Raw genomic sequence first — 109,433 nt, 5'->3', positions numbered from 1 at the left:
ATGTCTAGACTATTCATGCCAAGGTTGCAACAATTCAGATTTGTGAAAAGGCATTTAGTGCTACAGGATTGTATCCTTATAACCCAGATGTGTTTACAGAGGAGGATTTTGCACCTTCAGAGGTAACTGATCGAGCCTTACACATTGAACCAACAAACGATAGGCGACAAATTAAGATAATGTTCAAGTGTTAAACAACCACGACTTCGCCTCCGATAATTTGCCTATATCAGTTTTGATAGATAGGATACGTAAAGAGCCTGTTACTCTGACAGAAATACACGATGCTAGTCTCAAAACACCAATCAAGAATACTGATAGCAGTTGTTTAAATAACCCGATGCCAAATTCAGAATCTATTCGAGGCAGCGAAGTTATCGAAAATGTAAAGTCTAAACTGTTTTCTTCCCCTAAAAAATGTGATCTTGTCGTACCTGGGATGGCATCTGGGGTCACTCCAAAAATGATCATACCTCTACCAAAGGCAAAACACGAGCAAATTAGAAGTGTTCGCTCCAAAAGGTAATTATAACAGCAACAACAATAATAATAAAAGCTCTCTTACTTTTAGTATTTAATAAAGATATTTTCACATTTTTTAGGTTGGAAATATTATCATCTGCTTCTTATAAAGACTCACTGCAAGAATCCACCTCCCAAAATAAGACGAGGGGCATTAAAAGGAAACTTACTGACAGCACTAAGCAGAAGAAAAAAAAATGCCTTCGAAAGCTTTGAGCATCAGCATCAAAAGCAATCAAGAAGATGCTGTCTGTCCTGGATGTGAAGAGAACTACAGCAATTCCATTGCGACCTATGCAATTAAACATTTTTTAAACATTGTGATGTTGCGTACTCTTAGCCCAACCTTTGCGTACTCTTTGGCATATGTGGTGCTAAGAGTACGCATTTTTTTAAAAAAAAAAGGGTTGTGTTATTTTTAATGTAGAAATAATTTTCTTCAAACTATGTTTTTTTGTTGGCTAATAGAATATATGTTTGGTTGCTCACTTTATTTTTTTTATTTATTTTTCTTTATTGTGTTTTATGTAGAAAAGAATATTAAGTGCGTACTCTTAGGCACGCCTACCCTACTACGAGTGCAATAAGGGCTGAAAAAGAGTCATATTTAAATTTTAAATTTGCAAATTGTAATAATAAAGAACTTTGGTGTGAATTAAAAAAATTGATCTTTTTAAAAAATCGAATGCTCAGCTCCGTCTGCACTCACAAGACGTCGAAAAACTTAATTGCTTTTTTACCAGCATAAATAATGGGAATAATAAAACTGATGATGAATTTGTCAATTTTTTTTGCAACAACACAGAATTTCTCCTTATGAATTTGAATTTAATTTGATTACTCAGGACGTGGTTGCTAAAGTTCTACAAAATATTAAAAGCAAAGCATTTGATGTGAATAATTTGAATATAACTATTGTTTTGCTCTGTTGTCCCACGATAATTAACCCGCTTACCCACATTATCAATGTTTGCCTGAAAAAAAAATATTTTTCTAAATTATAGAAGCAGGCTAACGTCTTTCCTTTGCCTAAAATAAAAAACCCCACTGAATTTAATAATCTTCGTTCTGTAAGTATTTTTCCTGTTCTTTCAAAAGTTATGGAACAACATATTTTGAATTACTTAAATTTGATACCAGAATAGCAGTCTGGTTTTACTACTGCACTAACTCAAGTAATTGACGATATTTTGTACGCTCTGGATAATAACCTAGCCACCGTGTTGGTTCTTTTAGATTTTTCCAAGGCTTTTGATTTGGTAAATCACAAAATTCTTTTAGCATTACTACATTATTTAGGCTTTTGCCAGTCGGCCGTTTCTTTATTATGTTCTTATCTGTCTGACCGGAAACAAACATTAAATGGCAAAATTTTGAACGCCCTGGATATGATTATTAGCATTGGTAGTATTTTTGGTCCATTGCTCTATACACTTTATACATCACAGATTACAAAAATAATAAAATATTGTAACCGTAACTACGCTGATGACACTCAAATTTATTTTTCGTTTAAACACACTGATGTTGCTCAAGCCAATCAAAAAATTAATACTGATCTTAACAAATTACTGGAGGAAATTCAAATGCTCTATTTAAAAATTAACTCTGCTAAATCAACAGCTATTCTTTTCTGTAGCGATAGCCACAGAGCTGCCCTTTTGAGTAAGTCACAGATTAAACTGTGGGAGAAATATTTGATGCTAAATTGACATTTAATCCCATATAAAAGAAGTAGCAGATAGAGCTTTTAAGATGTATGGTTTTATTGTGCGAAATAATAGGGACTTCAAAGGCCCTTACTGTATAAGGCAACTTTATTTTTCATTTGTAAGAAGCATCTTAGAGTCCTTTGTCCTTATTATGAGTTCTATTAACATCAGTTCAAAGATTTGTTTGTTGAATTGTATTGTGTGTGTGTACTGACTGTACTGAAGTTTTTGTTCGTAAGTCAAGAAAGGACCAATATTGTTAATTTAGTTTTGTTAGATTATTTTTAGTTCTTAGTTCTCGTTTTTGTTTCTATTTTCGTAAATTTTATAAAATAATAGTTTTTGTTCGCTACCTGGGAAAATAGCATTATTGCCTAATTTAGTTTTGTCAATTATTTATTTCTATTTTTTATTTCTCATTTTCGTTCCTTTTTTCGATACGGTATTAAAGTTTTTATTCGCCACTTAGGAAAATAGCAATGTTGCCTAATTTAGTTTTGTTACATTATTTCTATTTTTTAGTTTTCATTTTTGTTTGTTTCTATTTCCATTACAGTATTAAAGTTTTCGTTCATTATATTTTATTTCTTTGTTTTTGTTTAAATATAAAATACTTAAAATAAAACAAATTTTATTTTAACCTACAAAAAAACCTATTAAATAAGGTAAGTTATTAATCCTTTTTTTCTGAGGAAGGAGTTAGGGGCCCCAAAATCTATATTGCCAGGGGGCTCACTGACTTCTAGATCCGCCACTGGAAGAAACGTAAGGTGATTTCTTTCCTGGTATGTTTATATAAAACTATTAATAGCCTCTCAAATAACTCTGCATTTTTATCTATATTACCTCTTAATCAGCCATTTACCATTCAGAGGTTGATGAGTTACCAGCATTTCAATATTGTTTGAGATCAGTGGGGGTCTTGGGGTGTCCATCTGAAACTTCTTAATCGATTTCTCAGGACCTACGTATGCTATGGACATAAAATATACTGTATTGAATAGGACAAAGTATTCTTTAATATTTATATAAATTCCCAGTATCTAAAGTTTATCCCAGGAAAGATATCCAGCTTTTGGGCTTTAGACTCTCCAGGGGATTAGTTCAGAGCTCAGTATCCAAAATTGGCCAACCTAAGATTTTTTGTCACATATATCTATTTATGTGAGATTAATTGATCTTAATGATTTTACATGTATCTTTTTTTATTCGCTAAAAAACTGTTTAAAAGTCTGAATCTCAATAGTGATCTTAAAAATCCTTTGCTAAGAACAAATTGTCTACCCTTAACTGCTTGAATGTATTAATGCATTTAACTCAATCAATAATTCCTCAGGTGTCTGTAAATAATTATAGTAAGAAAAATAGTTTTGGTTACTTATGTTTGTTACTAATCTACTAGAAAGCAAACATATCTTTAATGATAGTGATTTTCAACCTACAACAAAGTTACAACATTAAAAAAAATGTATTGTATGTTGTAACCCTATCAGCTATCTATCTTCCTCATCTTCCCTTCCCCTCATATTTTCTTTTACATCCTGATCCTCTTTCCATGCTCCCGTTAGGTATGTTCTTTCTTTTTTCAGTAGAATATTTATTATTAAATTTTTAAATTATTCTTTTTTTTTCTAATTGTTTTTTTGGCCTCAACAGAATTCAGGGAGCCTTTTGTGTAAGGGATATCTCTGTAAATCTGAATATTATGGCCTGTTGGTCACCTGGCATTATTAGCTTTTTTATTTAGTTACAAATGCTTCGATTTTTATTTTGTTATTGGTAAATGATGAAATACTCAATATATAGTGGAATTTTGTAAAAGTTAATACACCTACCTATTAGTATTCTTTATGCTTAATTGCTGTAATTTCTTGGTGACTAATACACGTCTTATTATTATTATTATTATCTGCATGAAAACAAATATTTATTAGAGCAATTATAACCGAGTTTTCCTGTAAGTCTAAACATTCATTTATATACGAGATAATTTTTATGTTAACAATATTTTTTAGCATGGAATAAGCAAGCATTTGAAAAAAATAATGCTTAATTAGGCGACATCAGCAGACCAACAAAATATTCAAAATTTCACTCTGCAGTCAATTTTGGGGGATTTATATGTCTAAAAAAGACAGTGCCCATAGATCACAGAAATTGAAAAAATAATAAATCCCAGGGTGCATCTATATCAGTACAGTAGCCCTAATGATGACATAAACCAGTTAGGTTGGGTTATACATAGTAAAACCATTAATTTTATTATCCAATGGGGCTGCCTTATTTGTCTTTTCTATTGAAATGTCATGGTTCCCACGCTTTTTAAATACATATTGGTACTGATTTATTGTATACCCATTTCTTTGAATAATTCAATTATAAGATCAATTGCTTAAGATGATAAGGATATTTATGTAGACCTAAATACATACATTAGTATATTTGCAATTTTTTTTTTGGAATTAGTGACTTTTAGCTTTAAAGTCGGTTGATCAGTGGCGGATTTAGGAATTTTTTAAGGGTTAAGAATAATGTAATAATTTACAGATTTCACCTGATAAGAGCATCAATATTTTTTGATATATAGACCTAACATGGTTGAAAAATTAAAACACCAACACATCAGTTTAAAAAACCGTTTATTACTAAAATAACATCGATTTACATCGAGGATTTAGGGTCCACTCACTATAATTTCACTAAATTTACACACATTCCGTTATACTAGCGAATATGCTAAATGAATCTCAGTCAACTAAATATAAGGAACAATAATGTAGACACTGAAGGACAACTTAAGAAATTTCTATTTCATTTGCTTAAATTGTCACACTCTGTTAGTTTTTGGTCAAACTTAAAAAGAAAAGAGTTAATTTGTTAACATAGAATTTTCAGGAATATACAGGGTGTTTCCTGCAACCTAATACATTCAAAACCACCCTGTAGGTAAGAACTTTAAAGTGAGTTTTAACCTCGTTTGTACAGTGATAATACTGGCCCATAAAATTTTTTTTGCAATACTGTCCTAGTAAGCTGCCAAATCAACTTTCTTAAACAAATCCCTTAAAAATTTAAATTTCCATTAATTTTTTTCCCGCATAAGGTCTCCGTTAAGAACGTTAATTATGACGGTTTCTATTGGAATGTTAACTGACTATCTACAGGGTCGGAATTTAAACGTTAAAAGCCAAAGTACATTATAAAGGAAAAATGCCTAGAATAAAATAAATATCTTGTATAAAGGAGCTACCTACATTCCGTGGAGATTCTTAATGCCTCCATAGGTAAACTAAAGTCACTCGTTGAGAACTATAAATAAAACAATCCTATCTATTAAATATTTTTGGCGAATAGTATGGGTTAAAGAGAGGAAAAATCTGTTCAAGGATTGATTCCCATAGAGGAAAAACTTGTTTCTGAAAAAAGACATTTTCAGTGTTACTTACCACATATGCACACTTATAAAAGATTTTTTAATAAAATAATGTGATGAAATAAGGTGCTTCCTTGGGAGCCAATCCATGGACACGCTAAGTTTTACTAACATTAAAGTATGTAATTAAAAATATGCAGGGTGATTCGAAAATGGCATAATAGCTACTGCATCCTAGGTGATAACTACATGGAATCCCTGTTCCTTTTAAGATTTATTTAAAGATGTCTTAGCCTTAATGCCATTTTCAAAAATTATATGTTATCTGGGTTAAAATTCCATTTAAAAACTTACACTACTAAAATAACTTTGATCTTATGACTATTTTGTAAAACTAAAAACAAAAATATACAAATAATGTTCGTGCGGCGCAACTAAGAACGCTAAAAAGTGCCGTAAAAACTAACAAAACAACAAAAAACAACCTGAGAGAATTAGAGAGCTGAGTATTGGATTTATAAACAGGGTGGTTAATATAATATACTAGTAGAGGGTATTTTACAAGGCAGTTTTTTCAAATAACATTTTGCCTCTGGTATAAGCTATCATCAACTTTATGTTTTTAATTACAGCCTAAGTACGAATTTTTGGTTTTATTTATTGGTCCCTTTGATTTGATTCATTTTTGATTGATTTACGATTTTAGAAGAGAAAATTCGTCTCTGTCTAACACATAAATATAAGAGTATATTTTTCTGAATGTACGCTTATTTAATTAAATTATAGGCGAAGAAAATAATATGTAACTGAAAACAATATTATTAAGTAGTTCCTTATGAAATTGCTAAAATTTGAATTTTTCCATTATTTTTAATTAATCCGTTTTTTTTAATATATTTTAAATTACAGAATATAAAATAAGATTAAGTCATAAAAACTAATTTTATGTCATTAAAACTTCACTAAGCTGGAACATTATTAATTTGAAGTTTATTAATTAAAATTTTAATATTTTATCACTGTTTTATCCTCCCTAAGTCATTTAAGTTAATTAAAAGTTATCATTAAATAGCAAACACATTAACAACAAAATAATATAATTAAAGTAAGTAAATAATAAAAACGATATTTCTTTCTGTTAAAAGAAAACAAGAAAAACATCTTCTGGAAACTCAGTCTCTGTCTTAGTTATACAGAAAAACAAAGAAAAAACCAGAGCTCTATTTGAAAAATCAAGTTGATGATGCTAATTACAATAAATATACCGATTATACTGCCACCCTTAAGAAAAATGCATAAATAAATAAAATAAATAAAACAATAAATCACTGGCAAGATTATGTCGAAACACCAAATAAATAAGAACTACTTTAACCTACTACACTATTCGCCTTTTTATATGTATATAAAAAAAAAGTATTGTTCACACCAAATAAACTTTAATGTGACGTAATTTAGTCACCAACCATCTAAGTTTTTAGTACGGTTAACAAACTTTATAAATTTAAATTTCCTGCTCCTCGATTATGTCGGTGACAAATGACATATTGCTATGAATTTGCCAAGTTTGATTTGTCTTTTGTCGTGTGACTCTTTATCCATTTTTTTGATTCAAGGAAAATATGTAAAATAATGCTGGTACATTGATTTACCTTGTACGTTGCGTAATTTGATGCATATTAAAATTATGTTTAAAAATTCTTTTAAATCCGGTAAAAAATGAAATTTTAGAAGAAAGTCCTTGGTATTTTTTTTACGATATTTATCATAATATATCAAAATAGATAATACTACATTAAAGCCATTTTTTGTCGTTTACAAGATGAACATTATACAATATTAAAATTTAAAATTGTTTATGAAATAAAATGACATAATTAAACTAAAAAAAGGTTGGTCCTGTGCTTTGCAAAAATTAATTTATTTTTGCAATATTATAATCTTGTCTAATTTTAAAAAAACGTGACAAATTAAATTGTTTAAATTAAATTAGAATGTTTGATTAAATTATTATATTTAACCCTTTCTAGCCCAGCAACTACAATTGGAATATAAGTCTAAAAACTCACAGCAGAACTCTGCAAAATATTAAAATTTGAAATCATAGGCATTATATTGCAGATTTTAGATTACAGATGTCGATATGCATGAGTTGGTGAGATATCGAGTCAGAGACAAACAACTAGACGTACAACTAAACTCAAAAATGTATGCCATATATCTCTTTCACTTTATCACAGCTATACCGACATCCTTTTTTAGCATTACAGAAGGTAAATTAAGGTGGAGCCACTGTAACTAAATTGTATCTATTCTGTATTTAACTTTATTTCAATATCGGGTATTATTTTTTACTGATTGTACTTATATGTTCATATGCACTTCGTAGACAATCGTAGCAAATTCTAGAGACTCAAACTTATTATTTTTTCAAGTCATTATATTATTAAAACGGTTGCTAAATAGAGTTTATATTTAACTATATGGCTGTGAATATACTCAAATAATAACATTCTTATAGGTAAATAAATATTAATTAATTGCAACGCTAATGTCTGAAAATAGCATCATAAAAATATAAGTTTTCCACTAATTTTGAAAGTTACTGGGTTATTATTTATATTTTTTATTTAATCTGCTATTATTTATTTATAATTCAAATGTTTGACTATTTACAAATAAAGTCTCTTATAACGGTAGAATTTAAAAACTTATAATACTACATCAGATGCAGTGATGTAGGGTAGAGTGCTCTAAGAGTGCGCGGTCAATAAGAGTACGCACTCGTCGATTTTTGGAGCACGTCGTCGACAACAACAAGGTGTTAGTTTTTTGTACTGATTAAGAGGAGTGTCTGCATGTTTCTTATGCATTTTAAGCAAATAAACAGCGATAATAACGTTATTAGATAAGTTTAAGGAATTTTATCTGTTTTGTTATTATATTTTGACATTTTGGATATTGTACACAACTGTAGTTTTCAAGAATTTTGCGGTCATATTTTGTCATGCTTACAATAAACCTTGAAGAATCGTATAAATCATACCGTTGTTTACGATTTCGAACCAAGATGGAGGCAGCACTGGCGCTTTTTAAAACGTGCTCGTTTTGTAAGAGTGCGCAATCATTAATATTGTAAGAGTACGCGCGCACTCTTACAAACCAGGTTTTTTGTTCTAACGGATTAAACGTATTTTTTCTTGTGTTTTAGCATGTCTGGCAGAAAACGAAGTTCTCAACGTGCTTTATGCTCACCGGCGGTTATGGAGGCAGCAAGACAGAGGATTGAAAATGGAGAAAGTAAAAGAAGCGTGGCAAAATCCTTAGGAATGGCGAAAAGCACGTTAAGAAAAAGGGTAAAAAGGACAACTGTAGCTACAAAACTGGGAAGATTCGACATTACCTTAACAGCAGCAATGGAAGAGTAGTTGTGTAATTATATTAAAACAATAGACAACATGTTTTACGGGTTAACTTCTAGAGCTCTAAGAAGTCTAGCATTTGAGTTCGCTGAAAAAAACAAATTAAAACATCGTTTTAATATAACTTCAAAAATGGCAGGTAAGGGCTGGCTGCGTGGATTTTTAAAACGACACAAAAATGTTACATTAAGGCAACCCACCGCTACAAGCGTCGGGCTGTTGGGTTTAATAAACCACAGTGTGAGCGGTTTTATAAAAACCTCTCGGAGTTAATGAACAAATATAAATTTCCGCCACATGCAATTTACAATATGGACGAATCGGGATTTTCAACTGTCCCAAACAAGCACCCTAATGTTTTCTCTACAAAAGGAAAAAGGTGTGTCAATAAAATATCAAGCGCAGAATGGGGAACCAATGTTACTATTGTATGTGCAATGAGTGCTAGTGGATAATTTATTCCTCCCGCATTTATATATCCACGTAAAAGAATGAAGGCAGAACTTTTGGACGGCTCCGCCATCTTCAATTGGAATGGTATCTGATAGTAGTTTCATCAATCAGGATTTGTTTGTTGATTATGCCACACATTTTCGAGATCATGCTAATCCAACAAAGGAACAACCAGTACTAATGATAATGGATAACCACACTTCCCATTGTTCTATTGCAGCAGTTGATTTTTTTCGACAATATAACATTATCGCATTAACAATTCCTCCTCATAGTAGCCACCGTATGCAGCCACTTGACCGATGTTTTTTTAGTCCGTTAAAAAAGTTTTATGCCAACGAGTGTGAAAAATGGTTGACGAACCATCGAGGGCGGGTAATTACGGTCTACCAAATTGCTTCAATATTTGCACCTGCATATTTTAAAGCTGCTGCTTTAACGAATGCGATTGAAGGTTCTAAAGTGACAGGGATATGTCCCTTTAATGATGATATATTTACTGAAGCTGACTTCATGGCCACTTTAGTCACAGAACGAGAAAATTCTGCTACAGCTACAGTAGCTACGTAAGTAGAAGCGCCAAACATTCAGTTAGAAGTCGCTGATAACTCAACATCTAAAATCAATATTCAACCTCATCAAATCTCTGAATTAGCCTTTGAAAATGCTTCCAAAGTTCTTGACAGTCCAACTGTTGTTCTTGAGAGTTCCACTACTAAGAAAAATTCACCTCAGCCTACAGAGCTGGTTTCCAACACATCTGCAATCATTTCAACTTTGGAACAAACAGTTGCTGTAGCGCCAGAAACCAAAACATTTGATTTATCGAACACTCCTGGAACATCATCAACTTATATTAAATTAACAACAATTTCTCCATTACCCAAATCAATTACGTTCAGGTCAACAAGTCGCAGAAGCAAAAAGTCGGAAATTATCACCAGCTCCCCATATAAGGACCAACTAATTAAAGAAAAAGAGAAAAAAAAACCGAAACCCATAGTCAAACTAGATATGGGCGATAACCTACCACCACCACAAGAGCTTTCGGAAGAGAGTTTAAAAATAAAATGCGCTGTGAACCTCAGACAGGCAAAGAAGACACTGAAAAATGGAAAAGCTGTTTTGAAGAAGCCAAAATCACCGCCTCATAAGAAAATGTGGAGCTGTCCAGGGTGCAACGAAACATTTAAAGAACCTGTTATAGAAGACTGGATTGAGTGCATATTGTGTGCTGAATGGTGGCATGAAAAATGCAGTGCCTACGAGGGTTCTGGATCTTATACATGTGACCTATGTTCATAAAATTGCGTGCGTACTCTTACAATACTAAATGCGTACTCTTAAAAAGCGGGTTTATAAGAGTGCGCAAAATCACTTTTTTTTTTAGTTAAATTTTTTCTGTTGAAGTACTGATGTTTAGTTTGCGAATTATACCTTATTTTGTTGCTTAAGTATCAACAGTCATAAATAAAAAAATATATATTTTCAACGCAATTCGTTTGGATTTTTTACCTGATTAAACCTTAAGTGCGCACTCTTGAAGCACTCTACCCTACCAGTTATTTGCTAATTTTTATATATTGCGACGCCATTGAAGTAAATATGATAAACGTATTTCGTTAAAAGGTGTGTACTATTATTATAAAAAAAAGCATGCAAAATGTCAAAAAAATCAGAAAAGTATTTTTCATCATATGTTAAAAAACGATTTTTTTTCTGAAATTTTGACACTGTTGTATCTAGAAATGGTCTGAACTTCATACGAATTTCTCGTCTTAAAATCAGTTTTTCTATAACATTAGAGTCCTGACTCAAAAATACGTGGACACTATACGTAAATCATTATGAATCAGCTGGTCCTAAAAAACCTTAAAATAAAATTTAAATTTCGCGGGCAGTTTCTGCCAAAATACCTTTAGCGCCATCTGCGTTCACCTTGGATGCTAAAAACGGATAGATACATGGATATTAATTTATTGTTGACTTGCGCGTCTCGTTGTTTGTCTCTGACCGAGTTACATGTGAACTTTTACGTTTAGATTTTCATGTTCACAGTGTTGAGAAAATTAAGATAAGTTTTTGTTTTATGGGTCTTTAATAAATGTAAATAACATAAAACGCCTCTATGTTTGTCAAAAGGTAACACATGTTTTATTAAATTCCATAATAAGTATTTTGAAAAATTAATTTGGCCTTGAAAGGGTTAATTTAAGTAATGAAAAATATTATATTGTTAAAAATTCACCTCAAACCCTCAAGGCTGAAGACAAGGAGGACCATTATTCAAAGTATAAGTCGCATATTGACATAAAATACTGACAATTTTTTACGAAGAAAATTTAAATACTGAAAGCTCCATCCAGATATAATAAATGAGCTTCAAGGTCGTTAAATAAGCAACGATTATGATGGCACTACCTCATAATAGAAGGGTCGCAACTCAGTTTAAAGGCCTTCCCTAGCAGTGAATTTGAAACCAGGGTATTGTGCATTGGCCTGTCAGAAGCCTTAATTTGTGCCCGTTGAATTATTTTTTGTAGGAATACTTTTCACAAGACGTTAACACTTTTCAGCAAAACTTTATTGCTGAAATAGCGACATGCGCAGACGAATTCAAAAATGCAAAAGAAAAGAAGGAGAGTTGTTTGATCATTTACTTTAGAGTTTAATTATTATCTATTTAAGCTTATTTAATGTTTAGTTTATTAGTTGTTATTTTTTTATATTATCTATGGCATTTTGCTTAAGATTTGAAAATATTATTGGATATTTGAATTAAGTATCGTAGATTATCATGGTTAATGGTTATTAAATATGAAATACCTTCATTTTGTTCCTTAAGACATTTTTAGGTGGGAAGTATTTATGCTATGACAAAACAAAGGTAAGAACACAAAGTCACGGTGTCATCAAATCCATATAATTTTTATTTCAAAGCTACACGTGTTTCGCTCCTATCGGAGCATCATCAGGCCTAGACCTACACAGATCATATATACATATTATTAGTAATGTGTTTGTTCTTACCTTTGTTCTTACCTTTGATATTAAGGTGGCTAAAAGGTATCAAAATAAAATGCGGGTCTGTATTTAAAAAAATAAAGTTGATGATGGTTTCTAAAAGATGAACGAGAAACGTCATATGTTAAATCCAAAGAAGTCATTTTGTAGACGAGAAAAATGGTCTTAATAAAGTCTTATCTATTTTGATATAGAACTATAAATCACGTAATTTGTATTTTTTTAAATTTTTAAACGGAATTTTAATAAAGCATCAATTAAGGCAACTTTAGCATAATGTCATCGACCTTGTATCCCTTACGAATTCCGAGATCCCAATAATAAGGCTCGAATTTGAGCCACCCTGTACGATCAAAGCTTATTTGGTATAAACTATAGCAAATATAACAATTTAGCAATTAAAAAATTCCCTAAAATAACTCGAGATTCCCTAAAACCCCCCCTAACCGAACGTCACATTAAGCGTCTTCAAGGACATCGGCTCTATATACAACTCACCCAAATCGCTAATATTCCTTATACTATCCAACCCGGTAAGCAACTTCACCTCCATCTGTTGCACCTTAACCGAACCGAAATAATTCACCTTCTGATCAAAAGCGACAACGTCGCAAGTATAGTTCGCGGCAACGGCGCAGTCGTAGCCTTGACGATGAAGTACCGCGAGGGCACTAGCGGAGGGAAACTGGGAGTACAAGTAATCGGATTGGGTGCGCAGGTTTAACAAGTGAACGTCGCACGGAAACGGTTTGTTGATCAGTTTTAGTTTGTCTGGAACGGTTCCGAGGAAGTCCTGGTCGACTATAAAGGTTTGGGCGGGATAGTTGAGGGCGTTCGAGAGGTGGGTGGCTTGCAGGGATGGTCTGGGGTAAGTTTCGGGTGGTTTTGATGGTTCGGCTGCTGGTGGGATCGCTCGGACATTAAATGAACGGACCACTTCGCCTAAAAATATAAAAGTTCAAATTTAATATTAAAAACTTATGACTTATGATTTTTCTAGTTCAAGGAATTGAATATTGAAAAATCAAATACACGCCTCGAGAGGAAGGTCTTTCAACTGTGGTTGAAGCTAAACTGACACGAACCAATATAACGTTATTCGAGCAAAAGATCCAGAGAAATTCCCGTCGTACAAAAAGTTCAAGCAGTCAAGAAATGTTGTTACCCAAATTATATAACTCTTACAGCAACATCTGCAAAAGTACCACTTCAAAAGCTATTAAATCATACCGTTTATTATGGAAAGAGACCTTGATACAATTTAAAACAAAACACAAAGTCTCGTTCCCAAAAACTATATAGTCCAATAAATTTTAGGTAACATATTTCACTTAAAGGATTAAGAATCTGGTTAAACCTGTAACTTCCACACCTGCTCATTACAGGCAAGTTTTATACCATTGCGCTATCGAGGCTTGTTTTATAATTTAGGAATGAAAGAAAGTAAGCATGAGACTAAGTAAGGTTATTAAAGAGTCCCGGCTCGAAGGTGCAACGTTGTACTTTCAAAACTTTTGAATCGTGGACACTTTTAGGCATGACTTAAATATTTTTTATTTATTATCATTTTGAGGGGAAAACCGTAGTTCTGGGTAAAGAATTTGAATAGCTAGGGCAGTTTTCTTTGCGTGTAAAAAAGTGGCGTATTTTCAGCCACTTTTCTTAGCAAATCTAAAATATTTGTAAGTAATAATATTAGAACCATAAATGAATTTCACCACCTATTAGAATTCCCGTTAGAGAAAGAACACCAGAAGAAAATACCCTACTTAGACCTGCTACTCGTGAGAAAATAGCAAGTCTTTTCGAAATGTACAAAAAACCTTCAGGCAGAAATAAGGGATTTTGAAGGATATTGTTAAGATTTGTATTGAGTATGTGGATGTGGCTCGCGATTTAAACCATATATTTATGATTGTTTTGACAAGTGGCCTACGCCTAATCATGGTCTTTAGATTGTACTATTATTGGGCCTTAAACAAAAGTCAAGCTGAAATTTTAGATATTTTTGTAATTAATTATACTTATTTTCTCCTTTAAAAGAATCTTTGTTTTCATTGGGCCAATTTACTGACATAAATATTCCTATAAAAAAAAGAGGCAGTAATACATTTTTTTTTTAAATCCAATACACTCATTATCTTAATTATTCATTTCACAGTTTATCTGGTAATTTTTACCTTTTTCATACGTATCGTCAGCATCGAAACCCTTCACTGGCTGCCCACCATCAGCCATTTTGGTCACTTTCGAAATATCTTCAATAAGCAGCAAATATTTACTGGTGGTTCTTCGATTATCAACCAATCCCTCGCCCATCCCCCTGGAATCATCATATAACGTTCTACGGTCCAACATCACCTCCAAAAAACCTGGATACCAAGCAGACGCACCTAAATAATATATAATTATATTAAATTGCTCTTCGAATCGAGAATTTACCTCTACCTTGGGCATGATTAGTCAAAAGACTCAGCCTAATACTCTCGTCCTGTATAAAAGCCATCGAAGTTATAGGGAAATAGTTGCCTTCAATACCGATTCGTTCGACTTTTACCCTCTTTTGCATATTAAACCCGTTTAAATCGGTATAAAACTCCGGTGGATCCCCGTTCTGCACGTCAGATATAATTCGCATGAATAATTCAGTTTCTCTATTCTTAGGAGGGTTTTCAAAATCGACGGTGTTTTCTATACTGATCGCGTCGGATAAAACCGACGTTTCGTCCAAGAAAATGGTCACTTTATGGACTAAAAATGGCCCATAGATGGTTAAAAGTTCCGTGGTGACTTGACCGGTGGTGATTATAACGGACATTTGATCCTTATATTGAGCCAATACGTCTTTTTCATAATCCCGCTCGTTCGGATCGGGCATAAATAAATACGCTCCGGAATGGAATTGGGCACTTCGGTAGGCGGCGAATTGGATTTTGCACTGCATGATTTTCGGACGGTGCTTACGGATTAGACTTTTCATAAAACCTGTAAGAAAAGTCCACAAAATAAGTTCATTTCACTCAATGGGACCAAAGTAAGGTCATAAAGACAATAAAGCACAAGTCTTAAGTCGATATTAGATCATCATCGTTTCTTTCAAAGATCTGAAGATGGCTTTTGATGGGCGAAACACGTAATATTGATTCTGTATTTTATCGTCTTTATAACTGTAGTAGATGAGAGAATGTATTTGTAAGTAGATGATAATTTTGCTTAGTAAAGAATTCGTAAGGTAAGTTATAATAAAGGGTCTCAGGAGTAAGGACCTAATGACGGAAAGTAAGTGAAGAGTTAGTGAGAATTTGTAGCTTAAAGATCACCCTATCAGAAAAATTTCCGGAAAATCATTAAACTACAGTAAAAACAGGCGTTCTGATTGAAGCAAAAAAGGATATTCAAGGGACTTTATACAAGAACTAGAAGAAAAACGACAAGTAAAAAGACGAGAAGAACAGTAGATCCCTTGCATATTAAAGTCCTTGAATATATTTTCAGAGAAAATGCATGAAGTTTTTACAAGAAGTAGAGGAAAGAGGAAGAGAAAAAAAAGAGAAGAAGATACAGGTTCAACAGAAAATATTCAAGGGTTTTTACAAAAAGAAGAGGAAAGAGAGGAGGAAGAAGCTTAGATTGATAAGGAAAAAGAAGAAGAAAGACTTAGATAGAGAACTTCAAATTGAGACAACAAAAAATATTCAGATGTTAGAAAAAGTAAAAGAAACTGAGGGGGAAGAATAAGAAAATGACGAGGGAAAAAATAAAAGCAGTTATAGACGTTCCAATTAAAAAAAAATAATTCTAAGAACTTTTCGAAAAGTAATATTATAAGAAGATGACGAGAAAAAAGAGAAGAACATAGATAAAGACGTTTAACAGAAAATACATTTTACAAGAAAAAAAGAATAAGGAGGAAGAACAGGTTAAAGGATAAGAACTACAGAAGATAGACTCATTCTGATTAAAAGAAGAAAGACAGTAGATAGAGAAGTTCCAATTGACACAACAGAAAATAAGTGCATTTTTATAAAATCTATAAATAAAAATCGAGGTAAAAATTGAATAATTTTTGTAACAAGTCATTCCTAAGGCAAACCACACTCAAAGATACTTGATTGTGATTCAAAGGCAGCACCAGTGAAAAGTTGATCTAACTGAGAGCTATAGTAAGAAGTTATTAAGGAGTTAGTGAGGGATTAATTAATTAAGTGATGACTGATTAATTGAATGCATTTATGATCTAAGGTCAATATTATTGGACATTCTTTCAGAAAGTTGGATTTTATGGAAACACGATGAGAGAAGAGAAAATAAGTTAATAAATTACTGGCAACTAAGGAGAGTGCCCATACAGAAATGACATATGACAAGGAACAAAAAAATATTACATGAAGGAGACGAAGAGGAAAGAGAAGAAAAATAAGAAAAACAAAAAAAATGGGGAAAGTTACTTAAGAAATACTCTTGCAAAAACTAAAAGAACGTAGACACAAAGAGGATAATCAAGAAATTTTAGAAGAAGAAAAAGCGGAAAGAGGAAAAAGGTAGAGCAAAAAAGCGTTTAAAACAAGTCTTAGAAGATGTGTCTTTTTGCTAATTATTACTTTTTTTATTGTCAGTGAATAAAAAACTCAAGAAGAGATAAGATATGACAAAAAGGAAATAGAAAAAATTAAGAAGAAATAATTGGATAGAAATCTTAGAAGGAAAAAATTAAGAAATCCAATTCTTTGAATAAAATATATACACTGAAGCTTCTTAAGTAATGTACAAATTATAATATGAAGTAATTGGGACAATCATTCTAAGAAAAGGACTAGCTTCAGAGTCTCCTTATATACCGCCGGCAATTCCCGCAAACGAACTAGAAAAAATTGACTGTAGCATTATAACATAAAGTCTTAATCATTAAGCATTAGGCTCAGAATCAACATTTATTGGTGACAATTACAATAATTTGGCGAAACAGCTAATCATAATTAAATAAATTCTGAGACCCAGACTTATGTATTTATTTAAAAAAAAGACTTCACAAGTACTGCAAACAAAGCAATAGTAATTATATGTAAAGTACTCGTATATAACAGACTAATCAAAGAAATTGAAACCCAAAATACACACGCCAAACCTAAAAATGGACTTTAAATAACGTAAACCATAATATAAAAAATAAACTATGTTTCTTTGCATCCTAGACCATATTCCGATATGCAAGCGATTTTTTCAAGACATTATTACAAATCCGTAATATATTATTTATTGGAGACGTAGTATTACAGTTATTAATAACGTCCGTTAACTAATATAAAATAGATTTTCATTAGTTAGTCCTAATCTAGTATTTTGCGCTTAAAAAAATGTTTTCTATAAAACCTCGGCTCTTTAGTATTATTTACGGTGAAATACATGAACATAATCGCCTGATTCTATCTTCTAGTGCAGAGCATTTGGAACTCAAATGTTTTCAACATTGGGCTTTATGACACCACATAGAGGAATTCTAATTTGTTTGATTTTATAAAAAAATGGTCAATATATGTATTACTATCAGCATCCTGTAATATAACATTATTAAATTTATCTTTTAAAACCAAGGATAGAGAAAATATTTAATAATTGCAAACATTCACTGAACCAATTTTTACCACTAACCACCAAGAGTTTTGGTTACTGCTAAAACTGTCTCGTAATTTAAGATTTAGAATGTCAATGTTGGTATCGCTACAGAAGATTTTAATATCATGTTTTATTTTTGGATTTCGATATAGTTTTTCTAAGCGAGTTATTAAATTAGTTTGATCCAAATTATGACAATGGTAGGTACCTGTTACTCCAATAATACTACAATTATTTTTGATTATGTTAATTTTCAAAAATTTACTTTGGAAAACTATTGGCCTAATAGGCATCCACTAATTTCAATAAATTACACTTAACGTAAAAAATAAATCCATCACATCTGTTTATTAAGTTTTGTTACACAATTGCCAGGTAAATTTAAATTATTTAGTTTAAACATAAAAATATTTGTTTCTGAGAGAGCAATTATGTCGAAATCCTTAAACAGAAAATCCAAATAATTGATTACATTTTAAAATTTTTTAGAAACACTGCTTACACTAATATGCATAATATTAAGGTCCCTAGTTGTATAATCGAAAATGTCTGTAGAATCTATATTATATGTTTCTAATAGGTTCATTTTAATGGGGCTTTTTGGCTGATCATCATACTAAAATTTCATTAAGGTATACAAAGTATTAAAGTACTAAAAGTCAATTAAAAAATACATGATTTTTAGGGGCTTAGCCATATGAAAAAAAGTTGGTTCTTCCTTTCTATCTTTTTGAAACTATCCAATTGCAGATTTCCTGCATATAGTAGACTAGATAGTAGAATTTTTCTATACAATGTTTTAATAATATGGTTTGCGTTGGCTTTAAATTTGTTTTGTAAATGTCCCTAGTATTTTATCACATTGAGGGTAAATAGAGACCCAACTAGATATTCACACATTAAAATTGTCACAACTTTTACAGAAAATTTCGCTTAGTATATAGAATTTATAAATAAGCTTTCAGATTTTTTTTAATAGGGGTTAGGTGGAAGAACAGATTAACTATTTATACTTAAATATATAAAACTGGACTTTGCCCAAATTGATCATGTGTTTTTTCCTTTTTTTCGTTAAGATCATGAAAGATATTTATTATTATTATATCTTTCTTTCTAGTATACTCTTAATGATTTCCAGATTTTTGACCACTACAAAATACATATCTGTCATGAAGTTTTTGTTCTTAAGTTAAGATGTAATGAATATTGCCCTCATTAAATAATATTTTCAAATGGGTAGGAAAAACTAAACACCCAGATCTCTTGTCAAAAAAGTCTCTATAAGAAGGATAATGGGTCAAGAATATAAACATTATTCTTCCAGATTAATTCTAGTTATCTGGACAGTCTGGTGAAGTGGTAAATAGACAGAATCTTTCTCTTACTTAGTTATAATCGCATTCTCTCAGTTTCGGTTTAAGCCATATTCCAGATGTAGCTTTACAAAGGCATTAATAAAGATTTTAATAAAGGTGCTAATCTTAAAATTATCCGCGTTACAAAACCCAATGAACGATATGCCTTATTAATTATTTCGTTATAATGAAAATTAAATTTTGTGTTGACCCGAAATGTTACTCGCAGATCTGTAGTAATTGTTCTTTATATCAATTCTGGCATAACTAATACAGATATAGATAAGATAGTTTGCATTAAGGGTATAAATGACCACTGCATATTTTTTAATATTAAGAGACATTTGGATTTTTAAATCAACCCATAATAGAAAATAAATCATTTTTCAATTTTACACTATCCTCCCTAAGAGATATTGTTTTAAGTAGTTTAATCTCTAACTAAAATATTACAATAAGAAAACGTGAAAGTTACTCACCAGTAGTCCCACTAAACAGCAACTTCAACTTATGATTCTCTAGCTGAATGTCACTCTGAGGAATATCCTTGATAACAAACGGAGCTTCCAACTTAGTCCCGTCCGGTAAAACCTCCACTTTTTTAGCGCAATTTTTACAAAATAGCGCTGCCAAACCGTCCGTGTTATCCGTCGAATAACTTAAGTAATAAGTGACAACGCCGAGTTCCGGTAATTTCGCAACGAAAACCAGTTCGAATTCCCGCGGTTGTATCCAGAACTTTCCCAATCCTGGCTCGAGTAGCGGATTAATTTGGTATTTGACCTGGTTGCCTTGTGCATCGGTCACGTGAACGTTCGTGGTGTTTACTATTAAGGTGATCACGTGCTCTTGCGGGTAAGTCAACGAGTTAAAAAGCACAATTTTCCGTTTTTTATTAGGGCCTATTTGTATGGTGCTTTTGTTGGGTAGTTTTTCATAAGATTCCCGCTCGATATCGCTTAAAATCAAGCTCTGGTCTTTACCCAAGTGAGTCTTGGGGAATAAAAGGGTTTGCAGTGCCATTTGCTGTATATTAGCGGTATCTCTAAGCGACTCAAACAATTTAATCCCATAGTCTTTCATGACAAAGGATTTACTCGTTCCGGTGATGGCGTCGTGATGCTGAAACAAACCCAAATGCCTTCTGGCTTTAATGAGTTTCTCGAACTTTTTTTCCAATATTTTCACGTGACTAGTCAAGTCGTTTTGTTTGGCGTAATTAAAACAAATCGTATATAAGATTTCGGCCGATCTAAGGCTGTGCTCCAGTTCTCTATCGAGGATTTTCAAGAAAGGCCTTGTTGTATAATATCCGGACCAATAGGCAGGTCTGCCTTCCGAAAAAATGTCAGAATACACGAAAAAATCCCCTTTAAGGGTGGGAAACTGTTTGTGTCTTTTAACAATTTCGTCGAAATACATGCTGGGAGTACCGAAGCTCACTTCTGCTTTATAGAGGTTTTTGTTGGCGTTTATATAGTCGATTAGTTTTTTGTAGTTGGTGTACTGTTGATCAAATTCTTCGCGGAAATTATATCTAAAAGGTATTGGAAATGGTTGAAAAAAATACTCGCTCAAATCACACTTCAAAAAAAAAACAATTTTATGATAATTCTTACCTAAAATCATCCCCGAGTGGCACCAACACCACATTATGCGGAAACAACGATCCAGTTCTCGAATACTGTTCCAAAAGCAGCTCGGCTTTCTCCTTAATATTCTTATCGGTGATACTTTGCGCTTTCAACGAGGACTCCGTGTATTCACCTTGAACTTTGCGAAAATCAAAATTCAAACAAATATAGGGATGCGGTCCGCAGCTGTGCTTAATCGAATAAATGTCGTAGGGTTGATTATGGGTTAAAATCGAGCCGTAAGGGTCGCTCGGAGACCAACCGGGCACCCAATGGAAATCTCCGTGTTGTTTTAGGGCGAGCCATTGTTTCCATGCGTAATGGATTCTTTGGATGACTGTTCCTTGCAGTCCAGAGGCTCCTAGGAGGTAGGGTACAGTGCTGCCATGCCCAAAAGGGTCCACTGACCACCCGGTTTTCGGTTTTATTCCCAAGTTGGTCCATAACCATTGATGACCTAAAATTTTCGTTGAAATATTATTGTAACTAATAAGCATATTTTACATGTACATATTAGATCACATGCTTCTTTTCAGAACGTAACTTACAACTTCACATAAGCAACTTTTACAGTTCGTATCACGAGGTCGTTGAGATCACATGTGTGCGCTCGATGCTTCGATTTTATAGTAAATTCAAAGTCAGTTATATGCAAATTGTTTGAAAAAAGTTACCATGCACAATTTGCTCAAGTAAAGGCCCAGTTTTGAAGGCAATTAAAGACTGTGCTAATTTTAGCATTGCGATATTTGTGTTAAATCGGTAAACGAGAAATTAAATATCGCTAGATCTGTGGCAAAACTTAAAATACAAACTGAAGTGTTGTCAGAAAGGATAGCTTTCCACCGTTATTGATAAAACCAAAAAATGCAAATCAGGATAGCCTAGTCACTAAACAAGCAGTTACGGAAAAAATAACCCATCTAATTTAATAATATCATTGAACAGACTTAAATCGAGACTTCGTTCGAAAATCGCTATTGTTGGGGTACGATAAACCGAAAAGTATTTGGTATGCGAACGGGATTTTTAAGACAATATTTAGCGACAAAGTAATTTGTCAGAGATCGATAAGATGGGTATAAAAATTATTAAGTATATTCCCAAGAACGAGGCAGAGTATAATGTAGTGTAAGAAGTTCCATCAGTATTTTTTAGTGAAATCATAAAAATTGGAAATGTCTTTAGTATTTTAGATATTACAAATAATATTAGTATTTTAAGATATTATAAACATTGGCGCTATGAGCAGCTATAAGGCAGTTAACTTTCGCAACCATAATACTATTTGTCCTTTATGTAATAAGCATCACAAGAGTGCTCACCTTAAATATGATATTTTAGAATTTACAAATTGCAGATTAGCCACAGATATCTTAAAATTATCAATCTTAAGCATTTCGTATTTGACAAAAGTTGTATATACTATGCAAGAATGAGAGAAAGCCAAATCTCCTGTTATCAATATTAATATTATAATAATATAGCAACTGCAATCAATATCTACTGATATACCAAATAATAGTTTTTTATTTTATGCATGTTAATGTTAACAGGGTCTGTTGAGCATTTTTAGAAACTGTAACAACTGTTTGTTGTTTACCCATTAACTATTAGCTGTGTGTGTGTGTAAGTGAAGCACATATAACAACGGATATAAATCTGTTATCTGATACTCAAATAATAGACATACGGACGGCTGTATTCGAATTTATGTTAGAAGAAAATATATGCTTTATAGTTATTGGTCAGTAAGGGTGAGTTTCAAACTAAAAATGAGAATACACGCTTATGGTGTATTTATAGATCTCCTAACGTAGTACGTCTAATTTTACGTTATGTTTAGATGAAAAGGTAACCAAAATCATTGTTCAAGGACAAAGAGTGATTATAATGGGTCATATTAATATTGATTAGTTAAAAGATGATCCAGGAACGAGAAGTTTAAAAAATAATATACCAGCTATAGGCCTTAAACAAAATATCTCTCAAGAGACTAGAATTACAAATCGCTATGCAATTGATCACATATAAATAAATGACTACAACTTAGTTGAAGCTCCTAGAATATTTTTTTAAAATCACTGAGCATGAAATCATTGGCGCTAATGTGAGTGTATCCAGCTCTCAAATTTTTGCAATGGTATTGTTTCACTTTTTTCATAATTTAAATAATGCTAAAATCGCGAAAGCATTAATTGGATATGATTGGAACTATACCTCAACCAATGTCAATGTAATTTATAGCGATTTCATCAAAAATATGCAAGTCCTAAACAGGTACAATTCAACAAAAATAAATAAATAAACACCATAAGTCATGGATAACATCTCAGGTAAAACAAGCATAACAAACAAGGGATATAACATACAAAAGGTTTAAGAACGATGACTGGAATGACTCTAAAAAGTAAAGAAATAATGCAAGTTGTTTTTTGAGGAATGAAAAAGTCAATTATTTTAATAAAAACATTGATGTATCCAAGGGTAATGAGAAAAAATGTATTCTACATTGAAAGCATTAGTGGGCAGCCAGAATAAATAAGCAGATGTGGCAGATATAAGCTTAATTATAAAAACCTAAACCATGAATCCCATATGTAAAAATGAGCAGCCTAATTTATCAAATTTGCAACCATTAACCTTATTCCGGCTTAAAAAAAATATGTGACTTAAAAACCAACAGTACTAGCGATGAGATTCTAAGCATAAAACGTCTAAAGAACCATTTTATTGTCATAGGATGTCCACTTTTAAATTTAATCAACATATCATTAACTACAGGTAAAATTCCAGATGATTTAAAAAAAGCACCCTAGTTCCTATTTCAAAAGTGTCTAAACTTAGGATGACTTTCAACCCATAAAACTTTAGTTAGGATCAAGAGGATTTATTCGATATAAATAATAAGTCAATTGTATGTACCACATATATATATCAGTATATGTTCAGGAGTAAGAGACTGTAAAGACGAATTGCTGCTTGCGATTATTAAGCATCGAGGACCTGCCAAAAGAACTATTAGGACACAAACTTATCTTGTTTGTGTCCTGTTGTCTTCAAAATATTAAAATATTATCTGAAAAATTTGAAACAAATCTTCTAGATGATATAGAAAGCTCAACTGAAGCATTTTTACAATTATTTCCAATAAGTCTTATATATTTACTAGTTTTTTAAATAAATTTATACCATCTTCAAAAGTATGCAACAGAACAGAAGTTATAGCATTTTTGAGTATAAATTTGTCAATGGGGATAAAAAAACTCCTGTTCATTTACTTATTTATATACTCCTTCGAACAAAAACATAATTGTAATTAAAAGTACGAGAATAAAATCATAAGAACAAATGATTTAAATTAAGTTATGACTAAACTATGAATAAAACAAAACAAAAAAGAACCACACAAATAAGGTACAAAACCAACAACAGTTAAAACTATAAGAACCTAATGCCTTTAAAATGAAAATCTACCTTAATTTAATAGACCTTTTCTATTAGATTGATGTTGACTCCTGCCTGTGGTTACCACACAATACACGCATCCTCAAGATGTGGTCTCACAAGTGCATTATATTGTTTAGTGATACAATTAATACTTTATAAGCTTTATTTACAATATATTCATAGTGTGTACTGAATCTCAAACCACTCTCAAACCAAACGACAAGATCCTTACATTCAGACCTGCGTAAAAGTAGTTGATTTTTGATATTATAAAGCGCATCTTAAAATAAGGCGATAATAAAATAAGGCAAGATAAATGTTTAATACAATTCTACTGCCTTATAGAACACCTGAAGTTGCATGAATCTTTTGAAATGTTGGTCCCACCCTAACCTGCTGATATATATTTGTCAGGTAAAACTTCATACACTGCAGTCCCTCCTCGGAAAACCCAAGCACTGCCAGTCTTAGTTGCGATTACCCTTATCAATCGTGAGGACCAACTCGTTATTAGACAAACATTATCAAGAGACAGTTTTATTTGGTTACAGTGAATAATAATGCCTTTCAAAGGTTCTGCATGTTGCGACTAACTTAGGTGCGTTCAGTTGTGATTCATACCCAAACTTTCCGTAACAGTTTCTGGTTCAAACACCAGACATAACTGCAGGTTTTATATTTTGGTATACCATACTGCAGTGTAGTTCGATATCAAGCCCTTACTATTAAAATTTATCGTCATATAACATATCACGATGAATTTCAATATTAACGTCAATAAATATGTTGAATTATATCTATGATAATGTGCTCTCGTTTGCAAAGAATAATCTGTTCTGGTATTAATAGAAATTTCAATACATTTGCTATTGGACCTCGATACAAACAGGAATGCATAATGACTTCCATAATTGAAAAGCTTATATGGCCAGGAAGACTCATGAAAGTGCCACGCATTATAATAAATTCCATATAAATTGGTCCAATATTAGTTTTGAGTGGACCATTTATCAGAAATATAGGTCAGATTTCAGACCAAGAAATCCTTCTTTCCAAATAAAGTATTTAATTATTAAATTTAAAATGTAAGTTTGATCAACTATTCTCGCTGTTCATAGCATTTCATATAACCTCTATAATTTTTCTTTTGAAGTCATACTTCTAAATTTTGTTAGATATATGAATAAAACAATTTGTGAGGCTTTGATTTATTAATAATTTTAAATTACCTTCAATAAGCTGATCAACCATAGCGAAAAGATGAACGTTGGCCTCGTCGGTCATCACCCAACCTCCGGTCGTAATCTCCAATCGGCCGCTTTGCACCAGATCCTTCAGCGCTTTTTGTTTGTTCGGATGCGCCTCCTCCCACCAGCTGTTCAAAAACGAAATTTCACTCCAAATGAATGTTAAATTATTGTATTCTTGCAGTTTCGCCACCATGTTACTCATTATCTGTTTCGAGGATACGTGGAAGTAACTCTCGAACGTTTTTAACCATCCCGGGTCATTATGCGAGTGCGGAACGATTATTACCTTAAAATCAAGTTAATGTTAGCAAAATTAATGTCAAATTTACTTCACTTTAGCTTACTTTTAGTGGGGGTCTTTCAGGACTCATCTTGTGAAGCTCGTAACGATCCTCGAACGATTTGTCCCAATATTCTTTGCTTCGCATCCATGACGGCTTAAATTAGGTTTTTTTGTTACTTGTGAAATCTATAATTTATATTTTTTTAATAAAATTTCAGTTTTGTTGTTAAATAAAGCGCCTTTTATACCACTGTTAAGTATTCTTTAAAATGTATGAGGTTATTATGTTTATGTAGGTTTTTGTATTACATGAAGTACAGAAGGACTATCTATGAAACAAATGTTAAATCCAATGATGCTCTTATGAGAAATTGAATATATTCGATTCAAAATCAATATAAATGAAAACAAAGAGACAGCCCACGAAAAAGAGTCTTGAAATGTGAATCACTGCAGAATATGCATGAAATAATGCTTGTTGTTTGTCAAACAGTAACTAAAAATTACACACTCTATAATTTAAGTTACTTGAAGATCTATAACCGGGAATAATGTGTAACTTTCGTTACACATTATATTTTATTGATATTTGTTTATAAATTTCAATTATGTATACCTGAAAGTCAAATTCCTTAAACACATCCAAAGTAGATATGTCAGCATCAGCATTAATCAGTTTTGGACAACGTGTAAATTCTTTTTTTTCATATACTTGTTTGGCCCATATGGACTGAATATTCGACTGTCGACTCTTGCGTTGCGCCGGTAATCCTTCCGGAGGAATTGTTAAATGATTTGTTCGGTTTACTGCAGAGGTAAAACTGTGAAGAAAAAAAATACATTCTACAAGTGAAATAAATAAAAAATAAAACCCACTTACTTGGAATAATAAATACATAATAAAATCGTAGCTATGAGTGCTGTAAGGGCAAGTCCTTTGAGGCTGGGTCTTCTAAAGAGTCTGCTACGATTTAACACTGTCATGGTAATCCCAATGGCTTATCACAGTCACATATTAGAATATATGTTTTATTTTAATAACATCCTGGTATAATGGTTATAATGATTGGACTGAGTATTAATTAGTGTCATTTATATGTTTGCATATTATGTAGCAGCAATCTGAAATAATAAATTAAATCGTTAATTAAATTTATTTTCATATTGCAAGTAAATGTCGTGTTTCTTTAAAATTAATGGCAGGTTCGTGTATCGAAAGCTTATTGATCTAACAAATACCTTATGGTTACAGACTTGTGTAGCTCCAGGGCACTAAATTATAAATAAATTTTTCCTAGTAATATCTTAAAAAGCACCAAATATCATTTCACTGTCTATAATAAAAATTGATTATAGCATGACCTTTCGTAAAATAAAACCGGATAGTACATGCAAATAAAAACCCAAACACTGCTTTATTACATGTCTTTTTAGCTACCGAAATATGTATTTTTTATGACGAACTTCATGCATGAATGTATGTAGAATTAATTATTATTTCCACCAATCTGGTATAATTACCACTGAATTATTTAAAACAACAGAAAATCCTGCTTTACAGGAAGTGTAAAGCCGATATTATGCTGAGTGAACAGTATAAGCATGTTAACTTGATATCAATATTAATTTGATTTTAGATAAGTCAGGATTATTTATAAAACTGTAAAAATTATATGATGCAACTTGTTTTTTTTTTTAGGCAGAACCACTTATGTAATTATTCTAACAGGGGGTAATTAAAATGGGATAAAGTACATGCAATGCACAGGCCATGTCATCTTGTATAATTCAATATATGTAATAAATGAGAAATTCAAGATCCCCACTATGGTAATTAAGTGCAATAAAAAATTTAATTTCAAGGGCATGCATTTAACTAGTTTCAATATTAATTAATTACTGCAGGTATAAAGCTATGACAAATCTTTTTATTGCTCATACCTAATAGAGTGGTAAATAAGTAATGATGAAAATTGAAACTCTTAATTAATGTATCAATATAATAATAAAAATTGTTCTGGTATAATCTAATTAGATTAAACTTTCTAAATAAATGAGACAGTTCAAAGGCCGGCTTTATTTACAAATTGGTTAAAGCGAGAGAGGTTTAGAACAAATTATTATTTGGAATATAAATTTATATATAACTCAATTTCGGGATTCATATCACCGCTAATTTTCACAAGACTTGTGGATCATGCTTGTAGACTAAGGTAAATTTTAGGAATATACTATTTGTTCCATTTAGGATATTGATGGGAACCAAAGATTTGCATCCATGGTACCACCAAAAATATTTAATCTGTTGCCTGATAGATTAAGGGAAATAAAAAACTATAGTCAAAATGTTTTTTAATTAGCTGGAACTATATAATATTTATAAGTATGCTTATTAGTTTTCTGTGTAAATTATAAATTTGGAAACTGATGTGAATATTTCTTTTGATCGGGATTGCCCGACTTATCTATATCATCTTACCAAGCTTAGGTCAAGGGTAAACTACGAGTAATTTCTACCGCATATTTATATAAGTGTTCTTTTTTTTTTCTCTTTCTTTATCTTCCAAATTATAATGGCTAGAAGAAAAAATGAAGATTTTTAAGCATTGCCAACATTGATGTAAGATCTCTTTTGCCAAGTTTTGTAGAATTTACTCAGCTGGTGAAAGAGAATTATGATGTTATATTGCTCTTATTTTAATATATAAACCTGCAAGATCCAAAGTATCAGAGGTAATAAACTTTCTCGAAGAAGTTATACCCCATATTTTGGCGGATTATGACTACTCTGTTATATTTGGCGATTTGAATATTGATATGCTAAAGCCAAATTTCCTATATTCTACCCTAAATTCCTATGGATACGATCAATTAATTAATGAACCTACACGGATCACCAACATATCTGCTACATGTCTGGATCCAATATTTATTAATAAAAAATCTATATGTCATAAGAGCGGTACTGTTGATTCGGATATAAGTGACCACAATAAAATGCCTTTCTGTACATTAAATATTCTCATTAAAAAAGTTAAACAAAAAGTTATTAAAATACGCGATTTTAAAAGTTTTGACTTAGATGAATTTAAAACGGATTTAACTCAAATAAATTGGGACCATATTTTTCATTTAAATGATATAGATGCAAAAGTACACTTTTTAGAACAAAATATTAATATTTTATTTAACATTCATGCACCTTATAAATATGTTAGAATCAGTAAAAAGGCTGCACCTTGGCTAACTGATAATCTCAAGTTAATTATAAAAGAAAAAAACAATGCACTAACTAAGTACAAACAACACAAAAGTCCACAAAATTGGAATCGTTATAAGGAGTGCAGAAATTTTGCACTTGCCTCTATTAGAAGAGAAAAGGCTGCATATCTAAATAGCTTACAAAGTGAAAAATCTGGTAAAAAAATTTGGCGTGGTTTGTACAACTTAAACATTAAAACTGCAACAGACAATAATGATCTACCATCTATTTTAAATAACCCCAATTTAATAAATGATTACTTTATAGGCATTTTCAATAAGTCTGATAACTGTCTTGACAGAATTAGCTTTTATACCAATCAAAAATATACAAATAACATTTTTCAGTTTTCTCTGGTAGATCAAGACACTGTTTTTAAAGCAATACAAAATATTAAATCCAATGCTGCGGGCTCAGACAATATCACTAAACAAATGCGACAGCTGTGCTTACCGAACATTTTAAGTCACATTACCAATATTATAAATAGTTGCTTGCTAACAGGCTATTTTCCAAGAGCTTGGCGGGAATCAATTGTTTTGCCCTTTCCTAAAATATTAAATCCTCAGTGCTTGCAAGACTTAGGCCCCATAAGCTTATTAAATGTTATATCCAAGGTTCTAGAATGGGTGGTTTATTTACAGCTTATTGATTACTTCATTAATAATAATATCATTCCCTCTCAACAATCCGGATTTAGAGCCAGCCATAGCACAGCAAGCGCCCTTTTAAACATCACCGACAATATAATACGAGCTCTTGACAAGAAACTTTCAGCTGTTATGGTAGGCCTTGATTACTCAAAAGCCTTCGATGTTATAGATCACGATTTAATTGTTGCTAAGCTAAAGTTTTATGGGTGTAATGACTTTGTCTTATCTTTTTTTTAAAGTTATCTCTGGAATCGAACTCAAAAGGTGCGACTGCAGGATAGCTTGGAGATAGCAGGAGTGCCGCAAGGGTCAATACTTAGTCCACTTTTATTTTTAATTTACACGTCAGACTTGCCTAATATTGTCAGTACATCTGAAATTTACCAATATGCTGACGACACGCAGCTGATTCACTACTTTGATTCCAATGAATATGAAGAGATAGGCAACAATATAAGCACTGAACTTGACCTAATATCGAAATACTCAAAGGAACATAACTTAATCATAAATCCTAATAAAATGAAGATGTTGCTATTTACTAATAAAAAGTCTCGTAGAATTATAACTTCAAGTATAAAAATTAAATTAGATAATACATTAATTACTTTTTCTGAGAGTATAAAAGTTTTAGGTCTCACGTTAGATGCCTCTCTTAGATTCAGAGAGCATGTTAGTACTATTCTTCAAAAGAGCTATTTGCGTTTGCATATGCTTTATGCTAATAAATCAATATTAAACTTCAAGACTAGGAAAAAACGTGCCGAAACTTTTGTTATGTCAATTATCCAATATTGTCTGATAGTTTTCTTTCCATGCTTGGACCAGCAGACACAATATCGGTTACAACGTGTGCAAAATACCTGCTGTAGACTTATCTTTGACCTAGGAAAGTTTGATCATGTGTCCCAAGGCATGTATGATTTGGGGTGGTTAAAAATACCTTATCTATATAAGTTTTTGTACTGCACCTAGTATATTGCCTTTATAAGTCCAAAGCTCCGATATATTTATTTGAGAAACTTATACCTAGAAATCATGTACATGCTCGAATTATTAGGCAAAACACTCTGACTATGACCCATCACTCAATGGCTCTCTTTGAAAGATCATTCACTTACAACACAGTCAAATTTGTGAACGTCTTTAGGCCTGATTTTAGCAATGGCCTGTATGTTTTTAAAAAACATTTCAAGAACCTGTTTCTACAGGAATCATTTAGGTAAATCAATAGATTTTCTTATTTCTGTTAATGAATATTGTTTTATTTTCTACTGATTTATGTTTGTTTATTTTGTTTTTTTTTTTGTGCAATTTAAGAAGGTTAAGAGTTTAAGAGTAGCTTTTAGCTAATCCTCGCCTTCGAAGGCAAAACTATGTAAAACTATGTATTTGCTAAATAAAGGTGCTTTATTATTATTATTATTATTATTTTGCCAAAGTAGATTTTGATCATTTCAATAACCTCTGCCCCTATAGGTAGCAACCCCTAGGTATAAATTATAATCTAGCTTTAAACATTTAAATAAAGTTAATAAATAAATTATTATGAAAAAGAAAAAAATCAGAACAAAGCAATAAATGAGTCAAACTTACTGAAGACCGAGCTGCCATGAAAAACAACTCACTCACATTATCGCATTTACTGAAGCTCTAACAAATATCTGTAAATAATTACTAACATTTTAACAAAAAAAAAGCAGAATGAGTGAAACCATTTATCAAATGCCTTTGTTGATACTTATATAATATACAATAGATCTAACAATAGACAATATAAGTAATAACGCAGTAGGAAAATACCGTGAAAATTGAACACAGGATATATGTAATTTTCCTAAATATAGATAAACACAGAACTGTAAATAAATAAGGTATATTTATTTAAAGCTTTCACTTTTTGCGATATATTTAAATGACTGGAACATATATGGCAAAATGTTTTTTTTGTTCAAATTGAAAGTAAAGAAGGCAAATTCACGCTAAATAAATTATGGCTTGCACTGTTGATTAAATAAAAATAAGTGTAATAGCAAAATTATTACCTGTTTTAAATAATTGATTAGTTGTTATTAAATTAAGACAGGTATATGAAATCTTCCCGAAGGTCATGTACAATACATATTTGGTAAATAATATTAACTAGACTACCAAATATCTTTTATTAAAGCAGTAAAATAACATTTCCTTTAAGAATCCAATAAAATAAAGGAAGAAATGTGATAATTTTATAAGCTTTCACCATACTTACCAGTGCTAATTTAGAAAGTGCCAATTCCAAGCTTGTTTTCTCGATTCGGAGAGTGGAATAATACTAATTTAATTTGACATGTATTTTTCGGTTAACTTAATTCAATATAATTATAATTAATTGGATAAAAAACCCGTTCCAACTAGGATTATTGAGATCATTAATTATAAATTTAATAAATAGATTATTTTTGTTTTGTTTTCATTTTAATACAAACGTCAAAAGTGACATATTTCAGTGACAATAAATTTGTACGTCACAATGTTGCCAAGAGTACAAAATTTAATTGGGGGCCATTTTTTGGTGACAGCATAAAATTAGATTTATGATAATTTTGCTTTAATCTTTCATATTTAAATTATAAATGTTCCATTAAACGTAGAATCTATATTAAAAAAGTCGTTCATATTCTCAAAGTGACCTTGATATAAGTAAATCAAAAAACAACACAGCCTTGGTGTCAAAAAATTCTTTTATTAGCCAAAGTGGTGACACAAGTTTCGCGAAGAGCATTAGACCTTAAAAAGGTTAAAAAACGACCAGCTGGGTCTATAAACATACATAAAATCTACTCATGTGAAAAAAAAGTCATTCCAGTTTAATGATAGAAAGTTCTTATTATATCTTTAGAACATATTTGCTTGTGGGTGATTTAAAATTAAAAGAACTTCTTAAAAATGTATCATATTTATTTCTTATATTTACATTCATTAACCTATAACAAAAATGCAACATTATAATTCGTCATCAGTAGCATTTCCATCAGAATCGATGGGCTGAACCCCACTTTCTCTCAAAAACTCTTCATACTGTTCCGGTATCTTCCTAAAAGTCCGTATTTTCTGTCTCAGTTGCTTCCATGTCTCTTGATAGTAGTTCTTACTGTCCCTTGCCATTGCCTTATAGTCTGTTCCATATTTTTTTATTAGGTATGTAAGCCATTCAACCTTTCAATAACAAGAATTAAATTCAGCAGCATTAAAATATGAAGACTTACTTGGCTCTTCGGTAACCTAAACTTCTTTTCTCTTGGAGCTTTGGCATCAGCTTCCAAAGCTTCGGCTATGTATTTTTTTGACTGTTTACCAGACTTATCTAATTCTACTTGGCCATCATTTTTAATAACACCTTAAAAACAAAATTTCTAATAATTGAAGCTAATAATTATTATTTAAAACTTACCTATGGCTTCTTGCAACTGCTTTTTTCTTTTCGGGATTTTAATGGTCTGATTGGGGTCATAGGAAAGTCCCATTTCAGACAGATTAGCTTGTACAGATTTCTTTTGGTCCCACGCATTTTTAATTTCTTTGCTACAAACGTAGAGTCTATGTTATTTAATTTAATTAGTTGTTTTCTAGATACAATTACCATCCAATGCTTCCCTTGCTGGTCTGTCGGTTTCTTAGACGTTTCCTGTTTACGTTGTGCTTGTAAACTTTCCTGCGGCGTTGCTTACGTAGTTTGGTCATTTCGGTTACTATATATTATAGAAATACAGTCTTATACAGCAGAAAAATTAGAAAAAACACCACTTTATAGTAATTTTGACATCAAAACAATGCAACGTGCCTGTGTTTATAAATTTGCGACATAACCTGAAAATGATTGACAAATGACATTAGTGACAGTGCGCTTTATTTTGTACAGCGTTGCCAGATTCATAGTTTAGAAAGCTTTCCATAAGTGGTTGGAAGTTTCATGACATTTTCGATCCGCTTTCATAATTCTTCACCATTTAATCAAGATTAAATTTTCACCACTGCTTGGTGAAAATTATACTGGGTTAGAGTGAAAATGACATAACGTAAAAATTAATGACAAATGACATTAGTGACAGTGCCCGTTTGCTTTCACAGCGTTGCCAGATTCATAACTTAGAAAGTTTTTAAAGATATTTTTCACCATTTAATCAAGATTAAATTTGCATTTTGGATATTAAACCACTGCTTGGTGAAAATTAACCTAAAAATTATTGACTAATGGCATTAATGACACTACTTGCTAGCTTGTACAACTTTGCCCGATTTATAATTCAGCTAAGCTTTTTATTATCGATCAAATGTTGGATGAGATCTTCGACCCGCTTCCATAATTATTCACCATTTAATCAAGATAAAATTTGCGTTTTAGGTATTAAACCACTGTTTGGTGAAAACTATCCAGGGTTAGAGTGAGAACGACATAACCTAAGAATGAATGGACAAATGACATTGATAACAATGTCTGCCAGCTTGTACAGCGTTGCCTGACTTATAATTTAGAATGCTTTTTCATAGTTGGTCGAATGTCTGATGACATCTTTCTAAAATATTTACCATTATATCAAGACTAAAATTTGTATTTTAGGTATTAAGCCAGTGGCGTATCCAGGGGGAGGCAAAGGAGGCAAACTTCAACCACTGGGCATAATTTAACAAAAACAATTATCAAAAATTTGACAAACTGGGGTTTAGGTTTAAATAATCTTAAAGGCCAGGGTTACGATGGGGCAGCGGCAATGAGTGATCAGTTTCCTGGGGTACAGGCTATTATAAGAAAGGAATATCCTACAGCTTTATATGTTCATTGCATCTCACACTCGCTTAACCTTGCTATATCCGATGCATGTTCTGTCCAGGCTGTACGAAATTGCATGGGTGTTATTGAAAATGCTTACAATTTTTTTAATACTCCCAAACGTCAAAATATTTTAACTAAAAAAGTAAATGAAATGCCGGATAATGAGAGATCAAGACGAGACAGATTAAAACAACTTTGTGCTACTAGATGGGTTCAAAGACAAGATTCAGTAAGCGTAATGAGAGAGCTTTTAAATTCTGTGGTATTGGCTTTAGAAGAAATAGCTCAGTGGCCAGACAAAGAAACGTCTTATCAAAGTTGCTGCAATCAGTTAATATTGATTTAGGCAAAGCAATATTACTGGCTGAAGATTGCTTAAAAGAGCTTAAAGATTTACGTCATAAAGCAGATAATAGTTTTGCAACTATTTTTGCAGAGGCAAAAAAAAATATAAACAATTTATTTGGTTTAGAAATAACAAAACCACGCATAACTAGCAGACAAAAAAATAGGGCAAACTTTGAAACTAACACAACTGTAGAATATTTCAGAATATCAATATTTATTCCGTTTTTAGATTGCGTCTTATTACAATTAGAAGAGAGATTTGTTAAACATAAAGATATATAACTCGAAAAACTCATCCATTATCCCAAAGATGCTGGTCATACACTTTTATAAAAGGTAAAAAACACGAATTCTACAGCATCACAAATATATAATAATATAATAATGACATATTTGTGATGCTGTAGATTTCGTGTTTTTTACCTTTTATAAATAAAGATATATTACAACCATTTAACTATCTGATTCCATCAGTAAATAAGAAACTTGATAATCAACTTCAAAGTCTTAAGTATTTGGTACATTTTTATAAAAATGATTTAGAAAATTGTTCATTTACTATGGTTTCTGCTGAACTCAAACTTTGGTATAGAAAATTTGAAGCCTGTGCACCAGAATAATATCCGAGCTCCGCTCTCGATGCCCTAGTAATGTGTGATTAGGATATATTTTCCCATATATATATATACTGTTAAAGATTTTTTGTACTTTACCTGTAAGCACAGCAACCCCTGAAAGAAAAGCTGTTTTTGTTACTTTAGAATAATTTTTTGTTTGCCTTGTGTCTGTTTTACTATCCATATATTATATTAGTATCTTTTATTTTTCTTTATTTTTGGAGGTTTTGAATTAATAAAAGCATTTTAAAAACATGGTAATTATTTCTCCCTTCTTGATGAATAATACCATATCTCCGATAATAGGCCAAAAAAATTAACTAACATACACATACATACATATGTAAGTATATTGTATATTAAATGGTGACAAACCATGTTGCCCCCCCCAGGAATGAATCCTGGATACGCCACTGTATTAAGCTACTGCTCGATGAAACTTATCCAGTGCTAGAGTAGGTAAGTGTTACAAGGTTATAGGTGGTATGCACTTCGCATGGTTATACTTGGGCGTGAATTCTCATAGAGAACCAATTAGAAAAACTATTGCCCAAAGAAGTATTCGATATGGTGTTCTTGCTTAGACTAGGATAGCGAGAAATATGGTAGGTAGGTACCAAGGAAGTAGTACTGAAGGCAATTAATATATAAGAAAAATATCTTGTTGGCTCATAATCCCAATAAATTGAAATCCTATCCTATCTATATAAGTAATAAGATTAAACCAAGAAAACGCGACTAATAAAAAGGAAAAAGACACTACTCGAAGCAATTATTTGCGCCCCAAGTGTGCCGCGGAATCCACCGCCGTGGTCGGTAGGGTTATGGTAATTGGTGCTATCTCACCCATAGAAACTTTAAATTGGAAATTAAAAGTGATTTAAACGAGCCATTGCGGTGCGTGTGTGTGTAATAAGAGGAAAAGAGTTAAGTCCGTGAACGTTGAAAATGTATGCACAATCGGTAGATATGGCGCTCGGGAACGATGTAAGCGTTAACGGGTGGTAATTACGTTATGAGTTGCGACCACTGTAAATAATATCACTATCGTTTGCTATACAAGATTTGCGGTGTTAGGTACCACCTTAAGGTCCCAGAGGCGGGGATAAGGGATTTTCCACATACAGATACCAAATATATTTACTGCCTTGGCAATGTCGCATGTAATTGATCTGTCAAAATTATTCATTAAGATGGCGCTAAACGATTGAGGTTGGATTGGGGACATCATTACATTTCATTTTAAAGCTGTTCGTTCTGATTATAGTTAGATTACAATAATGACATTACTTTAAGTTTTTGTGATTGGTAACATGATTGGTCAAGCCAGGTATACAATTATTAATAACTTATGGGATTTTTAGGATTCTAAAAGTAACCATTCAGAAGAAGAAATTGAACGATGAAGATCTGGCAACTAGGTACGATTACACCCCATTAAAACATAACCTCTTCTAATACGATCTGTCAATGTCAGACGTATCACAATATTGCCAGGTTTCAGGATTTTTACCCAAGGCTGAGGAAAACGAATACGGCTTGGAGAGTGGTAAACAACTTTGATGAAACAAGCTAATATTCTGGAGAAATTTAGAAAATTAATTTAATTCATTATTAATTTAAAGACTATATTTATATTCGGTATTATAAATAAATATAATACAATTAATACAAAATTTAATTTTTTCGTTAATTGTGTTTCTACTAGTTTGTTTATTTTCTGAAGGATATTAAAGTAAGAATCTGGTGAATTTCTGATCGCAATTTGGCATCTTCTAAAATGGATTTATGGGACAAACAAAATCGAAGCTTGGCAACCCCGACTGAAGGATGAAACAGCTACTAAGGGATTCAAGTCAGTGATGTCATTTCTGCTGAATTCTCCCTAGTTCTAGGGAGAATTTACATAACGTGATTTTTACATAACCTGTTTTTTTTATCTTTATATTAATAATTTCTGTGTGAATATCACATTTTTAATGCTGACATGTTCTTTAAACCATAATTTATGATTTATTATGAAAACCAAATTCCTTCCTTGATCTTTTAATATCATTGTCTCTTTGCCAATTTTTAAATTTATTAAACATGTTTAACCGATGAGTATCATTGGCAAAGAGAACTGCAATGGATTTTATAAGGTTAAGCCTCTATGATAGATTACTCGACAACCCTGACAGCCTCCTAAGACCACTGTTTATATTCATGTTGGTTTCCTGGATTTAGGAAACATCTAAATTAAAAATGAATTGTGCATCGTCCGCATACATGTGATTTTCATAATAATGAAGACACTTCTACACGTTAAATGTATACTTCGTATAACTTTTTCCATATTATGCTTAGATAAACACGGTAAAATAAAGTGAGTTCTCTCCGGTGGCTATATTTAGACAAATGGATCACTCTTGCTTGTTTCGAACTTTCTTCACCAAAACTTAAACAATGATTAACTAAATGTATAATATGAGATATTACAAGTTGGCAACAATATTATAATCGAATTTAAATTTAATTTGTCTGAGTCGATTGCATTCGATTTAGTATATTTTGCGTTATCTTTACAAGATCCCTATCATTTACAGTATTAAACAGCAGTAAATTTGCTAGTCATAAATAAGGCAACTTTTAAAACAGATTTTGTAGAAAAACAAATTCCAAGCCTGGCAGCACAGTTAGTAGAGAAAAATTTAACGTTTTTTTCGGTCACAATGGCAACGTCGAAACCACCATTTGATAGATGTCATTGAGTAATACACAAATTAATAAGGCTACCATAATGCGACGTTGCCAACATGCCTACAATATCTGAAAAGTGCCGATTACTTTCCTTTCAAATTTCGTTTGTGTACGTCCCTGGTTGAGAAAAATAAAAGAGAAGAAATATCACGGCGACTTGAGAGCGTCAATGCAAATTAGGTGGCAAAATATAAGTGGCATCAGTGATGCCGGGACTAAACCGGCGGTGTCATAATGACCATCCGCCGTATACACTCGGCCATAACTCCTTTATTTCCGAGACCGCTTATCTGTAATTTTTATCTCGCTGTTACGCGTATATGTGGATAAGGCTCCTGTATACTGTAATGGTCGAGTCATTATTTCTAAGATTTTAATTTCCCAGTCCAGTTGCGGAGCCCTCGCGTAATTTTCCAATTACAACTTTGGAATTTTATTAGTTTTCTCTATATGTGTGTGTCCTTTAGTGTGGGAACATCAGTATTAGACTGTAAAACACACATTACACTGGTATAACATTTTTCTATTTGGTACACGAGGCTCTGAGTAACAGCAGCGCAACATATTCAAATTCAAATAAAGACTTTCTCAATTATAATTATTTGGAAAATAAGTCATTAAACCCTAAAAACATATAAAAGCTTAAAACAAAAAAAATATAGGGTAATATTTCACTATATCAATCAATTACATTAATATAGGTACCATTTGTGCAATAGACAGGAGGAAGGGCGGCAAAAAACACGAGCCGAGGCTGGAAAACCAGGGCACCAACACGATGCAAAAATGAATAGGTATTCCAAAATGAACTAATTAAAATTTTATTTTTATGCCTGCAAGATCAACAAGACCAGTGTTGATTTAAAAAGTAAGAATTCAAAAATAATATGGTTGCAATAAAATAAAAATAATTAAATTACATTTTTAATAAAAATTTGGTGGTGTGAATTCATTAAAATGCCTATGTTAGTTGAGAATTAAGAAGAATTTCCTTAACCTATGTAATAAATTTCTATGGTGAACTATTTTTAATGTAATCCGGTAACTTGTTCCACATATGAATGCCTACATACTGGATTGATTTTTTGAAACCTGATGTTCAATGAAATGGAATTCTAAGCAAGTTTGGATTTCTTACATTCTGTATATAATTATTTTGTAAATCAAATTAAACATATGACACTTCCTTTTATTTCTCATATTTAATATAAAATGTGAATTTAGATAGGGAGTAATGTGGTCCCTATACGATATATTAAAGGAAAAACGCGAACTTACTATTTTGCAGTTTTTGCACCGTCCTTGACAGAGATACGGTTAGTGAGTCGCCTTACACAATGTTTGCATAATCCACCAAAGACAGTACGAGCGAATTGCAAAGCAAATATTTGGTGTTTGATGGTAACTGATTTTTGTATTGATATAAGTTTTTTAAACGACCGTAAGCAATTTTAATTTTGTTCTTAATGTGGGAGGCAAAGCTGAGATTTGAATCGAATATAACCCCTAGATTACGTTTTTCCACAACGGTTCGTATGACTGTTCCACTAATATTAAGTCGACGTCAATCTGATTTAAGTCAGCATTAATTTTATTCTGTGCCACCTGAACGTCTGATATTTTAAAAGAGTTATAAATTTGGGAGTCGTAACCGATCTTTAAGATAAGAGCTAAAAAAATTTATCGCATTTGCCGAAAAACCAAAATAGTGCAGTTTTGCCAAAAGCATTTGGGATCTATGGTATTAAATACTCTACTGAGATCTAAAAGAGTTAGGCAAGTTATTTCCTTTAAATCCTCTTTAACCCTGATAACAATACTAATAAGACTTGTTATAGTACTGAAAGATTTACGAAATCCTGACTGGCAATCAGGAATAATTTTTAAATTATAAACATAGTCAGCTATTTCGTTATATACGTGACCTTCTAAGATTTTTGAAATGACAGGCAGAATACTTATTATACTGGTAATACTGGTCTAATATATAATCTGTTGGACAAGGTATTTTTGGTAAGGGAAGAAGTATCGCTTTTTTCCAATCATCGGGGAATTGGTTTTCTAAGATGCAGGAATTTAAAATATTGACTAATGGCTTAAGACAAAAAGAAAGACATAGTTTAAGATCTCTAATTGAAATTCCATCACCATCTATTGCAATTGACTCTATCTTATTTATAATATCGACAGTTTTATTTTCAGTTATAAGACTTAGTACTTAATTTTTTTGCCTTGTTCCAAAATTCTTTACCCTTTTCTATAGACATTGGCTTGAAAAAAATAATTTTTTCGCGAATAATTGCGTGTTATTATTAAATAAATATACCGCAAGATAAACATTATGAGATTTTTTTGTAGTAAAAAAAAAACAGAAGAGCTATAGGAAAAAATATAGCTTTGCCAAAACGTCCCTCTTGATGCTTCAAAATTGATCGATATAATAGCATTCTTATTGTACGATTGGTAGCAAACCATTAAAGAGTTAAGTATCTCTTTAATGTAAGATATGTTGTATACCGTCACACAAACGATACATTAATAATATTCCATACATATGCATAAAATATGCCGACCCAGTAGGAAAGACCAAACGGTAGGATCGATTTATTTCTGCCACTGGAAACTGTCAATCTCGGGCACAGTGTACAGATACGCGGAGAATTGACTTATGATAATCGAAAAATTTATGTCTGTTGCCCCACGATAACGTTCCGATCATTTGTCTTGCTCGATGTTTTAATTATGTGATGCTAATGGATTTTTTTGTTTTCCGAGATTGGTTATCTACCGCGGTCGGTCTATGCCTATATATGTGTGGTATTAAGGTCTGTTTATGGATTATTACGGTATATACTAAGGAATACCTAATAAGATAAATAACAAAAAAAAACAGTACAGACATATTGTATGTTTTATGATCCTCGTTTATTTTTAAGATATATCATATAAGAGTAAAATCAGTACTCAGACAGAATTAACATGTTAATTTTAAAATAAGATAAAAGTCCTCGAATTTAAAAAAAATTGACCAATAAAATTTAACTGTTTTTGTCATTATATAGATACGATTGAAAGCTAGTAATTTTTTTCCTTATAATAAATACCGTAAATATTATCAAACGGATGAAATAAAAAAAATTAAATTTTAGCGAGAATTAAATTTTGAACAATGAATTTTATTTTTTTATTGCGAAAACGAAAAAAAACGATGTACGTTAGAGAAAACAAAGACCAGAGGCAAAATTTACTCTAAATTAAATTGGAATTTAAAAACCATTTTTTATTTGAAGAAAAACAGTGGCGTACTATTTTATTTTAAAAAGTTCACAAGGTTCTAGCCTGCATGGACGCCACTGGTAAAATAAAAAAAGTAAATTATATAATAAAAAATAGTACTAGATGCGTAGAAGCTAATAATTAATTTTCAAAAAAATATCTACAGGAATAATAAAAATAATGTTTATTTATTTAACATGTTGTACACATACAACACATACAAATACAATAATATATATTATAATTTTACATATTTACAATATTTACAATATTTAACATTTAACATATTTACAATATCTTGATAAAACTAGTAAATATAAAAAGTAAAAACAAAAGTAAGCGACTAAATAATAAAAGAGTAAAATACAACGTTAAACTACACAAATATTAAAATTAGATATACCCTTCTAACAACCGTTTAAATTCTCTTATACATTCCTTAATATTATTTGGAAACTTATTAAATTCGATTAACTATTTATAAAGAATAGAAGTCATCATTTCGCTAGAATAGCATCTATAATAATAATAATAATAATAATAATAATAATAATAATAATAATAATATGTTTCCTTAGCATAATTGCTACATACATAGTAACAAGGCAAGATTCGAAAAACTACAAACTCATAATTAACAATATAAAATTAAAAAATATATTAAAAAGTGTAAAAATAAATGACACAAAAAAAGACAATTAAAATATAATACACTGACATTATGTCTTTTCAATGTTTTTTCTAAATATAATTAAGCTTTTACAGTTCTTTATATTAATGGCAATTTTGTTTGTAAAGATAGGTTTCTGCCAATTCTCGATAAAAAATTATTTTTTTTTTGACATTTTGCGTGTTAGGCTGTCAATGTGAGAATCAAAATTCAAAAGTGCATCCGAAACAACACCCAAATATTTAATTTCTTTCTGGTAGGATATTGTTTCATTATTTATCTTTACTTTTATTACATTCAAATTTACTTGGGTTAACCTAGTTTTACTCCCAAACAGACAAAATTTTGTCTTAGCTGCATTAATACTTAAGATATTATTACACAGCCATTTGTATATATTATCCAAATCACAGTTTAGATCTTCTTGCATCTTTTCAATATCCTTTCCTACAACATACAGCATAGTGTCATCTGCAAATAATGCTGACCCAGCACAGTACCTTGGGAAACAACAATTCCTCAATGGGGATGTCAAATTTATCGTAAAAAATTAGATTTTTTCTTAAAATGTTATCACCCTGTATCTCAAAATCAAAAATCAAAAAAAAAGGTTTATTGTGCAAACTTGCCCCATTAATTATGAAACACCCTGGATATATTCCGTATATCTATACATTTCAGAAATTCAAAATAGCTAAAGCAAAGTTCTGTTCGCTTCACTGGCTCTTCACGCCAATATATTCTTTAAAAAAATCGCAAATAAATGTTACCTGCGGCCAGTGGCTCTCATAAATTATTGCCTACATAAATCATAGATAATATTAATGTCACTTTGAATATTAAGCGACTTCTCGGGCAATAATTTATGCCGCCAGCTCCCACGAGTTCGGGCTTAGCAGTTGTGATTATTTTACTGTCGATTATAAGGCTTTTAATGCCCGAAATGTACACTTCGGTGCCATATTTAGACAAACACTTAAATTCCTTTCAAAATGATGGAAATAGTTTAACCAGTAAGTAAGTACCTTAATTTGGTATGCCTCACGCACATGTTGGGCGCCAAAGTGTACTTTTGATTTCAATTTTTTTCAAGGGTATTCGGTATATTTGCAGGAAACCTTTTGGACTAGGAGTGGAATGTTTAGAAATTAATGTACACGAAATGTCTCTAAAATGTTTGGTATATACGAAACAAATTAAAATATTTAACTAAGCATGTGCCTTGGTTCAAACATCAAAATATGGTTAAAACAAACTGGTCGTCTGATTATGAATTTCAAAAATGAAAATTTGGTTTTCGTAGGTCGAAGCTATCATAGGAAGGTCATGCCTATCATATTTGCCGCAATATTGCATTTTTGGAGGCCAATTTTGGGCTTTGAAAAATCTTATGCATTTTTCATTTAATAATTTTTAAAAGCCCAACTCTACATGAGTAAAATATTTTTTTAAAAAGAAACTATGCAAGATCTTTGAATTATTGCTAATAGTATAAAGAAGATAATTAACCAATATAAAGCACAACTAATCGCTATTTTAATACCGAGAAATGTGAGCCCCTGAACCATCGAATTTTTTGTTTTTCACTCACTTTTTAATATGTTGATCGACTTAGATTAAGAATTCTCAAAAGAGGGTGAATAAAAAAATCCCTTATTATTATTCACATTAAAACTGGACAAAACCGAAGCAATTCCTTAACTTATCGCCTACAAAACTAATATCCTGCATAATCCTTCATAGATACGCCGTCTCTAGCCATGATTCATCCTGTCGCCCGCAAATGAATATTCAACATTTTCATGAATATTTGTTACGATATTATTGATTAGGACAGCTAAATCATATCGGGGCAAATATATTAACTGTCAATTTATATTTATGATAAGCACCAGTAGAATTACCATGTGGGTGCATTAGAAATAATTTCACAAATAATTTTGATTATTTATTTGAGCTTTTAAGACTTTCCTCAATATTTTACCGCTGGGGTTCCTCGGTATGGCATCTGTGAATATCACTCCGCCCCTTAATTGTTTATGGGGTGAAACCATTTCTATAAAATTCAAATACGATTTAACAACGGTTTAATAAGTAATAATTGCTAATTACCTTTAACATAATTTTTAATTTGTTCTTCAGTTATATTGCTGTCTCCTTTTTTCACAACGAAAGCCAATGGAAGCTCTCCTGCTTGCTCATCAGGCTTACCAACTACTCCAGCATCTTTGACGTCTGGATGGTTTATAATGACTGCTTCCAGTTCTGCTGGAGATACCTGGAAAAAAAAGATCTTATTAGAAATATGTTTGTTTAGTAGCATAAGTTCGTTTTACCTGATATGCGTTATATTTGATGATTTCTTTAAGCCTATCGACGATGTAGAAATAGCCATTGTTATCATAGTAACCCAGATCACCGGATCTATACCATCCGTCTGAGGTAAATGCTTCTTCGGTTGCTTTTTCGTTTTTATCATAGCCCATCGTTACTAAGGGTCCCTAGGAAATGTTTGTCTTTGTTTTTGTATAGTGTCAAAAATTTTAAAAAAATTGATGCACTCAAAAGAAATTGGAATTTTTTAAGTTAATGACTTAAATCTTAAAAAAATTGAATTTTTACATATTATTTGTGATAAAAAATGGCACAAGATAGATACAAAAACTACTTTTCTGCAAAAAAACGTTTTATTTTTATTAACTAAACCCTTACCCTCCATCCACCCCACACAACTTACCAGTAAGAAATTATTTTAAAAATCACTGTTTTCCAAAATAATAAGCACAAATACCAGCTGGTTTCATCATTATTATCTAATCTAATAACAGAGTTTGTTTATTTAAATTTGATATAATTATATATATATATATGTATATTATTAAATATTTAATACAAAAAACAGTGCTATTAGATTGGATATTATCGACAAAAACCGGTGAATTTTCAAAAGAATGTTTTACTGGGCAAATGTTTGGGGTGGGTGGGGGGGGTAATGGTTGTATGGATAAAAAACAATGTTTTTGTAGAAAATATATATTCAATATATAATTTATTAACACTTTTTATTTATGTTTGAAATAGTTTTGTATTTTTTAAACTACTTCCAGTTTCATTCTAAGTTATTAATTCTATAAATAGACAATTTTCGAATTTCAAATTTTGAAAAAATCAGGTGAAATTTTTTTTTGGGGAATTCTTATACTCAAAATTTGGGGAAATTCTTAAAAATACGTTGCGATTTTTCTCCAGGGAATTATGAAGAAAAAAACTAAATCTGTGTCTTCTTTTTTCAAAAATTTCCAGTTTTGTTTTGAGAAAAGGATTCAATGTCATAAGTTTACTAAATTACGTTAGAAATATAGAAAAATAAATATAAATTCTTTAATTCCAAAATTTTCAGAAAATTCTAAAAAAATTATTAAATTTTTATCCAAGAAATTCTGAGAAAAAAAACAATTTGTGTGTTTTGAAATTGTCCAGGTTTATTTTGAGTGAAGCGAGACGAAAGTAGGTTATAATGTACTGGGTTGATAAAAGTATTATAATTTTATTAAATTTTGTAAAATGAATTGTATTTTATATGTAGCTTTTTTATGCTAAATAAAGATTATATTATATATTTATATTATTTTTATTATTATATATTATATTATATACAGGGTGTCCCGGTTCATGTGGGAAATCTCTCGGATTCAGATAGAACAAAAAATAATACCGAACGTTCCTATAAAAAAAATTCCTACAGGCCTTCTTTACAAAGATACAGCCTCCTAAAGGACGCTGCTGGAAATTGGTTTTTCATAAATTAATTTTAAACTACCTGGTAGAATTTAATAAAAATTTTAGGTGATGAACGCTATTAGGGACCTCTTAAAATGACATCCTTAAAATACATTTACCTTGTTTACTTTACCAGGGGCGGACTAGATTTAAAAAAAATAAAAAAAAAACACTGGCTCGTTTATTTTTTTTTTCTCCAAAACGGTTCATTTTATCGATAATGAACAAGAGTACCTTTTTTTTAGCCTAGGGTTCAAGGTATCCAAATTTATTTTTTTTAGACTTTAACATACAGGGTGTTAAAAATATACGTATTAAAGTGTACAACCTAGTCCGCCCCTGGTAAAGTAAATAAGGTAAATGTATTTTAAGGATCTCATTTTAAGAGGTCCCTAATAGTGTTTATCACCTAAAATTTTTATTAGATTCTACCGGGTAGTTTAAAAGTAATTTATGAAAAACCAATTTCCAGCAGCGTCCTTTAGGAGGCTGTATCTTCGTAAAGAAGGCCTGTAGGAATTTTTTTACAGGAACGTTCGGTATTATTTTTCGATGTTCTACCTGGATCCGAGAGATTTCCCACATGAACTGGGACACCCTGCATATATATAGAAGCAGTGGACGGTCTATTTTATGCCAAATTCCGTTTTTGAAAAAATTCTGAAAAATATATCTCGGTTTTTTCCAGGCAATTCCAAAGAAAAAAACAAACATATTTTTTTTTTTAATTTTCCAGTTTTATTTTAGCTTAGTAATTCTAGAAATTTTCAAAAATGAATGTGAGATTTTTTGAAATTTCATATTCTGTTTTGAGAGGGGTAGAGGCCGCTTAATTTTAAGCCATAATTGTGTTAAAAATTAAAAAAAAATAAATAGGCAAAAACAAAAATTGTGAAAAGTTCTGGAAATTTATTTAAAATGTTTTCCGGGCAATTTCAAAGAAAAAACGATAGAAACAATACATTCGAAATTTTCTAGCTTAAGAGGTGTAGGAGGCTTTATATTTTGATAGATGCTTGTGATTTATATGTTAATCATGCGAACAATTTGTATTAAAACTCAAAGTTTCAAAATTTAAAAAAAAAACGAAATTTTTGGAACTTATTTTGTAATTTTCTGATTTTCCTGAAAAAACTTCACCCTACAAAGTATGAATGTTTCAAATGTGACGTTTCGTTTCGTGGGATCATCATCCATTTTTTTTATTAAAAAATAGGCCCTGTACATCTTTCAAAATATAGCCGGAAAAAAAAATTCAAAATTTCATTTTTTCTTCGGAAATATTCAAATCTTTTCAAAACTTTGACCGCGAAAAAATTCCCTTTTGATTTACAGGGGATGAAACGCAAGGACAATTTTTTTCTAGAAACATTCAAAATTTAAACTTTATCTTATCGCTATCTTTATAAGTATCAAACAAACAGAACCTGAAATATTTTTATGCGGTATATTTAGCATTTGACGAGGTTCTTACCTTTATTTAATTAAATTTAATTGATTTCTTTATCACCTTTATAAGCATTATTAGCCAATTTGGGTGAAACCAGTACTACTTTTTACTTTTTTTCCCGTTTAACCTTAACAAAAATGTGTTCAAAAAAATTAGGTTCATTATAGCTCATTCATCTGATTACACCTATCTACTAACCTTCCAACAAAATTCCCCAATATTCCCTGGACCTAAAAACCTTCCACTTTCAGGATCTCTTACTGCAGCCGACATAAACGACACAACTTGTCCACAAGAGTCCAATTTATCATCTCCACGGTTAATTAACGTTACTGTAGCTGTGCACTCCGTCAACCCCAAAGCCTGTCGAAATGATGAATTCTTCAACCTTAAAATCAGACAAAAAATGTGAATAAATTAACCCTAAATGGTACAAAAGCAATTTAGAACCTTTTAAGAACTTCTCTGGCGATTCCCTGATCCAGAGAGGCCGCCCCACAATAAATATCCTGGACGCTACTCATATCGTACCGAAGAACTTTCTCGGATTTCGCTAAAAATATCGCCAAAGGAGGTACCAAAGTGAGAACCGTGATTTGGAAATCCTGGATCGTTTTCAGGAATAGGTCCTCGTCGAATTTTTTAAGGTAGACAATGGTTTGGAGGTTGTAAATAGTGCCGAGAATGTAAGTGAGGCCGTAGGTATGGAAAAACGGTAATAAACCTAATATCTTATCGGTCTGCTCTTGTCGATAGTATTTCGGATCTCTAGAAAGAAAATTTTGATAAAAGTGGATGTTTGGCTCATTTTTAGATAAAGATATTAGACCCAAAAATCCCTTATCACCTTCCATGAGTTAATCTGGTCAAAATATTTAATTGAGACTGTATTACACCCTTTGGCATCCCTGTGGTCCCTGAGGAGGAGCATATGAATGCCATCAATTCCCTGCTGTTTCCCCCTATAGGCCTAAAGGCTTCCACATCTTCATCTTGGCCCTTAAGAGCCTTTTCTGTAAACTCTTTCATATGCTCTACACAAGGTTCTATTGAACCTTTGACCATTTGTTCAGTGGAGTTCTACAAATCACTATATAGTAATTTAATATGCTTATGAGAAACAACTTACTATAAGGACAATTTTCTCTATCCCAGAAGAGCCTTCTGCCTTTATTTGGGATATCTTTGGTGCGATCGTTTCTGAACAGAAAACCACTTTCGGCTTCACTAGTTCCAATGCTCTTTTTAACTCGTAGGAGGTGTACATAGAGCTTAAGGGTTGCATTACTGACGCATTGAAAAGGGATGCCAATATTGGTATGAAATATTCCAAATTATTTTCAGAGCATATTGATAGGGTGGTGTTTTGGTTGGTGTACCCATAGAATCTTAGGGCGGAGGCCAAATTTACGGATTTTTGAAGAAGGTCGGAGTAGAGTTGGTAGTGACCAGAATGACCATCGATCTAGAATTGAGTAAATATATAAATTATGTAATTTATATTAAAAAAATGTTCATACCATTGCTTTAGATCCTTTGGGCGCCTCTAGAAGAATTTTATGGATGTATTCGCCAGCAGTACCATCGGGTATGGCTACTGGAGACTCTGGACCATGTAACACAAACTCATCTTTTGTACTGAATCTTCTTCTTAATAGCAACGAACAACATATTCGATTATATTCATTTACGTGAAATAAATTTTTTGCTTTAGTGCTAAAAGCACCCTGAAATATTCGTAATGTTACCCGCATAATTCAAATAAATTAACTGATAAATGTTAATATCTATAGATGCGTATTATTTATAGAATTTTATAACCTTTTTAAGATAATTTTCGAGACTTATAATAATATTGTTATTTGCTTTAAACAAATAAAAATGTGTGGTTTATGGACTGTACGAAACAAAAAAAAATAATGCAAGGTCAGAGAATGTCAACTGTCTTCCATTTCTTTTTTGATACGAGTCACCCAATAAGTTTATCGAAGACATTTTCCTCGGTTTACTAACTATGAACGTTCTTTAGCTACAAGTCTAAAAAAGTGTCGGCAACATCAAAGGAACTAACAAAAATCAAGATATTTGTTGCAGTTGGTAGGATTTATGTCTAACAAACGTTAACTCCACTTGAAAGTGCGATGTTCAAAATTAAATCTTCTCTTTTGCCTCTAGAGTGAAGAAGAGTCCTATCTCAGTCAAAGGTATTAAAGCGCAGCTGAAGTCCTTCTAATTTATTTGTGAATTTACTGTCACTCCACATGTATTGTGTCCCAGAGATTTAAACTCCATTTTTCATTTCCAGGTATTTCAAGCTATTGAAAAACTTATTCCAGGCTTTTGAATTAGATTATTCAGTTCAGAAATCTCATTCTTTGCCCTCTGGAATCAAGGAGGTTAGTTCTGTTTCAGTCAAAAGTGTTAAATTTACTTCTGATGGTCATTAAAAAAGGTTCATTATCTCTAAAATAGTGTCGGCAACATCAAAGGAACTAACAAAAATCAAGGTATTTGTTGCAGTTATTAGGATTTATGCCTAACAAACGTTGACTCCACTTGAAAGTGCGATGTTCAAAATTAAATCTTCTCTTTGGCCTCTAGAGTGAAGCATGGTCCTGTCTCAGTCAAAGGTATCAAAAATACTGTTGAAGTCACCTTATAAATTCTTTGAAAGTTATTTTTCTTGATTTACCTATGACCAACAAAGGTTCATTAGCTCGGTAACATGTGACGGTAACATGAACGGAACATCAAAGAAATTGATAAAAATCGAGGTTTGTAGTGAACTACCCAAGTAACAATTTAGGTTCTAAAAAGGTTATAAATAACTCCTAGAACCTGTTTAAGAAAAATTATGGATTATGCCATTAAGCACAAACAACGTTATTTATTAGCCCGCATAACCTCCTGTAGTAAAAAAAGGCCCAGCCCTAAAGAGGTTGTCGTTGCCAATAGGCCCTGGCTAATTTGAAACCAGATCGCATATCACAGAACCTATATAGCTAATAGAAATAACCTTTATCAAACCCGAAGATGCCTAAGAGTAACCTGTGTAGAACCTGAAAGCTTTTACGCCTACCTGTTTAAAACCCTTTAGCAAAGTCCTTTTAGACTTTTAGGTGGTTATATAGTTTGGCCTGTTCGCCGGCTTTTGGCATTTCAAATACATATTGAAGTATTAAAATTTTGCCATTTAGTTTTAAATTTGATACAGCCAGGGTAAAAATAAGACAACGCCAAAATAAAAAGCAATGGCGACATTTCCAGTAAGTATGACTTTATTTTAGGAAAAAATATATAATACTGGAATAGATGACCGATTTTCATTGCGCACACCAGTTTCTTGAAAAAGTTGGGTGTAATTTAACTGTAAAACACGCGCGCCTTTGATATCTTACAAATTAAACATTATTCAGTGCCAATAAAAAAATAAAAAATTAATATATTTTTATTTCTGAGATGCTTTAGTGATAATATGTACTTAAATGCTCCAGTGTCTTTATATATTATCTAAATTATTTACATATTACATTATTTTTGCCTGTATTTGAATAGCTTATAAAAATGGAAGAATCACATTTTTTCTTCAAAATGGACGCCTAGCAGGGTATGCTTTTAAGCTGCTATAATAACTTAAGTAAGTATCAAAAGCTATGTCGTAGGACAAAAGGCTTAAAAAAATGCCAGTGGGTTTTAAAAAAAGCTAAAACAGGGCTAACTAGCATCTTCCAGGACTTATAGGCCACTTTTAAGAACCAATTAGCTGGCAAAGTCTGGGCGAATTTCAATAAATGGCGTTTAGGCATTTAGTAGGATCTATTGGCATTATTTATTACTACGCGGGATTTCTTGAGTCTTCTTTATTGCAATTCAGTTTGCGTTTGGTTTTGGTGGTTCCAGTTACTGTGAAAATAAAAGTCTGATTTTTTTATCGTTCAAATTGTATACAGGGCTGTATTTAGGTACATAAAAAGGTAAGTTCATTTTAGTTCATATAATAAAGATAGGCAAAGCGATTTTGATAAAGATAAATACAGATTGTTGCAAGTTTAGAGGTTATGAGTATCAAATCATTTTTCTTTTAACACACCCATGCAATATTTCAATTCAAAGTATATTAGCACCCCAAAAAAATTGAAGAAATATAATGATTGTAAGATTGTATGTATTTCCAATAATTTAATACGATGTGAATCCCCGAAAGTCAACACTGTCAGATGTTATTTGCTGCCAACAATCGACGACAACCAACCTAATGCGAGGCGATCCGGTGTTGCCATGACTTGTTGCTAAAGGACCGTTTATACTTAATATTAACGCTAACGCTATGGGATCGTTTAAATTTTTGAGTAACGTTCGGATTCATGCTTATTCGTGCTGTTGCGGATAAACGTCACGAATAAGTCGTGAACGTTCACAACACTAGTCATAACAAATTATATTTTTTATTTAATTTTACTCTTTTTTAATGGGTTTTGACTTTTTAAAGTTAAAAAAAAAGCTTCAACAATAAAGGTAATTTATGTTTAGATTTATATTCTTTATAAATTTTGGATTTTTTTTATTAGTAAATTTAATAAATACAAAAATATAATACATATAAAAAGCAGATTTTTAAATATTTAAAACTTAAAAATTGTATAGTATTGGACTTCATATTTTGGTATGTTTTTGGTTACTGTGAGCAATCATACCTACTTTAATCCTTGTATTAACACTACATTTTTGTCTTTGTAATAGTATTTTAGATTGAATTAAGTTGATTAGGTACTGGAAAACATATTGGATCAAACTTTAACCTAAGCAATATTTTTTTTTAGAAAATGCCATTTAAAGTGGTCCAAACTATAGAACGGGGAACGATATGTCAGCAGTCGATTTGTCAATATTGACCTCCCGCAATATCCCGTAAATTTTTTTACATGGAGTAGCCAGAGGTTCTAGGGTCCTTCGGAAACTTGACCTCTGTATTTTTATTTAAAATTTTTCATGGCAACGTGTCTAATGTTATATTTCAGTGCCCAATCTTTTAAATCTTGACTAAAACCAAATTTCTTAAAGTCATCAATTTTATCATCTTCATTCCAATCCATCGATGAACTTGGTTGTTCTGAAGCCAGTTTTTCTGTTAAGTCACTGGTACTGGCATCGTGAATATCTGATTCTAGAGGATCAGGTTCAATGCCAAGACCGCCATCAGTTAAATTACGAGAATTATCTTCTTCCGGTGTATCTATTGCAAACAATTTTTTTTACGTTATAATCTACCAAAATTGTCAATATTTTATTTGTCATATTTACCTGACCAGTTGTAATTCGTTGGAAATTTCGCTTCACTTTTCTTTTAAAATTACCACTTCTTATTTTGTGCCAAGACATCCCTGTATTCTAAGAATAAATGACGTAGAATTTAATAGTCGCGACCGTCCGCAAACTGTGTTTTATTGTGACTAGTTGGTTAATAAAGTTATCTTATTATCCATATGCAAGTCCTTTAGGTGTTAAAAAAATGCTATATTTTCCGGAATAGGCCGTATAAAGTGCCAAATAGTTAGGCGATTGATTCAAGGCCATATGGTTCTGAATAGGTAATTTTAATGCTAAAATCGTTTTATAATGGAATTTTGATTGCCAAATTAATGCTGAAATATAACCTCTCCAAAACCTTATTATCTCAAAACCATCAAGCCCTCGTTTATGGCCATAACAACGTTATTGTTGACACTTGACTAGAACTAATTAGATTTTTAATTTACTTAAGGTTCCTAGTTCCTATTAGCACAAAATTTAACCTAAATAGTTCCATCAAGCAAGCCAATGACTATTGCATAACCTTGGTGCGGCTAAAAGGCAACTTTAAAAACCAACTGCTTGAGAAAATGTTACTTGGGTAGTAAGTGGCATAAGGATTCAATTCAGGAAATATCATTGTTTGGCCTCTGGAATCAAGGAGGTTAGTTCTGTTTCAGTGAAAAGTATTTCATTTACTTCTAATGGTCGTTAAAGAAGGTTCGTTATCTCTAAAAAAGTGTCGGCAACATCAAAGGAACTAACAAAAATCAAGGTATTTATTGCAGTTATTAGGATTTATGGCTAACAAACGTTGACTCCACTTGAAAGTGCGATATTCAAAATTAAATATTCTCTTTGGCCTCTAGAGTGAAGCACGGTCCTGTCTCAGTCCAAGGTATCAAGAATACTGTTGAAGTCACCTTATAAATTCTTTGGAAGTTAGTTTTCTTGATTTACCCATGATTAACAAAGGTTCGTTAGCTCGAAAACATGTGACGGTAACATGAAAGGAACATTAAAGAAATTGATAAGAATCGAGGTTTGTGCTGAACTAGTAAGCGGCATTAGGATTCAATTCAGGAAATATCATTGTTTGGCCTCTGGAATCAAGGAGGTTAGTTCTGTTTCAGTCAAAAATGTTAAATTTACTTCTGATGGTCGTTAAAGATGATTTGATACCTCCAAAAAATGTCGATAACATTGAAGGAATTGGCAAGCTTCGAGGTGTTTGGTGTAGTCATAAGGATTTATAAAGAACGAACGTTGATTCCACGTAAACATGCGATGGTTAGTCCTGTTTCAGTTAAAGGTATCAAGGCTACAGCTTATTCCAGGCTTTTGGATTAGATTATTCAATTCAGAAAATCTCATTCTTTAGCCTCTGTTTCAGTCAAAAGTGTTAAATTTACTTCTGATGGTCGTTAAAGAAGGTTCGTTATCTCTAAAAAAGTGTCGGCAACATCAAAGAAATTAATAAAAAATCAATTCCTTCCAGGCTTTGTAAGTCATTTTAAGGCCCCTCGAAATGATTTAAAGTAATTTTTCCAGGATTATAGGAACACTTTAGTGTCTTTGTAAAGCAGCAGTCATATTTTATGTGGTCTAGGAATTTAAAGAAATGTTTATATATTCTATAATTATTTATATTTTTTAGATATTTAAAATTATTATAAAAATATTCCAGGAAATTGAGGTAATTTTAAACTTTTTTCCAGTCTTTTAAAGTTCCCTTTAATTGAAGAAATTGTTTGTGGATTGTTGACATTTTTTTCTCGTTAATATATTTGTCCGAAAACGCTGAAACGTGTGAATTTTCAAAATTTAATTCTGAATAATAATTGAGTTTTAGGCACTTTGTGAATTTTTTGGTAAATAATGATAAATAATAATACTTTTCTTAAAAATCAACTTTCTTTTTCTGTATTTTGTACATATTTGAAAAAATGCTATGTGATGATAAAAATGTGCTATATGTCCAGTCAAATTATTTCAGGAAAATATATACGAATTTTGACTGATTTTGGAGTTATAAGCCTTTCGTTCAAATTTTTAAGAAAAATAACTCCCTCAATAATCTTTTTTTCTGATACCTTTTATATTTGAAAAAAACATTAAAACAAGCGTCCATTTAAACCGTTTGAAGAATACATATAAAAAGTTCAATTAAACTGGTTTTTTGAGTATGCTTTTCACTTTTAAAAAAACGGTTATATATCTTCCAAACATATGTCCTTTGGATAAGCTAGAACCAATGATGCTTCGTTAACTCCTGGTCTAAAAAAAAAATTACGGTAACATCAAAGCAAATCAAAAATCGAGCAAAAAATCAAGTAGGAATTTTGTTCAGATATTCCCATTTACAGCCAAGTATTCCTTTATGAAATAATAATAAAATATTACTTTTCTGTAGATACACACATTTTTCTGTTATTTTTGCGCTAAACTATTTTAAAGAACGATTATTAAATCATGCCATTGATTCATATAATCATAATGGTTTTTTATCCCAAGTCCCTATGAAGAGTTATTTATTACTGCATTTTATGCCTTAGCGCACTCTACTAGAAGTGGTGGCAAAAGACTTAAAGGATGTTAATGGAATGATTTCTTAAGTAGGTCAAATTATTGAGTCATTATAAGATGATTCGGATAGTAATAGAACATTGAACTTCAATAAAGATGAAGAGAACTATAGTGACACTACCTACGACAAATTTTATAATTGTGAGAGATGATTCATATAATGAAACAATGGGGTCATTAGTGGGTTATAATTATCTACTACTATTTTTTGCATATAACTAGGAATGCACGATTTTCAAAATAAATTAATATTGGTTTCATTTTATGCATCAGCATAATCGCATAAAAAATTATTTGTTCCTACAAAGAATACACGCATCAGCAGAAGAGCGGAATAGTTGCAGATAAAGAAAACAAAATGCAAAGGAGCTTGGTCTATTGGCGATTCCTTGAAAGATCCCACGATTCGGAACGAAGATAGAAGACGACTTATGTTCGGCCGTGTTTTAAAAAGAAGAAGGAGTTTGATCGGATCAAAATTACGACAAGGGGGAAGCAAACCGGCGAGAGATTTCCCCGATAAGATTTCCGTACGTCGCGTTTTGTTAAAATGTTGTATATTAAACCATTAGGAGAACTCAATTTAATCTGCCATCAATAAGCAATACTGCCATATTGCGAGGACATCGTCAATATTTTTGTTGCATGTGTTTAATGATTACCGAGTACTTAGGTGGCCGCTATTTTTTTTTTTTTAATTTATAAACTATCGGTCTGAGTATTGCGGGTTTTTTTTCCGGACAATAAAAATTCCGCAGAAAAATGCTGTACATGCACGGACGACACGAAGATGGTCAGCATCACTAATGTAAATTCTATTTCAACAATATCGGAGATGAGTACTCGGAAGTCGTACTGTGTCGAGAAGTAGACTGCCTGTAATGGCGGTACCTATATATAAGAAGACGAATATGGCACTGGTGGTCAGGTGGACAATGATGGACTTTTAATCTTTTGAAGACACTGGCGTACTATGATGGATATTTATTCATTAAATTTATTTATTAATGAGTTCACTTCACATGCTTTTTTTTAAATTGAATAATGCCATTTATTAATTGCACTTATATTAAATATGATGAATAACCATAAGCCATAAGAAAACGATAAAAAAATCATATTTTACAATTCAGGGAATTGAAGGAGAAATACATGTAAATGTTTAAAATAAAATGAAGAAGTAATTTAAATAACAGGGATTCCGTCAACATTTAGTTTTAAAAGTGGGTTTATATGAATAAAGTTAAAAGAATGGGGCCTAATATATACTCTAAATGTATCCGCCAATCTTACAGCAGTATTAACTGTTATAATTAAAGCAATTTTACCATGTCAGAATGTGAATTTACTATATTTATTAAATTAACCTAAATAATACTAGATTTAGGAAAATCACAGCTTTTTTACTGTCGATATAGTCATTTTGCATAAAAATTAATCCATATGGTTAAAAAACCCGGCACTCTAACAGAACGTCACGAAAATTACAGAAGCCCGTAAAACTGATTGAAATACGGTTAAAATTCCCTGCTTACATTATTATAACATCACAGGTACCTGTAAATTCGAATGTTAGGCAGCTTGCATCTTAGTAAGCCAAATGCAAGATCGAAATTGGTATATGAATAGAGGTACCAAGAGAATAGGTTATTTTATTAGACCAAACGTCCCTGCAAAAAAAATTTACAAAAAGAAACTCGTTAATAGAAATGCTGGGTGCTCTGCATTAACGTGGAAACCACTAATAGAAAATGATGCTATAGTAATTCGAAAGTAATTATTAATAGTATTGGACCACACCAAGTTTAAAGATTTGTTAGAACAAACAAACAAAGAGATTTCCTAACAAATACTGATCCGCCTACAATTGGGAGTATTAAAAAAGAATGGCCTTTACTAAGCTCTATTTTGATATAGTATAAGAGGTTTACAATTTTTGACGAAGATCAGAACGAAATCGTTCTGCAGTCACTGAGGATACTGGCACATTACTTTAAAGAAGATTTGTCGACCTTTTGTTATCAATTTGACGTAAGTACAGTCTGTAAATATATAATTTTTTAATAGCTTACGGTTTTTTTTTTTTTTAAGAACATCAAACCTGAAAGTCAAGAAATATGGAATCGCATAAGTTTTGGAATTATATTAAAATTTGTATTTCGTTGTTTTGTTTACATTCGTTTAGTATATGTACCATTAAAAATAAACTTAGTGAAATTAAGTTTTTAAACATTAACAAACTTTAACAAAACATGTAGTTCAAAAAGCAAACACAATAAGGGGCCCATATTGTTTTTCATGCATGTAAGCATGTTAAATGTTTATAGCTTAATAAATCCTAATATTTTAAGGTTAATTCCATTAAGTTTATCTTTTATCCTTTGTTTCACTACAAAATACATTTGTTATGTTAAGATATGTTTAAATAAATGTATAAGGAAATATGTTTTTATTTCTTCATAAAAGCTTTTAGTTTGAGATAATCTCACAATTTTTAAACGAATTTTATTTAAGAAATATTACAGCAAAAATATACCAAATCTAAATATAAAATAAAAACACAGAAAACATACCAGCTTTTTTTAACCAAAAATATTATAGTAAATTTATAGGGTCTCTGAAAAATGCTTAACCTTTTTTACAGGATTTTTACTGATATAATCGTTGAATTTGCATTAAAACCATTGTAAAAGTACAAGACTACAGTAAATCATTAGTAATATTGCTTAAAAATTACTATAATTGTTGCTTACATTTTACATAAGACCGCAGTAAAATTACAAAACAAGAAATTCACATTTTTACAGATATTTTAAATTTACAGTACTAAAATAAGTTTACCACTTCTTTTTTTGGCAACATATGATCTACTAAATTTGCTGTAAAATTACCACATTTTGATTTTCAGTGTAGACCCTTAAGAGTTACCGGTTTAAACTTAGATCATTTAAAATTTTAAAGGTCAAACAGACCCAAATTTTTAGCTGCTACACCAAAATGTAATTTTAATTCAACATCGAGGTCGTAATCTTTTTTTTCGATTTGAACTTTAAAAAAAAATACGCTGTTATCCCTAAGGTAACTTTATCCTATAATCTTAAATAAAGGATCACTCAGTTATAAATTTATGATTTTATTAAGAAAAAATTCATTTAATTTTTCAATCACCCCAATTAAATACTAAATACATTAAAATCCTTAAATCCTAAAAGATTAAAACAATTTTAGTATAAAACTCTATAGGGTCTTAATCTCTCTAAAAATTTAAGCTTTTTAACTTAAAAATAAAATTGAAGAAGTAGTCCATACTTGCAGTGGAGTTAATATGTCAAAGGGTAACTAAAATAGTTTCGGTCATCCTCCACTAAATTATTGAAATTTAGTAAAAAATAAAACTGTAATTAAATTAAATAGAGACAGCTATTTCTGATTCAACCCTTTATAGAAGCCTCTAATTAAGAAACTAATGATTATGCTACCTTTGCACGGTTAAGGTACCGCGGCCATTGAAATTACTCATTGGGCAGGTTAGACTTTAAATTATCCCCAAAAAGACATGTTTTTAATAAAAAGGTAGAATTTTTTTTGCCGAATTCCTTCATTTTACGTAAAAAAGTCACTAAATATAAAAATAAATCATTGTAGGTACCCATTTTCAATATTCAGGCAAAGGTAAAATGAGACTGCAGGATTTTTATTTTAACTTAACCTATGACTCCACTGCAAGTATGGACTATTTCTGGCGAACTTATTACTTTGTTAGTTTTTGTGTGGTGTTTTCTCGATGACGGATAGATCAAGGAATAAATAAAAAGGTAAACGAAACATAGACGAGTTAAACCCTTCTTTGCCAGGTGTTAAAAGGAATTGCTTCCAAGATATTAGGACAATAATATAAATCATTCAAAATCTTATAAAATGTTAAAACATTAGAATGATGCCGCCTGATTTCAAGATTAGGGATATTGAACTGCATACCGATAGCATTATATTCGATGTAATAATTGCGAAAAATATTAACATCAGCTCTATAAGCAAGATATCTTAAGAATCCTCTCTGTATAGCTTTAATGTATTCATCAATATGACAATCATAGTACCGTAAAGTCGGGTGACTTTGATCCAGTTTTAAAGTTTGTCTAAATTTTGTCTAAATCACAAAAAATGCAAAAATTTTTATTAGTTTTATTTGAGTCTTAATGCATTTAATTGAAATATCTAAAATATCTAGCTATGTAACTAAGTCCTATTTCAAAAAAAAAAATAAATAAAAAGTAGGTGTGCAATGTCGCCCTCAAGAATCGGGTGACTTTGTTCCATACAATATTTTATGCTTATTTAGGTTAGTTTTAAAGATTGGGGCAAATACACCCATTCGGATGGATATATTTGACTCATTTAACAAATATAATTTGATTTTTTTAGATTGTCAGAGAAGGTATGTTTGGTAAAACATAATTATGGCAAAAAAAATAAAAAAAATATGAAAGCCAACAAATTTCTTTATTTAAACAAAGTTTTAAACATAAAATTATCCCTGTCTATGATAAATGGATCTCCACAGACATCAAAATATGCCACATGGTAGGAATTTCGTAAGGGCTGTTCAGGCCACTTCCAAATATTTTTTTTAACATGGACCATTTCTAAAACCCAGCCAAACCGAATGTCCTTGGCATACCCATTAAATTTGCCAGGAAAAGAATCTAGAGAATTGGATTCGGTAACAATTACGTAGTCACCGATAGAAAAAAAATCTTCATTTTCTGACGAATTATCCTTGTAAACTAAACTGGAACTAGAAATACTTGTGTCTGAATCCGATTCATATTTTGTTTTCTTCTTTTTTTCGATTTTCGATAAGCCGCTGGTTCCAGGCTCATTAGCATTTACAACTTCAATCGGTTCAGGCATATTATTTATTTCTGCAAGAAAATTATCAATTTCTTCTTCAGCAGCCTCCAAAGTCATCTCATCTATATTTTCCCTTGAATTCAGTGTCTGTATGTTATTTTTCTTATTGTTATTTGTGTTTGTTTTTTCCTTTTTTTATTTTCATTTGTTTCTGCTTTCTTGGATTGGATTGTGTGCTTTCTGCTATTTTGCGATTTTGAAGATCATCCGAGCTGATACTTTTTCCAGCAGTTACCTCCGTCTGCGTTTTTGTTTTGGTTCAGAGTTTATTTCTCTATTTTTTTCCAAAAAATTAATAACCACATCACTTACCCTTGCTGCTATTTCGACGGGATTCTGCTGATTTCTGTTGTAACTTGGAATTCTCTCTAACACTTGTTGTTTGTCGAGTGGGAAAATTCCGCATTTTCGGAAGCCGTTTTCAAGATTTTTTCCACCCTGTTTACTAACAGCCTCCACTAGCTTTTTAAGGAGTTGAGAAAAAATGCTTTTGAGCATGGAGCCAGTATTGATGTTGTGGATCTTGAAATCGAGTAGAATTTTCCGCCAAGCTACCTTCATGGGATGAAAATAGGCTACGTCTAGGGGTTGCGTTAAATGGGTGGAGTTGGCAGGAAGACACAAAAATGAAATATTTTCTCGTTCGCAATTCTGAATAACTGTGGGTGAAATATGGGAGGATAAGTTATCGCCTATAATCACTTTTTTGCCAGGAATCTTTTTTAATTTGGGTGGAACCAGAGAAATAAACCAGTCTTCAAAACACAACGAATCAAACCAACCGCTCTTGGATCTGTTATATCGCGAATTATCTGGACCATTCTCTATCCAGGTTGACCATAGCTTGTCTGATTTATATACAACGTAGGGAGGAAGCACGTCGCCAGCAGCGTTACCGCAAAACATAATGGACACCGAAGATTTGCTAGTATTTAAGACCCTCTCGATATATTTGACCCGGATCGTCACTTAGATTCGTTTGGTCATAGTTCCAAATATAATATGGAACTATGTACTAATAACATAATAAGAGAGAGTGCAAATATGTGAAGTAAATGCATCTTCTTCAATTTTCAAATCGGCTGACCACCTATTAATTTTGTGTGTCTATTTTTAATTTTTTTTTATTGTCCCAACTGGAACTTTAAATTGTAGGGCAGCCTTTCTCTGAGAGAGTTCTCTGTTTTTTACTGCTTCTGCGGCTCTATTTTTTGATGTTTTTCGATCATAAAAATAGAGCAAAGCGTACTTAGTCTATAGGCAACCCGAAAAAATAATTACTCAGCACAAATTATATGATCTTCAAAATTTAAATATTTCGCTCGTCATATAAAATATTTTTTAAATATGTGTGAAATGGAAGAAGAATGTGTATTACTTCGTCATATATGTAGGTTTATGTATAATTTAAGAATTTTTTAAATTAATTTTGTTATATTTTATTTTTACAAAAAACAAACGAACCAAAGAGCAATTAAAGTAACGTCAAACAGTGTGAAGATCTACACTATTTCTAGTGATAAATCCAAGACTACGCATACTACTGTTAATAACATCCAAAATTTGTGGTAAAAAAAAGTAGCTTGGCATCGAAAAGAACACCTAAATCTTTAACTGTACCAACTGACCTAAGCTCATTATTTTGGCTATGTATTGATAATTAATAATTTTATTAGATTCACCAGACGAAAACTTCAGTTCCAGACTATCTCTAGATTTTAGGACCTTCGCACTTAATCTTAAAAGAATTCCTGATATCTTTGAAAACTATTCCCACTGCACTGCAATGATGCCAGACCATAACTTAATATATAAACCTGTGCTTTGCTCTTCTTCTTTTAATTTACGACGACGATCGCCTCGGAATTGCCTGAAAAACCACCCGGTTTAGCTCTTAAATCCTGCTCTCCTGCTGCTTGATGGTTTCTTAATTAACCGCAAATCCGGCTCAACGAGTAAACACACACACCAACATGCTTAAGAAATTAGATATTGTAAATTATTATTAATGTTAGTAAATATTCCATAAAAAAATAATTTAAATTAAATAGTGTTATGAAATCACGATCTTGTCTTTAATATAAATTTGAAAAAATAAATAAAATAAAAAAGTAATTTTGCACTGCATCCCTGGTGGGGATCGAACCCACGACCTTTGGATTAGAAGTCCAACGCGCTATCCTCTGCGCTACAGGGACGTACGTCCGCCTTTTCCAAAATAGTGAGCATATGCTATAGAAGTCATCTCGGTGATTTTTTACTTTATCGGAATAAACGAATGTGACGTATTTTTCCTATTAAAGCCCTAAAAACAAATAAAGCAATCCCTACAAATATTCTCCCTCAAAATAGTAATGTTAAATTGTTGCTTGACCCATAACATTAATAATTATAATAAATATGATAGGAACCTGTATTATATTGACGAGAAATCTAATCGTATGGTCATATGGCTTAAGACTGTCGCGTACAGATGGTGCTAGCTATATAATTAAATAAAACAGGCCAGAGAAAATTCGTAAAAACTCAATTTATTTGTTAAATAATGTTTTCCTTTTTATAATATAAGAATATCATAGGAATTAGAGACAATTTAATAATAATTTAAAAGTGACAGCGCCTTAAGAGTTTAACTGTCAATGTCAATTGTCAAAGGGGATATCGAAATGTCACTTGGGTACTTCCAGGGCCGTACTTAAATTGGGTTATGACGTTTATAGGCCTAACCCAAAAGAAAAAGTCTTTTATATAGACACACATCTTTCGCTTTATAGTATATATAGGTACTTTTACCGTCGCTATCGGTGCAACACGTGCCCGCAATCTATTTAATTTATGTATAAACAGTAATTGGCATAATTATATTAATGATTACGCCGCTCCTAGTAATTATACGGCCGTTTGCCTAGGCAAGGCAACTGCTCTTTCATATTCGTGATGAACCGACTTTGTCGTGCTACTTTTAACAGATATATAATTTCCTTCTGGTTTTAAGTAAATAATAACAATATTATTTATTGTTAAATACAATATATAAGTACATTAGAATGATACCTATATATTTACAAAAAGAATTTTATTTTTAAATCATAAAGGACTGAGACAGGGATATGTCCAAAAAATCGGCCAAAAAAAAAAACACAATTTTAGAATGATGCCGGGAATATTTTTTCCACACAAGAGATAATGTATGAAAAAAATCTAAAATTATTCCTGTTAAAAAAAATTATAAAAATCTTATCGATAACTATCCATTCTTATATCAAATCTTTCTGACCAATTTGGGTTTTCATCTCGTTTAACTTCTCTTATCTCTTCTTATCTCACTAAACGTCCTCAATAGGTTGAATGCTTCGGACATAGCTCACCTGAAATATTCGCTCCTTCAGGCGGACCACAAGGTTGCACATTGGGACTCCTACTTTTCAAATCATTTATTAATACCATTTCTAAGGACCTAGAAGTAAACAGCTTATTATACTGTGATGATAAAAAATTATACTGTAGAATTGATACTATTGAGGACTGCATTAAACTCCAAGCAGCCATTTACTCAGTAAATGAATGGTGCAAGATTAACAACTTGCCTTTAAATGCTGTGTAGTCTCCTACTCCTTAAAAAAGAACTGTGTTACTTACCAATACAAAATTGATAATGTGATACTGCCAAGATCAACCCACTTCAAAGACTTGGGAGTCATTTTTGATAGCTCACTTTCATTTAGTTTTCATATCGAAGATATCATAAAAAGAAGTTATAAAATGCTGGGTTTTGTTATCAGGAACTATCCATTCTTTGAGAATATCTCTAGCATTAAACTCCTGTACTTTACCTATGTTCGTTCAATTTTGGAATATTCTTCCCAAGTCTGGTCGCCACATTATCAGAACCATATTGAAGAGCTTGAAAATATACAGCGAAAATTTCTGAAATTCCTTTGGTTTAAATGTGAAAGAGTGTACCCGAAAATCGGCTTCTTACATGATCGTTTTCTTGAAAGATTTCAGGTAAAATCTTTACAGTAAAGAAGGGATTCGGCAGATTTACAGTTCTTACATAAATTAATTAATGGCGTAATTGACTCGCCAGAGATCTCGCAAGTTCTAAATTTACACACTCCATCAGGTCGCAGTTCTCAAACTTTTTACCTTTTATACCTCAAACCAACATTAGAAAATTTTCGCTTATACGTAGAGCTTGCAATACATACAACTCTATACAAAATCAATGCGATATATTTAACTGTAGCCTAGCCGAAATTAAAAGAATTCGCTTAGTTTAGATAATCTTGTTTTCTTCTTTTTATATTATATTTATTAATAATTTATCATATCTGTAATATTAATTTAACTTTGATAAGATGATTTCATGTTTATATACGTCGTTTCCACTTTATTATTGGAGTTTCGCTGTTGAGTGATGTAAGTAAATAAATAAATATTAAACAACTGAGACAGGAATATGTCTTAAAGATCGGCCCAAAAGTCGAGATTTTTCCCTTCTAAGACCTATATCCTAGACGCAGTTTTAAGATGACCGAATAATTAGAATAAACTGCAATAGAAAAAGTTAATTTTAGAATGGTACCAGGAATAATAAAAGACCCGAATATGCCCGAAAAAACGGCCAAAAAGTCGAGATTTTGCCCCTTCTAAGACGTGTATCCTGGACGCAATTTAAAAGTAAGCAAAGAATTATTATAAAATGAGTGTTTTCATTTATAATTGGATAAACTGCAATAAAAATAAAAAAAAATTTAGAATGATACCGGGAATAATAAACAACTGAGAAAGAGATATGTCCGAAAGACCGGCCCAAAAGTCGAGATTTTGCCTCTCCTAAGACCTATATCCTGGACGCGTATTTACATACTATACTACAGCACAGAGCCCCATAGAACTCGGCGGCTCTGCAGTGCAGTATAATATGTAGTTAGGTAATGCGCTTATTTATCACTACATACTATAATACTACGCTACAGAGCATTAGAAAGAAAAATGTTTTTGTGATTTGTTTGGTGCTGTAAAATTGGTAGTAACACATTTAATTATTGTGTAATTATTTATGTTGTCATTATTATTGAATTTTGTTTTTTTTTGCTGGCGATTTCGATATACAGGATAAAGGATGTTTAAATATTTAATGAATATGATGCGACTGGAAAATTTGAAAACAAATACCTAATGTTGTGAAGGTGTGTTGTATTTTAAAAATTTTAATAGTGGCTTCTGGGCTTTTAAAGGTACGTTAATACAACTTTTAAATACGTACGCGTAAAACGTAATTTCTTTAGTCCATTCCTAAATTTGGTTTAATTTTAAAATATAGGTTTTACAGATTTATATTTTGTATCATTAATCTTCTTGCATGGATAATACAAGGGAATAAACTTTTCTGAAATAGCGAAAAATGCCCTTATGTTGGTAAAAATGTTCAACGTAGCCACACATTGAACCACAAAATAGTAATAGCGCAAAAGTTGATTTATATTATTCTGCAATTCATATGAATTAAGAACTAAATTAAAGACTCCTTCAGTGGTTAAGCTTGACCACGTTAAGTATTCTTCTAAAGTTTGCTTTAAATTTTTTTGCAATTTTAGAATAGTTTGCAAGCTGCTTTGAATTAGGTGTACCAAGTAAGGATACGACTGTAAGGGATTATTTTATTAGATTAATCTTAATAGAAAAATAAAAAAGATTTATAGGTATTAAACAAATATTTATTAAAAATAAACACAGGTACTTGACGTAAGATAAAAATAAAATATCTCAGTCTACCAAATTTTATCTTAACCTTATTATCTAATTAGTTGTATTAGTATCTAAATTAGTAATTTTATTATAGTTAGTTAGCCTAAAACAAACTTTTTACCGAGATTTGGTATTTTGGCGATTGCAGTCCATAGCTTGGTTAAGTGACCTTGGAACCTTGCGTCTTCGGATGATTTTTTTATTTTTTGCTGGCCTTCCTGCCTGAATTCTTTTTGATCCAGATGTCATTCCAGGTCTTTGCGATCTTCTACTTGTGGACGTAGGCTGTACTTCAATAATTTTTCCATGACGAATATTCTTCATTCTACTAAATAGATTTAGCAGCTCCGATAAGGTTTTTATTTTTTCTAATGTTTTGTTCACTTTCACATATTTGTTGCTTCAGGAGTTGAGTCTCTTTTGACCATCTGTACGAGATTTGAAAAAATTTTGACTTAATTGTTCTACCGCAACTTCTTTTCTCTTAAATAGATCATCTGGATGTGATCCAGATATGAAGGCAAATTTTGAACAATATCTTGTTGAAAAAGCGTAAGTGTGTCATCTTTTTCTTCACTGTTATTTTCATTTGTGTGTGATGGATATTTCTAACATCACTTTTATGTTAGAAATATCTATCCGTTAAGGCTCCGAGGTCACGAAATTAACTTGTGCCCTACAATCGTCAAAACGCAATATATCACTAAATATTTCAATTTTTTTTAAGATAGGTAGTATTGAATTGAATATTTTTGTTATGAATACTAGGTATCTATATTTTTTTTTATAAAATAGATCTAATAAAATATTGAATGATTTCTTACAACTTTTTCTTACTGATTAGCAGTGGTGTTTGTATAAACTCCTTAAGTTTAGTAATATTGTCTATAAATAGGTAATATGTCCAATCTATGGTAGACAACATTAGGTAGATGAGTAGTAATATTACTAGATGAGACATTAGGAAAATAAAAAGAAAATAAATAATAACCTGTATATTCCTATACATTCTGTCTCATTAACACACAAGAATATGCATCTAATTCTACCATTTCTAATCCGCAAAGTCTTCAGGTTTTGCTTTGATATTTTAAGCAAAAGTAATTCCTTTCTTTTTTTCATTAGGCTCTTTAAATTTCAAATCTATAAACTAAAGTATAGGTAGCACCTTATTAAAATCTCACAATTTATATGTACTCATTTAGATACATACTTTGTATTCATATACATAAAAATAAAAAACCTAAATTAGAAATAAAGCACTATCGAAATTCTAAAACCCAAAATACAACACACCTTCACAACATTGTTTTTAAATTTTAAAGTAGCATTAATGTATTCATTAAATATTTTAACACGCCTCATCTTCTAAATTAAAATCACCAACAAAAATGAAACAAAAACCGATAATAATAATAATAATAACGTAAATAATTACACATTTATTCACTGTTACTACCAATTTTACAGCACCAAAAAATCACATAAAAACATTTTTCTTTCTAATGCTCTGTAGCGTAGTATAGTATGTAGTGATAAATAAGCGCATTTCTCAACTACATATTATACTGCGGTGCAGAGCCGCCGAGTTCTATGGTGCTCTGTGCTGTAGTATAGTATGTAAATACGCATCCTGGACGCAGTTTAAAAATAAGCAAAGAATTATTTTAAAACGAGTGTTTTTATACGTAATTGAATAAACTGCAATAGAAAAATAGAATTTCAGAATGATACCAACAAGAATTTGGCTAGTCCCTGCATCTATACAAGAGATAATGTATTTTATGTTATGGCACCAATTTAGCATAGGAAGAGCCTATATACAGAGTATGCAACTAATAATAATGTATTTATTTAATTTGAGCTACAAAGGTAATACATAATATAGATAATATAATACACATTTCAAAAAAAAGAAAAAAATGTGTGCTTGTATAAAATGGCATACATATACAAACACACAAAAAGTCTCACATACAGAAAAGGTATAAATAAAATTTAAGCCTAAAATAAAATAAATACACATATAAACTACAACTACATAAACAAAGGTAAAACGAATGATAAAATAAAGTATGTACAAATAAAACTTAAAGAAAAAGTATAAATAAAACATGAGTCTAAAATAAATTACCAAAATAAAACAAAGTACGCGTACGAGAGTAAACTGGTTTAAATTACCACAGATTTTGATTTCAGTTGGCAACTTATTAAATTCAATAAGTCCCTCGCTGAGTACAGAATTCAACATCTGACTAGTATTGCATCTATCAAGGACAAAGTCTGTTATATTTCTGGTGCAGTAATTGTGGACGTCTCCGAATACTCTTATTTTATCACAGATATATGTGGGTAGTAGACGTTGTTTTAATTTAAAAACAAATACATACATACTAAACACAATCCTTTGCCTCACAGACATCATACCTAACATAAGAATAATATAACTGCAAATGGGGAACAGCAATGGCATTATATGAGGAGCTTTGTATGCATTGATAAGTTTTTTTCCAACTCTATTAATAAACCCAACTTTCTTGGAAAATTTTCTCATGGCGTAATCTGCATGTGCGATAAAATTCAAATTTGCATCCAAAATTGTACCCAAATTTCTTTTTCATAAAAAATATTCTCCCCACCTACACTGATTGTCAATATTTATTTGATTATTTTCCGATTTTTTGGTAAAAAGGCAAAATTTAGATTTACTTGTATTTAAACATAATTTACATGCCGGAATATATACATAAATCAAATTGTTGAATATTACTTCGCATAAAGCTTTACCATTTTATAATTAATTAAAAAAGATAATTCAGGAAAAAATCAAACGTTTGTATACATTATTCCTTGTAAGATTCCTATTTTACAGAATACGCAGTGATCTTTGGCTGCAGGACATTCTTGTAACATGCAGTTTGATCCTATTAGAAACAGGGAAATTGGGAAAGTTAAAACTTGGTCTTTATTGTAAAGAAAAATACGCATCACAGAGAAGTTATTATAGTCACTTAAATTGATTAAATATCTTATAAATAAGGCCATAATGTATACCGTGATGGTAAACGGTACACGTATTTGGAAATAATTTTATATATACTTTGCAAAGGCGGATTAGTCACACCTTACTACAGACAGAAAAGAATAATATTTAGCTTACATACAAAAAAGCCAAATAGTAACTTTCTTTGTGATTTGTTATTCTCTGATTACTTTAATAATCTCTAATATATAATTGAGATTCGAAAAATACTTTTACATTATTAGATGTTTATAGGAACTGAATTGCAAAATATGTATGGCATTGTTCCCAAACTAAACGCAGGGTCTGCCTATTATGGAGGATTTTTTAATGTGTATAAATAACATGCACAACTATAGAGCTCACAGTAAAAATTAAAACGGAATGTAAAGTAAAAAAGCTTTATATAAAGAGGAACAACCAAGCTGTGATTATTAACTTAACTAGCAAATATTTTCGATCAATTTCTGAAACAATATATATCTGGGTTTATACAGTCTATAAAGTGCATCTACAATAAATATAGTCTTATATAGAAGAATTAGTACTAACGAACTACTAGTGCATCATAATTAGGATCAGATATTAATTTTTAAAGTTGTATATTAGTGACAGAGTTAAATCGTTTCTACCTACCATTAGAAAGAAGAATTTGGCAAATTTTTGTTTTTGTATCTAATTATCGATTAATACGAGAAAATTATTTGTTTATTATTATATTGTTTCCTATTATATAAATCATTGTGTCATCTGCAAATAACACAGTCTTACATTTTTGTATAACTTTTACCATATCATTTTAATATAATAAGAACAATAATGGACCCCAAACACCAAATACAACATTAGGGACCTGAGAGAGACTATTCCCATACTTCACCCGTTGGACTCTATTACGCAAATAAGATTCAAACCAGTTCAAGACCTCACCTCTAATTCCCAATTGGTTTAATTTATATAGCAGAATTTCTCTGTCTATCGTTTCGAGTGTTCGTTTAAAATCTAAGAATACCGCTAAAACATATTTAGTATTATCAATGGCTCTTAGAAAATTATCACATATTATTATATTAACGGCAACAGACTCACATGAGTGACAGTCACGAAAACCGGACTGATTTTCAATAATTATCGAGTTTTCGTTACAGTAATTTAGGAGTTGCTTTTTTACACATACCTCAAGGACCTTTTCATAGACAGGTACCGTATTAATTGGTCGGAACTCATTACGGTTGATGGTATTTGGTACTTTGTGAACAGCAACAACACTAGACAATTTCCATGATTCCGGAAAGACTCCATTTTTTAATTCACTGGTTGAATGATATTCAGTTATGGTTCGAAGTTGATCTGCTTGGTATAGCTTTGAATAATTTCAAATCTGTTTTTTAAAATAGAATTAGAATGTTAGTTATTTAGGAATTTAATGTCCTACCTACAGTTAGCTTTATATTGTGATGTTATTATTTGTTACTTTACCTAATTTAACGTTTATCTTTCATTATTTCAATGATATTATAAGTTTCTCTCCGTCTAACTTAATATCTTATAGAGAAGCTATGAAAAGTAACAAAAAATTAAATTAATGATTTCTGGAGAACAAAATTTCGTCATAAAGTATCAATAATTTGATTTACTTGCGAAAAAAAGGGAATTGCTGAAATTTCCATTAATTTTTGCTCGAAACACTTGGCTCTGAAGATTTTTTTTAATTGTCAAACATTGACAGGTCCTCCTGTCCTTGAGACAACTTTATCGATTTAAATCCACATTCCTATATCCGGTGATGAGTCCGTGTAGGCGTGGGAAACCGAACAACTTGTCTTTCTGTCCGGATTTTAGTTTTAATCTCACCGAATTTGCATCTCCGAGAGATAAAATGTACGATAAGACCTTCGGCGGCATAAAAATCTTATGTTGTCTTTAATAGGAGTGTCAGCGGGACCATCTCTTAAATACATACTACTCCGTCGAATTTGTGTTTTAAACGTGTGTAACTGTATACGGAGCTAAAATAGCTGCTTTACGATATGACGATTCTTAATGCTTCATTAGGCGGATTTTAGTTGCTGCAAGTCGGTTTTCTTAATTAGTAATTTTCGAGTTTTTTGTTTAGTGTTATTTTCACACGTGAATTTTTCAAGCACCGGCTTATCTCTATATGTTTTGTTACATAAATGTAAATGCAAACGATTTTAAAATTCAAGATTTTCTGGTAAATGTCATTTCCTAAAAACTAAAAAGGCGGTAAGGCTAAAAATTTTTGATTTATTTTTTCAAATGGTTTCTGCAATACAACCAAGACCCTCTATAGGCACAACAATATAATATAGTCTCTCTGATATTCTAGGAATATTGAAGTCGTATAGTAATTAATTTTAAATTTTTTTCGTGAATTTTACCTAGTCACAGAAGAATCAATGATTACAGGATATTCTGGAGATCGCACATCAGGCTTTTCTTGAGATCATTTCAGAACGTTTTAGAATTTAAGAGCATTTTTCCAGGATAAGATTCTGATAATTTTTAGTATTTATCCTATAAACATATTACAGTAGAATTCCTCTTAACCGCGGTCACCTCGGGACTGCATACCTGGCCGGTTGCCGTTTTGGCCGGTTAATCCGTAGTGTACTTATATATGTGTACATAATACATATGTTCATTATCTATGTTATGTACATATGTATATGTATTGAAGAGAGTATTACACATATATATGAAAATAATAAATATAAAATAATGGAGAAATATTCTTCTTATAGTTATGTATTTCATATTTACATACATGAAGGTGCTACATCAACAAATATACATATGTATGTAAGTTTAATATGTAATTATTTTTTGAGAAAGTCTGTGATTTTCTTCTGTTTTTTAACCTTCGGTGAATTTCTGAATGCGATTTTCCTCCATTTTCTAATCACCAAAACGTCTAATGCTGTTGACTCATGTTGCTGCTCAATGTATTTTAATGCAAGTTCCATTACATTTTTGGCTTCTTCATGAGAAATGGTTTTTCAATGTCACTACTCTCATCATATTCCTCTGGTTCTTTGGTTGCTAAATCTATGATTTCTTTATTATTCAAAAATTCATTTTCAAGGTGATCGTCACAACTTATCATTCAATTTTCCACATCTTCTGGTTGCAATGCTTCGTTACCCGTTAACTTTTGAAGGTCTTGTAGAGTGGATTTGTTTTCTTCTTCTTCAGTACCTGCAATATTCGAGATCGCAACTAGATTCTCAACATCTGGCCAAAGTTTTCTCCAAAATTTAATAAACGTTGAAGAAGGCATTCCTTGAAATGCTGTAGCTAACATACAGATAACGTCCTTGATATTGATCTTTTTGATGTCTTCACTCTCCGAGTGTTGCAGAATTTCAGAAACAAGTTTACGCCTGTATCGTCTTTTTAAGCTTTCGATCACTCCTTGGTCCATTGGTTGCATTAAGCTTGTCACATTAGGAGGAAGATAAACTAATTTTATGTCATCTACATCGCAGTCATGAGGATGGGTTGGAGCATTATCTAACACAAGAACTGCTTTGATAGGCAAGTTAACACTTTTTAAAGGTTTTTTAACTCTTGAAACAAACTCTAAATTAAACCAATCTTTAAACAGGTCTGAATTCATCCACGCTGATTTTTGTGACTTATAATAGACCGGAAGGGACGATGGATTCAAGTTTTTGAATGCCCGTGGTTTAGCAGACTTGCCAATAATGAAAGAGGAATTTTATGAGTTCCCGCTGCACTCGAACAAACGGCCACTGTAATACGTTCTTTGTTCTTTTTAAAGCCAGAGGCAGACTGTTCATGACTGCCTAGAAAAGGTTTTTCTAGTAACATTTTAATGTTTAGCCCGGTCTCGTCCATTCTATAAACTTGTTCTGGAGATAATTACTCTGTTTTAACCATTTCACCAAACTTAGTCTTGAATTCTGTCGCACCTGAAGTATCAGCAGACAGTTTTTCTCCACTTACATGTGCGAAATGAATTCCGTGTCGCTTTTTCCATCGATTAAGCCAACCATCACTTGCCACAAATTCACCTCCATTGTTAATCTTCTGGTGGATAGCCAGAGATTTTTCTTTCAAAATTGGGCCGCCAATCGGTGTACCTCTTCGACGTTCCTAAAGAAACCAGATCCACAAAGCTTCATCGACGACCTCGCAAATCTCGTTTTTTTCTCGTACAACGGCTGCCCAGATTCTTATCAGATTTCATTTTCGAACAAAACTCCTCAATTGAATGCCTATCTCTTCGCCAGTCATTTACAGTGCTTTTTCCAACATTAAATTCTGCACAGATTTTCGCCACAGATTCACCATTATCAATCCGCTTTAACACTTTTAAACGTGTATCCATAAAATCCACAATTCTTTTGCGCTTTGTACTCATTGTTAAGGAAATAGTTATGTTTTGTACGTTTCCACAGCAAGAACAAACCAAACTGATCAAAACGACAAAATAATCCTATCCAACATCGTTTATAGTTCAGTTCACAGTAATAACGGGGAAATCCCTTTTTCCCCAATTTCTTTGAAAATATTGCGTTGCGTTCGGCTGTTGTAAATAGGCCGGTTAATCCGTCGACCGGTTAACGCGAAGCCGGTTAAGAGGAATTATACTGTATGGGTAACACTGAGACACTAAATATGCAAAATTACTTCCAAATTCTGGAAATAAAACATACTTAAATCATTGGAAATCATAAAAAATGCATCCAATAGGAGAAAAATACGTAAATATAGTTTGTAATTACCAATTAAGAAAAAAATACGTCGAATATCTGGAATAAAGCAAAAAATTATCCTAAAAGTCTCAAATGCATTAAAGATAAATTTAAGACACTTTAAATACACAGAAAATATAAAATTACTTTAAATTCCCGGAAATAAATAACATTTTTTAAAATTTTTCCAAAATATATGAAATATATTCAAATGGCTGGAAAACATTAAGTTCTTTTTTCAAATTTCATTTTCTTTGAAATACAATCTGTGAATAATCACACAAAGCACATATGATCACATATATGGAGTGTTCCACAATTATTCGAATATTCTAGGAATATTTATTTAGTGCTTCCTAAGGATTCACTAAATAATAGTGATTCTCATCTTTTCAATTTTTTAAAAGATGAAGATATTCTAGATGTAAAATAAAAAAAAATATTTTTTTCGGGTTGACGTTTCTAAATTTGAATATTTATTTATTTTTTAATAAAAGTGAATCTTCTTCTTCTTCTTCTCTAGCCTGTATCTATCCACTCCTGAATGTAGGCAGTGCTTTCCATGTTTGTCTATCTAGGGCAGTTTGGAGCCTGCTATTCGTTGGATGTCGTCCCGCCACCGCGTTGGTGGTCTTCCCGCATTTCTTTTTGTGGCTCTTGGGCGCCATTGCATGATTTTGTTAGTCCATCTAGATGGGTCTTGCCTTGCAACGTGACCTGCCCATCTCGGCAGGTCGGCTACTCTTCTCATAACATCCGTTACCTTTGTCCTTCTTCGAATCTCATCGTTTCTAATGTGGTCTCTTAAGCTAGTTCCCAGCATGGCGCGCCATGGTTCTCTGGGTTGTTCTGAGTCTTTCTGCGCTTCTCTTTGCCAGCGTCATCGTCTCGAGTCCATACGTTGTAACGGATAATATGCAAGCCTCGTAGACTTTCCGCTTAAGATTAATTGGGATGCTTTAGGATTTTAAAATGTATCCTAGTCTTTCGAATGCTGCCCAGCTAAGTCTTGTTCTCCGGGATATTTCGGCTGTTTGGTTTTGTTTTCCCAGTCTGACAGCGCGGCCCAGGTATTTCGAGAGCGTGGCCTTCTATAGTTATTACTGTTTGTTCGTTGGTCATTATTTTGGTTTTGTTTAGATTCATCTTTCACTCTCTCTCAGAGTCCGATTTGTTTTGATGCTTCTTGCAGTTCTTCCAACATATCTTTTAGCTCGTTGATGTCATCACTAATGACAACAATATCATCGGCAAATCGAAGGTGACTTAGTCGAGCTTTATCTACGTTGATACCTTTATCTCCTCATGGCAGCTTTTTAAACGAGCTTTCCAGTGCCATCGTGAAGAGCTTAGGGGAAATGGTATCTCCTTGGCGGACCCCCTTTTCTATCTTGATCTTATTTGTTGATGCTTCTTCGTTGATGGTCACTTGTAGTGTTGCGTTGTCGTAGATGTGTTTGGAGTATCTTGTGTCAATTCTTGCCTCGTCCATTGCGTTCAGGACAGCCCAGGTCTCGACAGAATCGAACGCCTTCTCGTAATCGACGAACGCCATGTGCAGAGTTATGTTATACTTGGAGCATTTCTCTATTGGAGTACAGACGGTTTGTAGATGGTCATTTGTACTAAATTCCTTCCTGAATCCTGCTTGCTCGACTGGTTGATAGAAGTCAAGTTTATTTGTCAGCCGGTTATCAAAACTTTTATGAGAAGCTTGTACAAGTGTGAAAGAAGACTGATCGGTCGATAGTTTGCAATATTGGTGTTGTCCCCTTTTTTGAAGATTAAAACAACCTCGGCATTTTGCCAAGATTCCGGTATTTTCTCTTTGCTAATACATTTGTTTAAAAGGAGACAAAGGGCATGCTCAAGCGCTGCTCCTCCCATAAAAGTGAATAATTATTTCAATATAACGGAAGTATGTACCAGAAACGTCTTATAAATGAATTCATAAAAATTATTCTTTTAAAAAAGTCGAATTAAAGAAAAATAAAGAAATATTTTTGAGCAATTTTACAAGAATTATTATGGGACTTACAGATAGCACGTCGTAAGAATAATACAACTAGTTTTCCGATCCACCTGGAATATTTTATATTATATATTAGGTTCTGAGTAGGTTGATATTTTAAGAATCTTTTTATTTTTTAACAGGTTTTTCTTGGAATATCCTCAAAATATCTGCAGGATGTCTAAAGTTTGGATCCCAGGAATACTTATGGACTTACAATTTAATAGAAATGATGACAAAATGAAATATTTTATAGTTTTTATCAACCTTTCTTCTGACATCATTGGAATATCTCAGAATTTAAGAGGTTATTCCTGTTTATCTTATTCTGAGTATTTTTAGTGCTTATTCCCAGAATATTTATTTTTATAAAATGAAAAATGTGAGGTCAAATGCGCCGCATAAAATGCAAAAATTAGCATGAATTATGTTTGAAAAAATTTGGAATTTAAGGAAAAAATGCGCCAAATATATGGAATAAAGCCAAAAATTACTTTATAAGTCTCAAATGCGTGAAAGTTAAATTCTAAATACTTAATAATATTATCCTGTTAATACCCAGAAAATATAAAATTACTCGAAAATCCTGGATATATGAACTTTTTTGACATTCTTCGAAAACATGAAAAATTACTCCAAAAGGCAACACATGAAATACTTATTTAAAAATTTAATTTTCTTTGGGTTCTTTAATTTGTAAATAATCTGTCCTAATACTGAGTATTGGCAAACTCTCATGAATATCTATGGAACACTTTACAATCTGTCAGAATCTTCTTATTTAAAATATTTTTAGTGTACATTCCTGGAATATTCACGGTATGACTTTGTTATAGGTGCGTGACCTTTAAATAGTTATTGGTAGATTGGTATTAGGGATATTCTGGGAATATTTAGGCAGTCCTTCCTAAGAATAACTTTTCTTGGAAATTAAAATATATACTTGTGTATATAAGCAAAGTCTCTCAAGTTGAAATATATAGACTTTAATATAAACTTCTCTCGAAAAACTCAGCCAATCAATAAGTGTTTCGTGGTTTCATTAATATGTCTGTAGCAACAGAATAAAACATATCCTTAATCGATAAATGAGATTCTTAAAAAAAATTTCAAGCTTTGAATAAAATTAAATAATTCTTTAATCAGATTGCATGTTTTTTACAATCTGGACAATTCATTAACGAAGCGATGATGCCATGACATTTTAGAAAATCAAAGAACTGATCCACACTTTGTCCACTTTACAGAGTCACCATTTACAAAAAACATTCATTGGAAATTCAAGTATATTGGTGATACTTTATTGGTGATGCGAATAGATATTGTAAACACCGAGAAAGCAGCTGATTTTTCGTCATTCCGGAATGACACAAGTGGTACACCGCACGACATCTTAAAGGTTAAGCGAAAATCTTCCGGAACAGCATTCTGCCGAGTATATAAGGAGCGGCATCACCGTTAAGAGTTAGTTCAGTGAAGTAAAGTTACGGAATACGGAATACTGGCGTGACATTTAAATAATTGTAAATAAATACGGTAAAAATCAATATCTTTAGTGGTCGCGAGTGAGTAGTGAAGTATGTAAATAAATTAATTGACTATTTTCGATTGTTTTAATTCATACCTAACGAACGGCAAAAACACTGCATGCTGCATGAAAAAGCCAAAATACAGAATGCAGCTCTTAGAGCAAGTAAATAAAGCGAAATGTCACGTTATTCTTAAAATGATCAAAACAGGGTAGATGGAACGCTTATAGCCCGATATCGTCAATTCTTAATTTAGAAGAGCTTTCAAGTTCAAATCATTCAACGAAATAAAATTTTTCATATTTTTTTGAACAAAAAAATTTGGCTTATTAATTCGCTCTTCCGCCATTGGAATATTATTCCTGGTAAAACTAAACACATTTTAAGTCTATTCCTATAATTCTAGGAGAGATTTTTATCATGGGACAGTCTGCTATTGTTAGCACGCTTATAATATCTAAAGAAATAGTTTCAGGTCTAGAACAATGCCTTGATTAAATATAATATTTATTTAAAAATTTAGATGTTATTTATTTATCTCTTTCTTATGATTATTATTGTTAAAAAATGTTGTAGTATGGTACCTGCTATATATTTATTACTAAACTAAAGGTTGAGGAATGATGCTTCAAGGAAATTTTAGACTCCTTTGGAAGATATTCTTCAGTAGCAAATGATATTGGCGAGGATATTAGAATTTACTTTATCAAATGCATGTAAGTATTGTATAGCAACAATAATCCACAAAAAAACGCGAAACGCAAATCAAGATAAAATTATATTTAATTTTACAAAAAGCCAATATAGCATGCTACCCAATATTTAAATATTGATGAATGCTCAAATGCCCCAAACAAACCTGCATCGATTAAAAACGATTATATCAATCAAAATGACAAAATAAGAATAATGGCTGCCAAAAGATTTTAAAGTACACACCGATTGCCGATTTTAGTCTGGTTGATTACGTTGGTTAAACGTATGATGACTGCATTAATAAACCGTGCATTTTTATTGGTTGTTAGACTGGTTGGAAGATCATTATCCTAATCAGTGGGTTGGAAGACCCTTTGACTTCTTTTTGTGGGGTCACCTAAATTCTATGGTTTTGAACACGCAACCTGAGTCACTAGAGCAACTCCAGCATAGAATAGTTCAGGAATTCTCCATGCTATATTGTCTTCAAAGAAACGTAAATCATTTTCAACATTTAATTAAATAATAATAAAGAACCTCAAGAATGTGGGAATATTTAGGTAGTCCTTCCTAAGCATAACTCAGATTTTTCTTGAAAATTAAACCTGATTAAATTTGATTAAAACAGATATTCCTGATATATAAGTATTAATTTTTTGCTTTGATGGAACTATTAATAATAATTTGTATAAAATATTTTAATATAAAAGGAGTATAATATGTAGTAGAATTCTGTATTCTAAAAATATGTACTTAACACCAATAAAAGATTGCGACGTGACGTATCTACAAATGGGACTAAAAACTGTAAATAACTAAAAAACTTTCGAAAAGCGAAGTTATACCTCAACATTTAACAAATAATTTTTTTTATTTTACCCAACATTAGCCAGATCTCACCTAAAAAATGCAAAAAAAAATCAAATTGCCAAGGACCTACTGGATTTAAAGGAACTATGGAAAAACCATCAAACTATGATGATGGAATCCAGCATCTAGATGCTCATGAGAAGTTCTTATCGAAATCCGATGCTAATATAAATCGACCACTGAAATTTTCTTACTTTTTCCAAGTACCACCATGAAACAAACATCAATAAATAGATCCCATGTAGCATAATTATACCCTGGACAGTATATACGGCTCGGCCGCGATTAATTTACATTGAATCAAGCGTACCAAACAAAGATGGAGAGAGTGTGTACCACCGGCCGATATACAATACCACAATGGACTAGACCAATTGGTACTTAAGTACCATCGTAAATAGTGCCCGATAGATGCGTGGTAGAGTGCTAATTCTTCTTGGTGCTATTGTTTGTCCATGCTGGTGCTGTTATATGATAAATAGCGGATATAAATAAGCAAATGGGCGAATTACTGGGTATACCAGCAGTTTAATGGTTGTTTGAATAATAGGATAAAGACATATTTATATCTAATAAACGTTAATGGCATTATGGTGATTTTAAATATGAACTGTATATAATGTAAGTAAAGGGATAGACTGATTAAACTTTGAACTTTTTGTTTTGAGTGTTTGACCCTCGCGGAACTTTGTCCAGATAGAACTTTTTTATCTTATAATGAACCTTTCGTTGCGCTCTTAATTCGGACAGATTCAGGACATTATTTAATAAATATATATATTTCTATACATACAGGATACCAACCCGTTGGACAGGGTGAGATACACCCCTAAAATCTTCACAGATACACACCTCTAAATAGAAAAGGGAGTCGAGTGAGACATTATAAGCTCTTGAAAAATGCTTTCCAATGATACCATAGAAAGCCACATTTAAAAAAATTATTCTCTGTTTACCACGGAAAACAATAAATGAACACATTCTTGAAGTTCTTTATTATTATTTCATTAAATATTGAAAATGATTTATGTTACTTTGTAGACAATCTATCTTGGATTCAGGCAAACTATAATATTGTTGGCCCTCAGGTTTCTCTCATTGACCTCAGTGAGAATAGAATCCATATTTTTATATGATCAGCACACTCAACAGGATTAGATTGTTGCACATTGACAAATTTCCAATTTTAGATCATGAAACGAACCTTGAAAGGATGTTTTCGTACTCTTTACATCCAAGCAATGCTTTTCATGAGAACAGCTACATTCTTGGTTTCAGTCTTGACCTCAACTTCGAATAACTTCTAAAGTTTAGGAGCACATCCTTTACAATTATATGAAATAGAGCGGCTTATAGCAGCAATCGCATGCACTTCACTAGAGCCAATGTTTGCACACTTCTTGCACTTTATCAATTTGCACCAATCGCACGGAAAGCTATATTACTAATTTTTTGGTGGGTCCTTAAGAGTGCAAAGAACTGAACAGTTAAAACATTGTCCAGGCATCCTCAAGATAAAATAATAACTAGGGGAAACTGGGTAACACTGAGACACGGAGAACAGTAAGACATTCGAAATTGCTCCGGTTCTTTGTCCAGTCAAAAGATGTCACTACTTGTGTATCTTAGCTACATTGACAGTTACCGATTTCCTATCCGTTTGATTTTCATTCGTGGTTGAATTAAATTCTGTCGCGTTCACGTGCCTTTCGTGTGCAAAAAGTAAATATCAACAGGTTGAGACTTTTTGTAAAATTAAGTTGAATATTTAGCAGTTTGTTAGTATTACCTTAAAGTTATGTATAGATTAGCTAACAGAATAAGGCAGTTTAATAGAGCAAAAGAAATTTGAGGTTATGATATTTTTTTTAGCGTTAGCGACAATGGGTAACAGTGAGACGGGGTACATTGAGACATGTCTCATTGTTACCCAGATAATATTAAAAAATATAGAACTCGCTTATTTTTTTTAGAATTTTATAAAAAAAGTTTTCAGAATGCCGAGGAATCCACCAAGGAAAACAAACTATGGAACATTTTCCGAGGAAACTATGAAAAGGGCAGTTAAAGCTGTGCTTAGCGGACGTAGCACTAGATCTGTTGCAAAACAAGAAAATTTAAGTTTCCAGAACTTATCTAGGTAAAAAAAGTTAGTTTAATCACACTCACCAAATACATACAATATCGATTTTTAGATATGTGCGAAAGAGAAAATCCAGTCAAGATGAATTGATTCGGTATACACCTAATTATGCAGTAAATAAAGTATTTAATACCGAGCAAGAAAAAATGCTGGCCGATTATATTATTAAATGCTCTCAGATGTTTTGTGGGCTCCCTCTTCGTGATTGCCGAAAATTGCCTTATGAGCTAGCATTCATAAACCATTTAAAGATGCCTCCGAAATGGTCCGTTAATAAAATGGCAGGAGAGGAGTGGATGAGAAATTTCATAAGAAGAAATCCAAATGTTTCTTTAGGAACTCCAGAGGGATGTAATCTGTCACGGGCCACATCCCTTAATAGGCATAACGTTACTATGTTTTTTAATAACTTATGCAAAGCAATGGAACGCAATGAAAGATTTAGCGATGGGACGCGTATTTTTAATCTTGATGAAACGGCACACAGTACAGTGACTGTTCAAAAATCGGCTAAAGTATAAGACGAAAAAGAAGCAAAACAAGTCAATAAAGTTACAACTGGTGAAAAGGGCGTTCTTGTAACAACATGTGCAATAGTAAGTGCTGCAGGAAATCATCTCCCTCCTGCTATGGTTTTTTCACGGGTTCACTTCAAAGAACACATGATTGTTGGTGTTCCGCCTGGTACTTTAGGTCTGGCGTCTCCGTCTGGTTGGATGCATGCCGACTTGTTTTTAAAAGTAATGGAGCACTTTATTAAGCACACCTCTAGTTCGAAAGGAAATCCAAGTCTTTTACTTTATGATAATCATGAGTCATCTATCCATCCAGGTTATCAATCTTGCTAAGAAAAATTGCGTCACTATTGTGACATTTCCACCACACTCGACTAATAAGATGCAACCTTTAGACGTTGGCATTTTTAAGCCTTTCAGTATTGCTTATAATGCTGCTATAGATAGCTGGCTGATGCATCATCCTGGAAAGCCAGTTACCATTTATCAAGTTGCAGGTTGTGTGGGGGAAGCATATCAAAAAGCAATGACTTTAGCAAATATTACCTCCGCTTTTAAAAAATTTGGAATATTTCCGTTTGACAGAGAAATATTTACAGATATTGACTTTTTGCCATGCTCAGTCACTGATAGACCTCAACTAGAACTGGGTAATCAAACTCCTCCTCGGGAACCAATTGATGATCAAACTAAACTAAACGCAAATAGATTTATAACCCCAGAAGAAATTCGCCAGTTTCCTAAAGCTGAGCCGAGAAAAGAGACATCCAAAGGTAGACGAAAGGGAAAAAGCATGATACCGACCGATACTGCCGGAAAACTTGAGCTGGAAGAAAGACAGGCTAAAAAAACAATACCTTCAAGCTCAGTAGATGTACAGAAAAAGAAAAGTGTAAAGCGAAAGATTCAGGACAGTAACGAAGAATGGCATTCTGATGCATCATCTGAACATTTTGAACCTAAATTGGATTTAAGAGTAGATGTGGGATCTGAAGCATTTGAAGATCTGTCAAAATTTCCAGAGGTTGAGGATTATGCTCTGGTTGAATTTAAACCAGAAAACACAAAATCAAAGCCTGTTTACTACATAGGAAAGGTGCTTTCTTGTGTTACTGAGACAAATGAGACAAATATTAGTTTTATGAGGAAAAGCCAAAAGACTGATTCAAAATTTTACTTTCCCGTTATCCTCCCAGACATTGCCACAATACCAGTTAAGGACGTTAACGTTGGTAAAACGTGATTTTACCAAGAACCCTTAATTACGGTCATACGAAGCGACAAAATTCATTTTTTTCGTTTGAATTAAACTTTAACATAATGAATATGCGTTAATCTTCTTTTAAAACATGTTTTCTTAATTTAAAAATTAAAGTAAGCTTAAAGCCACAATTTCCTTTAATGTTCTGTTTAAAATTAAATTTGAAATAAATTAAGTTGGAGTTTTTATTTTGTTTTAATCACTAATATTTGGGCAATTACATATAGTGTCTTACTGTTACCCATGCATGGGCAACACTAAGACAAATGACAACCTGAATTTTATGTGTCAAATTCAGAGCTCTTAAAACAGGTACTGCTAAATTCTATACATATTGTGTTAATAAAAAGATGTAAAAATACAGTCATTAAAACATTTTGTTTATACATTTAATAGTAATGATCCTATAGTAAAAAGTGTCTCACTGTTACCCAGTTTCCCCTACTGGTAACACATAATGTTGCTCGTTAAGTACACATGGTAGCAAAAAAATAGTTATAAAAAAGCGCTCTTTTCACTCACAGGGCAAAGAAATGGTCTCGTGTAAGCAATATGAGCAAAATAAAAGCACAGATACAAATTTTACTTAAAAAAAGCTTGATTAAATTGTCCTTGAAAAATAACAAAAACGCATGTTAGGTTCTCAAATTTGATAACCTCGGCCATGCTTCATGGCACTTTCCGCCACAGAACACAAATATATAGAGAAGTAAGTGGTGGCCGTGGATCCAAATTCTTCTGACAAATCTGCTAGCGTCCTCTCGCTTGGCAACGGAAACTATTGTAAATAACTTGACAGTTTGACCTAACGAATTAAACCAATCAAAATGTTAGAAAGGCGTGGCCAAATTAGGGCGGGAAAATTCAAAATTCATTTAATAAGAAATGTCTTGTTACTATTTAATCGCAATATTCATAGCAAAGACCTAATCATAAAGTTTACTTTCTGATTAGGTGATAGAATCAGATATTGATCAGGATAAAATAAAATTCTTAAGCTTTATTTTACATACAAATCTAAATGAGTTAATGTACTCCAATAATCAGTTAACAATAGTGTACAACATCACCAATTTTAAAATGGAAATAAATCAATATTTTTCTTTAATACATGAATTATTTAACTTGTTTGAAAAAAAAATTACTTAAAATTATATACACAATATACAACAATTCATTATAACAGATATTATATAAATTAGAATTAATCTAGAAATTTTTAAGAGTATTTTGTTAGCACTGAACTATGCCAACCCAAACAGATATTGTAAAGATTTTTGTGTTATTTTCTTATCATACATGTAAAGACATTACCATTAGGTTAATATTATCCCTATTTTACTAGCACAAACAGATTCTATAGAGGTTAAAAATATATTAATAATAAATGTTTTTTATTTGCAAAAATACAATACACAAAATATTGATAAGTGTAGTACAAAACTATACATGCAAATAAAAGGCTGACAAATTCAAATTTCTACAGTGCAAATTCTAGTCTTCAACATTGTGACCGGAAAAAAAAACGGGAAGATTTTATAAGGTATATAGTTCACCTAGCAGACAATTAAGGTAATCTTTTCGGATAATATTTAAGACTAATGACATAAGTACTAACATCCAAGTACTAAACCTACACAAGTTAAAAGAATACATAATCAAAATACAAATACATACATAAAATATAACTACACCTAAATTAAATATTCTATAACAATTTATAATAATCTTCTTTGTCAAAAAAATCTAACTTTCACTGCTAAATGAATTATCTTTGTTTAATATATATTTCTTTCAGTTTCTTAAAAAAAATTGAACATATTCTAAAAACTAATTGAAAATGAAAACAACTTATAGTATAGCATATATTACATACATAGTATATATTTGGTGGTATCCGATAATACTAACAACATAACTTGGAACTATAATAATGAAAAAAAAACCTTAATTCAAAGACAAATGCCTACACAAAAAAAAAATATAACAAAAACATTCACTCTGATCCATTCTGGGTGCTTAGCTCTATTAGTCTCTAGATACCTATGTCTCGTCTCACTTAACATAGTGGTATGATATGAGCATGAAATAAAATGAAAAAATAGACAGTGTAAACCTTATAAATAAATTCTCTGAATGATTCATGTGAAAAATTATGACAAAACAAATTTTTAAATAAATATGTATTGAAGTGTAAAGCCAGCAGTATCAACATTATTAAAATTAGTTGGAGAGAACTGATCAGAACAAATTCTGTAGCTCAAAGTAAAATTTACATTGCATATCTCTCCCCATGTTTTTCTTGTAATGAGGACTGAAGGAAATTGAAAAATCTTGTATTACTATGTTTATCAGAACCATTTAAAAATACCTACCTACTCTTACATGAAAAGTTTAGTAAATTTTTTAATTTTCAAAAGGAAATGAGAGGCCTGACATTTTGTAATATGTATTTATTTATAACAGTTAAGTTGAATTAAATATTTGAAAGGTGAAACATCTTGATTCAAACCAACTGAATTTGATTTTATTACAGACTAAAAATTGACGATACAAAAAAATAAAAGTAATAAATAAAATCACAGACATCTGGAATGGCTGCAAATCAATTAAAATATTAATTAAAAATAACTTTTTAGGAAAAAAGTTGTTGATTTAAAATAGCACCCTTATAAAAATCCCAACCCACGCTTCCAGCATACATTAAAACCAAAAACAAACTCAAATAATATGACAAATGATGACCTATCAGTCAATGTCAACGTCATTTCTGTTAGCTCCTGTCATTTTTGCCAAGCAAGATGGCCGACATACGATTTCGATTTTCACCATACAAGCTTCATACATATGAAGGCCACTTTAGTTTTAATGTTCTCCCGAAGATGTCATCGTAAACATATAGTGTCGAGAATATAATAAAGAGGTTTGGTTAGTAGTAAGACTGTCTCGTCATTTAAGTGTCACACCAAAGGTACCAACCATAGGCCGATATTTTATAAACCAAACCTATTTAAAAATGAAATACAACTTATTATTGGAGGAAAATTTTATAATTGCTTGTCATGTAAATAATTAGTTCGAAACACGCTATACAGCCTGCATTAATTCTTTTTTTTATGAGTTCGACTGATTTTTTATTCAAAATATGACGCAAAACAGCCAGAAGCATCACTAAAAAAACCTCCACATTTATATGGATCTATTCTACGGTTGGGCGAAAAGTCTAGACCGGAGCTGCGAGGCTCCAATTAAAATCGACTTAAGTGGCCCCCTTTGGATCGGTGGGGCTCCTTCCCCCCTCCAATTAAACAATAATCTGAAATTCCTATGTGGCTTTAATTTCGGGTAATTGGGGCCGATGGAGGCCCGCGTTCACTTTAATTGCAAGTGTGGGAGAAAAATGGGCCGCCTTAGGGTGAATATTTGGGTAATTTTCGGACCTCGATTATGCTAAATATAGTATACAAAAGGGTTGGTCTCTGCTTTGCGGCTTTTATGCATTCCGATGTCGCGAAGACATTTTTAAATGTAGAACTTAATTAACTGTCGAAAGTCAGCGAACCAAGAAATTCTATACCGTATGTAAAAGGGAAAAAAATCGCGGACGTGAGGGTAAATTATGTTTTTCTCTGTATATAGCTTTTACCCAGGAGCAAAGACAGATTTCGCTTTTTTTTTAAGCCGAGATAATGAGTTTCTCTCACCACACCACCCACAAAGCGGTCTCTTTGTGATGGCCGTAACTTATAAAGGAAGATGTAAAAGTCACCAAATCGTATCATTATCATGCGGCTCGATGCATTTAAATACCTTTATTATATTGTTTTTAATTGTTGTAGCCATAATCCTTAAGAAACTCATTATCTTTCGCTTTATATTATACATCTTTCGTCGGCCCGGCCGGTTTATTATCCATATAAAATCTACTTGTTATGCGGTTAATACAAATTACGAGCGGATTACGTCCGTTTTATCGTGGGTGTTCTATCTAAAATATGTATAAGTTTTTTTTAAAAGATTAATTTAGGATTTTGTTTATGTATATTACTGGGATGTTCTTCCACTCAAATAGTATAAGTATGTCCTGAGTACATCCCAGGGCAGTCATAGAACGGACATTAGCAAGACTTTTACATACGGTTTACAATCTGTGGAGCAATCTCCAAGAAATGACCAAATGGTACATCTTCAAAAAAATTATTTACTACTTAAACATTATTTCTTATATAGGCCGTTCATTTAAGCAGTCTTAGTAGATATCTTTTTTTTGTATTAAATTGTTTTTCTAATTATTAAAAGTATTTTTAAAAAAATTGTAAAAATTGCTCAAAATGTCATTTCCGTGTCTTGCCCCTGATAAAATTTAACACAAGTCAGGTTATACATAAAAGAATCTATTTAAAAAATTTTAACCTAAAACTATACTTCTGTAGTATTGGAAAGTAGTGTTGAAATAAAAATTGGAGATTGGAGGGACACAAAGTCGATGTTCTCAGTTTAAATATTTTTATATCAGATAACGGTAAAAATAACGGAGATCCCCGCAAAAGTACCCAAAATGGGACACCCTGTACACTCAATTTGGGCCACACTGTTTAATATTATTAAAACCTTTAAAGGCTAGAAGTAGCATTTGCTTGCAACAACTCTGATGTAATGATGCCAAAATTTTATGTAGAAATGGCAAGAAAAACATTTATTTTCTTATTTACAGAACAATACTACTTCCTCTTTAATAAAATATGATAAGATATCTAAAAATGTCAATATTATAAATGTTAATATTTATTTATGGGTTATAGTTTATTTCGAGATCTTTTTTGTAATGGGGTTGATCCCGTATAATTATAATAAATAAATAAATTTGGCAAGGGTTAATTCCGCTCAGGCAAAGGTGAGGAGTAATAGTGCTTTAGCCAATATTTCCATTTGCTAGCTTAGCCTAACTTATCCTACAGGAATCGATTTGTGTATTCCCAGGACCTTATAGTCTCAATGTTCTGAGTGCTTGGTGCTGTGCAGTAGTTGCTGGAATTTGGATCGTTGCAGATAGTTGCGACGATTCTTGTTCTTTAAAGGTTTCTGCAAATCTTCAGTTTCAATGGATACAGCAACCTTAAAACCGTAGAAATGGACCCAAATATACGATTTTTGTCTTACTGGAAAGACCAAAGTACCGACTGCGCTAACATGCAAACCGAAGCTACCATGCAACTGTGGTAGCTTCAGTCATTTACTGTTTAAAAGGCAAATTTATTTAACCTTACTAAGTTCTTAAAAGCGAATGAACTTGTTAAAATGCGTTGATACTAAACGAGTGAAAATTAGCAATTAATCCTAAACATAGATCCATGTACTAAACTAAATTGGGTTTGGGCAATTATTCAAATTACCGATAGCATTAGTGGGTACCACTGAACATTTAAAAAACCTGTTGTCGTCTATAACAGATTAATCATTAATCAATAGACAATGATCGGCTGGGAACTTGACCTCCCCAGAATCGTCAGGCCTTTGGGCTCGGCCTTTCACGAACGGTGATTTTTTTCGGTTCCAACAAAACAATTTCTGGCCTATGAATAATATCAAGCGAATTTCACTATCGCCCGGAATATTTTAATAAAATAATGGCCGGATCGTATCCATCAAACTTGAAATTTCACCCAAAAATTACCCATATTGCACCCAGATTTCGCCCATGGGGCCTATAGGATACGAGGCAATTACCAAAAAAGTGCATTTTTAAGTTATAAAAAATTACATAGCGAGTTACAGTTTGCCCAAGGCGTAATGAATATATTACTGAACCTGTTACTAGGAGAGTTTAATTTTTTTAAGTATAATCGAATACTTATGCGTGGTCGCTTATGGCAAGATTGAAAAACTTTAGTCTGTAACAAAAAAAAGTTGACATTTTTGCGACAAGCTGTCATAAGTGGCAACACTGTAAGGCCGTCGAATATTTGCACAGTGATTCGGTCCAAAAATTGTGAATTTTCATAAGGCACAGTTGCCAACTTGTCTTTAAATTATGAATGTAAGAAGAAATGAATTAAATAAGAATCTATTATAATGAACTTATGAGATTCTTGTGCCACTTTTCAAAATTTTGTTTTGTGCGCTGTTGTCAACTTTCATATCATTTATTTATATCAAAAAAGTCTCGTTAGTGCCAAAAAAATGCTTCAGCTCTCGCTCGTATACCTAACAGGAACCGACACAAAATAGCCGCTTAATTGACTGAATTATTTTTTTTTTGTAATTATTTGAAATTCTGTCGCAGTAAATGACGATTAATACTGGGCACCGATCGCCACTTAAACTCAAATTTTATTTAAATTTCGCTGGATGCGGTTATGCAAACTGCCCCGACCGACTGGTTTCATAATTGCGGCGGCAGTTTCGTTGTGCATTTTAAATTTTTACGCGGTTGTAATAAATTTTTATCAGGAAACCACCATCTGATTTTCACGTCATATGTTTAACCACAAAATCACAAATATACGGGGTAATGTATTCATTATTCGGTCGGTTACATTACAAGATAGAGAGGAAATTTTGGGCTACTTTTCTAATGCCTTACGAATACTTTGTTTATTTCAAATTCAAATGTAAGATATAACGATATATTCCAACCCAAACAGGTTGGTCCTGGGTACGTAATTTTTATGTCATATTTATATCCATACGTCCATTGTCATAAAAATAACGTACTTTTAGATACGTAGGTTGTACGTACATAGGTACAACATTAGATACGTCTTGCGGCCCTTTATAAAATGTTTTGGCTCCTATAGATTAAACAAGAATAAAAAAAAATAATAAGGTTTTGTTATTACACAAAACTATATGCCAGGAAAGAATTTCTTTTTAAATATACTGTCGCATTTAATTTTAAAATTTGAATTTCGCGCCTTTAGATACAACGTCATATGTGTTGACAGTTATTACATTTTGTTAGGTTGGCATGAATTCAAATTCAAATTCAAATTCAAAATTGTTTATTTTGACAAAAGTAAAAAATACATGTATCATTTAGTTACACATAATATACACAGTTGACAAAAAAGGACCAATTGACAATTACAAAACCGGTAACAGTGACCGCTGAGCGGACGCCTGCGAAAGGACCCTTAACCTAATAAATAGCTACTATAATAAATACAAAAAATAAATTAAAAAAATAGTACATATAAAGTATGCAAAGAGAAATAAATAAAAAACTACTTAATAAAATAATTCCCAAAAAAAAAACAAAAGAAAACAAAAAGACAAATTAAAAGTAAGAGTTCTGAAGAGAATGGGAGCGCACAAAAGGAAAACGAGTCTTGATGACAGTTAGATTTTAGGGATAAGTCAGGGCGTGGCAGAATATTAGAAACAATATGAAATAAAAAAAAATAAAAATCAAATAAAAAATCTCAACATCGAAGTTATTATAATATTGATCTTATTTAAGTACTTAAATTTATTTATGTGACTTTTAAAACTTATAACCTAGTCTGTTCTTCCAATAGGATCTTATTTATTGAATTTTTAAAAAACAAAAATTTTAAATTCTTAAGGACTTGTATCAAGCTATTCCACATTTTAACAGCAGTGTATGCAAAACTTTTTTCATAGCATGAAGTTCTATGGTGGGGTACAATATAGCTTTGGTCATTGTCGGTACGCTGTAGCCCTAAAGTAGTTCTTGGAAGCGATTTAAATTTTTCTAAAAGGTAGGGGGGTTTGCCAATACTTATTACTCTGTGTATGAGACAGTAAAAATGTTGTTTTCGTCTGTTGGCCATATTTAAAATTTTAAATTCATTTAGATAGGGCGTTATATGCTTTCTATAAGATATATTATATGATAACCTCATACACCAGTTTTGCATCTTTTGAATGGATCTTTTAGTTACCAATGATAGCGAGTCACCATAGACAACATCACAATAGTCAAACAGGGACAGAACCAGAGAATTACATAAAAAATATTTTTGTTTTTGAGGTAGATACTTTTTATTATAATTAATATTTTTAAGTCTTAAATATGCAGTGGAATATTTACTATTTATGTGTTGCTGAAAAGATAGGTCTGTGTCAAAAATAACCCCCAAATTTTTTGCATTTTGAACGACTGGTATAGTATTATTATTTAAAGATACCTGAAATTTTTGTTCAATTTGTTCACGAAGTTGTTTATCTTTGTTTATTATAAGAATTGTAGATTTATTTGCGTTTAATTTTAAATTATGGTTCTTTGAATATAAGAATAATTGGTCTAAGTCATTAGTAAGTTTTTCTTTAGCTGTATCACATTACTCTTCACTACAGGTATAGTAAGTTGGGTGTCGTCGGCAAATTGATTGAATTTACAAAATTTAACACTCCTGTACATATCTGCTACATAAATGGCAAATAACAGAGGAGAAAGGACGGATCCTTGAGGTACTCCCTTTTTGACAAGTTTGAGATCCGACTTTTTTATTGTAGAGTCTTTTTTTGTACTTACGTACCTATACCTAAAGGTTAAAATATTTTGTAACAAATTTAGTGCATCTGTAGAGAATCCATAATACTTTAATTTTGCTAATAACAGTTCAAGATGTACCGTATCGAAAGCTTTACTAAAATCTAGAAGTGTCATGCAAGTACTATTTGTTTGTTCTTGATTTTCTCTTATATCATTGAGGATATTAGTTAGTGCTGATGTTGTGCTAAAATTCTTTCTAAAACCAGATTGGCAGGTTGGGACTATATTTTGCTGTTCTATGAATGACTCAATTTGTGAGTAGATATGCTTTTCAAATATTTTTGACATAGCAGAAAGACATTGGTCTTATATCTTTAAGGGTTTTTGGATCGTTAGTTTTAGGTAGTGGTAAAATTTTTGCAGTTTTCCAGATTGTTGGATAAGTTGAAGTTAATATGCAAGAGTTAATAACATTTAGAATAGCATCCGCACAAAAGGGTAGACACAATTTTATATCCCTTATTGATAAAAGGTCCTCGCCAACAGTATTAGATTTTATTTTAGAAATAATTTTAAACAAATTTTCATGGGTAATTAATTTGAATTTTAAATTAATATGAGTAATTAGTTTGTTGTTTTTATAAAAGTCAATGAGATGATTTGGTACTGTAAGGCTCATTATCTGTTTCTAAAAAAAAATCATGTATATGAGTGGCTTTATTAAGAGTTTCCGGAATGTCTATTTGATTATTTTTAGATGTAAGATGAAGTTTTTTTGCTGTACTCCAAAAAGCCCTTCCATTACTTTTCGCAAAAGTATTAAAAAATGTAATTTTTTCCCTAGCAATTGCATGTTTTGTTAGGTTTCGAAGCTGTCTGTAATACTGTAAATGTTGATCTAATTTTGTTCTTAAAAATTTTCTGTGGGCATTATCTCTTAATTTTATTAACTTTTTAACATTAACTGTTATCCAGGGTAAGTAACACTTTTCAACTATTTTTTTAGTTTTTAAGGAAGCATGTTCATTTATTATTTGTATTAAAGTGGAATTTAAAATGGAAACTTTTTCATTTACATCGTTAGCCCTATACAATCGATCCCAAGATATTAACTTCCCTTGGTTTATAAATGTGTCAATGTTAATGCTATTGTAATCTCTAAAAGTAATAGTTTTAAACTTATTATGATTTTTTGATATCTTGAGAAGAGAATATATTAAATTGTGATCCGCAATACTTTGACAAATAGCCAGGGATCCAGATTTTGTACAATTAATATTTTGACCTGTGATTATAAAATCAATGAGGCTATGTGTCTGATGTGTAAAGTCAAATCTAGTAGGTTCCTGAATGTGCTGAGTATATTGAAATATTTGTAATAAAGCTTGTTGGGGTAGGTAGAGTTACTTAAGAGGTTTATATTAAAGTCGCCCACTATAATAATATTGTCATAGTTGACAGATAAGTTACCTAACATATCCTCAAATTGATCAAGAAGTAAAGAATTGCTCACTGTGGGTGCTTTATAAATATTGATAAAAATATGGTTTTTGTTTTTAATTATAAATTTTATAGCTATATATTCAAATAAATTTTGATTTAGATCAATTAGCGCAAAACTTATGTTTTTATTAATATACAGTGCTACCCCGCCTCCCCTTTGAGCCCTATCTTGCCTGACAAATCTATATCTAGGAATATTATACAAGTTATTAGGTATACCTGGATTTGACCATGTTTCAGTTAAACCCAGTATATCAAATTTATATTCTGACATATAATTTTGGAACTCGTCAAATCCTGTATTTATCGATCTCACATTAAGATGACCCACCAAAAAACCCTGCAAGTCTGTAAGATAGTTATCATTTGACACATAATTATATACATTTTCTCGATGTTGAGCAGACAAGTGATCAGCCATATTTCCAAACATACCACGATATTTTCCCTGACTCCCTATTATGCGTAGTTAGCCCCAATTTTGCGCGCTCCATACCCCTAGAGAAAAAAATAACAAAAAAACTATTTTTGAAAAAATTCCCAAAATAACAAAAAAACTCCAAAAACAAAAAAAAAACATGATTTGTAAACATTTAGAATTAATTGAAATAAGTAAAACAAAAAACTCAACATATTATGTAAGTATGTATGTGATTTTGTTGACGACCGCCCAATGTAATATATTTAAAGTTTGCATAAGTACCAACACCATAATGTACAAACATGTATAACACAGCCCAAATTAATAATTTAAAATATCTAGGGTATACATACTCTCATTAATAAAGTCTTAATCAAATTAATATATATGTATATTAAAGCAATAAGGATTTTTTCAGGAAAAATAATAAAATAAACGCATAGGTAAATAGATAAGTACCCCAGAACAAACTAAAAAATAGTAACAATGCAGATTTACCTTTATTTATTTTTGTTAAGTAAATCCAATACCTAGTATCAAGTTTGAGCCTCATTATATCTCGTTAAAGCTCACTAGCCACAGTTTTATTAATAAGAGTTGGATTATAGTGTATCCATGTGGTATGAGTGATGAAGATGGACATATTAATGAGACGTATTAATTTATGTAATATTTGAAATTATGGATTTATAAGTTATGAGTTGTAATATGTGTATTTGTTTAACCAAATAAAAGGCCATTCTACAATACGTATTTTTAAATATTTCTAAGTTTTATTATCAATATTTTTCATTTCAGTAGGATAAACAGAAAAAAAAAACCATTTGCATGTTTCTCGAATTTGATATAAATTAGACAACACTGTCAAATCGAGAATCCCTCTTTCCAAAGGATCCCTCTAAATTTAGTTAATTTACAATGACATGTTAACTTGGTCTACGTATCAGATATTTTTTAAAAAATTCCATCAATTACTTTAATTTTCACTATTGTAATTATTACTTTTTCACTATTAAAAGTCGTTTCACCAATTTTGCTCAGAATTTATTTTTCTAACAAACTCAATATTTAATATACTTTAAAATATATTAGACAAAGACCATTCCACAGATCAACATAAAAATCTACATAACAATATAAAGATCACCGAAGCATTCACAAAAAAAAAACACGAATTTACATTAAAAGTACCGAATGATGATTAATGAATGGTTAGTTGATCAGCAAATTAAAATTTTCATTAAAGTAATTAAGAATGTTAACATCCAATTATCGGGTTGCGGTTGTATTTTGTTAGTTATGCTTAAGGATCAGGCTTGAAACGTGTATTTGTGATGAGATTCTTAAATTTTTTTTCTACGTAACTGTACATCGAATTGTGCTTTGGGGCCTTAGATGATATGCACTAAAAGGTAAGGCATAAGAAAGAGGAAGAAAGTATTCTTACACAATTTCTTCCGTTTGGTTTTAGGAAATCAGATCTTCGTCAATTTAGCAAAGGGACGTACCTATATCATAAAAATAGTAATTTCAATTTTCCGACCGTAAGGATAATAACTGGAAAGACACATCGTCTTTCCATTAATTGGAAAGTGTGTTTTAAATTTCGACGTATGTTTAAAACAGGTTCACTTAACTTGCTCTAATGGGCGTATATCCTATACGTCTATTTGCTAACAATATTGCTATAGGCATAAGTGGCATATATTACCATATCTGCCCGTTATCGAGCCTTTTCGTGTGTGCTTTAACCTCAAAATGAATCAACTGATCGGCAGCTATGGATGCGGTAATTACATGGAAAAATGGGATTCAAAATGTGCTTAATTCCAAGGAGTCAGTCATTTTGGACACATCGAAAGTATGAAAAATTGGGCACGTGTTAAAATGTATATTAGAAAGTGGTATTTTGGAAAAGTGGTAGCATTGGAAAAATTTTCGAAAAATAGCGATTCAGAAGATGATTTGTTAATTAAGTATTTAAAAAATATATTAGTGCAATTAGTAACAATATACAAAAAACTCTTTAAATGCTAAAACTTTAATAACGATTATTATTAATCATCATTTAATAACGATTATTATAAATCATTAGATAAAGTACAAGATGGCAAGTTACTTTTATTTTGTTATTGACGACTGTTCTGTTTTTTAAATTTTTGCACGTTAGAATAATAAATTCTATTAAGTAATATTAAATAAACTATTTAGGATAGAAAGGAATGTAAAGGCTAATAGTAGCTAAACCTGCAACAACTTTTCAAAAAAAATATTACCCCTGTAAAATACTATTGACGGCCTCAGACCTGTTATCTGTTTACCTGTTTTGCTTGTTTATTTTTTCTTTTTTATCTGAAATGACTGCTAATACTATGATGAAACTACTGTCATCAACAATATTTAAATAAAATTTAAAATAACCTGCATGACAACCCTCGTAATTTCTAGTCATACATTAATCGTAAGAGGGTAGTGATTTTGCACAGAGGATATCTTATGCAGATCAAGCGAGTGACAGCCCAGTGAGTGTGGCAAATTTATTTGCTGAGTATTTCTCTTCCGTTTATGTACATGATATAGGGAATGAGTTTCCAAGATGAGGTAAGGTCAGTGCTGGACCGGATGGGATCCCTGCATGTTTTCTTAAGCAGTGTATTTGTGTACTAGCCCCACCTAACTCTCAGATATTCAACAAATTTCTAAACACAGGTTGTTTTCCAACTTTTTGGAAGAGAAGCTTTTTAAAACCAATATTCAAGTCTGATTCCAGGGAGGAGGCTACTAACTACCGAGCAGTTTGTAATCAATCAGAGATATTTTAATTACTCGACTTTTTAGTCAGTAAAAGACTTTCTTGGTCTTTTCGAAATCTTATTAATCCAGAGCAGTTTGGCTTTATTAAGGGTAGATTTACTGATTCGTATTCAACTTGCTTTTATTTGTTAATTTCATTTTGAACAGCTTGGAGAAGGGCTTTCAGGTTGTTTCGGTCTATGCGGATTTTGCTAAGGCGTTTGACCAAGTCAATCATGAGGTGCTGCGTGGCATACTTAAGGCTTTGGGGATTTTGGATCCTTTTCTTTCCTAAATCTATAATTATATGACAGGTAGAACCCAGGTTATGAGAATGGGAGGGTTTCTTTCTGGGGAAATAGAGGTTGCTTCTGGGGTGCCCCAAAGATTCCAGAGCGGTCCTGTACTTTTTTGCATTTAAGTCAGAGAATTAAAAACACTAGTTCTTTGTGTTTTGCTGATGATGTAAAGCTTTTCAGGAAGGTTATATTCCTCAATGATGCTATTGGCCTCTAAGAAGACCTTGAGGTATTTTTTGAGTGGTGTGTACAAAATAAAATGACTTTAAATATTGGAAAGTGTCATAAAATCACCTTTTTAAGACAAAGAAATCGATTAACTTTGTATACTCTGTGGATCATACCCCACTCAATGTTAAAATGGAGACCTCTGATCTTGGCGTCCTAATGAATTCTAAGATTTCTGTTTCTAGTCACATAAACTAAATTACTTTATAGGCAATGAAGGTATTGGGATTTATCCAAAGATTTTTCAATAATTATATTTAGAAGGTTATACTATTCTCTAGTACGTCCCATTTTGGTGTACTGTTCTGTTGTATGGTCTCCTTCATATCACTGTTATTTCCATCAAATAGAAAGAATGCAGAATACATTTTTAAGAATTGTAGCTTTCAGGTGTGGTTATCAGAGAGAGGAATATGAATATGAGTGGGTTTAGATCAAGTCTGAATTTACATTGGAAGCAAGGAGCTCCCTAATTGACATGTGTTTCTTGCATCGGGTTCTCAATGCTATTATTGACTGCCCCCCATTGTTGGCCCTGGTAAAGTTAAAGATACTCTCTGGAAATAGACGAAGCGAAAGTTTTTTTGTTCCATTCCATCGGACTAGCGTCAACGAGCCCATTTCACGTTTGTTTTTTAAGGCTAATCGGATACATTTTTTTGACTCTAAGCTTACAAGGTTTAAAAGAACATTTTGTGATACCCACCTTACAACTTGTCTAAATGATTTGTAGTGTTGCAACTTTTATAGTTTATGCAATTTTGACTTTCTATTGATTTTAATTACTTTGGATACTTGAATTGTTTTAAATTATGGATTTTTATTAGCTGCTTCGGCATTTTTTTTTCTAATAAAAATTATGCATTTATTGCTTACTGTGATTTTAAGTGATATGAGATGGAGTTTTTATATAGAGTGATATGTAGTGTGATGTTTTTCACAAGCTTAGATGTAATTTATTATATATTTTCTATGGTTACAATGTAAATAGATTCTGTTGATAACTAAATAAATAAATAAAAATTAGTGCTCTATCTCACTCTTATTGACTTATGAAAAGTAACAAAAAATTTAAAGTGCTCTCCTGAAAAGCTGTGTAAATCAATATACCTACACACTGAAAAAAATGGAGGGAAATATACCAAATAAATTTATTATTAATTACCAATTGTATTTTGTAGAAGCCCAAACTTTAGTAATTTTTTAAAGAATCTTGAACTTTACTTTGTAAAACATACAAAATACAAAATATCATTTTTAAATTTATTTTGCATGTAATTTTTATAATATATAAAATAATATTTTAGTTTACACGGTAAAAATACCTAAACAAAACGGGAAAATACATATATTTTGTAAAATTACATAATTCGCTACGTAAATTAACAGACGCCACCAAATACGCCATACCTATACTCAGCTAATTTAGGCTAATTCGGCGTTTGCCGTTTGCTTAGTCACACCTCGCACCAAAATTATTAAGGGAGCGTGAGCTCAGGCTCCTATGGGATAAACTATTGCGTATTAGTGCATTGGTTAAGTGAATTTTGTCTATCTTGTTTGAGTTTTTGTGATAATACAGGTAAGTAAATATTATAATCATGTTTTTATGTAGTATTTGCTCGATTAAAATTAAATGCATTAATATTCAAAAGTATAATAAGCATTTGTATATACACCAAAATCTTAATGGATTATTCCAAAATAAGGAAATTTCCTAATAATATTCCTACAATCAGGGAAGCTAAAGAAGAATGACCATTACTATTTTCATCACCATCTCTCTTTTGGCATTTTCAAGAATTAACAGATGCTGATATTCACCTACTCAATGGAATAAATGAGAAAGCTGACAAAATCACAAAGTGCCTTAAACTCCCCAAAGACGCTGATTTAGAAGAAAATGTATCAATAGAACAGCAACTAATTAAAAATTTAATACAGCACTTCAAGGAAGATATTGAATTTTTGATATCTCAAACAGAGGCAAGTGACAATTTTTATAAATAAAAAAAACTAAAAACTTTACGACTCTAACCTTAATTACAACTGTAATATTATTTTTTATTTTAAATATATTTTTTTTATTCCAGGTCCAAATAAATTTAAACGACAACGATGTTTATCCCGACAATTTGCTACTAACGCCTATAATTTTAAAACAAGGTAAATAATGTATGCCTTAGAAGTATCAAACAATAACATATACTTATCTTATTATTTTAGAAAACAAAAATTGCTTTTATGTTTTGGTTGAACGTCAAATAATACAGGCAGATGGCTACACCACTTTTCTGGAGGCCCTAAAAGTTCTTCTTGCGTTGTACTTTGTACTAAACTTGGTTTACCCGTAAAAACTAGAAACTACCCTGGAATTTCTCCAAAGATATTTTCTAAAACTTCACCCCGATCAGGGAAGTAAAGCCAGGCAGGTATTTAATAGCCGAAAGAAGGTATTTTCTCTAATGAATTCAATAAAAAAACATAATAAGTACCTATAATATATCTTTGTTATATTATTATGCATAATAATAATATATATGTATATTTTTTTATGTAGAAAAACATTTTTTTTGTTAACATGTTACATGCCATGTAATGTTATTTATTTTGTTTACGTATAAGTACCTACGACAATAATTTTATTGAAGAAGAAGGTACATATTTCCTATATGTTGTTTTATCATTATTAGAATAATAGGTTTTTGTTAGACAGTGTGATTTTACAGTCGATTTTTTTTGATCTTTTAACAAAAGATTAAGATCAAAAAAAGTTTATTCCATTTACCGCATTTTTCAAATATTTAACTTAATGGCGCTGGGTATTAAAATGTGCAATTAAAAAATAATCATTTTGTAAAATTATTACTCGCAATGGAAAATCACCTTACTTGCCTGTTAAAAGGAAAAAATCAACTAAAGATTGCCTTTTTGTTGGTTGTTTATACCATGTAAAATTATATATATATTTTTAAGCATAATATACCCTTATTTAACTATAAAGGGCCCATATATACATAGTTTAATAAAAGAAGTAAAGCGCGCGTTTTCTGTACGTACCCTTAGAAGTTTTAGCTGATGTCTTAAAACCTCAACACTCTGCATTTAAAATTAAATCTATAGTTAGAACGCTATTCTGGTTAAGTGTTAATGTACCTTATATGTACCAGAATATTAAATTATAATTTTTTTAATATATACTTAATAATATAAAATTTAAAGAGTTTGTTGTTTAATTTCATACGTACATATATGAAATTTATCAATTTTATTTTTTAGATCTGAATTTAAGTTTATTATATTTTTAAGTAATATTGAATTACCAAATTTAACACTCATATCCTGTTTGAGTTATATAACAGGATCTGATTGGTAAATTATGTAACTCTATATTACATAAAAGTATAATAATTTAAATTCAGTATAAATCATTCAATTATAGCTTTTAAAATTTTATTCATTTAAATATTAAATAATACAATATATATTTTGTAATTCTTACTAATAAAATTGGTAACATCGTTTTTTTCTTTAAATTATTATTCATTTTTACAGTATTTGAACGGAAAATTTACAAATTTTAATTGGTAAATTTAGATTACATATTACTAATGATTATTACTTAAAATATTCTGTATTTTCATATTCACAATTGTTTTGTAATTATATGGAATAAGGATTGGTCACAAAATTACCTAAACTAAATACTGAATTTTACGAATTCTTTTTATCAGTGCACCCTTTGTTAAATTAACGACGATATGACATCTTTTGTAATTATTTGAAAATGGCTCCAATTTAAGTATATGCATATGAAAAAGAAAACAATAAGGTACTAAATCAAAACTTAATCTAAATCTAATCTTAATATCACAGTAATAGAGTTATAGACAATATCGCAGATACGAAACGATAACGGGGCAATTCCGGAGCGATATCGTAAATCGCGGCAAAGTCATCTGTATCTGTATCTCCAGATAATAATATAATAGAGCAAAAGAGAGAGAAGGAGAAAGAAAGAGCGGCGTTACCTCTGTGCCAGCAGAAGGAGAAGAAAAAAAAACAGGAGCCGGGCGGCAGACTCAATTAAAACCACGGCAATTCTTCATACAAGGGCCACTCCTTCCTGTGTGCAAATATACACCGCTTTATTTCTGTTATTTCCATTATTATGGTGCTTCGTTATATTCGCGCTCCCGTAGCAAAATGTTTTATTGCTACGGGGACTACGGTGAGAACTCGATAAACAATACGCGACGACGCGGCGAGGAAAGGCGGAATATTCTTGGCGCTCCTGTATATTATATGAGATCTGTAGTCTTGGTTCATTCTATATTGTGGAAATTGCTTATTAAAGAGTTTCTGTCCAATAGGAGAGATCACATGTATGAAGCTTGTATGGTGAAAATCGGAATTGTATGTCGGCCATCTTGCTTGGCAAGGAGCTGACAGACAGTTGTTGACATTAACTGATAGAACATCATTTGTCATTGTTATATCATTTGAGTTTGTCTTTCATTTCAATGAATGCTGGAAGCGTGGGTTGAGTTTGCTATTTGTTTTAATATTGGGGGTAATGTTTTAATTGATTTGTAGCAAGCAATTTCAGGTTTCTGGTAGAAAATCTGATTTTATTTATTACTATTATGTCTTTATATTGTCAATCTTCAGTCTTTAATAAAATCAAATTCAGTTGCTTTCAACGAAGAAGGTTCACTTTTCAAGTATTTCATTTTTAACTTGATTATTATAAATACATATTACAAAATGTCTGGCCTCTCATTTTTTTTTCCACAATTAAAAAGTTGATTAAAATTTTTCAACTTTTACCTTCATGTCAGAGTATTTATATTTTAAGTGATTCTTAAAAATTGATTTTTTAAAATTCCTTCAGTCTCCATTACGAGAAAAACATGAAGAGAGATATGCAATGTGAATTTTATTAAGACTTTAAGCTATAGAATTTGTTCCTATCAGTTCTCTCCAACAAATTTTAATAACGCTGATACTACTGATACTGCTGGCTTTACACTACGATACATATTCATTTAAACATATATTTATTTATTTTTTCAAATGAATCATTAAGTGAATTTATTTATAAGGTTTGCACTGCCTATTTCTTTCTTTTATTTCATGCTCGTATCATACAACTTCCTGTGTTCACTTTAATTTTTCTCTCCGACATATGTTGTTAGTTCTTCCTTTACTAAAATTGCCAATATTATAGAAGAATGTAAATGAGACGACTTAACTGATTTGTCTAACAATCGACCGATTAAATTCATTTTCACTTTAAGGCGTTAGAAAGCCTGATAAATATGCACACAATATTGAATTATTTACTACAAGGGGGTAAAATACTACTTTGATTTATTACATTAAAAAAGTACTGCAGATGAAATCTTTAGGAGAGATTTGCTTAGTTCCCTGAATCATCAAAGTTTGCAGTATGCTATGTTGCATAATCTGTGAATAGCATTCGGTCACGTCAGATGTTAATTGTTAAGTACTTAAACATCTCTACGAAGATTAATTTTAATAGTTTTAATGCACATATTATTGGCTTGCTAAATATCTTTCTGGAGGCATTAGATCATTATTGCTGTAAGTATTCGAAAAATGATGACTTGGGATTAAAAGGGGCTATTGAGGATTTCATACATATTACTTTAAACATAATAAAAATTAACAGTCTTAATCTTATTTAAACGTTTGAAATAAAATCTAGTGTCAGGCTCTTATAGTATAAATTCTTCTGCCAGGAAGATTGGTACCACTCCTCTAAGAACGGTTTATTTTGCTCTGATATAAATAAATAATGCCTTAGTTTTAATATAACAATTATTCATCAAGCGGTAAAAAAATAAACCTTGGCGTAGAAAACTGGCACAGTCTAATTTAGATTTAGGTACTATTCCATTTCGGAGTTTCTTTATCAAAAATGTTCATGTTTTTTTGAAAAACAGAGTTATCAAGTCAGTGTGCCTTAATCACCTTTAAGCCAATCTTAATTAAAAATAATATATACAGTAATCTAACTTTCAATTAAGTTTTTATTAATATTATAGTTCCATGAAATGTTCCAACAAGTTAAGAAACCAACAAATATATACTATGTAAGTTATATATAAAATAAGTTGTTTTCATTTTTAGAGAGTTTATTTTGTTTTGTATAGATATATATTGTTTCTTGGGATAATGATGTTATAAAATTTTTAATTAGTTTTTAAAATCTGTTTAATTTTTCTTTAGGAAACAGAAACAAGTATCATTCATCCTCTATTGAATATATATAAAAGGTTAATAAAATAGGGATATTATTAACCTAATGGTAATGTCTTTAGATGTACGATAAGAAAATAGCACAAAAATCTTCACAACCTTTTGTAATTTATTTAAAAAGTAGGGTAGTTCTAACAGTGTTAACAAAATACTTTTAAACATTAATAATTCTAATTTATATAAAGCCTGTTATAATAAATTATAAATAAACTAATAATAAATTATTAAAGCAAAATATTGTTTTATTTCCATTTTGTAATTGGTGTTATGTAGTACACTATTGTTAATTGATTACAGTAGTAAATTAACTTATTTAGATATGTAAAATAAAGCTAAAGAATTTTATTTTTATTCTGATCAATATCTGATGCTAACACCAATCAAAAAGGGCCCTTTTCTATAAGTAACCTCTTTGATTAAAAGATTAGGCGTTTGGTTTAGATATTACTTAAATAATAAGATTATCAGATTAAATGAAATTTGATTTCCCGCCTTAATTTGGCCACGCCTTTCTACCATTTTGATTGGTCCAATTAGGCACGACAATCTGTCAAGTTAGTTACAACAGTTTCCATTGCCAAGCGAGAGAACGCTATCTGATTTGTCAGAGGAATTTCAGTTTATATGCAACCACCACTTCTCTATATATTTGTGTTCTGTGGGAGAGATCTTCTGTGAGAGAAAAGAAAAGACTAAGCTAGTTAAAAAAATGCTTTCTACCTTATCGAGTTAAATCAATGAAACAAAGCAAAACAGCTTAACTGTACCATTTAGAAATTTAAAAAATTGCATAAATAGTATGATTTTAAAGATTGAATATAAATTAACTACTTTCTGTTATACTCATTAAGAGAGACGTCAAATGATGCATATTGCTGACACCTTATTTTTGACACTTGACGATTAATAGGTCCAACGGCTAGAAAGGGCGGCTCCCGCGACACGAAGTACATTTGTACTTTTTTTTTCACAAAGGTATTAAAAGACAAATAAATTCAAATTTCGAAATTTATTTGGTAAATATTTAAATTAATTGAAAAACACCCTACATAAAATAGTATATAAGAATATTGGACTCTATCAAACCATTGAATTCTTTTAACATATTAACCTCGTTTAATTATTATATTAACGTAATTTACGGAAAGACCCAGATAAAAATGATAATTACATTTTCGTAAAAAATTTCTTATGTAATGAAAAACCTAATTACCGACCAACCCATGAGCAAAGAAAAAAAAACCAAATCCATGCCCTGATCTAAGCATAAAACGCTAATCGCCCACCGCGTACAGTTTATGACAGGACAGAAAAGCAATTTATCATTGAACTAATACGTTCGGGATTTTTTGATAGGCTTACACCTTACGCTCGTATTGTTCTGTCAAACGTAGTACGAGTCGAGTCAACAATTATATCAAGCCCGGTTGTGGCCGAGCAATTTGCTCCGATCTGATAAAGGCTCATTGTGTACAAGCCTATTAATACTATAAACAACGGGCATATGTCAAACTTTCACCGCGGTTTAGTGTGGGACGGTATGGTATTCTAGAGCAATTTATTAATATAAAATTTAAGGAAAAACGCACAGTTTCGAGTTTTTTTTTTGGTATAATTTGCATACTCACATACAATAAGTGAAACTGAGACGAGTATATATATATGAATATAGTTTTTTTCCCTTTTCTGAATATTATGATTTCATTTTCCTACCACTGCCTGGTTCATCTGAAAATTGTCTTTTCCTGGTATAGTTTCCATAAATACGTAAGGCAAGCATAATATGTTTGCTTTGAATTTAAATTTGTAAAATTGACCCCAAATTCCCTCGTGTAAAGAAAAAGGTTAACGAATGTATGAAAAATTTTAATACAACAAAAGAAGTCAGTGTATATGAAAGTTGGAAGCAAAAACCTGATTAGTAATAACACCTTAAAATGATTTTAAAAAGAACTAAGAAAGGGCCCTGGATAACATTAGAAGAAAGAACAAAAACAACAAAAATGAATACAAAACACTGTATAAAATAGTACAGAAAAGACTAAGGAAGCAAAAGAATATTATCTAAAAGTTTAATGTAAGGAAATAGAAGTACTAGAAACGAATTTGGAAAAATGCCTAAGCAATGGTTATCTACTTTTAAATACACAATTTGAATTCCGCGAAGGACTGTAACACGAGAGTACACTGTCCACTGTATCGATATAAACCAAAAGGTTTATGGCTGTTACATCGATTTTGGGACTCCAAATAATAACTAATCTATATTGAGGCCAAAAAGCTAATATAGTAGTAAAAAATTAAACAGAAAAAGTAAAGATTTCTCGTGGTGCAAGATAAGGTTGCAGCATATCACCGCTGCTATTTAACCTCTATAGCAAAGCTATTTTTAGGGAAACCCTAGTGGGTATAGGTAAAAAAGTCATTAATAATATGAGGTATGCTGATGACACTGTCTTGTTAAGGAGCAGTTGGAACGAGTATAAGAGAGTTATAGATTAACATTTGTAAAAAATAAAAAAATTATTTAGGAGTTGAGATATTGAATATAAAATAAAAAAAGCTTCAATATTTGGGCCATGTAATACGAGAATAAAAATACACACTTCTTCAACTGGTAGTCCAGAGAAAGATTATTGGAAAGCGAAGCACTGGCAGATGCTAAGTGTCCTAGCTAAGGAGAATTGTTTGATTGTAGCAATATTCAACTAGCTGATTCTCAGAGCTACAAGGTCCGAATTGCTTTGATGAGCACTTAGCAAACCTCCGATAGGATATGCAGTACAAGAAAAAGACTGAGATGAGGATATAATATAGGGGCATTGCTTTTTCTTAATTATGTTTTCTTTGATTTCTAATATGTGGATTAGAGATGGAAATCCAGATATGAAAATTTATTTTTTTATCTATTTTAAACATCATGATCTAATTTCTCTACTATTATCACTATTAATAAAATAAAACAAAATAAAATACTTAACAGCTACTTTATTACAAGATATTAAAATTACCACTGAAGAACTCCTTGAATGAATAAAATATATTTAAAAATTTTTGCCCCAAATTAAAATTTATTAAGAGCTAATGTAATGTTTCAATACCAATATACTAACCAGACAAGGTTCATTCTGACACCTTCTGAACCTACAATATCTTGTTACAAGGTTTAAATTTAAGCAAGACAGGTTGAGGCAATATGTGATTTGACATGAAATAGAGTTTCTGATATAAACATTAATGGCCGTTTAATTATTCTCTTGTTCGTAAAAGTACGGCGACGATCCGCCTTGTATTTCAGACCGCAAACCACCATTTCTCTGTAACGGAAACAGTAGAGCAGCAACACTACTCTCACCCTAAGTGGAAATGGCATAATTAATATAAGAGTGCATGGTTGTAAAAAACATATCATTTAATATATCCATGGATAGACATTGCTTATTAATTTACACAGATAACCCATTTGACCGCACCATTTACATACCCAAGAACTTCATTGGCTCACTCCTGTAAGCCCCTGAATAATTGTGATCCGTTTCTGAAAAAAATGCTTACAAAAAATGTTATCTTAGATGTCACTGACATTGTTAACAATATCAGTACTACTATGAATAGAGAATGCATAAAAGAGACCGGTTATACAACAGAGCTATCATAGAGAAAAAGATTATTTGGAATCAATATAAAACCACAAGGAATATTATTGTAAGCAAAATTAGAGTGATAAAAGAAGGATTTTATGCGCTATGTATAGACACAAATAAAAATAATCCGAAAAACTGTGAAAAAACCTCAATACCCTTTTGGCCAAAAAAATCAAGTAGTACCTAATTAAATAGTTTCTGAAACTGATACAATCATACAACGAGGTTGATATTGCACATGGATTTAATTATTATTTCGTTGAGAGCATAGACAAAATCTTAGAAAATAAACCCCATTAAACCACAATATTTTCACGAAAAATCCTTAAAACTAATGGCATAAATGAAAGAACTACTTGGAAACCTAAAAGATGTTGAGGGTGACGAGAGTGAGGTTTCGAAACAGGTGCTTTGTGATGTGAGGTGCTTGAGTAGCATCATTTAAGAAAAATACACATTTCAATTGCTCAATTCTTCATAGATGCTTATTGGACTTATATAACAATCTTCCAGATAACATCAAAACTCTTATCATTTAAATAAGGTCAAAAGGTAGGTAGTTCCTCTTAAGGAAGTTTATTTTAAGTAAAGGATAGGGAATTTGTTTTTTATATAATTTATTCTATTTACCACGAAATAATACTATTATTTTATTTTACAATTTTAACTCTACGACTTTAATTTTAAGTTTTTTTTAATTACCTTTTTAAACTAAGCTTACATTTTATCTATAAGACATTATTATTTAAACTTTAACTTGAGCCGTATTTTATTTTATTTTTATATTTTTGACCTAGATTTTATGTTTGTTAATAGTTCTTAGTACTATACCTGAGGCATTTTTTTCTTTTTTTTTGAAGATCAACGATAATTATTACTTTTAATTTTTTGTATGCGTCTTGCCTTCAAGGCTTAATTGTCATATTCTTAAATTTTTAAGTTTTTCATCCATAGGTAGGATAGAGTAATTAATATGTAAGCCCTGATATGCTCAATAAATTGAAAAATTGCTCAAAAAAACATTGTTAATGTTAGAACACCATAATTTATCTTATCTTGGTTAAAAAACAGTTTGTCAGTAACAAATCACTTTCCGCCTTTCCGACATAGATACGCTTATTGATTTTTTTACATTTTATAAGAAAAACGATTAACTTTCTCTTGTTGTTATCTGGATCACCTAGAAATTATTTTTTTCTTAAAAATATTCTTTTTATTATAATGGTCACTGCACCTGTACCATTAGATCTACCATTAGATTGTACCATATAGATCTAGAAATATTGTATTGATATTTTAAACACTGATTTTCCTTAATTCCAGAATAATACAAGTGGTACACCGCACGGCGTCTTGAAGGTTAGCGAGAATCTTCCGGAACAGTGTTCTGCCGAGTAAAGGAGCCGCATCACCTGCATTCATCAGTTGTCAACTCAGTGAAGTAAATTTCAGAAAATTAGCGCGACATTTAAATAGTTGTAAATAAATATCTTTAGTATTCGTCATGTTTTCATAACGAAGTTTATACATAATTAGTTGACTATTTTCGATTTTTTTAATTGCACCTAACGAACAGGAAAAACGCTATAATATGGTTACACCGAGAAAAAACTTCGTTAACGGTTAAAGAATGATCGATTAACCCAATCAAAAACTTAGGGTAAATAGGCGCCAATGAAATAATCTGATTGTCGCGATGAAAGTGGTCTAATTCGAGCCAACATATATTTTTTAAATCACAAAATAGGTAAATGGATTACTATAATCGAATAGATATATTGTGGGTATAAAATTGATTAATAATCATTAACAAAAACTTTGATTATGGCAATCGAAGTGCTCGTTGCCATAATCACAATAAAAAACTTAGATTATTACAACAAAACTCTTTGATTGTAATAGTCAAATCGCTTATTATTATTAAAAAAAATCGCTTTATTATTAAATTTATAACCTTCAATATCTCAGAAAAAATTTAATAAGAATTACTTGTTTCTAAATGGTATTGCAGGCTATAAATTGTCCTATAAGAATAAAGAGATAATATCACAGATATATCATCAGATATATGGGACACATTCACATAAATATAATTTTTCTGTTTTTTTTTATAAATTATTAAAGGTATGTCTTTGAATAGATTTTAATAATTTATTGATATTTAAAACTCTTTCGATATTTTTTTTCAAAATATTTCATGAAAATCAAAAAACTTTCCTTTATCACCATATATGAATATTAACATAATTTTTTTTAAAACTATGACTATTTCTTTAGGGAATGGTGATTAGATGTATAAAAAGACAATCATATGTAATAAGTATATAAGTTTATTTAAACTAAAAGTGTCAAACAAATACTCAAAAAACAACGAAAACTTTTAAGTCTTAAAAATATGTTAACTATATTATACTAATAGGGTGACTCAAATTTTCAAAATTTTGTTTAGTAATATTAGGCTCGTCAAAAGCCTAAAATAAAAAAAAAATATGCATAAGTAAAGTATTATTCATATAATATATTTGTAATTACAATGTAATTATAAATTTAGAAGTCAAAAAAAATAGAGTTCGTTAAATTTTGATAGTAAAATTTGAGAACATTTGTGCAGTTTATTAAAATGATATTCGTGTAATAAATAATTTTTTCGGTGATTTATTAATTTACAAAAAATACTTTTACAACTTATAGATATCACAATAAATAATATAGAGTTAGCAAAGTGGATCTGTAAGAAAACCTAAAATTATTATCAGGTATCTATTTAACTA

The 109,433-nt window shown here is 31.3% G+C and overlaps 3 protein-coding genes and 1 non-coding gene across 8 annotated transcripts; all 4 read right to left on the bottom strand.

Moving 5' to 3' along the window:
- Positions 1 to 4,856: 4,856 nt before the first annotated feature.
- Positions 4,857 to 32,461, bottom strand: LOC126735104 (alpha-mannosidase 2). 5 transcript variants are annotated; one of them, XM_050439008.1, is made up of 10 exons: positions 32,258 to 32,461; positions 26,972 to 27,213; positions 26,708 to 26,912; positions 26,153 to 26,245; positions 25,788 to 26,094; positions 21,094 to 21,565; positions 19,954 to 21,011; positions 14,955 to 15,491; positions 14,687 to 14,899; positions 4,857 to 13,448 (listed from the first exon to the last, which is right to left on the bottom strand). In XM_050439008.1, exons 2-10 carry the CDS (start codon positions 27,073 to 27,075, stop codon positions 12,949 to 12,951), a joined length of 3,489 nt encoding a protein of 1,162 aa, XP_050294965.1. In that variant the 5' UTR covers positions 27,076 to 27,213; positions 32,258 to 32,461; the 3' UTR covers positions 4,857 to 12,948. The 5 variants fall into 5 exon arrangements, with proteins under 5 accessions (XP_050294965.1, XP_050294967.1, XP_050294968.1 ...); XM_050439010.1 differs by lacking the exon at positions 32,258 to 32,461 and adding an exon at positions 31,603 to 31,727; XM_050439011.1 differs by lacking the exon at positions 32,258 to 32,461 and adding an exon at positions 29,807 to 29,822.
- A 464-nt stretch (positions 32,462 to 32,925) lies between these two features.
- On the bottom strand, positions 32,926 to 33,862 carry LOC126735280 (nucleolar protein 16). The gene is made up of 4 exons (XM_050439227.1): positions 33,629 to 33,862; positions 33,440 to 33,570; positions 33,255 to 33,385; positions 32,926 to 33,204 (listed from the first exon to the last, which is right to left on the bottom strand). The coding sequence occupies exons 1-4, from the start codon at positions 33,727 to 33,729 to the stop codon at positions 32,992 to 32,994; spliced, it is 576 nt and encodes a 191-aa protein (XP_050295184.1). The 5' UTR covers positions 33,730 to 33,862; the 3' UTR covers positions 32,926 to 32,991.
- Positions 33,863 to 44,101: 10,239 nt separating this feature from the next.
- LOC126735392 (luciferin 4-monooxygenase-like) lies at positions 44,102 to 49,475 on the bottom strand. The gene is made up of 8 exons (XM_050439361.1): positions 49,220 to 49,475; positions 48,829 to 49,164; positions 48,547 to 48,779; positions 48,150 to 48,467; positions 47,898 to 48,087; positions 44,806 to 44,970; positions 44,582 to 44,747; positions 44,102 to 44,525 (listed from the first exon to the last, which is right to left on the bottom strand). The coding sequence occupies exons 1-8, from the start codon at positions 49,451 to 49,453 to the stop codon at positions 44,398 to 44,400; spliced, it is 1,770 nt and encodes a 589-aa protein (XP_050295318.1). The 5' UTR covers positions 49,454 to 49,475; the 3' UTR covers positions 44,102 to 44,397.
- A 13,138-nt stretch (positions 49,476 to 62,613) lies between these two features.
- Positions 62,614 to 62,686, bottom strand: Trnar-ucu (transfer RNA arginine (anticodon UCU)). Its single transcript has one exon. It is a non-coding gene; the product is annotated as a tRNA-Arg (tRNA).
- Positions 62,687 to 109,433: the final 46,747 nt, after the last annotated feature.

This window comes from Anthonomus grandis, chromosome 4 (genome assembly GCF_022605725.1).
Source record: "Anthonomus grandis grandis chromosome 4, icAntGran1.3, whole genome shotgun sequence".
NCBI classification, from domain to species: Eukaryota; Metazoa; Arthropoda; class Insecta; order Coleoptera; family Curculionidae; genus Anthonomus; species Anthonomus grandis.
The sequence above is the reverse complement of the archived record's forward strand: the minus strand, read 5'-3'. Positions and strand labels throughout refer to the sequence as shown.

Coding starts and splice junctions, on each gene's coding strand:
- LOC126735392 (XM_050439361.1), bottom strand. CDS start 49,453: ATGCGGGTAACATTACGAATATTTCAGGGTGCTTTTAGCACTAAAGCA. Junction 48,468..48,546: donor ACCAGATTAACTCATGGAAG/GTGATAAGGGAT, acceptor TTTTCTTTCTAG/AGATCCGAAATACTATCGAC. Junction 44,526..44,581: donor AATTAAAAATTATGTTAAAG/GTAATTAGCAAT, acceptor TGAATTTTATAG/AAATGGTTTCACCCCATAAA.
- LOC126735104 (XM_050439008.1), bottom strand. CDS start 27,075: ATGACAGTGTTAAATCGTAGCAGACTCTTTAGAAGACCCAGCCTCAAA. Junction 26,246..26,707: donor TTAAGGAATTTGACTTTCAG/GTATACATAATT, acceptor ACCTAATTTAAG/CCGTCATGGATGCGAAGCAA. Junction 21,012..21,093: donor CCACTCGGGGATGATTTTAG/GTAAGAATTATC, acceptor AATACCTTTTAG/ATATAATTTCCGCGAAGAAT.
- LOC126735280 (XM_050439227.1), bottom strand. CDS start 33,729: ATGACCAAACTACGTAAGCAACGCCGCAGGAAAGTTTACAAGCACAAC. Junction 33,571..33,628: donor AGCAAGGGAAGCATTGGATG/GTAATTGTATCT, acceptor CTACGTTTGTAG/CAAAGAAATTAAAAATGCGT. Junction 33,386..33,439: donor GCAGTTGCAAGAAGCCATAG/GTAAGTTTTAAA, acceptor TTTGTTTTTAAG/GTGTTATTAAAAATGATGGC.